Below are 143,061 nucleotides of genomic sequence, written 5' to 3' on the forward strand. Positions count from 1 at the left end.
GTCTCTCCATGTTACACAGCTGAGTATTATCTGCTCTACAGTAGACTGTCTCTCCATGTTACACAGACATGTATTATCTGCTCTACAGTAGACTGTCTCTCCATGTTACACAGGCTTATATCATCTGCTCTACAGTAGACTGTCTCTCCATGTTACACAGACATGTATTATCTGCTCTACAGTATACTGTCTCTCCATGTTACACAGGCTTGTATCATCTGCTCTACAGTAGACTGTCTCTCCATGTTACACAGATGACTATTATCTGCTCTACAGTAGACTGTCTCTCTATGTTACACAGGCTTGTATTATCTGCTCTACAGTAGACTGTCTCTCCATGTTACACAGGCTTGTATTATCTGCTCTACAGTAGACTGTCTCTCCATGTTATACAGATATGTATTATCTGCTCTACAGTAGACTGTCTCTCCATGTTACACAGACATGTATTATCTGCTCTACAGTAGACTGTCTCTCCATGATATACAGATGAGTATTATCTGCTCTACAGTAGACTGTCTCTCCATGTTACACAGACATGTATTATCTGCTCTACAGTAGACTGTCTCTCCATGTTACACAGTTGAGTATTATCTGCTCTACAGTAGACTGTCTCTTCATGATACACAGATTAGTATCTGTTCTACAGTAGACTGTCTCTTCATGATACACAGACTTGTATTATCTGCTCTACAGTAGACTGTCTCTACATGTTACACAGACAAGTATTATCTGCTCTACAGTAGACTGTCTCTTCATGATACACAGATTAATATTATCTGCTCTACAGTAGACTGTCTCTCCATGTTACACAGACATGTATTATCTGCTCTACAGTAGACTGTCTCTCCATGTTACACAGGCTTGTATTATCTGCTCTACAGTAGACTGTCTCTCCATGTTACACAGGCTTGTATCATCTGCTCTACAGTAGACTGTCTCTCCATGTTACACAGACATGTATTATCTGCTCTACAGTAGACTGTCTCTCCATGTTACACAGATGAGTATTATCTGCTCTACAGTAGACTGTCTCTCCATGTTACACAGACATGTATCATCTGCTCTACAGTAGACTGTCTCTCCATGTTACACAGGCTTATATCATCTGCTCTACAGTAGACTGTCTCTCCATGTTACACAGACATGTATTATCTGCTCTACAGTAGACTGTCTCTCCACGTTACACAGGCTTGTATCATCTGCTCTACAGTAGACTGTCTCTCCATGTTACACAGATGAGTATTATCTGCTCTACAGTAGACTGTCTCTCCATGTTACACAGGCTTGTATTATCTGCTCTACAGTAGACTGTCTCTCCATGTTACACAGGCTTGTATTATCTGCTCTACAGTAGACTGTCTCTCCATGTTACACAGACAAATATTATCTGCTCTACAGTAGACTGTCTCTCCATGTTACACAGGCTTGTATTATCTGCTCTACAGTAGACTGTCTCTCCATGTTACACAGACATGTATTATCTGCTCTACAGTAGACTGTCTCTCCATGTTACACAGGCTTGTGTCATCTGCTCTACAGTAGACTGTCTCTCCATGTTACACAGATGAGTATTATCTGCTCTACAGTAGACTGTCTCTCCATGTTACACAGACATATATTATCTGCTCTACAGTAGACTGTCTCTCCATGTTACACAGACATCTATTATCTGCTCTACAGTAGACTGTCTCTCCATGTTACACAGGCTTGTATCATCTGCTCTACAGTAGACTGTCTCTCCATGTTACACAGACATGTATTATCTGCTCTACAGTAGACTGTCTCTCTATGTTTTACAGGATACTGGTATCATGTGGGTGATGTGATGGATATTACATATACCGGGGTGTCATATCAGGACTGCAGTGTAGTTTCGGATAATATGATGGATATTACTGTACTCCGGGTGTCATATCAGGACCGCAGTGTAGTTTTGGATAAAATGATGGATATTACTGTACTCCGGGTGTCATATCAGGACCGCAGTGTAGTTTCGGATAATATGATGGATATTACTGTACTCCGGGTGTCATATCAGGACCGCAGTGTAGTTTCGGATAATATGATGGATATTACTGTACTCCGGGTGTCATATCAGGACCGCAGTGTAGTTTTGGATAATATGATGGATATTACTGTACTCCGGGTGTCATATCAGGACCGCAGTGTAGTTTCGGATAATATGATGGATATTACTGTACTCCGGGTGTCATATCAGGACCGCAGTGTATTTTCGGATAATATGATGGATATTACTGTACTCCGGGTGTCATATCAGGACCGCAGTGTAGTTTCGGATAATATGATGGATATTACTGTACTCCGGGTGTCATATCAGGACCGCAGTGTAGTTTCGGATAATATGATGGATATTACTGTACTCCGGGTGTCATATCAGGACCGCAGTGTATTTTCGGATAATATGATGGATATTACTGTACTTCGGGTGTCATATCAGGACCGCAGTGTAGTTTCGGATAAAATGATGGATATTACTGTACTCCGGGTGTCATATCAGGACCGCAGTGTAGTTTTGGATAAAATGATGGATATTACTGTACTCCGGGTGTCATATCAGGACCGCAGTGTATTTTCGGATAATATGATGGATATTACTGTACTCCGGGTGTCATATCAGGACCGCAGTGTAGTTTTGGATAAAATGATGGATATTACTGTACTTCGGGTGTCATATCAGGACCGCAGTGTAGTTTCGGATAATATGATGGATATTACTGTACTCCGGGTGTCATATCAGGACCGCAGTGTTAGGCCTCCTGCACACGACAGTTTATTTTCACAGTCCGCAAAAACGGGGTCCGTAGGTCCGTGATCCGTGACCGTTTTTCCGTCCGTGGGTCTTCCTTGATTTTTGGAGGATCCACGGACATGAAAAAAAAGTCATTTTGGTGTCCGCCTGGCCGTGCGGAGCCAAACGGATCCGTCCTGAATTACAATGCAAGTCAATGGGGACGGATCCGTTTGATGTTGACACAATATGGTGCCATTTCAAACGGATCCGTCCCCATTGACTTTCAATGTAAAGTCTGGAGTTCTGTTATACCATCGGATTGGAGTTTTCTCCAATCCGATGGTATATTTTAACTTGTAGCGTCCCCATCACCATGGGAACGCCTCTATGTTAGAATATACTGTTGGATATGAGCTACATCGTGAAACTCATTTCCGACAGTATATTCTAACACAGAGGCGTTCCCATGGTGATGGAGACGCTTCAGGTTAGAATATACAAAAAAACTGTGTACATGACTGTCCCCTGCTGCCTGGCAGGTGCTGCCAGGCAGCAGGGGGCAGACCCCCCCCCCCTGTTTTTAACTCATTGGTGGCCAGTGGGCCCCCCCTCCCCTATTGTTAACTCGTTGGTGGCCAGTGTGCGCACCCCCCTCCCTCCCTCTATTGTAATAATAGCATTGGGGCCAGTGTGCGCGCCCCCCCAACCCCCCCCCCCTCCCTCCCTCTATTGTAATAATAGCATTGGGGCCAGTGTGCCCCCCCCCCCGATCATCGGTGGCAGCGGAGTAGAAGATTCATACTTACCTGGCTGCTGGCTGCTGCGATCTCTGTGTCCGGCCGGGAGCTCCTCCTACTGGTAAGTGACAGGTCTGTGCGGCGCATTGCTGTCACTTACCAGTAGGAGGAGCTCCCGGCCGGACGCAGACATCGCAGCAGCCAGCAGCCAGGTAAGTATGAAAATCTTCTACTCCGCTGCCACCGATGATGGGGGGGGGGGGGTGCGCACACTGGCCCCAATGCTATTATTACAATAGAGGGAGGGAGGGGGGGGGGGGGTTGGGGGGTGCGCACACTGGCCCCAATGTATTAAAACAATAGAGGGAGGGAGGGGGGGTTGGGGGCGCGCGCACACTGGCCCCAATGTATTAAAACAATAGAGGGAGGGAGGGAGGGAGGGGGGTGCGCACACTGGCCACCAACGAGTTAACAACAGGGGAGGGGGGAGCCGCACAATGATATTCAAACTGGGGAGGGGGGGGGGGTCTGCCCCCTGCTGCCTGGCAGCCCTGATCTCTTACAGGGGGATATGATAGTACAATTAACCCCTTCAGGTGCCGCACTATCATATCCCCCTGTAAGAGATCGGGTGCTGCCAGGCAGCAGGGGGCAGTCTTGTACACAGTTTGTAGTGTATTCTAACTAGAAGCGTCCCATCACCATGGGAACGCTTCTGTGTTAGAATATACTGTCGGATCTGAGTTTTCACGAAGTGAAAACTCAGCTATGAAAAAGCTTTTATGCAGACGGATCTTCGGATCCGTCTGTATGAAACTAACCTACGGCCACGGATCACGGACACGGATGCCAATCTTGTGTGCATCCGTGTTCTTTCACGGACCCATTGACTTGAATGGGCCCGTGAACCGTTGGCCGTGAAAAAAATAGGACAGGTCATATTTTTTTCACGGCCAGGAAACACGGCTCACGGATGCGGCTGCCAAACGGTGCATTTTCCGATTTTTCCACGGACCCATTGAAAGTCAATGGGTCCGTGAAAAAAAACGGAAAACGGCACAACGGCCACGGATGCACACAACGGTCGTGTGCAGGAGGCCTTAAAAAATACAAATCTGAGGAGTCAACTCTAGCGTTTGAAGTTTACAAAGGGGTTAATAAAAACTGTAAAAAGGAGATAATAATTTGAAAAAATACAAAATGAACAGCAGGTGGCAAAAGAGAGGAAAACAAATCCCCAAAAATTATTTAAATATATAATTTAGGGATGTCCCGAAACCATTTTTTTAAGACCGAGTACGAGTACCGATACTTTTATTTAAGTACTCACCGATACCAATTACGGTGAGGTAATGTTTTTACAGCAAATTCTAATTTAATTTACAAACCTTGTACAAAGAAACGGCGGCGCAGCTGCTGATAGCAATGAAAAAAATTAAAGCTGGAATTTGGTTGCTATGGACAACTGCTTCACTTTTCCTTTGTACAAGGGTTAATAAATGGGCGTATAACAGTGTTTCCCAACCAATGTGCCGCCAGCTGGTGCAAAACTACAACTCCCAGCCAAAGGCTGTCTGGGCATGCTGGGAGGTGTAGTTTTGAAACAGCTGGAGGCACGCTGGTTGGGAAACACTGGCATATAAGGAGGGGAACCGGCACATGAAGGGAGAGAATGGGCCAGTGATCCCCAACCAGCGTGCCTCCAGCTGTTGCAAAAGTGACAAAACTACAACTCCCAGCATGCCCGGACAGCCTTTGGCTGTGCAGGCATGCTGGGAGTTGTAGTTTTGCAACAGCTGGAGGCACACTGGTTGGGGATCACTTATATGCCCACCCCCCCCCCCCCAACCTTATTTTATTATTGTTTGTCTGTTTTAACATGAAATGGAGAGAAATGAACTGAATTTCTCCTCCACTTCATGCACCGTACCCACCTGGCTGCTGCAGGTGCACCCGGGGGGAAGTGGCCAGTGTTCCGGCAAAACGGATCCGGCATTGCGGTCAGACCGCAAAAAATTAGAAAAAAAAGTAATGCCAGATCCGTTTTTCCGGATGACACCGTTAAGGCGGATCCGGCTTTTCAATGCATTTGTAAGACTGATCAGGATCCGGATCCGTCTGACAAATGCCATCAGTTAGCGTACGTTTTGATGGATCCAGCAGGCAGATCCGACGCTAGCATAATGAAGGCGACTGAGTAGTCACAGACTGTACGAGTGCTCCCAGTCTGGTAGATCCTTGGTGACAACCACAGCAGCCAGCATCACAGCAGTCACAGGGGTTGTCACCCACCTTCCCTGAAGTTCTCAATGCCAGCTCCTCCCACTCCTGCTCTGGATGAGAGGCGGCCATATTGGCCGTGACCCAGCTTTCTCAGACTCAGATGTGGCTGGCAGACATAAGAATGGACTGCAGTACCTGGGCTCCAGCAGCTCCTGCCATCTCTCCACCTCCGGCCCAGCTTCTTGCAGTCCCCTGACTCCGTGAGGGTAATGTCCAGAACCCCAGCCAGTGGCGGCCTCCTCCTGCCGCTGCCGAGCCAGCACGTCCCCAGGTGGATAATATCCGCTGCCATCCCCAGGTCTGTGCGTAGTCGACATGGGACTTAAAACACCGCCGCAAAGAAGTCCCGCCCACACGCCGATCAGCTGGGAGCAGCGCCACCGCCGCCCCGGAAGAAGATGGGACAAGCCGCCACCACCGCTGATCTGGGCCCTTGAGGTATCGGCCGTGGTATCGGCGACATTTGCACGAGTACTAGTACTCGTGCAAATGTCCGGTATCGGGACATCCCTAATATAAATGCTAAAAAACCAAGGTCTGAGCAGGTAGGTCCCCTAAATAATGGTAGAGCGGGGGTAGTCACTGAAGATAAGGAAAAGGCAGAGTTACTAAATAGGTTTTTTAGCTCTGTATATACAAAAGAAGAGAAAGGAGCCGATATCTGTGGTGCTTGGGGCTGTTAGTGCATCCAGTGATATACCTAACTGGCTAACTGTAGATATGGTCCAAGAGAAGTTATATAAGGTAAATGGGAACAAGGCTCCGGGTCCAGATGGATTACACCAAGAGTGCTTAGGGAGCTCAGTTCAGTCATTGCTGTGCCCCCGTTTATCATTTTTAAAGATTCTCTAGGGACTGGTACAGAGCCAAGTGATTGCCGCAAGGCAGACGTGGTGCCCATATATAAAAAAGGATCAAGGTCCTCCGCAGGTAATTATAGACCAGTTAGCTTAACTTCTGTTGTGGGAAAATGTTTAAAGGACTCCAGGGACTACATACAGGAGTGGCACCTAGGGGTCTAGCGCTTTCCTCTAAAGTAGTGGTGTGGTCGGAGAAGGGGACATACCTCGATGTAGCAATCATAGTTTCTTAAATGTTTTTAATTGATTATATTATGATTTCCATAGAGATCACTAATGTGTGGAGAGCGGTTCCAATGTGAAACTGTGACAACACACATCTATAGAAACTGTCTCTACAAGAAGGAAGCTAAAACGGAGGACACGTCAACGACCAAGGAAGATCGCGCAATGGGCCGTGGGAGGTGTTTTTCTCCCCTATAATAGGGGCCAGAATTAATTCATTATTTACGTTTGTAAAGTTATTTTATTTTAATCACGGTATTTTATTTTTCTATTTTTAACTTGAAATGAATTAGTTTACATAATGAACTGATAAGTTTTAATATTTATATTAGTTGTATGTAGCAGTACAGCACTTTATTATTATAGCGCCATTCCTTCCATAGCGCTGTACATATGATAAGCGGTCACACACATAATACAGACGATTGCACTAATCATAAACCAGTATGTATTTTATATTATACACGTAGGTTTTTATAGGACAGGGACCTTGGAAATCGTAAGGTTTTTCATGGTCTTTCCATTTATTAGTCCTCTATGATTAATGTATACAGTGGTGATGTGCGTATTACTGGCCCTAAGGCCGTGGCGCTTATACTGGTTAGCACTTCAGCTTCACGTGGCACTTGTATTTTTTATATAGTAAGCACCTCAGTATGTGCCAGGTTCAAAGGTCATTTTATGTTCCTCCTTAGCTAATTCTCATAATGGCCTTGGGCACATGACCGATCTTATGGCCGCGACGCTTCAACCTATCTCCAAGGAGTCAGACGCCAACAACGCCAATTCACATCACCATGGTGCGTGAGGTTGCCCTTATTGGCATCAGTCTCGGGGGACGGGCGGAAGCGATACATACATGGCACATTATGATTGGCCATGCGCCGTAATGATGCAGCAATCATGTGCTGTTATATGCAGTCTCTCATTGGCCACCACTACTTTAAGACCATCCCTGGATTTCCCATTAAGCCTCTCCTCCTGAAGAAGCGACACGCAAAACGTGTGTTGAGGGGACGCCTTCAGGCGCTATTATTACAGCGCCGGTGTGCCATTGTACTATTGATTAGTATACTGAGCTATTGGTTCCTGCAGGAGGCAGTTATCTAAGGCGATACTTTGCAGCCGACGCACGGTTATTACTGCTCCCCAGATTTAAGTCAGTGAATAAGGAACCTTATTTTGAGATTATTTAATGGTGATTTAACTCCTTATAGAATAGAAATACATGAAAATAATTAGGTCGTATTTACACTTTCCCCAGTATTGCAGGATCATTCCAATGTTACAGGAGAGATGACGCTAGTTATTTGTATCCCTACTGTAATCATTTACTAATCTTTTTGTGTTCAATAAAAGGGGATTTTTCTCTAGGAATTTTATGGTACTCATTTGTGTGCGAAATATTATTAATTATTGAGTATTCCGGTTAGGTTTTGGGATCATTTTACTGGGGATCTATGATAGTGTGAATTATATACAGGAGTTTGTGACTGTAAATAATATTATAAGTGATAACCAACATGGGTTTACCAAGGACAGAAGTTGTCAGACTAATCTGATCTGCTTTTATGAGGAGGTGAGTAGTAGTCTGGACAGAGGGGCAGCTGTAGCTGTAGTGAGGTGAGTAGAAGCCTGGACAGAGGTGCGGCTGTGGATGTAGTAAGGTGAGTAGTAGTCTGGACAGAGGGGCGGCCGTGGCTGTAGTGAGGTGAGTAGAAGCCTGGACAGAGGTGCGGCTGTGGATGTAGTGAGGTGAGTAGTAGCCTGGACAGAGGTGCGGCTGTGGATGTAGTAAGGTGAGTAGTAGTCTGGACAGAGGGGCGGCCGTGGCTGTAGTGAGGTGAGTAGAAGCCTGGACAGAGGTGCGGCTGTGGATGTAGTAAGGTGAGTAGTAGTCTGGACAGAGGGGCAGCTGTGGATGTAGTGAGGTAAGTAGAAGCCTGGACAGAGGGGCAGCTGTGGATGTAGTGAGATGAGTAGTAGTCTGGACAGAGGGGCGGCTGTGGATGTAGTGAGGTGAGTAAAAGCCTGGACAGAGGGGCAGCTGTGGATGCAGTGAGGTAAGTAGAAGCCTGGACAGAGGGGCGGCTGTGGATGTAGTAAGGTGAGTAGTAGTCTGGACAGAGGGGCGGCTGTGGATGTAGTGAGGTGAGTGGAAGCCTGGACAGAGGTGCGGCTGTGGATGTAGTAAGGTGAGTAGTAGTCTGGACAGAGGGGCAGCTGTGGCTGTAGTGAGGTGAGTAGAAGCCTGGACAGAGGTGCGGCTGTGGATGTAGTAAGGTGAGTAGTAGTCTGGACAGAGGGGCAGCTGTGGATGTAGTGAGGTGAGTAGTAGTCTGGACAGAGGGGCGGCTGTGGATGTAGTAAGGTGAGTAGAAGCCTGGACAGAGGGGCGGCTGTGGATGTAGTGAGGTAAGTAGAAGCCTGGACAGAGGGGCAGCTGTGGATGTAGTGAGGTAAGTAGAAGCCTGGACAGAGGGGCAGCTGTGGATGTAGTGAGGCAAGTAGTAGCCTGGACAGAGGGGCGGCTGTGGATGTAGTGAGGTCAGTAGTAGCCTGGACAGAGGGGTGGCTGTGGATGTAGTGAGGTGAGTAGTAGCCTGGACAGAGGGGCGGCAGTGGATGTAGTGAGGTCAGTAGTAGCCTGGACAGAGGGGCGGCTGTGGATTTAGTGAGGTGAGAAGCCTGCACAGAGGTGCGGCTGTGGATGTAGTGAGGTGAGTAGAAGCCTGCACAGAGGGGCGGCTGTGGATGTAGTGAGGTCAGTAGTAGCCTGGACAGAGGGGCAGCTGTGGATGTAGTGAGGTAAGTAGAAGCCTGCACAGAGGGGCGGCTGTGGATGTAGTGAGGTCAGTAGTAGCCTGGACAGAGGGGCGTTAGTGGATGTAGTGAGGTCAGTAGTAGCCTGGACAGAGGGGCGTTAGTGGATGTAGTGAGGTCAGTAGTAGCCTGGACAGAGGGGCGTTAGTGGATGTAGTGAGGTGAGTAGAATCTTGGACAGAGGGGCGGCTGTGGATGTAGTGAGGCGAGTAGTAGTTGTAGTGCCCTGGAGCAGGGAGTACTTTGACATTTGGACAGTTGCCTATTTCCACTATGCTAAGTTAAAACTTTTCACTTTATTTCACCTAAAAGGCCCATAGACCTTACTTTACCTCTTAAACGTCTATGAGTGACAGGATCAAAAGCCTCTGCAAAATCCAGAAACACTACATCCACAGCCGCCTCTCTGTCCAGGCTTCTTCTCACCTCACTACATCCACAGCCACCCCTCTGTGCAGACTACTACTCACCTCACTACATCCATAGCCACCCCTCTGTCCAGGCTACTACTCAACTCACTACAGCCACAGACGCCCCTCTGTCCAGGCTTCTTCTTACCTCACTACATCCACAGCCACCCCTCTGTCCAGACTACTACTCACCTCACTATATCCACAGCCGCCCCTCTGTCCAGGCTACTGCTCACCTCACTACATCCATAGCCACCCCTCTGTCCAGGCTACTACTCAACTCACTACATCCACAGCTGCCCCTCTGTCCAGGCTACTACTCACCTCACTACATCCATAGCCACCCCTCTGTCCAGGCTACTACTCAACTCACTACATCCACAGCCGGCCCTCTGTCCAGGCTTCTACTCACCTCACTACATCCACAGCCACCCCTCTGTCCAGGCTTCTTCTTACTTCACTACATACACAGCCGCCCCTCTGTCCAGGCTACCACTCACCTCACTATATCCACAGCCGCCCCTCTGTCCAGGCTACTACTCACCTCACTACATCCACAGCCACCCCTCTGTCCAGGCTTCTACTAACATCACTACATCCACCCCTCTGTCCAGGCTACTACTCACCTCACTATATCCACAGCCACCCCTCTGTCCAGGCTTCTACTCACCTCACTACATCCACAGCCGTCCCTCTGTCCAGGCTACTAGTGACCTCACTATATCCGCAGCCGCCCCTCTGTCCAGGCTTCTACTCACCTCACTACATCCACAGCCGCCCCTCTGTCCAGGCTACTACTCACCTCACTATATCCACAGCCGCCCCTCTGTCCAGGATACTACTCACCTCACTACATCCACACCCGCCCCTCTGTCCAGGTTTCTACTCACCTGACTACATACACAGCCGCCCCTCTGTCCAGGCTTCTACTCACCTCACTACATCTACAGCCGTCCTTCTGTCCAGACTTCTACTTACCTCACTATATTCTGAATAGGAATCATTTACCACAACTCTCTAGACACTGCCCTTTAGTTTTCAATCCAATTACAGACTATGCTTTCCAAGCCTATAGGCTTGGAAAGTATAGTCTGTAATTGGATTGAAAACTGGCTGAAGGACCGAGTCCAGAGAGTTGTGGTCAATGATTCCTATTCAGAATGGTCCCGGGTTATAAGTGGTGACCCCAAGGTTCAGTGCTGGGTCCTCTGTTATTTAATTTATTTATTAATGATATTGAGGACAGGATTAATAGCCCCTTTTCTATTTTTGCAGATGACACTGAGCTGTGTAGTACTGTACGGTCTATGGAAGATGTCCATAAACTACAAGCTGACGTGGACAATCTGAGTGATTGGGCATCAACTTGGCAAATGAGGTTCAATGTGGACAAATGTAAATGTCACAGAAGGTGTACAGAAAACTAGAAGACACAAAATGAAGATCCGACTGACTGGATCCAAAACTAAGGAACCAGAGGGTAAGCCCTGTAACAGACCTGGCTCTCTCCCTTACTGCTCAGCCAATGCAAAAATCTCTATGGTAGATGATTGCATACCCTCGTTCCTCGACTGTATGACACCTGAACACCCTATAATAGTGAGGGGACACGACCACCGGCTCCCTACACTTAATACGGAGGGAGTCAGGGTCACCTAGGATCCAGCAAACAGGAAAACACTAATGAATGAACAAACCTATCTGTAGAAGACTCAGTAGTAGCATCCAGCATGCACACACTCCAGGAAGTTGTATAAACCGCAAAGTGATGCAGAATGGGAAGGGATTTAAAGGGATGCAATCAGTGCAACTACATGACAGCTGAGAGAGGCTAACGAGATGAGAAAACGAAAGCAAAACAAAAGGAACCTCAAGCAGGAGGTTCTGAAGAACTTCTGACAGAGCTTCTCAGATGTCTGGTGGTGACAGTACCCCTCCTTCTACGAGTGGACTCCGGACACTCAGAGCCCACCTTCTCAGGATGGGACCTATGGAAAGCTCTGATGAGACGAGTGGACTTAATGTCCGTCACTGGGACCCACATCCTCTCCTCAGGACCATAACCCTCCCAATGAACGAGGTACTGGAGAGAACCGCGGACAACACAAGAATCCACAATCCTAGAGACCTGAAATTCAAGATTACCATTAACCACAATCGGAGGAGGAGGCAAAGACGAGGGTACAATGGGTTGGACATAAGGTTTTAATAAGGACTTATGAAAAACATTATGGATCTTCCAAGTCTGAGGAAGATCAAGACGGTAGGCAACAGGATTGATGACGGACAAGATTTTGTAAGGCCCAATAAACTTAGGACCCAACTTCCAGGAGGGAACCTTCAATTTGATATTCTTAGTTGTCGGGTATATAAAGCAAATTCTTTATAAAAATATAAAAAAATCAAAAAAAATATTGGGTCAAAAGAAAAATTATGCAAACTATATTGACCCGTGAGATGGACATAAACATCTCAAAGAGTTCAATCGAGAACCTGATTATTTTGTGCAATCAGTAAAACAGGGTACAAGCGTCTATGCAAAAATATAAATGGTTTATTATACAATAGTTTAAAATACAATAAAAAATTAATCAATAATATACAATGATATGCAGTACCCAGAATTCACCACTATAAGATACCAACAAAACACTACTCAACCAACACAAGAATATGATGCAATACAGCTTTAAATTTGTGAGAGATATACAATCAATGGATTATGCGGAAAACTCAATCAAGAAGATGACAGATACGAGCCCTTGCTCCGCCCAAAAATAGTGATAATGGTAGTATTGCAACAAAACTTATAAATTATTGGCTTGATATCAAACTAGGGAATACAAAGATTTCCAACAAAGAGTTTCTCCAATATTATCCCCTTTTTTCAGTTATATGCATCGTAACTGAAATCAGAGAAAATACTGATGTAGCAACTAACGTTACACGTCTGCTAATGAGCGGGTATCTGGCCAATTAATTTAGATCAATACTACATAAAACAAAATATACATTACCCAATGGTCAAGTGATGTGCAGTGTCTTGGGGCAGCCAGCTCTCAAAAGTTTTTCCCGATAATCCCAATGATTCTCCAGAGATCTATAATCCAAATGTTTGTTTCTCTTTTTTTTCTCCCTTTTTTTTTCTTTCTGGTAACTGGTTTTTTAACCCAAAACTTATCAGATGAACACGCCCTCCGAGTTTGGAACTTTCCAATCATTGTTGGATGGGTGTGTGCATTGATAAGGAGCATGCCGTCATAATACTACCCAGAATGCACTTTTGCTACTGATGTAGTATTAACTGCTTATATCTAGGTGGCACTGTTGTATAAGCAATAAGCATCATACCATTAAGGGTTAACTCATACATGCCTAATATTTTCAATACTTCACACCTCTGACATCTAGAGGCCTTGTCTGAGGGCTGAGGGACAAACTTTGATACATGAATATATACTTTGAGGAACATCTAGACAATTCTCACACTGTGGAATTCATGTTCAGATAGGAAAAACAATGAAGCCTCAGAATCTGCAGATGTGGTGTATCTTCTAACTTTCTAAATGTATAATATATTTTTACAATAGCACTAGCTTTTGAACAGCACAGTAATCTTCTCATGGACTTACTTTGGCCTACATGAAACTTCATACAAAACAGTGAATATAAATCAACATTGCTCTTAAAGGCAATGAATACCCATTATAACTAAAATAAGTAGATATAACTGTTTACACTTATGAAAAAGCACAACAAAGTAGACAACCACACAAGATCACCAACATTCAGGTCCGGACCAGGCACACGTCTCTTATCCGCCACACGCTTATATCTCTCACTCATGCTCTTTAGATTATCCTGAATCTTTTGCCAAATAGATGACAAAGACGAGGGGTATCTGTCCTCATCAGGTAAACCAGAAGACCCCTCTCCAGAGAATGTCCCAAACTGCGGATGAAACCCATATGCACCAAAAAATGGTGACTTATCAGAGGACTCCTGACGACGGTTATTTAAAGCAAACTCAGCAAGGGACAAAAAAGAACACCAATCCTCCTGATTCTCCGCCACAAAACAACGCAGATATGTCTCCAGATTCTGATTGACGCGCTCTGTCTGGCCATTCAACTGCGGGTGGAAAGCAGAAGAGAATGACAACCGAAACCCCAAGCGAGAACAGAAAGCCTTCCAGAATCTGGAAACAAACTGTGTGCCCCTATCAGAGACTATGTCTGAAGGGATACCATGCAATTTGACAATGTGATCAATAAATGCCTGCGCCAGCGTCTTAGCATTGGGCAAGCCAGGAAAAGGAATGAAATGCACCACTTTGCTAAAACGGTCCACCACCACCAGAATCACAGTCTTTCCCAAGGAACGAGGCAGGTCCGTAATGAAGTCCATGGACAGATGCGTCCAAGGACGGGAAGGAATGGGTAACGGGAGGAGATCCTGATGGCCGTGAATGAGGGACCTTGGCACGAGCGCAGGTCTTGCAGGCTGCCACAAAACCCTCAACCGTCTTACAATGAGCCGACCACCAGAATCTCCAAGCAATGAGATCCACTGTAGCTCTACTCCCCGGGTGCCCAGCAAGGACAGTATCGTGGTGCTCCTTAAAAATCTTGTGTCTTAAAGTGAGAGGCACAAAAGACCTCCCAGGAGGACAAAGATCAGGAGCCTCTGACTGGGCTACCTGAACCTCTGCCTCCAATTCAGGATAAAGAGCAGAGACCACCACCCCTTCAGCCAAAATGGGACCCAGGTCTTCAAAATCTCCCATCTCCCGGAAAACAATGTGACAGGGCATCCGCCTTCACATTCTTAACCCCAGGGCGGAACGTGACAACAAAATTAAACCTTGAAAAGAACAAAGACCATCTGGCCTGTCTCAAGTTCAGACGCTTGGCTGACTCCAAGTAGGCCAGATTCTTATGGTCAGTAAACACGGTAATAGGATGTCTGGCTCCCTCTAGCCAATGGCACCATTCCTCAAAAGCTAACTTGATGGCCAACAACTCCCTATCTCCCACATCGTAATTTCTCTCTGCGGAGGAGAGTTTCTTCGAGAAAAAGGCACACGGTCGTCATTTGGCAGGAGAGGGACCCTGAGACAAGACCGCACCCACACCCACCTCAGAAGCGTCCACCTCAACGATGAAGGACAGAGAAATATCAGGTTGTACCAAGATGGGAGCGGAAGCAAAACTCTCCTTGATATTAGAAAAGGCCTTACGCGCCTCTACCGACCAGGAGGAAAAATCTACCCCCTTTTTAGTCATATCAGTGAGTGGTTTAACAACAGAGGAATAATTCAAAATAAACTTCCTGTAATAATTGGCAAAACCCAAAAAACGCATCAGCGCCTTCTGATTCTCAGGAAGCTCCCACTCAAGCACAGCGCGGACCTTCTCGGGGTCCATGCGAAAACCAGAAGCGGAGAGAAGAAACCCCAGAAATTCAATTTCTGGAACCGCAAACACACATTTTTCCAGTTTAGTGTACAATTTATTCTCCCGCAGGATGAGCAAGACCTGACGTAAGTGTTCCTTATGAGTTTTGAAATCAGGAGAAAAAATCAAAATGTCATCTAGATACACTAATACAAATTTCCCCATTAAATGATAAAAAAATGCTGTTCACGAAATGCTGGAAAACGGCTGGAGCATTCATCAAACCAAAAGGCATAACCAAATTCTCAAAATGGCCCTCAGGGGTATTGAAGGCCGTCTTCCATTCGTCTCCTTCTCTGACCCTGACCAGGTTGTATGCCCCTCTTAGATCCAACTTGGAAAAAACTTTAGCCCCAACAATCTGGTTAAAGAGGTCCGGGATCAGAGGAAGCGGATAAGGGTCACGAATAGTGATACTGTCCAGCTCCCTGAAATCCAGACATGGTCTTAAAGAACCATCTTTTTTCTTAACAAAGAAAAAACCAGCGGCAACAGGTGACTTCGAGGGTCGTATGTGTCCCTTTCTCAGACTCTCAGAGATATAAGCACGCATAGCGACCCTTTTAGGTTGGGAGAGATTGTATAAACGAGATTTAGGCAGCTTGGCGCCTGGGGTGAGATTAATAGGGCAATCGTACTCCCTGTGAGGGGGCAGCTCCTGAACACCACTCTCCGAAAACACATCCGAAAATTCAGAGAGAAAAGATGGTACAGTCTTAGTAGAAACCTCAGAAACAGATGTCGTGAGGCAATTCTCTCTGCAAAAGTCACTCCAACCATTTATTTGCCTCGCTTGCCAATCAATGGTGGGGTTATGTTTAGTGAGCCAGGATAGCCCCAACACTAGAGGAGTAGGCAACCCGCTTAGGACTAAACATGACACATTCTCAACATGAGTATCACTCACAATCAAACGGATATTGTGAACTATGCCCTTTAACGATTTCTGAGAAAGTGGAACGGAATCAATAGCAAAAACAGGTATATCCTTTCCCAAAGTGGCTACCTGGAAACCATATGTTATAGCAAATTGATTATCAATGAGATTGACAGCTGCTCCACTATCTACAAAAATCTCACAAAAAATGTTCTTGCTCTCTAGCGCCACCCTGGCAGGTAGGACAAAACGGGAACTACAAGCAAACGGAAAACCTTCAATTTCCGCATCAACCTTGCCAATAGTAACAAATGGAACATTTTTAGAGGATTTTTTTTCTTTTTGTTTCTTTATTACTCTCAAAAAACTGCCTGAATCTCCTAGAGGGACAAACATTTGCCAAATGATTTATACCTCCACAACAGAAACAAACCTTCCTATGAGAGCTGAATCTTCTATTGTCAGAGGCAAGCAAACCCAGCTGCATGGGCTCCTGCTCAGAAGGGATTGAGAGCGACTGAGACCCCTGTGCACTGAATGAGACCGCTGCACTGTCCTTGGACTGAGTATGACAGGAAGGAGTGATCTCTCCTCTCTCTCTAAGACGCTTGTCAATACGAACGGCCCGAGACATGGCAGAGTCCAAGGAGGTAGGTCTCTCATGAAAGGCAAATGCATCTTTCAATCCCTCTGAAAGACCGTGGCAAAATTGACTTCGGAGTGCAGCATCATTCCAACCAGTATCAGCTGCCATCTCCGAAATTCTGAACAGTATATCTCTGAGGACTGTTTACCCTGGCATAAAAGGCGTAGTCTAGACTCAGCCAGAGCAATACGATCCGGATCATCATATATCTGACCCAGGGAGTTAAAAAAAATTCATCCACTGAACAGAGGGGCCGTGCCCCCACCGGCAGCGAAAAGGCCCAGGACTGAGCGTTATCCCTGAGCAGCGAGATGATGATCCCCACCCTCCGCTCCTCATCACCAGAGGAATGGGGAAGAAGGCGAAAATGGAGTTTGCAAGCCTCTCTAAAGCGAACAAAATTCTCACTACCCCCGGAGAACGTATCCGGAAGCGAGATTATAGGCTCAGAACAAATTCCATGAACGCAAGCAGAAACAGTCACCTCAAACTGAGAGACAGTTTTCTGGAGATCTGCTACCTCCAGTGAAAGACCCTGCATGCGGTCAATCAAGGTTGGAACCGGATTCATGCTTAAGACGGTTTTGGCGGTTTATAATGTCACGGAAGGTGTACAGAAACTAGAAGACACAAAATGAAGATCCGACTGACTGGATCCAAAACTAAGGAACCAGAGGGTAAGCCCTGTAACAGACCTGGCTCTCTCCCTTACTGCTCAGCCTATGCAAAAGTCTCTATGGTAGATGATTGCATACCCTCGTTCCTCGACTGTATGAAACCTGAACACCCTATAATAGTGAGGGGACACGACCACCGGCTCCCTACACTTAATACTGAGGGAGTCAGGGTCACCTAGGATCCAGCAAACAGGAAAACACAAATGAATGAACAAACTTATCTGTAGAAGACTCAGTAGTAGCATCTAGCATGCACACACTCCAGGAAGTTGTATAAACCGCAAAGTGATGCAGTATGGGAAGGGATTTAAAGGGATGCAATCAGTGCAACTACATGACAGCTGAGCGAGGCTAACGAGATGAGAAAACGAAAGCAAAACAAAAGGAACCTCAAGCAGGAGGTTCTGAAGAACGTCTGTCAGAGCTTCTCAGATGTCTGGTGGTGACAGTAAAGTTCTACATCTTGGTAGTAATAATCTCTGTGCTACATATGTCCTAGAGAATGTAACACCGGAGAGTCACTTGTAGAGAAGGATCAGGTACTAATAATCTACATACATCATATGTCCTAGGAGGGGTAACACTGGGGAGTCACTTGTAGAGAAGGATCGGGTACTAATAATCTCCATACATCATAGGTCCTAGGAGGAGTAACACTGAGGAGTCACTTGTAGAGAAGGATTTGGGTGTCCTTGTAGATCATAGATTAAATAACAGAACAATGTCAATCAGCTGCTTATAAGGCCACCAGGATACTGTCATGCATTAAACGAGGCATGGACTGGCGGGGCAGGGATGTAATATTACCACTTTACAAAGCGTTGCTGCAAATTCACCTGGAATATGCAGTTCAGTTCCAGGCACCAGTCCATAGAAAGGATGCACTGCAGCTAGAGAGTGTACAGAGGAGAGCGACTAAACTGATGAGGGGCCTGGAGGGTCTTAGTTCTGAGGAGATTAAAAGAATGACATTTATTTAATCTTGAGAAGAGACGTCTAAGGGGGGATGACTAACCTCTACAAATATATAAATGGGTCGTACAATACAGTGAAAAACTGTTCCATGTAAAATGTCCTCAGCAGACAAGGGGGTGCTGCCTCCGACTGGGGAGGAAGAAGCTCAGTCTCCAGAAGCGTCAAAACTTCTTTACTGTAAGAGCTGTGAATCTGTGGAATAGACTCCTCAGGACGTGGTCACAGCAGGGACAGGGGACGGGTTTATACAAGGCTTCTTTACTGTAAGAGCTGTGAATCTGTGGAATAGACACCTCCGGACCTGGTCACAGCAAGGATAGGGGACGGGTTTATACAAGGCTTAGATGAATTCTTGAAAGTAAATTACATTAATGCTTATGAAAACGTGTAGAAGTCTGAGTCTCACTTCCTTCTGGGATTCGTGTCCCCACCGATCCCTTGGTTGAACGATTTGTGTATTTTTTCAACCGCATCAACTATGTAACTATGTGGGTGATATGATGGATATTACATATAGCGGGGTGTTATATCAGGATAGCAGTGTTATGTGGGTGATATGATGGATATTACATATACCGGGGTGTTATATCAGGATAGCAGTGTTATGTGGGTGATATGATGGATATTACATATAGCGGGGTGTTATATCAGGATAGCAGTGTTATGTGGGTGATATGATGGATATTACATATACCGGGGTGTTATATCAGGATAGCAGTGTTATGTGGGTGATATGATGGATACTACATATAGCGGGGTGTTATATCAGGATAGCAGTGTTATGTGGGTGATATGATGGATATTACATATACCGGGGTGTTATATCAGGATAGCAGTGTTATGTGGGTGATATGATGGATATTACATATACCGGGGTGTTATATCAGGATAGCAGTGTTATGTGGGTGATATGATGGATATTACATATACCGGGTGTTATATCAGGATAGCTGTGGTATGTGGGTGATATGAATGAGAACATGAAGTTTATAGCGTTTCCGTAGTAAGACACTGAAGATGAGATTGATGACAATCTAATAGAGTCAAGTAGAAGAGTCACTGCGCCCCCTGCTGCCTGCAGAACAGAAGTGTAATAGTCAGGGAAGGGTTTTCTATTTTACATGAATCATGAGATGTGATATAGGAGTTAGAGGAGGTGAGAGAAGAGGAGACATGGTGACAGAGGAGGTGAGAGAAGAGGAGACATGGTGACAGAAGAGGTGAGAGAAGAGGAGACATGGTGACAGAGGAGGTGAGAGAAGAGGTGACATGGTGACAGAGGAGGTGAGAGAAGAGGAGACATGGTGACAGAGGAGGTGAGAGAAGAGGAGACATGGTGACAGAGGAGGTGAGAGAAGAGGTGACATGGTGACAGAGGAGGTGAGAGAAGAGGAGACATGGTGACAGAAGAGGTGAGAGAAGAGGAGACATGGTGACAGAGGAGGTGAGAGAAGAGGTGACATGGTGACAGAGGAGGTGAGAGAAGAGGAGACATGGTGACAGAGGAGGTGAGAGAAGAGGAGACATGGTGACAGAGGAGGTGAGAGAAGAGGTGACATGGTGACAGAGGAGGTGAGAGAAGAGGTGACATGGTGACAGAGGAGGTGAGAGAAGAGGCGACATGGTGACAGAGGAGGTGAGAGAAGAGGCGACATGGTGACAGAGGAGGTGAGAGAAGAGGCGACATGGTGACAGAGGTGAGAGAAGAGGAGACATGGTGACAGAGGAGGTGAAAGAAGAGGCGACATGGTGACAGAGGAGGTGAGAGAAGAGGAGACATGGTGACAGAGGAGGTGAGAGAAGAGGTGACATGGTGACAGAGGAGGTGAGAGAAGAGGAGACATGGTGACAGAGGAGGTGAAAGAAGAGGTGACATGGTGACAGAGGAGGTGACAGAAGAGGTGACATGGTGACAGAGGAGGTGAGAGAAGAGGCGACATGGTGACAGAGGAGGTGAGAGAAGAGGTGACATGGTGACAGAGGAGGTGAGAGAAGAGAAGACATGGTGACAGAGGAGGTGAGAGAAGAGGAGACATGGTGACAGAGGAGGTGAGAGAAGAGGTGACATGGTGACAGAGGTGAGAGAAGAGGCGACATGGTGACAGAGGAGGTGAGAGAAGAGGCGACATGGTGACAGAGGAGGTGACAGAAGAGGTGACATGGTGACAGAGGAGGTGACATGGTGACAGAGGAGGTGACATGGTGACAGAGGAGGTGAGAGAAGAGGTGACATAGGAGGTGAGAGAAGAGGTGACATGGTGACAGAGGAGGTGACATAGTGACAGAGGAGGTGAGAGAAGAGGTAACATGGTGACAGAGGAGGTGAGAGAAGAGGTGACATGGTGACAGAGGAGGTGAGAGAAGAGGTGACATAGGAGGTGAGAGAAGAGGAGACATGGCGACAGAAGAGGTGAGAGAAGAGGCGATATGGTGACAGAGGAGGTGAGAGAAGAGGTGACATGGTGACAGATGTGAGAGAAGAGGTGACATGGTGAAAGAAGAGGTGACATGGTGACAGAGGAAGTGAGAGAAGAGGTGACATGGTGACAGAAGAGATGAGAGAAAAAGTGACATGGTGACAGAGGAGGTGAGAGAAGAGGTGACAGAGGTGAGAGAAGAGGCGACATGGTGACAGAGGAGGTGAGAGAAGAGGAGACATGGTGACAGAGGTGAGAGAAGAGGCGACATGGTGACAGAGGTGAAAGAAGAGGTGACAGAGGAGGTGAGAGAAGAGGTGACATGGTGACAGAAGTGAGAGAAGAGGCGACATGGTGACAGAGGTGAGAGAAGAGGCGACATGGTGACAGAGGAGGTGAGAGAAGAGGCGACATGGTGACAGAGGTGAGAGAAGAGGCGACATGGTGACAGAGGAGGTGAGAGAAGAGGCGACATGGTGACAGAGGAGGTGAGAGAAGAGGCGACATGGTGACAGAGGAGGTGAGAGAAGAGGCGACATGGTGACAGAGGAGCTGAGAGAAGAGGCGACATGGTGACAGAGGTGAGAGAAGAGGCGACATGGTGACAGAGGTGAGAGAAGAGGCGACATGGTGACAGAGGAGGTGAGAGAAGAGGCGACATGGTGACAGAGGAGCTGAGAGAAGAGGCGACATGGTGACAGAGGTGAGAGAAGAGGCGACATGGTGACAGAGGAGGTGACATGGTGACAGAGGTGAGAGAAGAGGCGACATGGTGACAGAGGTGAGAGAAGAGGTGACATGGTGACAGAGGTGAGAGAAGAGGTGACATGGTGACAGAGGTGAGAGAAGAGGCGACATGGTGACATAGGAGGTGAGAGAAGAAGTGACATGGTGACAGAGGTGAGAGAAGAGGCGACATGGTGACAGAGGTGAGAGAAGAAGTGGCATGGTGACAAAGGAGGTGAGAGAAGAGGCAACATGGTGACATAGGAGGTGAGAGAAGAAGTGGCATGGTGACAGAGGTGAGAGAAGAGGCAACATGGTGACAGAGGAGAGAAGAGGCGACATGGTGACAGAGGTGAGAGAAGAGGTGACATGGTGACAGAAGAGGTGAGATAAGAGGTGACATGGTGACAGAAGAGGTGACATGGTGACAGAGGAGGTGAGAGAAGAGGTGACATGGTGACAGAGGTGAGAGAAGAGGTGACATGGTGACAGAAGAGGTGAGAGAAGAGGCGACATGGTGACAGAGGAGGTGAGAGAAGAGGCGACATGGTGACAGAAGAGGTGAGAGAAGAGGCGACATGGTGACATAGGAGGTGAGAGAAGAAGTGACATGGTGACAGAGGTGAGAGAAGAGGCGACATGGTGACAGAGGAGGTGAGAGAAGAGGCGACATGGTGACAGAGGTGAGAGAAGAGGCGACATGGTGACAGAGGTGAGAGAAGAGGCGACATGGTGACAGAGGTGAGAGAAGAGGCGACATGGTGACAGAGGTGAGAGAAGAGGCGACATGGTGACAGAGGTGAGAGAAGAGGCGACATGGTGACAGAGGAGGTGAGAGAAGAGGAGACATGGTGACAGAGGAGGTGAGAGAAGAGGAGACATGGTGACAGAGGAGGTGAGAGAAGAGGTGACATGGTGACAGAGGAGGTGAGAGAAGAGGAGACATGGTGACAGAGGAGGTGAGAGAAGAGGTGACATGGTGACAGAGGAGGTGAGAGAAGAGGTGACATGGTGACAGAAGAGGTGAGAGAAGAGGCGACATGGTGACAGAGGAGGTGACAGAAGAGGTGACATGGTGACAGAGGAGGTGAGAGAAGAGGTGACATGGTGACAGAGGTGAGAGAAGAGGTTACATGGTGACAGAGGAGGTGAGAGAAGAGGTGACATGTTGACAGAGGAGGTGACAGAAGAGGCGACATGGTGACAGAGGAGGTGAGAGAAGAGGTGACATGGTGACAGAGGTGAGAGAAGAGGCGACATGGTGACAGAGGAGGTGAGAGAAGAGGCAACATGGTGACAGAGGAGGTGAGAGAAGAGGCGACATGGTGACAGAGGAGGTGAGAGAAGAGGCGACATGGTGACAGAGGTGAGAGAAGAGGCGACATGGTGACAGAGGAGGTGAGAGAAGAGGCGACATGGTGACAGAGGAGGTGAGAGAAGAGGTGACAGAGGTGAGAGAAGAGGTGACATGGTGACAGAGGAGGTGAGAGAAGAGGCGACATGGTGACAGAGGAGGTGAGAGAAGAAGTGACATGGTGACAGAGGTGAGAGAAGAGGCGACATGGTGACAGAGGTGAGAGAAGAGGCGACATGGTGACAGAGGAGGTGAGAGAAGAGGCGACATGGTGACAGAGGAGGTGAGAGAAGAGGCGACATGGTGACAGAGGAGGTGAGAGAAGAGGCGACATGGTGACAGAGGTGAGAGAAGAGGCGACATGGTGACAGAGGAGGTGAGAGAAGAGGCGACATGGTGACAGAGGAGGTGAGAGAAGAGGCGACATGGTGACAGAGGAGGTGAGAGAAGAGGTGACATGGTGACAGAGGTGAGAGAAGAGGCGACATGGTGACAGAGGTGAGAGAAGAGGCGACATGGTGACAGAGGAGGTGAGAGAAGAGGTGACATGGTGACAGAGGAGGTGAGAGAAGAGGCGACATGGTGACAGAGGTGAGAGAAGAGGTGACATGGTGACAGAGGTGAGAGAAGAGGCGACATGGTGACAGAGGAGGTGAGAGAAGAGGCGACATGGTGACAGAAGAGGTGAGAGAAGAGGAGACATGGTGACAGAGGAGGTGAGAGAAGAGGAGACATGGTGACAGAGGTGAGAGAAGAGGCGACATGGTGACAGAGGAGGTGAGAGAAGAGGCGACATGGTGACAGAGGTGAGAGAAGAGGCGACATGGTGACAGAGGAGGTGAGAGAAGAGGCGACATGGTGACAGAGGAGGTGAGAGAAGAGGCGACATGGTGACAGAGGTGAGAGAAGAGGTGACATGGTGACAGAGGTGAGAGAAGAGGTGACATGGTGACAGAGGAGGTGAGAGAAGAGGTGACATGGTGACAGAGGTGAGAGAAGAGGTGACATGGTGACAGAGGAGGTGAGAGAAGAGGAGACATGGTGACAGAAGAGGTGAGAGAAGTGACATGGTGACAGAAGAGGTGAGAGAAGTGACATGGTGACAGAAGAGGTGAGAGAAGTGACATGGTGACAGAAGAGGTGAGAGAAGTGACATGGTGACAGAGGTGAGAGAAGAGGTGACATAGGAGGTGAGAGAAGAAGTGACATGGTGACAGAGGTGAGAGAAGAGGCGACATGGTGACAGAGGAGGTGAGAGAAGAAGTGACATGGTGACAGAGGAGGTGAGAGAAGAGGCGACATGGTGACAGAGTAGGTGAGAGAAGAAGTGACATGGTGACAGAGGTGAGAGAAGAGGCGACATGGTGACAGAGGAGGTGAGAGAAGAAGTGACATGGTGACAGAGGAGGTGAGAGAAGAAGTGACATGGTGACAGAGGTGAGAGAAGAGGCGACATGGTGACATAGGAGGAGAGAGAAGAAGTGGCATGGTGACAGAGGTGAGAGAAGAGGCGACATGGTGACAGAGGTGAGAGAAGAGGCGACATGGTGACAGAGGAGGTGAGAGAAGAGGCGACATGGTGACAGAGGAGGTGAGAGAAGAGGTGACAGAGGTGAGAGAAGAGGTGACAGAGGTGAGAGAAGAGGCGACATGGTGACAGAGGAGGTGAGAGAAGAGGTGACATGGTGACAGAGGTGAGAGAAGAGGTGACATGGTGAAAGAAGAGGTGACAGAAGAGGGGACATGGTGACACAGGAGACGAGAGAAAAAGTGACATGGTGACAGAAGAGGTGAGAGAAGTGACATGGTGACAGTAGAGGTGAAATGATGAGAGACGAGGTGACAGAAGAGGTGAGATGGTGATAGAGAAGGTGACATGGTGACGGAAGAGGTAAGAGAAGAGGTGACATGGTGACAGAGGAGGTGAGAGAAGAGACAGACAGAATGGAACCTCGCCCAGCGGGGGTCCAGCAGCTTTTCAAATCCAGTAGTAGAAGATGAAGAAAGTGTCTCCTAAGCGATAACGCATCTCTGCACTGGTCACATAGTAATAATGGTAATCGCTGCATTCTGTATAACGTGGCATCGTAGGGGGTCCAAACATCCCCCCTGACAGCCGGAATTACCACCTTCTGGGACGACCACACCGGTCACGTGTGGTATCTAAATGATCGGCCTGATAATATACACGTTATTACAACATGTCAGGACCCGAATATCCATCAGTGTGGATGGGAAGCCATGTTTTGTGAATTTGTCACGTCCGCCAGCTGAGTGGGAGAGGTGGGGTCTGCACAGGTATTAGGGGCTATCCCAGGAGGCTGGACCAACGATGATGGGGAGACTCCTCTCAGCTCCACCCTATACGAATGGGGATAAAGATGAACGATTGGGAATATTGACGTGACACAATTTGAGGATCCCATCAGCACTGGGTTGTGTTCCACGTCCTCCTGTCCCCAGAACCAGGGCGAACTTTATCCACCTTGGTGAGAACCTTCCTGTTTTTATCCTTTTATTTTTCGGACTGTTTTGTGCGCGTTTTGTATGTCTCGTATTTCTGGTGACAGTCCTGCACCTCTTTGTGCCCTGAATGAGCCCAGTAATCTCCATTCTACGTGTGTGAGTGCGGTTAGCGTTACCGTGTGGCCCGTGCTGGCAGTCGCCCCCGGGTCACATGACAGGGCGGTTTCCGTATGTGACACACATGATGTTGGTAAAGAATGAGGTAAGATGCTGTTAGTACAGTCAGGAAGGATAGCCTTCGGGTTTCGCTCTCCACCCCCGGCGGGCGCCTCCGTTGTTCAGTTACCTATAAGACCGATTCTCCTCCGAGCTCGCACGTTCTTTTATCTAATCAGGAGCTGGGAAGGTAGAAGTGTGCAAGCACGACCACCACCCATGGGTTACAGGGTGGTCATCACCATGGAAACAAGAAGTGTATAATGTGATGTAAAAATGAATCCAACCAGCAAAGGAAGCAAAATGCATAAAAACAATACATTAGTAAGATCTTGGTATTCACTGCATCTACATGATAAATGCCCCTTGCTTAAGGGAGAGCACCCCTTTAATGCGGGGTCGTTCCAACCAGAGGCCACACACCACTGGCCAAATTCTGCACAAAACTCCTCAACAGGGCGACTACCTTGTTTTAAATTGTTCATCATAGAACAGACCCAGAGCAGAAAAGACAGCGTCCAAAACAGGTGAATCGGAGGGCAGAGAGAAGGCCCGCTCCTGGGCGTCTCCCTGGAACAGGGAAAGGAATAGAGGTGCTGCCCACTGACTAGTCTCCTGATTATGGGCCCTCTAAGTCCTGGACCGTCAGGGTCAGACACGGCATCTGTACCACTAAATCCCGGACCGGATTCACAATGCGGAACAAGCAGACAGGATAGGCTGGTGAATATGTCAGGATGACGACTGTCACACTCACACAGGGATAGAGTGGCCCTAAACTGCCCAGACCCACAACTGGACGACAGTCCCTACACTGCACATTGACCCACAACTGGACGACAGTCCCTACACTGCACATTGACCCACAACTGGGCGACAGTCCCTACACTGCAATACACGTTACGGCGACAGATAAACAAAGATGGTAGTACAGAGAAAAGATTAAATGCCACTCAGTACAAGTACACCACAGGCAAACGAGAAACCCAAAACACACCAAAAAGTCAGAACCAGAAGATCAAACGATACCAAAGACCAAAACCGTAGTCACAAAACCAAACCCAGAACTCCAGAGGCAGAGGAGTCTGCAATAACACAAGGGACCATTAGGGGAGACAAAAGACAAACATTTCCACTGCACCGGCTAAACTATTATAAAGAAAAGCAGGCAGCTAACGCCTGCAAACCTGATAGAGCTGCTGTCCGCTCACCCCAACATTCAGGAGCACCAGTGCACCTCCTCCTCCTCTACAGGCTCACCACCTGGGGTCTGTCAGCAGCACAGAGCACCATACAGGCTCACCGCCTGGGATCTGTCAGCAGCACAGAGCACCATACAGGCTCACCGCCTGGGATCTGTCAGCAGCACAGAGCACCATACAGGCTCACCGCCTGGGATCTGTCAGCAGCACAGAGCACCATACAGGCTCACCGCCTGGGATCTGTCAGCAGCACAGAGCACCATACAGGCTCACCGCCTGGGATCTGTAAGCAGCACAGAGCACCATACAGGCTCACCGCCTGGGATCTGTCAGCAGCACAGAGCACCATACAGGCTCGCCGCCTGGGGTCTGTCAGCAGCACAGAGCACCATACAGGCTCACCGCCTGGGATCTGTCAGCAGCACAGAGCACCATACAGGCTCACCGCCTGGGATCTGTCAGCAGCACAGAGCACCATACAGGCTCGTCTGGGGTCTGTCAGCAGCACAGAGCACCATACAGGCTCACCGCCTGGGATCTGTCAGCAGCACAGAGCACCATACAGGCTCACCGCCTGGGATCTGTCAGCAGCACAGAGCACCATACAGGCTCGCCGCCTGGGGTCTGTCAGCAGCACAGAGCACCATACAGGCTCACCGCCTGGGATCTGTCAGCAGCACAGAGCACCATATAGGCTCACCGCCTGGGGTCTGTCAGCAGCACAGAGCACCATACAGGCTCACCGCCTGGGATCTGTCAGCAGCACAGAGCACCATACAGGCTCACCGCCTGGGGTCTATCAGCAGCACAGAGCACCATACAGGCTCACCGCCTGGGGTCTATCAGCAGCACAGAGAGTCATAAAGGCTCACCGCCTGGGGTCTGTCAGCAGCACAGAGCACCATACAGGCTCACCGTCTGGGGTCTGTCAGCAGCACAGAGCACCATACAGGCTCACCGCCTGGGGTCTGTCAGCAGCACAGAGCACCATATAGGCTCACCGCCTGGGGTCTGTAAGCAGCACAGAGCACCATACAGGCTCACCACCTCGGGTCTGTCAGCAGCACAGAGCACCATACAGGCTTACCGCCTGGGGTCTGTCAGCAGCACAGAGCACCATACAGCCTCAACCCCTTGGGTCTGTCAGCAGCATAGGGTACCACACAGGCTCACCGCGTGGGTTCTGTCAGCAGCACAGAGCACCATACAGGCTCACCGCCTGGGGTCTGTCAGCAGCACAGAGCACCATACAGGCTCACCGCCTGGTGTCTGTCAGCAGCACAGAGCACCATAAAGGCTCACCGCCTGGGGTCTATCAGCAGCACAGAGAGTCATAAAGGCTCACCGCCTGGGGTCTGTCAGCAGCACAGAGCACCATACAGGCTCACCGTCTGGGGTCTGTCAGCAGCACAGAGCACCATATAGGCTCACCGCCTGGGGTCTGTCAGCAGCACAGAGCACCATACAGGCTCACCGCCTGGGGTCTGTCAGCAGCACAGAGCACCATACAGGCTCACCGCCTGGGGTCTGGGGTCTGTCAGCAGCACAGGGCACCATACAGGCTCACCGCCTGGGGTCTGTCAGCAGCACAGAGCACCACACAGGCTCACCGCCTGGGGTCTGTCAGCAGCACAGAGCACCATACAGGCTCACCGCCTGGAATCTATCAGCAGCACAGAGCACCATACAGGCTCACCGCCTGGGATCTGTCAGCAGCACAGAGCACCATACAGGCTCACCGCCTGGGGTCTATCAGCAGCACAGAGCACCATACAGGCTCACCGCCTGGGGTCTATCAGCAGCACAGAGAGTCATAAAGGCTCACCGCCTGGGGTCTGTCAGCAGCACAGAGCACCATACAGGCTCACCGTCTGGGGTCTGTCAGCAGCACAGAGCACCATACAGGCTCACCGCCTGGGGTCTGTCAGCAGCACAGAGCACCATACAGGCTCACCGCCTGGGGTCTGTCAGCAGCACAGAGCACCATACAGGCTCACCGCCTGGGGTCTGTCAGCAGCACAGAGCACCATACAGGCTCACCGCCTGGGGTCTGTCAGCAGCACAGAGCACCATACAGGCTCACCGCCTGGGGTCTGTCAGCAGCACAGAGCACCATACAGGCTCACCGCCTGGGGTCTGTCAGCAGCACAGAGCACCATACAGGCTCACCGCCTGGGATCTGTCAGCAGCACAGAGCACCATACAGGCTCACCGCCTGGGGTCTGTCAGCAGCACAGAGCACCATACAGGCTCACCGCCTGGGGTCTGTCAGCAGCACAGAGCACCATACAGGCTCACCGCCTGGGGTCTGGGGTCTGTCAGCAGCACAGGGCACCATACAGGCTCACCGCCTGGGGTCTGTCAGCAGCACAGAGCACCACACAGGCTCACCGCCTGCGGTCTGTCAGCAGCACAGGGCACCATACAGGCTAACCGCCTGGGGTCTGTCAGCAGCACAGAGCACCATACAGGCTCACCGCCTGGGATCTGTCAGCAGCACAGAGCACCATACAGGCTCACCGCCTGGGGTCTGTCAGCAGCACAGAGCACCATACAGGCTCACCGCCTGGGGTCTGTCAGCAGCACAGAGCACCATACAGGCTCACCGCCTGGGATCTGTCAGCAGCACAGAGCACCACACAGGCTCACCGCCTGCGGTCTGTCAGCAGCACAGGGCACCATACAGGCTCACCGCCTGGGATCTGTCAGCAGCACAGAGCACCATACAGGCTCACCGCCTGGGGTCTGTCAGCAGCACAGAGCACCATACAGGCTCACCGCCAGGGATCTGTCAGCAGCACAGAGCACCACACAGGCTCACCGCCTGCGGTCTGTCAGCAGCACAGAGCACCATACAGGCTCACCGCCTGGGGTCTGTCAGCAGCACAGAGCACCATACAGGCTCACCGCCTGGGATCTGTCAGCAGCACAGGGCACCATACAGGCTCACCGCCTGGGGTCTGTCAGCAGCACAGAGCACCATACAGGCTCACCGCCTGGGGTCTGTCAGCAGCACAGGGCACCATACAGGCTCACCGCCTGGGGTCTGTCAGCAGCACAGAGAGTCATAAAGGCTCACCGCCTGGGGTCTGTCAGCAGCACAGAGCACCATACAGGCTCACCGCCTGGGGTCTGTCAGCAGCACAGGGCACCATACAGGCTCACCGCCTGGGGTCTGTCAGCAGCACAGAGCACCATACAGGCTCACCGCCTGGGGTCTGTCAGCAGCACAGGGCACCATACAGGCTCACCGCCTGGGGTCTGTCAGCAGTACAGAGCTGTAACCCCTCACTGACCACACTGGGAGCAGACCCATCCAGCAGCGCCGCCAAGAACATCACGTGATCAGCTATGGTCACGTGAGTAGACTCTGGGCGGTCAGTAGCTCTGGGTCATGTGACGCCGTCAGAGGTCATGTGATCCGTCTGCTGAGCAGGGTTGAGGCAGGCGCCGCGGGTTTCCTTGGGAATTGTAGTCCGGGCGGTCAGAGCGGAGACAGGAAGTGAAGAGCACGCGGAGGCTTCGGGACTACGGGAGCCATCATGCAGCGCGGCGGGCAGATGTGTGGAGGCTGCTTAGAGTTGTGAGGCTGACTGGAGCCTGCAGGGGGCAGGATGGAGGCCGCAGGGCAGGTAAGAGGGGGAGGGGACTTGTCTACAAGGCTGAGGGCGCTGTATACTGAAGCGATAGCTCTGTGAGCGGCTCCCCGCAGGCATCACACAGGGGGGCGAAGTAGTCACAGCCCCGCCCCCTGGGAGTGATGTCACTGAGGGTTATTAGATGTGTCATTAAAGGGAAGTTTCTGATCACAGGGACATGAAGGGGGTGAGAAGAAAAAGCTGGGGGCCGCCCCCTATATACGGAAGAAACATACCGCCCCTCCGTAGATTGCTCCGCCCCTGTGAGGGCAGACGACGCCCCCGAATCCCTACACCTCACGCCCCCTACACCCGACCCACACCTCGTCCCCCTACTGCAGACCCACACCTCGTCCTCCTACAGCCGACCCACACCTCGTCCTCCTACAGCCGACCCACACCTCGTCCTCCTACAGCCGACCCACACCTCGTCCTCCTACAGCCAACCCACACCTCGTCCTCCTACAGCCGACCCACACCTCGCCCCCCTACAGCCGGCCCACACCTCGCCCCCTACAGCCGACCCACACCTCGCCCCCCTACAGCCGGCCCACACCTCGCCCCCTACAGCCGACCCACACCTCGCCCCCCTACAGCCGGCCCACACCTCGCCCCCCTACACCCGACCCACACCTCGTCCCCCTACTGCAGACCCACACCTCGTCCTCCTACAGCCGACCCACTCCTCGTCCTCCTACAGCCGACCCACTCCTCGTCCTCCTACAGCCGACCCACACCTCGCCCCCCTACAGCCGACCCACACCTCGTCCTCCTACAGCCGACCCACACCTCGTCCTTCTACAGCCGACCCACACCTCGTCCCCCTACTGCAGACCCACACCTCGTCCTCCTACAGCCGACCCACACCTCGCCCCCCTACAGCCGACCCACACCTCGTCCTCCTACAGCCGACCCACACCTCGTCCTCCTACAGCCGACCCACACCTCGTCCCCTACAGCCGACCCACACCCTCGTCCTCCTACAGCCCACCCACACCTCGCCCCCCTACAGCCGACCCACACCTCGTCCTCCTACAGCCGACCCACACCTCGCCCCCCTACAGCCGACCCACACCTCGTCCTCCTACAGCCGACCCACACCTCGTCCTCCTACAGCCGACCCCACCTCGTCCTCCTACAGCCACCCACACCTCGTCCTCCTAACAGCCGACCCACACCTCGTCCTCCTACAGCCGACCCACACCTCGTCCTCCTACAGCCGACCCACACCTCGTCCTCCTACAGCCCACCACACCCTCGCCCCCCTACAGCCGACCCACACCTCGTCCTCCTACAGCCGACCCACACCTCGCCCCCCTACAGCGACCCACACCTCGTCCTCCTACAGCCGACCCACACCTCGTCCTCCTACAGCCGACCCACTCCTCGTCCTCCTACAGCCGACCCACACCTCGTCCTCCTACAGCCGACCCACACCTCGTCCTCCTACAGCCGACCCACACCTCGTCCCCCTACTGCAGACCCACCACCTCGTCCTCCTACAGCCGACCCACACCTCGTCCTCCTACAGCCGACCCACACCTCGTCCTCCTACAGCCGACCCACACCTCGTCCTCCTACAGCCGACCCACACCTCGTCCCCTACAGCCGACCCACACCTCGTCCTCCTACAGCCGACCCACACCTCGTCCTCCTACAGCCGACCCACTCCTCGTCCTCCTACAGCCGACCCACACCTCGCCCCCCTACAGCCGACCCACACCTCGTCCTCCTACAGCCGACCCACACCTCGTCCTCTACAGCCGACCCACACCTCGTCCTCCTACAGCCGACCCACACCTCGTCCTCCTACAGCGACCCACACCTCGTCCCCCTACTGCAGACCCACACCTCGCCCCCCCTACTGCAGACCCACACCTCGCCCCCCCTACAGCCGACCCACACCTCGCCCCCCCTACAGCCGACCCACACATCGCCCCCCCTACAGCCGACCCACACCTCGCCCCCCCCTACAGCCGACCACACCTCGCCCCCCTACAGCCGACCCACACCTCGCCCCCCCTACAGCCGACCCACACCTCGCCCCCCCTACAGCCGACCCACACCTCGTCCTCCTACAGCCGACCCACACCTCGTCCTCCTACAGCCGACCCACACCTCGTCCCCTACAGCCGACCCACACCTCGTCCCCTACAGCCGACCCACACCTCGCCCCCCCTACAGCCGACCCACACCTCGTCCTCCTACAGCCGACCCACACCTCGCCCCCCCCTACAGCCGACCCACACCTCGTCCTCCTACAGCCGACTCACACCTCGTCCTCCTACAGCCGACTCACACCTCGTCCCCTACAGCCGACCCACACCTCGTCCCCTACAGCCGACCCACACCTCGCCCCCTACAGCCGACCACACCTCGTCCTCCTACAGCCGACCCACACCTCGTCCTCCTACAGCCGACCCACACCTCGTCCCCTACAGCCGACCCACACCTCGTCCTCCTACAGCCCGACCCACACCTCGTCCCCTACAGCAGACCCACACCTCGTCCCCCCTACTAGCAGACCCACACCTCGCCCCCCCTACAGCCGACCCACACCTCGCCCCCCCTACAGCCGACCCACACCTCGCCCCCCTACAGCCGACCCACACCTCGTCCTCCTACAGCCGACCCACACCTCGTCCTCCTACAGCCGACCCACACCTCGTCCTCCTACAGCCGACCCACACCTCGTCCTCCTACAGCCGACCCACACCTCGTCCTCCTACAGCCGACCCACACCTCGTCCTCCTACAGCCGACCCACACCTCGTCCTCCTACAGCCGACCCACACCTCGTCCTCCTACAGCCGACCCACACCTCGTCCTCCTACAGCCGACCCACACCTCGTCCTCCTACAGCCGACCCACACCTCGTCCTCCTACAGCCGACCCACCCTCGTCCTCCTACAGCCGACCCACACCTCGTCCTCCTACAGCCGACCCACACCTCGTCCTCCTACAGCCGACCCACACCTCGTCCTCCTACAGCCGACCCACACCTCGTCCTCCTACAGCCGACCCACACCTCGTCCTCCTACAGCCGACCCACACCTCGTCCTCCTACAGCCGACCCACACCTCGTCCTCCTACAGCCGACCCACACCTCGTCCTCCTACAGCCGACCCACACCTCGTCCTCCTACAGCCGACCCACACCTCGTCCTCCTACAGCCGACCCACACCTCGTCCTCCTACAGCCGACCCACACCTCGTCCTCCTACAGCCGACCCACACCTCGTCCTCCTACAGCCGACCCACACCTCGTCCTCCTACAGCCGACCCACACCTCGTCCTCCTACAGCCGACCCACACCTCGTCCTCCTACAGCCGACCCACACCTCGTCCTCCTACAGCCGACCCACACCTCGTCCTCCTACAGCCGACCCACACCTCGTCCTCCTACAGCCGACCCACACCTCGTCCTCCTACAGCCGACCCACACCTCGTCCTCCTACAGCCGACCCACACCTCGTCCTCCTACAGCCGACCCACACCTCGTCCTCCTACAGCCGACCCACACCTCGTCCTCCTACAGCCGACCCACACCTCGTCCCCCTACAGCCGACCCACACCTCGTCCCCCTACAGCCGACCCACACCTCGTCCCCCTACAGCCGACCCCACACCTCGTCCCCCTACAGCCGACCCACACCTCGTCCCCCTACAGCCGACCCACACCTCGTCCCCCTACAGCCGACCCACACCTCGTCCCCCTACAGCCGACCCACACCTCGTCCCCCTACAGCCGACCCACACCTCGTCCCCCTACAGCCGACCCACACCTCGTCCCCCTACAGCCGACCCACACCTCGTCCCCCTACAGCCGACCCACACCTCGTCCTCCTACAGCCGACCCACACCTCGCCCCCCCTACAGCCGACCCACACCTCGCCCCCCCTACAGCCGACCCACACCTCGCCCCCCCTACAGCCGACCCACACCTCGCCCTCCTACACCTGATACCCTTACAGCCAACCTCCAAGCGACCATATTTCACTGACCCTCACACACCCATCCTACAGTTGACTGTCCTGCACACTATTCTCATACATCCGACCCTCCTACACCTGATTCTACTACACCCAACCTAGACCTGACACTCCTTTGCACTCAACCCTCTTACATAGTGATGAGCGCACCGCTGAATGTCCGGGTTCGAGGGGATTGGTTCGGGTTCCTAACTTGACCCGTACAACGAAGCCCATTGAAGTCAATCGGGACCTGAAATTTGGGGCTGTAAAATAGTCATAGAAAGGGCTAGAGGGCTGCAATAGGCCCCGCAGTGGGTGTAAGAGCAGGACAATTACCCTGCAAACAAATGTGGATAAGAAATGACTTAAAATAACCATAAAATACATCAAAATAAAAAATAACAATCTTGAACCAGGAGGCGGAGGTCGAAGTGGAGGAGGAGGCCGTGTAGGTGGAAGAGGTGGAGGAAGAAGCCAACACTGTTTCTGTGTTTTGTTTTGTTTTTCTTAAACCCCTTGAGGACACAGTCATTTTTTAACAATGGGTTCTCCGGGAACTAAGAAAATAAAATTACCTAAATATTACTTTATAATAAATATATTCACTAATACCTTTCATTAGTTTTAACGGCTCGATTTATATATAGGGAGCGATCATCAGGGGAAATTAAATGGCTGCCGTCCTATTAGTGCACACAGAACCTGTCCTAATCACACAGGAGGACAAGTTACTTCACAGCTGAAGAGCTGCCTCCTCCTCCTCTCTGCTCCTCAGGGATTATGGTCCTGCTACAGCTGATACGATCTTCAGCTGAATCCCTGTCGGAATGGAGTCCATGAGGAGACATGTAGGACAGAGAGGAGGTGGGGATGTGGCTGGTGAGCAGCAGCTCTTGTATGCAGTCTACATTACCACAGTCTGTCCGGTCCGTCCTCTCTGTACTTCATGTCTCCTCATGGACTCCATTCCTACAGAGATTCAGCTGAAGATCGTATCAGCTGTATTCAGGATCATAATCCCTGACAAGTAGAGAGGAGGATGAGGCAGCTCTTCAGCTCAGTGCTCTTAAGTAACTTGTCCTCCTGTGTGATTAGGACAGGTTCTGTGTGCACTAATAGGACAGCGGCCATTTTATTTCCCCTGATGATCGCTCCCCAGACAAAACGAGCCGTTATAACTAATGAAAGGTATTTGGGAAAGTTTTTATTATAAAGTAATTTTTAAGTATTTTCATTTTCTTAATTCCCAGAGAACCCCTTTAAGGACCAGGCCATTTTGGGGGAAATCTGACCTGTGTCACTTTATGTGGTGAATATGTAGTGGTTGTTGGAAAGTGGATATGCAAGCGAGGTGGAGAGAGGTCAGAGAAGAGCTGCTAAACTGGTCCATGGATTGCAGGATAAAACTTACCAGGAAAGATGAAAGGACCTTAACATGTAGAGCTTGGAAGAAAGACGAGACAGAGGGGAGATGAGAGAGACGGCTAAATACATAAAGGGAAGCAACAAGGTAAAAGAGGAGAGAAGATTTACAGGAAGGAAAACTGCTACAAGAGGACATAGTGTTACATTAGAGGGGCAAAGGGTTAACAGTAATATCAGGAAGTATTACTTTACTGAGAGAGTAGTGGATGCATGGAATAGCCTTCCTGCAGAAGTGGCAGCTGCAAATACAGTGGAGGAGGTTAAGCATGCATGGGATAGGCATAAGGCCATCCTTCATATAAGATAGGGCCGGGGCTATCCATAGTCTTCAGTATATTGGGCAGACTAGATGGGCCACATGGGTCTTATCTGCCGGCACATTCTAGGTTTCTAAGCGATATGGACTAAATCGGATATAAAGTGGAAATATTACAGGGAGCATCATGGATGGAATTATATTAATACCCCATGGATGAGCCTCTGAGGCCCTCCTGCATGCACAGGGCAGGTTTCACAGTGGTAAATGGTGTCTTTCCTTATCCTCCTTTTAGAACACACCTTGCATCTTTCTTGGGTCCTTCTCTTCCTTGCTGTCTGGGGGACTTGACCTGGAAAATGTTGCCCTGGTACGACACAGGCACCATGACTCCCTGAAGAACTGAAGGAAAGTTCCTCTGTGGCCTGCAGACTTAAATAGCAGGTTACGCATTGTACATTGCCACCTGTACGAGGTGCACATGCAGCTTTTTGTACCACACTTTTGATTTTCATGTGGCACTGTAGGGCTTCAGAAGGTGATCTGAGAGATCCACCCCTCCCATGTGACTGTTGTAGTCCAGGATACAAACTGGTTTGGGGACAGTGGTTGTGGTGCCTCGTACAGGGGCAGGGGAGCTGGTGTTAGTATGAATGGTGGTCAGTACAATGACGTCCCTCTTGTCCATGTTCTAATGGAGGAGAGCCCTGCTTTTACCCATTCTCAGTGGTTGTGGTGCCTCGTACAGCGGTAGGGGAGCTGGTGTTAGTGTGAATGGTGGTCAGTACAAGGACGTCCCTCTTATCCATGTTCTCATGGAGGAGAGCCCTGCTTTCGCCCATTCTCAGTGGTTGTGGTGCCTCGTACAGCGGTAGGGGAGCTGGTGTTAGTGTGAATGGTGGTCAGTACAAGGACGTCCCTCTTATCCATGTTCTCATGGAGGAGAGCCCTGCTTTCGCCCATTCTCAGTGGTTGTGGTACCTCGTACAGGGGCAGGGGAGCTGGTGTTAGTGTGAATGGTGGTCAGTACAAGGACATCCCTCTTGTCCATGTTCTCATGGAGGAGAGCCCTGCTTTCACCCATTCTCAGTGGTTGTGGTGCCTCGTACAGCGGTAGGGGAGCTGGCGTTAGTGTGAATGGTGGTCAGTACAAGGATGTCCCTCTTGTCTATGTTCTCACGGAGGAGAGCCCTGCTTTCACCCATTCTCAATTGTTGTGGTGCCTCGTACAGTAGCAGGGGAGCTGGTGTTAGTGTGAATGGTGGTCAGTACAAGGACATCCCTCTTGTCCATGATCTCATGGAGGAGAGCCCTGCTTTCACCCATTCTCAGTGGTTGTGGTGCCTCGTACAGGGGAGATGGTGTTAGTGTGAATGGTGGTCAGTACAAGGACATCCCTCTTGTCCATGATCTCATGGAGGAGAGCCCTGCTTTCACCCATTCTCAATTGTTGTGGTACCTCGTACAGGGGCAGGGGAGCTGGTGTTAGTGTGAATGGTGGTCAGTACAAGGACATCCCTCTTGTCCATGATCTCATGGAGGAGAGCCCTGCTTTCACCCATTCTCAGTGGTTGTGGTGCCTCGTACAGGGGCAGGGGAGATGGTGTTAGTGTGAATGGTGGTCAGTACAAGGACATCCCTCTTGTCCATGTTCTCATGGAGGAGAGCCCTGCTTTCACCTATTCTCAGTGGTTGTGGTACCTCGTACAGGGGCAGGGGAGCTGGTGTTAGTGTGAATGGTGGTCAGTACAAGGATGTCCCTCTTGTCCATGTTCTCATGGAGGAGAGCCCTGCTTTCACCCATTCTCAGTGGTTGTGGTACCTCGTACAGAGGCAGGGGAGCTGGTGTTAGTGTGAATGGTGGTCAGTACAAGGACGTTCCTCTTGTCTATGTTCTCATGGAGGAGAGCCCTGCTTTCGCCCATTCTCAGTGGTTGTGGTACCTCGTACAGGGGCAGGGGAGCTGGTGTTAGTGTGAATGGTGGTCAGTACAAGGACATCCCTCTTGTCCATGTTCTCATGGAGGAGAGCCCTGCTTTCACCCATTCTTAGTGGTTGTGGTGCCTCGTACAGCGGTAGGGGAGCTGGCGTTAGTGTGAATGGTGGTCAGTACAAGGATGTCCCTCTTGTCTATGTTCTCACGGAGGAGAGCCCTGCTTTCACCCATTCTCAGTGGTTGTGGTGCCTCGTACAGGGGAGATGGTGTTAGTGTGAATGGTGGTCAGTACAAGGACATCCCTCTTGTCCATGTTCTCATGGAGGAGAGCCCTGCTTTCACCTATTCTCAGTGGTTGTGGTACCTCGTACAGGGGCAGGGGAGCTGGCGTTAGTGTGAATGGTGGTCAGTACAAGGACGTCCCTCTTGTCCATGTTCTCATGGAGGAGAGCCCTGCTTTCACCTATTCTCAGTGGTTGTGGTACCTCGTACAGGGGCAGGGGAGCTGGTGTTAGTGTGAATGGTGGTCAGTACAAGGACGTCCCTCTTGTCCATGTTCTCATGGAGGAGAGCCCTGCTTTCACCCATTCTCAGTGGTTGTGGTACCTCGTACAGGGACAGGGGAGCTGGTGTTAGTGTGAATGGTGGTCAGTACAAGGATGTCCCTCTTGTCCATGTTCTCATGGAGGAGAGCCCTGCTTTCACCCATTCTCAGTGGTTGTGGTACCTCGTACAGAGGCAGGGGAGCTGGTGTTAGTGTGAATGGTGGTCAGTACAAGGACGTTCCTCTTGTCTATGTTCTCATGGAGGAGAGCCCTGCTTTCACCCATTCTCAGTGGTTGTGGTGCCTCATACAGAGGCAGGGGAGCTGGTGTTAGTGTGAATGGTGGTCAGTACAAGGACGTCCCTCTTGTCCATGTTCTCATGGAGGAGAGCCCTGCTTTCACCCATTCTCAGTGTTTGTGGTACCTCGTACAGGAGCAGGGGAGCTGGTGTTAGTGTGAATGGTGGTCAGTACAAGGACGTCCCTCTTGTCCATGTTCTCATGGAGGAGAGCCCTGCTTTCACCCATTCTCAGTGGTTGTGGTGCCTCGTACAGGGGCAGGGGAGATGGTGTTAGTGTGAATGGTGGTCAGTACAAGGACGTCCCTCTTGTCCATGTTCTCATGAATGCTTTCACCCATTCTCAGTGGTTGTGGTACCTCGTACAGAGGCAGGGGAGCTGGTGTTAGTGTGAATGGTGGTCAGTACAAGGACGTTCCTCTTGTCTATGTTCTCACGGAGGAGAGCCCTGCTTTCACCCATTCTCAGTGGTTGTGGTGCCTCGTACAGGGGCAGGGGAGCTGGTGTTAGTGTGAATGGTGGTCAGTACAAGGACATTCCTCTTGTCTATGTTCTCACGGAGGAGAGCCCTGCTTTCACCCATTCTCAGTGGTTGCCCTACCAGGGATCTAGGGAGGCCTCTCTGATTTTTGCACACTGTGCCGCACACCGCAGTCCCTTTGGCAGTTAAGGACCTGAATATGGGTATGCTGGTGTAATAGTTATCCACATAGAGGTGGGGACCCCGATCCAGCAGTGGGTGCAGCAAGTCCCACACAATCTTCCCACTAACTCCTAGGATGGGGGGGGGGGGGGCATTCTGGGGGTTCTATCCGGGAATCTCTCCTTTCGTAAATGTGGAACTTGTAGGTGTACCCGGAGCTACGCTTACAGAGTTTGTATATCTTTATGCCATACCTTGCCCGTTTGGTAGGCAGGTATTGGCGGAATCTAACCGTCCCTTTGAACAGTAATAGGGACTCATCTTCACAGACATTTTTATCTGGATGTACAAATCAGCAAACCTGGTGTTAAAGTGGTTGAGGACGGGCCTAACCTTGAACAGACGGTCCAATGTCGGGTCATTTTGGGATGGACGCCATGCATTGTCGTTGTAGTGTAGGGGTTTCCGAATGGACTCAAATTGCTCCCAGGCCATGGTCTGACTGTAAACTGGAGTCTGGTAGAAAATGTCCGAACTCCAATATTGTCTGACGTTTGGCTTTTTTACTACTCCCATATGCAGCACGAGTCCCAAAATGTCATCATCTCTGTGCATCTACTGGGGTCCAACCTAGGGGTCCAGCGTATGGCGATGTGGGGTTCTGAGCAATGATTTGTTGGGCGTATATATTGGTTTGGGCCACCATTAAATTTACAAAGTTTTCAGAGAAGAAGATTTTGAAAAAATCTGTTTCTGTGAAGCCCGCACAGTCTATCTGTATTCTGGAGCTGCCCTCAAAATCCAGAATTTGAGGCTGATGTTCATCAGGGGGTGGGGTCCATGTGGGATCACTCTGGGGGGCTGCCTCCGCTGCTACCCTGGGGTGCCTTCTAGAGGGTCCCTCATCACCTGATGATGATGATGATGATGATTATGAGGCGGTAGAAGAGAAGAGGAAAGTGGCCTCCTCTTCTCCCTCACTGGCAGACTCAGTATCGGAGGCAAGCATGGCGCGTGCCTCTTCAGCTGAGTACACTCGGCGGGACGGACCGGCCATATTTATTTTATTGCGGTGTGACATGTGTATAACGGGGTGTGTATGTTGTGTTTTCACACGTGAAGGGGCTTGTAATACACTGGAAACAGTGAGAAAAGGGGGGTATCAAAAAATATAAACGGGTGCAGGAGACAGAAAGGTGTGCGCAAACATCTACACTATATACGGTATATATAAGAGGGAGATTTATAGCGAGAGATGATAGATAATAGATATAATATACGGTAGATAGAGAGATGATAGAGAGATGATAAATAATAGATAAATAATTGATATAATATACGGTAGATAGAGAGATTATAGAGAGAGATGATGGATAATAGATAAATAATAGATATAATATACGGTAGATAGAGAGATGATGGATAATAGATATAATATACGGTAGAGAGAGATGATAGAGAGAGAAGATAGATAATAGATATAATATACGGTAGATAGAGAGAAGATAGATAATAGATATAATATACGGTAGATAGAGAGATGATAGAGAGATGATAGATAATAGATATAATATACGGTAGATAGAGAGATGATAGATAATAGATATAATATACGGTAGATAGAGAGATGATAGAGAGAGAAGATAGATAATAGATATAATATACGGTAGAGAGAGAGATGATAGAGAGATGATAGATAATAGATATAATATACGGTAGATAGAGAGATGATAGATAATAGATATAATATACGGTAGATAGAGAGATGATAGAGAGAGAAGATAGATAATAGATATAATATACGGTAGATAGAGAGATATATATAGTATATACGATGATAGAGAGATGATAGATATATATAATATACGGTAGATAGAGAGATGATAGATAATAGATATAATATACGGTAGATAGAGAGATGATAGAGAGAGAAGATAGATAATAGATATAATATACGGTAGATAGAGAGATGATAGATAATAGATATAATATACGGTAGATAAAGAGAAGATAGATAATAGATATAATATACGGTAGATAGAGAGATAGAGAGAGATGATGGATAATAGATATAATATACGGTAGAGAGAGAGATGATAGAGAGATGATAGATAATAGATATAATATACGGTAGATAAAGAGATGATAGATAATAGATATAATATACGGTAGAGAGAGAGATGATAGAGAGAGATGATAGAGAGAGATGATAGATAATAGATATAATATACGGTAGAGAGAGAGATGATAGAGAGATGATAGATAATAGATAGATCTAACTGTCTAGCACTGATTTATTTCTACACAAATAATCTGTACAGTAAACTGCGCCGAGCGGTCAGAGAAATGGCAGTTTCTGGCCAGCATGACGACGCAGATCTGCGCGGACACGTGGTCCTGTTCTGGTTCCGATCAGCTCAGGTAGGCTGATACACTGCTCCAGATTAGATAGATACAGTTGTAAGAAAAAGTATGTGAGCCCTTTGGAATGATATGGATTTCTGCACAAATTGGTCATAAAATGTGATCTGATCTTCATCTAAGTCACAACAATAGACAATCACAGTCGGCTTAACCTAATAACACACAAAGAGTTAAATGTTACCATGTTTGTATTGAACACATCATGTAAACATTCACAGCGCAGGTGGAAAAAGTATGTGAACCCCTAGACTAATGACATCTCCAAGAGATAATTGGAGTGAGGTGTCAGCCAACTGGAGTCCAATCAATGAGATGAGATTGGAGGTGTTGGTTACAGCTGCCCTGCCCTATAAAAAACACACACCAGTTCTGGGTTTGCTTTTCACAAGAAGCATTGCCTGATGTGAATGATGCCTCGCACAAAAGAGCTCTCAGAAGACCTACGATTAAGAATTGTTGACTTGCATAAAGCTGGAAAGGGTTAAAAAGGTATCTCCAAAAGCCTTGCTGTCCATCAGTCCACGGTAAGACAAATTGTCTATAAATGGAGGACGTTCAGCACTGCTGCTACTCTCCCTAGGAGCGGCCGTCCTGTAAAGATGACTGCAAGAGCACAGCGCAGACTGCTCAATGAGGGGAAGAAGAATCCTAGAGTGTCAGCTAAAGACTTACAGAAGTCTCTGGCATATGCTGACATCCCTGTTAGCGAATCTACGATACGTAAAACACTAAACAAGAATGGATTTCATGGGAGGATACCACAGAGGAAGCCACTGCTGTCCAAAAAACATTGCTGCACGTTTACAGTTTGCACAAGAGCACCTGGATGTTCCACAGCAGTACTGGCAAAATATTCTGTGGACAGATGAGACCAAAGTGGAGTTGTTTGGAAGAAACACACAACACTATGTGTGGAGAAAAAGAGGCACAGCACACCAACCTCAAAACCTCATCCCAACTGTGGGGTATGGTGGTGGGGGCATCATGGTTTGGGGCTGCTTTGCTGCATCAGGGCCTGGACGGATTGCTATCATCGAAGGAAAAATGAATTCCCAAGTTTATCGAGACATTTTGCAGGAGACCTTAAGGCCATCTGTTGGGTGTTGCTACAGGACAACGACCCAAAGCATAGAAGTAAATCAACAACAGAATGGCTTAAACAGAAGACAATACGCCTTCTGGAGTGGCCCAGTCAGAGTCCTGACCTCAACCCGATGGAGATGAAAAATCAATAAAAACATGGTCACATTTAACTCTTTGTGTGTTATTAGGTTAAGCAGACTGTGATTGTCTATTGTTGGGACTGAGATGAAGATCAGATCACATTTTATGACCAATTTGTGCAGAAATCCATGTAATTCCAAAGGGTTCACATACTTTTTCTTGCAACTGTACGTGCATGCACGGCGAGAGAAATAACACTGACACTATATAAGGTCAAAGCATAACCCTAATATATTAGGTGGGGGCTTCACATTATATACCCTCCATATTAGTGGGAGGAGGGGGCTCACGTGGTTGGAATGTAAATCGGAAATACATGTAAGGCAGATGTGTGATAGACTCAGAGGAATTCCTGACAGTTTCAAGTCTTTGCTCCAAATAGTTTCAATCATAGAATGCATACTGGGGGTTGTCTCTCTGCATACTGGGGGTTGTCTCTCTGCATACTGGGGGTTGTCTCTCGGACAGACACCATTTTGTAAGTGACAAGTGTCCATTATATTCCATAACAGTCCCCCCTTGGAATCTTGATTGTAGAACTTTCCCTGCCTAGTGAATCCCTGGGAATACCATTCGCAATCCTCTTCACCCACAGTGGCGACCACCTACCCCTTTTGGGTAGACTCCCTGTTAATCGGACTTATTGTAGTACCCTGGGATTCATCTTTCCTTATCTCGGTGCAGTATCATAATCGGTGGGGGAACTTGTGTTGAATTCTTTGGTTTCCATTTCTTCTTCACCATAGAGCAGCATGATGGGCTGTTCAGTAGTTGAGGTCACAACTTTTTCACCTATTTTCCGACACAGGGTACAATGCAACATAATACTACTGACATTAATACTAGCATCAAGACTATCACCATACCTATCTGGGTGAGGAAGGGTTCCTGTATGGAATTTCCCTTTGTCATCGGTGTACCTTGAGCCGTCCACAAAGAGAATACAATGATGGTTTATCCGAGGAGTGTATTGGACCGATGGTGGTGTCCCTACTTCAGCTTCCATCATTGTGATGCAATCATGATCCTGTTCCTGGTAAAGAGAGTCAGTTGAGGTCCATAGTTCTTCCTCCTGAAGATCTTCTTCAGCATGCAGATCAATAAAATCTTCAGAAGCTTCTCCTCAATCTCTAGTATACTCCTCCCTTGCAAGAGGAAGGAGTGCAGCAGGGTTAAGGATGTGACATTTCTGAATGGTGACACTATCTGGCAGTAGCAGACTACACTGCAGCCGAAGATGGCGTTGTGCAGTGAGGTATGTGGGTTGCGTCTGCTGGAGGATGGCAGAGATGTCATGCGGAGCCAAAATAGTGAGGTGGTGCCCAAGCACAACGTCAGAAGAGAGCTGGCAGCATGGATAGCTCTGACACAGGAAGGGGCAGCTCTGGCTACAGGGTCAAGGCGCTTAGAGTAGTAGCCCAGCGGTCTGTTGTGTCCACCTCCAGTAGCGTGACCTTGACGTTCCATGACATACAGCCTGAAGGGAAGGCTGTAGTTAGGAATCCCAAGGGCCGGAGCGGTTGCAATTGCTGTCTTCAAATTGTCAAAGGACTCATTAGCCTCCCTTGTTAATTGGAATGGAGAGGTTGCATTCCGGGGAATACAGTCATATAGGGGCTGCATCAGCACTGAGACATTGGGATCCAGGGTCGGTAGTAGGAGATGAAGCCTAAGAAGGTCTGCAATTGGTGTGGAGTGTCTGGTATCCCTATGTTTGAAACTTTTTCCTGGAATCTGTCAAGTGTTTACTACCTTGGGCAATACAGAGTCCAAGAAAGACTAACTTGGGTAAACACAATTGGAGTTTGGTTTGCGATACTCTGCAGCCCGATTCGGACAGGAACTGTAGGGGAGAGATTGAGCAGGACAGGCATTCCTGAAAGCTTGAAGCACAAAGGAGGAGGTCGTCCAGGTACTGTAGGAGTTCGACCTCCGGGTTGTCTGCCTGCCATGGTTGGAGCACAGAGGACATGGCTTTGCTAAAGCATGAGAGGCTATTCTGTGCGCCCTGAGGCATCACAGTCCAAGTGTATTGCTTGCCTGCATGTGTGAATGCGAAGAGATATCGACAGTCTCCTTTTAGAGGAACAGAGAAGAAAGCAGATCAATCACAGTGAAGGTATTGGCGACCGGTGGAATCCCAGACAGCAGGGTGTGTGGATTAGGTACAACAGTCTCATTGACTGCTCTCAAGTCTTGTACCATCCTGTACGTCGGGGATTTACCTCTCTCTGGCTTTTTCCGTACCAGGTACAGGGGCGTGTTACATGGAGAGGTGGTCTCCACTAATGCTCCATTTTGCAATAGGGCACGTACCTGCTGCGTAATGGCATTTTGCTGTTGCATTGACAGCAGGTATTGGGCCTTGTAAGGCAGCGCGTTAGGGTCTTGTAGGAGCACCGAGACGGGAGGGACATTCAGGCGTCCTATGTCTTGGGGCCCCTTAGCCCAAAGGCACTTTGGGATATGTGGTAATATGGTATTCAACACATCTTTGTTTGGTGGAGTTACAATGTCGTCACTGATTGTTCTGAGGGCCATTAGGAGGCAACTTTCCTCTGGGCACAGGGCTGTTCCGAGGAGTACTGTTCCATCTTGCTGAAATTGTATGTTGGCCCTTATTTTCCGGAGGAAATCCACCCCCAGAAGATTAAAGGGACAAGTCGGGCTAACATCGAACTGGGTCATGATGCCGCTGGGTAAGTGCAGCTGTGGTGAGGTGATGGAAAGGGATTTTGTGATCGGGTTGTGTTGCACAACCCCCTCTAACCCCGAACACGGTAGTTGAATGTTCGTGAGCCCGGATGGGAGGGCGGTGGTTTCACAAAGGACGCTGCGGGCTGCACCAGTGTCTACAAGAAATGACAATCTTTCCCCAGCTACATCAAGTGTCACTCGAGGGGCGTGACTAGCGGGAGGGATGTGAACCGCCATGTAGGTGTTATCCCCTCCCAGCACTAGCCTGCCGGTGTCCTATTGGTTGTCGGGTGGGGGCGGTGGCATGCTTTCCTACTGCTGCTGTTGCAGCCGCCATTGCTGATAGGAGGGCCAGAAGTGTCGACTGCGACAGTTCCTTTTTATATGCCCCGGTTTTCCACACCCATAGCAAGTACAGGTACGTGGGGGGGAGGCGGTCCCTACTCTCCTCCCCTGCCATGACAGCAATCACAGCCGCCCTGGTTCTCTTGTTCCCTTCAAGTCCTTTGGCAACTTGTTCGAGTATGTCTATTGGTAAAGCCTTCCACTCGGGGGACATGTGGTTAGTGCTTTGTTGATGTCCGGTCTCAGACCCTCAACAAAGGAACATGATAGAAGCCTCATGTGTACTGGCTCGTTCACGCTGAACCCCATGTCCCTATAATTTAGTTTCACTCTCTGCACACATTTTTCCACTGATTCCGTCCTGTCCTGAGTCATGTCTTGGAGCCTGGATGACTGGTCAGCTAACTTGTCCTTCACCCATTTTTCCATTTATGTTATGAGTTCATACCCCGATCCCGAGGTACGGTCATCATATCCCTCTTCTGGCTTCTTGAGTTTATCCAGAATGAGGCCTGAGTATTCTCCAGTTTTGTTCTCTACTATACTTTGTAGATCTGACCACGTACACCCATATGTCTTGTATATTTGATCTAATTTACGGTAAAACGGCATGGGGTGGGTCTTGGGGTCCGGCAACTGACTGACAATTGAATACAGCTGATTTGGTGTGAATGACACATATCCTCCTCCTTCTTCTTCCCGACCATCACTTGAACAACCTGCTGTGGCAGACTGAATGAGCCATCAGGATTTATCATGGGATAGAGTGCTTGAACTTGTGGGCTTACACCATACATGTACGGCACTGGTCCTTAGGTCACGTCCACGAGCACCATACATGTACGACGAAGGTCATCTACAGGTTAAATGTGTCTGTCAATTCTGTGTGTGACCTTTAGCCATTTTTTGGGGTGCGGCCGGTGTATTTCTCTACTCTGCCAATATAAGGCTAGTTTCACACTAGCGGCAAGAATCTACAGCACGCGTTTCCGCGGGTGAACAGCCTGTCGGATCTGTGCTGCCGGTAGTTCGCGCGTGCCGCTGGAGGTCCTCTTCGGCCCTATTGACTATAAAACATGTCGTAGTTTTATTCTGGCCGCCTTCTCTGCATGTTTGCCGTGCTGCCGCCGGAACTCCGGCCCACCCCCATCATAGTCAATGGGGCCGGAGCTCTAGTGCGAGGGCACACATGCACTAGCGCAGGTATGCTCAACCTGCGGCCTTCCAGCTGTTGTAAAACTACAACTCCCACAATGCCCTGCTGTAGACTGATAGCTGTAGGCTGTTCGGGCATGCTGGTAGTTGTAGTTTTGCAAAATCTGGAGGGCCGCAGGTTGAGCATGCCTGCACTAGCGGCAGCACGGATCCGACAGGCTGTTCACCCGCCGGAACAGCCTGCTGGAGTTCCTTGCCGCTAGTGTGAAAGTAGCCTAAGAAATAATTATCTTGAGCCAGGAGGTGGAGGTCCGAGTGGAGGAGGAGGCAGACGTGGAGGTGCAGGTGGAGGAGACGGGGGAGGAAGCCAACACGGTTTCTGTTCTTCTTCCATGTATCTGTCAATTTGCAAAGGGCCACGGCGTGACAGTTTGGTGCTTGTATGTATGTCCTGGGTAAAAACTGCAGCTGCTATGCAAATTTCATCAAGTGCAATGGAGGAAATTATGAGCTGGTGCAGGCCAATGTGCAGCAACAACCGGCCAATGTGCAGCAACAACCGGCCAATGAGCAGCAACAACCGGCCAATGAGCAGCAACAACCAGCCAATGAGCAGCAACAACCGGCCAATGAGCAGCAACAACCGGCCAATGAGCAGCAACAACAGGCCAATGAGCAGCAACAACAGGTCAATGAGCAGCAGCAACAGGCCAATGAGCAGCAACAACAGGCCAATGAGCAGCAACAACCGGCCAATGAGCAGCAACAACCGGCCAATGAGCAGCAACAACCGGCCAATGAGCAGCAACAACAGGCCAATGCGCAGCAGCAACAGGCCAATGCGCAGCAGCAACAGGCCAATGCGCAGCAACAGCAGGCCAATGCGCAGCAACAACAGGCCAATGAGCAGCAACAACAGGCCAATGCACAACAACAGCAGGCCAATGCGCAGCAGCAACAGGCCAATGCGCAGCAGCAACAGGCCAATGCGCAACAGCAACAGGCCAATGCACAGCAGCAACAGGCCAATGCACAACAACAGCAGGCCAATGAGCAGCAACAGCAGGCCAATGAGCAACAACAGGCCAATGCACAGCAACAGCAGGCCAATGTGATGCAACATGTCAATGCGTAGAAGCAACAGGCCAATGCGCAGCAACAACAGGCCAATGCGCAGCAACAGGCCAATGCGCAGCAACAACAGGCCAATGCGCAGCAACAACAGGCCCAGTGACAGAATTAAAGGGGTTGTCCGGGATTGGGGACATTACTCTAATAGTACAAGTGTGGCCTACACATTACATACAATCAGGTAGTACCTTTGGCACAGATTTCTGCAGCCCCATTTTCATCTTTGAATTTCGTGGCCGGAAGTTACTGGTTTCTTCTCCTCAGTGACATACCGGGTCCCTTGCAGGCAAGCAAAGCTTCCTCTTCTGCTGCTCAGGGAGCCTGGTGACGTCACTGGCAGCAAATTAATCGATGTGAATATTGATGAGGGGCGGAGTTACAGCGGCTGGCCGACATCCCGCTAAGCCCGGCCCCTTAACAACCAGCTCAGCCCCACCCCTCGACAACCCGCTCAGCCCCGCCCCTCCAGTCCGGTGAGCTTCAGAATGAATTGAGGTGAATATTGATGAGGGGGCGGAGTTACAGCGGCTGGCCGACATCCCGCTAAGCCCCGCCCCTTAACCCGCTCAGCCCCGCCCCTCCAGTCCGGTGAGCTTCAGAATGAATTGAGGTGAATATTGATGAGGGGGCGGAGTTACAGCTGTAACCACCTGATGCTGCGCTGCCCCAGGACCCACAGGGCAGTGCAGCCCGAAGTCGGGTAAAGATAAACAGATATATAAACAATGAGTGGGACCGTTGGAGCCACATAGAAGTGGCAAAAGTAGCTGAAAATGTATGGAGGCCTTAACTTAGATGGACATTGTGAGTAAACGTGTGTTTTTTTTTAAACATTTGGTCCCGGACAACCCCTTTAAGGACAACATGGCGTTGTAGCAGGGGTCCAGCAGGGTGGCCACCCAGTAATCAGCACCAGTTAGAATGTGGGCAACTCGGTGGTCGTTGCGGAGACACTGCATCATGTAGTCGCTCATGTGTGCCAGGCTGCCCGGAGGCAATGACAAGCTGCGGGAGGTGTATCGTCTGTGTCCTCTGTATCCCCCCAGCCACGCACCAGTGATGCCCGTGAGCTGATTTGGGTGCCACCCTGCTGTGAACAGGGATCTTCCTCCTCTAAAACTGTGCCCTGGCTGGACAGTTGGGTACCTGGCTGCTGTTGGTGCAGGAACCCACCCTCGGAGCCACCTGTGGACGACTGGCCTGATAACCGTGGGAATGATCCCTGTTCCTCCTCCTCCTGTGCCACATTCTCTTCCATCGGAGCCTGAAGCGTTTTTTCAAGGAAACATAGAAGTGGGATAGTAAGGCTGAGGACGGCGTCATCACCGCTGGCCATGTCGGTGGAGTACTCAAAGCAGTGCACACAAGTCCCACATGGAGGCCCACTAGTTGGTGGTTGTGAAGAAATCCCCCTTTTCTTTCAATATTTCTTCCTATGCCCTTCAGTAGGTGTAACTACCGAACGCTGGATCTATATGTACCGAGTTTTCTAGAAGAGCGCTATTCGGTACTTTATTAGTTTTTCCCTTGTTCTAAAGTGCCCGGCAAAGACACCCAAACTTATGGAACTATTTTGGGCAGCCCACCCAGGGTGAACCGGTCACAGAAGACTCCCGTGTCTCTTTGAGAACCCCTAAACCGATCGGGGTGACATTTGAATATGTTGATCACCCAGATCGGGGCTGTCAGGGGACACATGATGTGTGGGGATACCTCATGTATAAAGGGGTGTTCCAGATATTGGGGAAAACTGTGACTTTTCTGCCTAGAGATAATCAAGTTGTTACTTTATCAGGCTTGATTATCTCCAGGACTAGGAAGGGGGTTATGTTTCCATTGTGCTTGATTGGCTATCCTGTGTCCCCCCCTGTGGGATGTCCCCTTGCATGGGGACGTGTGTATAAAGCCTGTGTGTAATAATTAAAGCGTGTTCTATTTGTACCCTTCTTCTGGACTTCAGCTGATGTTTGGGGATCTGCATGCTTTATTAAGGGAATCATCTTATAAAGTTATTGGCATTTCAAATGGAAATCGTCTACTTCAGCTGCCAAACGGAGCGCTATATTCACCAGGCTCGGGCGGTTCAGGAGGAAACTACCGAATGTGGTTTAAATATACTTGGTTTCCTTACAGTGGTGAAGTGTTGCTGTTCCGCAGAGCGACTGACCCGTGCGCGCTGCAGCTGAAACTCCACTATGGCCTGCTGCTGCTCGCACAGTCTGTCCAGCATGTGCAAGGTGGAGTTCCACCTGATGGGGACGTCACATATGAGGCTGTGAGCGGGAAGGCCGAAGTTACGCTGTAGTGCTGACAGGTGCGCAGCAGCAGGATGAGAACGCCGGAAGCGCGCACATGCGGTTTGCACTTTCTGCAGCAGCACTGACATCTCGGGGTAATTCTTCAGGAACCTCTGCCCCACCAAGTTCAGCACATGTGCCAGGCCAGGGATGTGTGTCAAACTGCATAGGCCCAGAGCTGCTACGAGATTTCACCCATTATCGCACACCACCAGGCCGGGCTTGAGGCTCAGCGGCACCAACCACTCATCGGTCTGTTGTTCCATGCCCGTTCACAGCTCCTGCGCGGTGTGGGGTCTTTCCCCCAAACAGATGAGTTTCAGAACAGCTTGCTGTCAGTTTCCCCCTGGCTGTGCTGAAGTTGATGGTGAAGGTGTTATGCGGACTGGATGATGAGGCGGTAGAGGAGGAACAGGAAGAGGAGGCATTGAGAAACCTCCAGCAATCCTCGTGGCGGTAGGACAGCCGCCACTGCATTTACCCAGTGTGCAGTTAGGGAGATATAACGTCCGTGACCGTGCTTGCTAGTCCACGTATCGGTGGTTATGTGGACGTTGCCACTGATGGCATTGTGCAGTGCACTCCTGATCACTTGTTTGTGCAGGGCAGGGATGGCACGCCTGGAAATATAGTGGCGGCTGGGAACCTCGTACCATGGGGCAGCTACCGTTATTACATTTTTAAAACTGTCCATCTCCACCAGACGGAATGGCAGCATTTCAAAGCCCAGGAACTTAGAATTATGGCATTCAGGGCCAGGGCTCGCGGTTGGGTGTAGGGGGGGGGTACTTCCTCTTTCTCTCCAGTTTTTGTGGGAAGGACGGCTGAACGCTTCTATGGGACAGTGTGGAGATGCTGGGTGACGGTTGTGGTGTTGCTGTGAAGATCCTCTTTTTACAGGGTGGCAGATGGCCCTGTCGCTCCAGAGGGGAGGATGAGGCCGAGACCGGAGCAGGAGGAGACTCTGATCTTTCGTGGTTTTTGAGGTGTCTACTCCACTGCAGTTCATGCTTTGCACTCAGATGCCTGGTCATGCAGGTTGTGCTCAGGTTGAGAACGTTTATGCCTCGCTTCAGGCTCTGATGGCACAGCGTGCAAACCACTCGGGTCTTGTCGTCAGCACATTGTCTGAAGAACTGCCACGCCAGGGGACTCCTTTGCCCCGGCTTTGATGTGCTCGGTCCCTGGGTGCATTGGGCAGTAGCAGCCTCTCTGCTTTTGCAGCCTGCTCCCTCTTTTGCTGTGCGGCTGGTGCTGCATGTCCCCCTCCTCTTCCTCCGAACTGAACACATTACTGGCATGACCTGGATGCCATGTGTGGTTGAGGACCTCATCCTCCTCCACATCATCTTCTACCCACTCCTCACCTCTGCCCCCCTGGCCGGTCTGCAACCTACAGAAAGCCCCAGCAGTTGGCACCTGTGTTTCGTCATCAGAGACGTGCTGCAGTGGTCCTCCCACGTCCTCATCCTCAAACATAAGTGGTTGGGCATTGGTGCATCTCAATGTGAAGGACCTAGAGGCACTGTCAGCCACCCAATCTACTATCGCCTCCACTTGTTCTGCCCTCACCAGTCATACACTATTATTCGGGCCTACATAATAACACTGAACGTCCTGTCACCTACTCGCACCAGAGGAAGGCATTTCATTTGGGCGCGTAGATGGCACAGATTGACCACGTCCTCTCCCTGCAACAGGAGCTCCACCAGCACCACGATCGGGGCCACGTCCCTTATTTGATGCTCTTCTCATTATTTTTATGGTCATCCAGCTAATAGGCTGACCGACGAACAATTGTATTTCTGTGTCACAACAGCAAGGAAAGGGTTTAGCAGCCACAAAAATATCTATGTGTCAGAGACACAATTAACTATTGTATTTCCGTGTCACTGGTACTACTGTCTCAGTGGTGCAGAGGAGCTGTACTGCCCCCATCAGTAATGTCTACAGGTCCTCCTCAGTCTGGTACTTCTGTCTCAGTGGTGCAGAGGAGCTGTACTGCCCCCATCAGTAATACCTACAGGTCCCCCTCAGTCTGGTAGTTCTGTCTCAGTGGTGCAGAGGAGCTGTACAGCCCCCATCAGTAATGTCTACAGGTCCCCTCAGTCTGGTATTTCTGTCTCAGTGGTGCAGAGGAGCTGTACTGCCCCCATCAGTAATGTCTACAGGTCTCCTCAGTCTGGTATTCCTGTCTCAGTGGTGCAGAGGAGCTGTACTGCCCCCATCAGTAATGTCTACAGGTCCTCCTCAGTCTGGTATTCCTGTCTCAGTGGTGCAGAGGAGCTGTACTGCCCCCATCAGTAATGTCTACAGGTCTCCTCAGTCTGGTATTCCTGTCTCAGTGGTGCAGAGGAGCTGTACTGCCCCCATCAGTAATACCTACAGGTCCCCTCAGTCTGGTATTTCTGTCTCAGTGGTGCAGAGGAGCTGTACTGCCCCCATCAGTAATACCTACAGGTCCCCCTCAGTCTGGTAGTTCTGTCTCAGTGGTGCAGAGGAGCTGTACTGCCCCCATCAGTAATACCTACAGGTCCCCTCAGTCTGGTATTTCTGTCTCAGTGGTGCAGAGGAGCTGTACTGCCCCCATCAGTAATACCTACAGGTCCCCTCAGTCTGGTATTCCTGTCTCAGTGGTGCAGAGGAGCTGTACTGCCCCCATCAGTAATGTCTACAGGTCCCCTCAGTCTGGTATTCCTGTCTCAGTGGTGCAGAGGAGCTGTACTGACCCCATCAGTAATGTCTACAGGTCCCCTCAGTCTGGTAGTTCTGTCTCAGTGGTGCAGAGGAGCTGTACTGCCCCCATCAGTAATGTCTACAGGTCCTCCTCAGTCTGGTATTTCTGTCTCAGTGGTGCAGAGGAGCTGTACTGCCCCCATCAGTGATACCTACAGGTCTCCTCAGTCTGGTATTTCTGTCTCAGTGGTGCAGAGGAGCTGTACTGCCCCCATCAGTGATACCTACAGGTCTCCTCAGTCTGGTATTTCTGTCTCAGTGGTGCAGAGGATCTGTACTGCACCCATCAGTAATGTCTACAGGTCCTCCTCAGTCTGGTATTCCTGTCTCAGTGGTGCAGAGGAGCTGTACTGCCCCCATCAGTAATGTCTACAGGTCTCCTCAGTCTGGTATTTCTGTCTCAGTGGTGCAGAGGAGCTGTACTGCCCCCATCAGTAATACCTACAGGTCCTCCTCAGTCTGGTATTCCTGTCTCAGTGGTGCAGAGGAGCTGTACTGCCCCCATCAGTAATACCTACAGGTCCCCTCAGTCTGGTATTTCTGTCTCAGTGGTGCAGAGGAGCTGTACTGCCCCCATCAGTAATGTCTACAGGTCTCCTCAGTCTGGTATTCCTGTCTCAGTGGTGCAGAGGAGCTGTACTGCCCCCATCAGTAATACCTACAGGTCCCCCTCAGTCTGGTAGTTCTGTCTCAGTGGTGCAGAGGAGCTGTACTGCCCCCATCAGTAATACCTACAGGTCCCCTCAGTCTGGTATTCCTGTCTCAGTGGTGCAGATGAGCTGTACTGCCCCCATCAGTAATGTCTACAGGTCTCCTCAGTCTGGTATTCCTGTCTCAGTGGTGCAGAGGAGCTGTACTGCCCCCATCAGTAATACCTACAGGTCCCCTCAGTCTGGTATTCCTGTCTCAGTGGTGCAGAGGAGCTGTACTGCCCCCATCAGTAATACCTACAGGTCGTCCTCAGTCTGGTACTTCTGTCTCAGTGGTGCAGAAGAGCTGTACTGCCCCCATCAGTAATACCTACAGGTACTCCTCAGTCTGGTACTTCTGTCTCAGTGGTGCAGAGGAGCTGTACTGCCCCCATCAGTAATACCTACAGGTCTCCTCAGTCTGGTATTTCTGTCTCAGTGGTGCAGAGGAGCTGTACTGCCCCCATCAGTAATGTCTACAGGTCCTCCTCAGTCTGGTATTTCTGTCTCAGTGGTGCAGAGGAGCTGTACTGCCCCCATCAGTAATGTCTACAGGTCCCCTCAGTCTGGTATTTCTGTCTCAGTGGTGCAGAGGAGCTGTACTGCCCCCATCAGTAAAACCTACAGGTCCCCTCAGTCTGGTATTTCTGTCTCAGTGGTGCAGAGGAGCTGTACTGCCCCCATCAGTAATACCTACAGGTCGTCCTCAGTCTGGTATTTCTGTCTCAGTGGTGCAGAGGAGCTGTACTGCCCCCATCAGTAATACCTACAGGTCCTCCTCAGTCTGGTATTTCTGTCTCAGTGGTGCAGAGGAGCTGTACTGCCCCCATCAGTAATGTCTACAGGTCCTCCTCAGTCTGGTACTTCTGTCTCAGTGGTGCAGAGGAGCTGTACTGCCCCCATCAGTAATGTCTACAGGTCCCCCTCAGTCTGGTATTTCTGTCTCAGTGGTGCAGAGGAGCTGTACTGCCCTCATCAGTAATGTCTACAGGTCCCCTCAGTCTGGTATTTCTGTCTCAGTGGTGCAGAGGAGCTGTACTGCCCCCATCAGTAATGTCTACAGGTCCCCTCAGTCTGGTATTTCTGTCTCAGTGGTGCAGAGGAGCTGTACTGCCCCCATCAGTAATGTCTACAGGTCCCCTCAGTTTGGTACTCCTGTCTCAGTGGTGCAGAGGAGCTGTACTGCCCTCATCAGTAATGTCTACAGGTCTCCTCAGTCTGGTATTCCTGTCTCAGTGGTGCAGAGGAGCTGTACTGCCCCCATCAGTAATGTCTACAGGTCCCCTCAGTCTGGTATTCCTGTCTCAGTGGTGCAGAGGAGCTGTACTGCCCCCATCAGTAATGTCTACAGGTCTCCTCAGTCTGGTAGTTCTGTCTCAGTGGTGCAGAGGAGCTGTACTGCCCCCATCAGTAATACCTACAGGTCTCCTCAGTCTGGTATTCCTGTCTCAGTGGTGCAGAGGAGCTGTACTGCCCCCATCAGTAATGTCTACAGGTCCCCTCAGTCTGGTATTCCTGTCTCAGTGGTGCAGAGGATCTGTACTGCCCCCATCAGTAATACCTACAGGTCCCCTCAGTCTGGTACTCCTGTCTCAGTGGTGCAGAGGAGCTGTACTGCCCCCATCAGTAATACCTACAGGTCCCCTCAGTCTGGTATTTCTGTCTCAGTGGTGCAGAGGAGCTGTACTGCCCCCATCAGTAATACCTACAGGTCCCCTCAGTCTGGTAGTTCTGTCTCAGTGGTGCAGAGGAGCTGTACTGCCCCCATCAGTAATGTCTACAGGTCCCCTCAGTCTGGTATTCCTGTCTCAGTGGTGCAGAGGAGCTGTACTGCCCCCATCAGTAATGTCTACAGGTCCCCTCAGTCTGGTAGTTCTGTCTCAGTGGTGCAGAGGAGCTGTACTGCCCCCATCAGTAATGTCTACAGGTCCCCTCAGTCTGGTATTCCTGTCTCAGTGGTGCAGAGGAGCTGTACTGCCCCCATCAGTAATACCTACAGGTCTCCTCAGTCTGGTATTCCTGTCTCAGTGGTGCAGAGGAGCTGTACTGCCCCCATCAGTAATGTCTACAGGTCCCCTCAGTCTGGTAGTTCTGTCTCAGTGGCGCAGAGGAGCTGTACTGCTCCCATCAGTAATACCTACAGGTCCCCTCAGTCTGGTATTCCTGTCTCAGTGGTGCAGAGGAGCTGTACTGCCCCCATCAGTAATACCTACAGGTCCCCTCAGTCTGGTATTTCTGTCTCAGTGGTGCAGAGGAGCTGTACTTCCCCCATCAGTAATACCTACAGGTCTCCTCAGTCTGGTATTCCTGTCTCAGTGGTGCAGAGGAGCTGTACTGCCCCATCAGTAATACCTACAGGTCCCCTCAGTCTGGTATTTCTGTCTCAGTGGTGCAGAGGAGCTGTACTGCCCCCATCAGTAATGTCTACAGGTCCCCTCAGTCTGGTAGTTCTGTCTCAGTGGTGCAGAGGAGCTGTACTGCCCCCATCAGTAATACCTACAGGTCCCCTCAGTCTGGTATTTCTGTCTCAGTGGTGCAGAGGAGCTGTACTGCTCCCATCAGTAATGTCTACAGGTCTCCTCAGTCTGGTACTACTGTCTCAGTGGTGCAGAGGAGCTGTACTGCCCCATCAGTAATGTCTACAGGTCCCCTCAGTCTGGTATTCCTGTCTCAGTGGTGCAGAGGAGCTGTACAGCCCCCATCAGTAATACCTACAGGTCCTCCTCAGTCTGGTACTTCTGTCTCAGTGGTGCAGAGGAGCTGTACTGCCTCCATCAGTAATACCTACAGGTCCCCTCAGTCTGGTATTCCTGTCTCAGTGGTGCAGAGGAGCTGTACTGCCCCCATCAGTAATGTCTACAGGTCCCCTCAGTCTGGTATTTCTGTCTCAGTGGTGCAGAGGAGCCCAACTTTGTTGGGCACCCTTTACGAAGCCCTCATGGTACAATCTGTTATTACGGACAACAGGAAACACCATTGTCAGCTGGTCATGGTTAATGGAAAAACCGCCCGGGGATTGAGAGACAGTGGGGCAACCATCACGTTGGTACAAAGACACCTTATTAAGGCATCAGAGAAACCGGGGAAATCAATTGCTGTGAGAGTGGCAGGGGGGGCAGTATACCGTATCCCTACTGCACAGGTACACCTAGACTGGGGGGCGGGAGCTGGCAATGTTCATGTGGGCGTCATGAAAGACTTACCTTCTGAAGTCATCTTGGGCAACGACATTGGCCCCCTGACTTCGGCGTTCGCCTCTACCCCCGCTCAGGAGGCCCACGCAGTAACCACCAGAGCACAAAGTCGCGCTGCCGAGAGCCATCCACTTCCTACTGAGACCCAGGTAAGCCAACCCAACCTACCCTTGACTGTAGAACCCCTACCTTGGACACCCCAGAGGACTTTGGGCGGGAGGTGACCGGAGACCCTTCCCTCAGAAAGTATCGAGAGAAAGCCAGGAGGGGCCAAGGGGAATTAGAGAAGGAGCAATTTATCTGGGAGAACGGCCGCTTGTACAGGCTCACTGAGACCCGGGGTAATGCACCAGGGCCTAAGCAAAAACGCCAGCTGGTAGTTCCCCGGAAGTACCGGCAGGAGTTATTGAGGATTGGGCACGACGTACCCTTGGCAGGCCATTTGGGAATACGCAAGACAGGGTATTGGGTAACCCAGAACTTATTTTGGCCTGGGGTATCCGACGACGTCAGGGCGTATTGTCAAACGTGTGAGGTATGCCAAGGTATAGGTAAAAAGGGAGACCACCCAAAGGCTAAACTAGTTTCCATGCCCATTATTGAAGAACCGTTCACAAGGGTAGCCGTGGACATTATAGGGCCCCTGGCCCAACCTAGCCGTTCCGGCAAGCGGTATATACTCACCATAGTAGACTACGCCACCCGTTACCCCGAAGCGGTAGCTCTCTCTAACATACAGGCTGAGACCGTAGCAGAGGCCCTAGTTAAAGTATTTTCCCGAGTAGGCTTTCCCAAGGAGGTTCTGTCCGACCAAGGTACCCAATTCACGGCCGAGGTAACCCAGCAGATATGGAAAACCTGTGGAGTTAAATCCCTGACTAGCTCCCCATACCATCCCCAGACTAACGGCCTGTGCGAGCGCTTCAACGGAACGCTAAAGCAAATGTTGAAGTCGTTCACAGGGGCATACAAGGATTGGGAGCGATTCCTGCCACACCTTCTCTTTGCCTACCGAGAGGTGCCGCAGGAATCGACCGGATTATCACCCTTCGAACTTCTCTATGGGAGGCGGGTGAGGGGGCCCTTAGATCTCATCAAGGATCACTGGGAGGGGCAGACAGAGATTGAGGGGACCCCGGTTGTACCTTATGTCCTGGAGCTGAGGGACCGCATGGAGGAATTAGCCCAGACAGTGCGAGAGAACCTCCGGGCGGCCCAGCAGCACCAGAAGGTATGGTATGACCGACGGGCTAGGCACCGGAGATTTCAGATAGGCCAAAAGGTCATGGTATTAAGACCGGTCCGAACAGACAAGCTCCAGACCGCCTGGCAGGGCCCCTATAAAGTTATAGGACAGATATGCGACACGACCTACACGATAGCCAGCTGCGAGGATGAAGATGTGAAACGAACCTTTCACATCAACATGCTCAAGGCCTATCAGGAACGGGCAGAGGAGGTAGCCGCTATCTGTGCACCAGCGGGAGAAGACACAGAGACCCTACCCCTTCCTAACCTATTGGGCAGTAACGAAGGGATGACCCAGATAAAGAAAGTCCAGCTAGGTGAACAGCTGGAGCCGCAAGAGCGGGCTCAAGCTGTCCGCTTACTAGAAACAAAACAGGCCACATTCTCTCAGGAGCCTGGATACACACTCCTAGCCATACACAAGGTAGAGACTCCAGGACAGGCACCCCTGAGACAGCCCCCTTACTGTATCCCCGAAGCAGTCCGGGAAGGGATGCGGAAGGAAATAGATGAGATGCTTCGGCTAGGCGTAATCGAGCCCTCAGAAAGTCCTTGGGCCTTGCCGGTAGTCTTAGTGCCAAAGAAGGATGGGACAACCCGCTTCTGTGTAGATTACCGGCGCCTCAACGACAAGACAGTTACGGACGCCTATCCGATGCCACGGATGGACGAGCTGCTTGACCGTATCTCTGCAGGGAAGTATCTGACCACAATAGACCTATGCAAGGGATATTGGCAGATTCCCCTAGCAGAAGATGCCATACCCAAGTCGGCCTTCATCACCCCGTTCGGCCTATACCAATTCCGGGTTATGCCGTTCGGGATGAAGAACGCCCCGGCCACCTTCCAACGGATGGTGGATCAGTTACTTGGGGGTCTCCAGAGCTTTGCATGCGCTTACCTGGATGACATCGCCATCCACAGCGATACCTGGGAAGCGCACCTAGAGCACATAGGGGTAGTATTAGATAGGATCAGGGGGGCCGGGCTGACCCTGAAACCTGACAAATGTCACTTGGGTATGGCGGAGGTACAATATTTGGGCCACCGAGTAGGATGTGGTAAGCAACGGCCGGAGCCGGCTAAGATCGAGGCTGTTGCCAATTGGCCCACTCCCCACACCAAGACACAAGTCATGGCTTTCTTATGCACAGCCGGCTATTACAGACGCTTTGTACCCGACTATAGCGCCCTGGCCAAACCCCTGACCGACTTGACCAAAAAGAAGCTACCCCGACAAGTCCTGTGGTCCCCGGAATGCGAGGTGGCTTTCCAAGCACTAAAGACTGCTCTGGTTAATGCTCCGGTGTTGGTTACCCCAGATCCTAACAAAAGATTTATTGTCCACACAGACGCTTCAATGTTTGGACTGGGGGCAGTACTGAGCCAGATCGGGGAGGATGGAGGTGAGCACCCGGTGGCATACCTGAGTCGGAAACTGTTGCCAAGGGAGGTCAGCTATGCCACCATTGAAAAAGAGTGTTTGGCCTTGGTGTGGGCACTCAAAAAGCTCACACCTTACCTTTATGGCCGGGCGTTCACTCTCATCACCGATCACAACCCCTTGGTGTGGCTTAACCGGGTTTCAGGGGACAACGCCCGTTTGCTACGCTGGAGCTTGGCCTTACAGCCCTATGACTTTACGATTCATTATCGCCCAGGCAAGCAAAACGGGAATGCCGATGGATTGTCACGCCAAACGGATTTAACCTCGGACTAAAAGCTCTGAACCCGTCAACCCTACTGGACCAGGAAAGGTCCAACCGAGTTGCCGAAGCAGGGAGAAAAAGGGGGGCCATTGTGAAGGACTTTGATGCAATTGCCTATATGCTTCAGTTTAATTCTCTCCCTGCTATTTTAAGGTCTATATTGTTCGGTTCCAAATGTCAAGAATGAATGTATTCGTGTACCGAACAGGGAGGCTGAAATTATGTTTGTATGTGGGATGGAAAGTACTTTTCTGAAAAGTGTTAAAAGTTGTAAATGTTCTGGCCAGCAGACAATTGAGCTGTGTGTATTGTTACCACTCCATTATCTAGCCGGGCCCAGAGGAGGAGTTTTATGTTGCATAAATTGTGAGTTCTGGGGGCCAGTAAAGTCAGTCTCGTGTTTCCAACATTAAGTTTTGACTCATGTGTGGATTACTCGGCGATTCCAGGGATATTCCTACTCGTGGAATATTGGGTGACTTTCTTTCATGGGAAGAAGGGAATGCTTGACGGGGATATTTTCTACTACCGTCACACCTACAGGTCCCCTCAGTCTGGTATTCCTGTCTCAGTGGTGCAGAGGAGCTGTACTGCCCCCATCAGTAATGTCTACAGGTCCCCTCAGTCTGGTATTCCTGTCTCAGTGGTGCAGAGGAGCTGTACTGCCCCCATCAGTAATGTCTACAGGTCCCCCTCAGTCTAGTATTTCTGTCTCAGTGGTGCAGAGGAGCTGTACTGCCCCATCAGTAATGTCTACAGGTCCCCCTCAGTCTAGTATTTCTGTCTCAGTGGTGCAGAGGAGCTGTACTGCCCCCATCAGTAATACCTACAGGTCCCCTCAGTCTGGTATTCCTGTCTCAGTGGTGCAGAGGAGCTGTACTGCCCCCATCAGTAATGTCTACAGGTCCCCTCAGTCTGGTACTCCTGTCTCAGTGGTGCAGAGGAGCTGTACTGCCCCCATCAGTAATACCTACAGGTCCCCTCAGTCTGGTATTTCTGTCTCAGTGGTGCAGAGGAGCTGTACAGCCCCCATCAGTAATACCTACAGGTCCCCTCAGTCTGGTATTTCTGTCTCAGTGGTGCAGAGGAGCTGTACTGCCCCCATCAGTAATGTCTACAGGTCCCCTCAGTCTGGTAGTTCTGTCTCAGTGGTGCAGAGGAGCTGTACTGCCCCCATCAGTAATACCTACAGGTCCCCTCAGTCTGGTAGTTCTGTCTCAGTGGTGCAGAGGAGCTGTACTGCCCCCATCAGTAATGTCTACAGGTCCCCAGCACACTGTATAATAGTAATGACAGCCTAACCCTCTCCTGCCGGACACTGTAATTTTCAATGCAGACCCGAAAGTGGCGATCTAGGTTCTCTCATCACTACTCATACGCCCAAACTATACCTGGGCCACCTACACCTGACTCTTCTATACCCAACCAAACCTTCCCCCAGAATGGCTCACAGAGCATACCCACTATCGTTAGCTGCTGTTCACAGCTCAGGCAGGATGGCCGCCCCCAGCAGATTTATTATTCCTGTGGACGATGTAGACCTAGACCAGGTGGTATAGATGTCACAGCATGCTTTATGATTGGTCTGGTACTCGATCTCTTGTGGAGACTCGGAGGCCTTAGCTGAGTACTCTCTAGTTCTGGTTGGACATTTCTCTATTGTCCTGGTAATACTTTTCTTGGGGGTCGTTTATTAAGCTGAAATACTCCTATATTAGGCATATTTCAGGTGCAGACTAGTTGTGCCCCAATCTGTGGCTTCTCCCCGCTCACACCAGGTCTACAAAAGTGGGTGTGGTGGAGAAGGGGACTGCGCCAGGCCCGTCTCATTAACTATTTTCTACACGCGTCTTAAATTTAGAACTGGAGCAGGATCTGCCGCCACCTCTTTATAACGTCGGCGGAACCTCTGGCAGCACAGGGCTTTATTGAGACCAGTTGGACATCCCTCATGGGAACTCTGGTCTGGGTTGGACATTTTTCGGGAGGACTCTATACAGTTCTGGTTGTTGCCTTCATGATCTTCCAGAAGACCCATTATACACAAGTTAACCCTCTTGACAGTTTTCTAAGCTGATCATTTTGTCCACAAGTGTTTGGACCTCTTGAAGACCTTCACTGTTGTTCTAGAACCTTGCTGCAAATCTCTGGCGGGCCAAAGCTTCCCCCAGCAAAATCAGTTGTTTGTGGGAGGAAGGGGTGGTGGGGGAACCTTGTGCTCAGCTGGTCGCTGCAGTGGCACATTTTCTAAAGGATTTTCTCTGATTATAAATTCCTCTGGATTCATCATGTCAACTAATACTGGAAATGGGGAGGTGGGGGTCACACTTTGCCTTGTGTTGTCAGTGAGCACAAGTGTCATGCCTTGTACATGGTTGTAGAGTCGGAATTATCCCCTACATTATTATTTCCAGGAGCCTTTGTTGTTTGATGATGTGGCCATATACTTCACCCAGGAGGAGTGGGGGAGCTTAGAAGAGTGGCAGAAGGACCTGTACAAGGAGGTGATGATGGAAACCTACTGTGCTCTCCGGTCACTGGGTAAGTAGAGAAGACGTCTGAGCAGCTGACATGGATGTGCACTAAATGTCCCAGTAGTCACAGCCTCAGTCTTCACAACCCACTGCCTTCTTGGTAGTCACAGCCTCAGTCTTCACAGCAGAGCCCACTCTCCTCTCGGTAGTCACAGCCTCAGTCTTCACGGCCCACTCCCCTCTCAGTAGTCATAGCCTCAGTCTTCACAGCCCACTCCCCTTTTGGTAGTTAGTGTTGGTTCCATTCTCTGCAGCCTTTTTAGGGACAAGTAGAGCTGGATGCCGTCAACATCGGGTGGAGACACCTGAATACCATGTGTTTAAAGTGCAGGGAGCAAAATCCAGTTTGCAGGATTATGACTGTGCTAATTATGTATAGCTCGGTGATTTCTTCTTTTTTCGGGGCAGGGATTCCCATGGTGAAGTCCGAGCTTCTGTTACTGATCGAAAGTGGAAAGGAACCATGTATTCAGGGTCCTCCAAGGTGGGAGAAGCTGGGGTGTGACCCAGAAGCCGCCTCAGGTAGGTGCGCTAGAGAAATCACCAACATATGTTAAGTAACAATGGGCTAAATTTGTTATGGGACAGAAGTACGCAGCAGACTCTGCCATGGGGCATGAGGAAACATGTCATGGGCCAGGCATAGCATGCGGAACATGCCATGAGGCGGGGTTAGGATGACAAAAGTACCATAGGGTTGGTGTAGGATGCCATGGGGCTAGCGTATGATGCAGAACAATCCATGGGTCGGCGTAGGATACGGAACATGCTATGGTGTGGGTGTAGGACGTGGAGCATGCCAAAGGGCGGATGTAGAATGCAGAACGTTCCATGTGGCAGGCGTAGGATACGGAACATACCATGGGGAGGATGTAGGATAATGAGTGTGCCGTGGGGCAGGCGCAAGGTGTGGAACGTGCCATAAGGTGGGTCTATGTTGCGGAATGTGCCGTGGGGCGGGTCTATGATGCAGAACATGCGATGGGGTGGGCCTTTGTTGGGGAACGTGCCATGGGATGAGTGGATTTTGCAGAGCATGCCATCGGGTGGGCCTGTCTTGTGGAACATACTATGTTGCGGCTGTAGGATACGAAATGTGCCGTGAGGCAGATCTGTGTTGCCGAACGTGCCCTGAGTCAGAAGTAGGATGGGGAACATGCCTTGGATTGGGTGTTTAGTTCCATGGGGTGGGAGTAGGATGGGGAACATGCTATGACACGGGCCTATGTTGCAAAACACGCCATGGCGCGGGCATAGAATGCGGAAGGTGCCATGGGGTCGATGTACGATGCAGAATGTGCCATGGAGCGAACTTAGGATGCCAAAGGTGCCTTGGGGCAGATATATACACTCTCATATGTTCATGTGTCAGTCTTGGTGTTGATTATAACATCCTCCCTTATTATTACACATCTGATGACTTCTTTATTCTGTGGTCATGTCTTTTAGATCTGCAGAGCTGGAGAGATGCAGAGGAAGTGTCCATGTATGACCGGGTGTGGACGGAACGTCGGGCGCTCACATACCGCAGACGTTAGTTCAGGGTGCAGCTTTATTTCTTGATTATGATACCCCATATATTATGGCCTTCCTGTTTACATTTCAGGGGTGGTGAGGAAGCGCTGTGGCCGCAGGTCCCCCAACTTCTCCCGTATAGAACTGGAGTGTTTTGTCTCGTTAATGGATCGGTATCTGCCAGATGAGCTACAGAGAACGGGAGCCATCTCTCTGCGCCAGCGCCGTTCCATTCTCCAGGAAATTGCCCGCTGTCTGGAGCCCATGTCTGGCTGCCTCCGCACCCCACGCCAGCTACTCCACCGATGGGCAGATTTTAACAACAGAGACCCTGAACGGCTGATGGAGATAAGGATGCAACTCCACTTTGGTGAGAAGCGGGTGGGGGATGGGTGTAATGTTACATATGTGTGCAGCACCTGGCAAGAAATAGGTCTTCCCATGCTGGCAGCATGGCCTTGTCCTGCAGGAGGACAAAGCTTCTGCCATCTTCAGGGTTTATGGTCGGTTGAGGTAAACATCCACAAGAGCCCACTTACATCGGCCAATCGTCAGCCGAGCAAACAATTATTCCGATCATTGTCCAATGTAAACATGCCCAGCGATCGAACAAACACGAAAGCAAAATGGGTACAGGAACCACATGTGAATGAGCAGAGTGGAGACAGAAGCCACATGTGAATGAGCAGAGTGGAGACAGAAGCCACATGTGAATGAGCAGAGTGGAGACAGAAGCCACATGTGAATGAGCAGAGTGGAGACAGGAACCACATGTGAATGAGCAGAGTGGAGACAGGAACCACATGTGAATGAGCAGAGTGGAGACAGGAACCACATGTGAATGAGCAGAGTGGAGACAGAAGCCACATGTGAATGAGCAGAGTGGAGACAGAAGCCACATGTGAATGAGCAGAGTGGAGACAGAAGCCACATGTGAATGAGCAGAGTGGAGACAGGAACCACATGTGAATGAGCAGAGTGGAGACAGGAGCCACATGTGAATGAGCAGAGTGGAGACAGGAGCCACATGTGAATGAGCAGAGTGGAGACAGGAGCCACATGTGAATGAGCAGAGTGGAGACAGGAACCACATGTGAATGAGCAGAGTGGAGACAGAAGCCACATGTGAATGAGCAGAGTGGAGACAGAAGCCACATGTGAATGAGCAGAGTGGAGACAGAAGCCACATGTGAATGAGCAGAGTGGAGACAGGAGCCACATGTGAATGAGCAGAGTGGAGACAGGAGCCACATGTGAATGAGCAGAGTGGAGACAGGAGCCACATGTGAATGAGCAGAGTGGAGACAGGAGCCACATGTGAATGAGCAGAGTGGAGACAGAAGCCACAAGTGTATGAGCGGAGTGGAGACAGGAGCCAAATGTGAATGAGCCGAGTGGAGACAGGAGCCAAATGTGAATGAGCGGAGTGGAGACAGGAGCCACAAGTGTATGAGCGGAGTGGAGACAGAAGCCACATGTGAATGAGCAGAGTGGAGACAGGAACCACATGTGAATGAGCAGAGTGGAGACAGGAGCCACATGTGAATGAGCAGAGTGGAGACAGGAGCCACAAGTGTATGAGCAGAGTGGAGACAGGAGCCACATGTGAATGAGCAGAGTGGAGACAGGAGCCACAAGTGTATGAGCAGAGTGGAGACAGGAGCCACATGTGAATGAGCAGAGTGGAGACAGGAACCACATGTGAATGAGCAGAGTGGAGACAGGAACCACATGTGAATGAGCAGAGTGGAGACAGGAGCCACATGTGAATGAGCAGAGTGGAGACAGAAGCCACAAGTGTATGAGCGGAGTGGAGACAGGAACCACATGTGAATGAGCAGAGTGGAGACAGGAGCCACATGTGAATGAGCAGAGTGGAGACAGGAGCCACATGTGAATGAGCAGAGTGGAGACAGAAGCCACATGTGAATGAGCAGAGTGGAGACAGAAGCCACATGTGAATGAGCAGAGTGGAGACAGGAGCCACATGTGAATGAGCAGAGTGGAGACAGGAGCCACAAGTATATGGGCAGAGTGGAGACAGAAGCCACATGTGAATGAGCAGAGTGGAGACAGGAACCACATGTGAATGAGCAGAGTGGAGACAGGAACCACATGTGAATGAGCAGAGTGGAGACAGGAGCCACATGTGAATGAGCAGAGTGGAGACAGGAGCCACATGTGAATGAGCAGAGTGGAGACAGGAGCCACATGTGAATGAGCAGAGTGGAGACAGGAGTCACAAGTATATGGGCAGAGTGGAGACAGAAGCCACATGTGAATGAGCAGAGTGGAGACAGGAGCCACATGTGAATGAGCAGAGTGGAGACAGGAGCCACATGTGAATGAGCAGAGTGGAGACAGGAGCCACATGTGAATGAGCAGAGTGGAGACAGGAGCCACATGTGAATGAGCAGAGTGGAGACAGGAGTCACAAGTATATGGGCAGAGTGGAGACAGAAGCCACATGTGAATGAGCAGAGTGGAGACAGGAGCCACATGTGAATGAGCAGAGTGGAGACAGGAGCCACATGTGAATGAGCAGAGTGGAGACAGGAGCCACATGTGAATGAGCAGAGTGGAGACAGGAGCCACATGTGAATGAGCAGAGTGGAGACAGGAGCCACATGTGAATGAGCAGAGTGGAGACAGGAGCCACATGTGAATGAGCAGAGTGGAGACAGGAGCCACATGTGAATGAGCAGAGTGGAGACAGGAGCCACATGTGAATGAGCAGAGTGGAGACAGGAGCCACATGTGAATGAGCAGAGTGGAGACAGGAGCCACATGTGAATGAGCAGAGTGGAGACAGGAGCCACAAGTATATGGGCAGAGTGGAGACAGGAGCCAAATGTGAATGAGCAGAGTGGAGACAGGAGCCACATGTGAATGAGCAGAGTGGAGACAGGAGCCACAAGTATATGGCAGAGTGGAGACAGAAGCCACATGTGAATGGCAGGTGGAGACAGAAGCACATGTGAATGAGCAGAGTGGAGACAGGAGCCACAAGTGTAATGAGCAGAGTGGAGACAGGAGCCACATGTGAATGAGCAGAGTGGAGACAGGAGCCACATGTGAATGAGCAGAGTGGAGACAGGAGCCACATGTGAATGAGCAGAGTGGAGACAGGAGCCACAAGTATATGGGCAGAGTGGAGACAGGAGCCAAATGTGAATGAGCAGAGTGGAGACAGGAACCACATGTGAATGAGCAGAGTGGAGACAGGAGCCACATGTGAATGAGCAGAGTGGAGACAGGAGCCACAAGTGTATGAGCAGAGTGGAGACAGGAGCCACATGTGAATGAGCAGAGTGGAGACAGGAGCCACATGTGAATGAGCAGAGTGGAGACAGAAGCCACATGTGAATGAGCAGAGTGGAGACAGGAGCCACAAGTGTAAGAGCAGAGTGGAGACAGGAGCCACATGTGAATGAGCAGAGTGGAGACAGGAGCCAAATGTGAATGAGCAGAGTGGAGACAGGAGCCACATGTGAATGAGCAGAGTGGAGACAGGAGCCACAAGTGTATGAACAGAGTGGAGACAGGAGCCACAAGTGTATGAGCAGAGTGGAGACAGGAGCCACATGTGAATGAGCAGAGTGGAGACAGAAGCCACATGTGAATGAGCAGAGTGGAGACAGGAGCCACATGTGAATAAACATAGTGGAGACAGGAGCCACATGTGAATGAGCAGAGTGGAGACAGGAGTCACATCTGAATGAGCAGAGTTGAGACAGGAGCAACATGTGAATGAGCAGAGTGGAGACAGGAGCCACATCTGAATGAGCAGAGTTGAGACAGGAGCAACATGTGAATGAGCAGAGTGGAGACAGGAGCCACATGTGAATGAGCAGAGTGGAGACAGGAGCAACATGTGAATGAGCAGAGTGGAGACAGGAGTCACATGTGAATGAGCAGAGTGGAGACAGGAGCCACATGTGAATGAGCAGCGTGGAGACAGGAGCCAAATGTGAATGAGCAGAGTGGAGACAGGAGCCACATGTGAATGAGCAGAGTGGAGACAGGAGCCACAAGTGTATGAACAGAGTGGAGACAGGAGCCACATGTGAATGAGCAGAGTGGAGACAGAAGCCACATGTGAATGAGCAGAGTGGAGACAGGAGCCACAAGTGTATGAACAGAGTGGAGACAGGAGCCACATGTGAATAAACATAGTGGAGACAGGAGCCACATGTGAATGAGCAGAGTGGAGACAGAAGCCACATGTGAATGAGCAGAGTGGAGACAGGAGCCACAAGTGTATGAACAGAGTGGAGACAGGAGCCACATGTGAATAAACATAGTGGAGACAGGAGCCACATGTGAATGAGCAGAGTGGAGACAGGAGTCACATCTGAATGAGCAGAGTTGAGACAGGAGCAACATGTGAATGAGCAGAGTGGAGACACGATATCCTCCCCCTCCTTTGTCACATATTGTAATTATATTTTTATTATTACAGGGAGGAGGTGGAAACGGAGGCTCTCTCGCCCACACTCATCACCTTCATCATCCTCAGAAGAAGGAGAGGAGGCTCAGGGGGACCCTCTAAGTTCTGAATGGGATGAGAGGTCCAGGGAGTCATCCACTTATTTCCCTATTTTGCCTGACCTTCCTGTGCACACTTCATTAACCACACACATCGATGCACAGGGGCACTACATTGTGCCACCTCCACTTCAGAAGTCAGGTGAGTTCCACTGCTCTTACAGGAAGGTGAGAAGGGAAGATGACGGACAGCACAGAGGGTGAATGAGGAGGAGCGCAGTGACGGTGGATAAGGAGGAGCACAGAGGGAGAGTGGATGAGGAGGAGCACAGAGGGAGAGTGGATGAGGAGGAGCACAGAGGGAGAGTGGATGAGGAGGAGCACAGAGGGAGAGTTGATGAGGAGGAGCGCAGAGGGACAGCGGATAAGGAGGAGTGCAGTGGGTGGATGAGCAGGAGCACAGAGGATGGATGAGGAGGAGCACAGAGGGAGAGCAGAGGAGGAGGAGCAGAGAGGGCGGATAAGGAAATGCACAGAGAGCAGATGAGGAGGAGCTCAGAGTGCAGATAAAGAGGAGCACAGAGGGAGAGCAGATGAGGAGGAACGCAGAGGTTAAGCGGATGAGGAGGAGCACAGAGGGAGAGCGGATGAGGAGGAGCACAGAGTGCAGATAAAGAGGAGCACAGAGGGAGAGCAGATGAGGAGGAACGCAGAGGTTGAGCGGATGAGGAGGAGTGCAGAGGGAGAGCGGATGAGGAGCAAAGCAGACAGTAAATGAAGAGGAACACAGAGGGAGGATGGATGAGGTGTGCAGAAGGTGGATGAGGAGAAGCACAGAGGACAGATGATGAGGAGCAGTGCTCTGTAGTAACGGTATAACATAAACCTCTGCAGTGGCCGGGTTTTGGGTGGCCCCAACGCTACGCTGGGTCCCCCGGACACTGTTGAGTTGTCACCACGTGTTGCTGCTCTCCGGAAAGGATGGTAAGATGTGATGCGGGGTAGGAAATAAGTTCAGAGAGTCAGGGTCTGCAGTAAACCAGGATGCTTTTTTAATGGAGGAATTCAGGTGCAAAACAATACAGGCGAGCCATTGGGCTGGCTTCTTCAGTCCCCTCCTGGCAGAAGAAGGTTCTATGCTGAGGAAAGGCCTGAGATAGCTGTCCCTCTTTCTCTCCAAGGCTGGTACCCTGATCCAAGGCTGGTGATGCAGGGTCTGTGGCAGCGTGTCCCCATCTCAGCGTCTTCTTCTGGTCACTCAGTAGACTGGCAGTGTCTCCCCTCCAAGCACTGGTCCCTAACTGCAGCACACTAGGGGCTCTGACTGCTCTTCTTATACACAGTTTTTGCTAGACTAGAACCTTCTAGTGGGAGGGGTTGAGTGGAGAAGCTCAGCACAAACAGATACAATGTTACACTTTCCGTCTCTCATAGACTTACATTACAGCTTCAATGATCCTCAATGGCAATGACACAGCAGGTTTTCCAGACAAACACAAGTTTCCAGACATAACAACGGAACTAAACCAGACATTCACTAGGTCAGTCTGTCTGGTTTTTGGTGGTAAACAAGTCTGTCTTTTTCCCTCCAAAACATGCTCTTCTTTAAACCCTATGGCAGCTGTGAAAAATTACCAGCTTCTCAATCAAAGTCCTAAGGGTACTTTCACACTAGTGTTGTTCGGATCCGGCAGGCAGTTCCGGACACAGAACTGCCTGCTGTATCCGGCAAACCGTATGCAAACGAACAGAAATATGTTTTTTCCGGATCCGTTAGACGGAATAATGGATCCGGTATTTCAATTTTTAAAAGATCAAAAGCAAATATAGCTCCTCCTATGTCCCGACGCATGCGCAAACCGGAAAGCCGGATCCGGCAACGCAGCAATTTCTGGAACACTTGTTACCGAATCCGGCATTAATACATCTCTATGGAAATTAATGCCGAATCCGGCAAGTGCGGTAGTGCTCTGGAATTTTGTCCGGTCAAATACCATACAAGGGACGGAACGGAAGACATCCTGATGCATACTGAACGGATCGCTCTCCATTCAGAATGCATTAGGATAAAACTGATCAGTTTTTTTCCGGTATTGAGACCCTTTACCGGATTTCAATACCAGAAAAGAATAACGCTAGTGGGAAAGTACCCTTGCAGTCTCTCAGTATTCATTAACCCTTTCCACAGAGCTATGTAAATACAGTGATAATGAACAGGATACATATCACAACATACAGTGAGGAACAGAAGTATTTGAACACCCTGCGATTTTGCAAGTTCTCCCACTTAGAAATCATGGACGGTCTGACATTCACATTGTAGGTGCGTTCCCACTCAGAGACAGAATAAAAAAGAAAAATTCAGGAAATCACATTGTATGATTTATAAAGAATTTCTTTGTCTTGCACGGCTGAACAGAAGTATCTGAACACCTGAGAAATGGCAAGAATTCTGTCTCTCAAAGACCTGTTACTGCGCCTTTAAAAAGTCCACCTCTACTCCACTCATTAATCCAACATCGTAGCACCCGTCTGAGCTCTTTAAAAACCTCTGTCCATCCCACAGTCAGTCAGACACCAACTAATACCATGGGCAAAACCAAAGAGCTGTCCAAAGACACCAGATACAAAATTGTGGACCTCCACAAGGCTGGAAAGGGCTACGGGGCAATTGCCAAGCAGCTTGGTGAAAATAGATCAATTGTTAGAAAATGGAAGAGGCTAAAGACGACGGTCAGTCTCCCTTGGACTGGGGCTCCATGCAAGATCTCACCTCGTAGGGTTTCACTGATGATAAGAAAGGTGAGGAATCAGCCCAGAACTATAAGGGAGGAGCTGGTCAATGACATGAGGAGAGCTGGGACCACAGTTTCAGAGGTCACTGTCGGTAGAACACTACGCCGTTATGGTTTCAAATCATGCATTGCACTGAAGGTTCTCCAACTCAAGTCATCACATGTCCAGGCCCGTCTGGGGCCAATGACAATCTGGATGATCCAGAGGAGGCATGTTAGAAAGGCATATGGTCAGAGGAGACCAAAGTGGTCTAAACTTCACTCGTCGTGTTTGGAGGAAAAAGGATGAGTTGCATCCCAAGAACACCATCCCTACTGTGAAGCATGGGGGGGGGGGGTAACATCATGCTTTGGGGGTGATTTTCTGCGAAGGGGACAGGACGACTGCACTGTATTAAGGAGAGGATGAATGGGGCCATTTATTGTGAGATTTTGATCAACAACCTCCTTCCCTCAGTCAGAGCATTGAAGATGGGTCGTGGCTGGGTCTTCCAACATGACAACGACCCGAAGCACACAGCCAGGATAACCAAGGAGCGGCTCCGTAAGAAGCATATCAAGGTTCTGGAGTGGCCTAGCCAGTCTCCAGACCTAAATCCGGCTACAAAAGCGTGTGGCGATGCGGATGGGTCTCTTGGGAGAGCAGCCCCTGGATGACTGGGTAACAGAGCTCCAGAACCTGGTATGTAAGGAGCTTTGGCTAGAGGACGCTTACCAGGCCCTAAGGTGGCATGTCATTCAACATTCCCCCTGGATGGCTGAGCACGACAGACCCGAGGGTGAGGATTATGATGGACCTGGGTTACTATGGGATGCCTTGGAGGAGGACATTGATCTTGGCAGCACGGAGGAGTCTAGGTTTTGGGACATCTACGACTACCGGATGGGCATGCATGATTATGCTGACGGATGGGAGGTGAGCAAAGACATGATCCACCTGGTAACAAGGGAGTGGAAGCTGGAGCAGACCTACCAACACCTGCTCAGCTCTGTTCATCCCCAACTTACTCGACAAGTAGAGCCAGATCTGCCCTCCTACAACTGGGAAGACTTGCCGGCGATACCCCCTGCTTCCCTACCAACTCCCAAAGTAGGGAACTTCATTGACTGGTTCTGGGAAGATGTCCCGACGGCAGGTAGAGATGGGACCGAAGTCTCTCCACCGGCCCTACAGGGATGCTGGGTAGCCGGCCCAGATCCCCAACTACAGCCAGCATTACCTGGAGTCCAGACAGTCGGTCTGACTTCCCATCGACAGCTTAACTTACAGAGAGAGATGACAACCGGTCTCTCTCCCCAGCGGCAGACAGGATCACAGGGAGAGGAGATTGTCAGTCCCCCGTCCCTGCAGCAACCAGCATTACTAGGAGTGGAGATGGTCGCACCCACTACCCAGCACCAGGCAGCGTTACAGAGAGTTGAGACAGTCGGTCTGACTCCCCAGCAGCAGTGTGTTGTAAAGAGAGAAGAGACAACCGGTCTCTATCCCCAACCACAGGGTGACAGCACCCCTAACTTCGATGGTGCAGATGGGACCGCGGTCTCTGCACCAGGCCTACCAGGATACTGGACGGCCGGTCCAGATCCCCCACCAACCCTGCAGGAATGCCTGGAGGAGGAGGTAAGCGATTCCTCCTCTCCACAGCCGATCTGCAACAAGGTCCTGGGGATAGGATTTCCTGATCCCATCCCAGCGGAAGAGCTGGCATCTGGGCAGAGCGCAGTCGGCCTCTGCCCTCCCCTATCCTCTACTCCTCCAGAGCCGGACTTCCCACAGGCTACCCCAGCGGAAGAGCTGGCATCTGGGCAGAGTGCAGTCGGCCTCTGCCCTCCCTTATCCTCTTCTCCAGAGCCGGACTTCCCACAGGCTACCCCAGCGGAAGAGCTGGCATCTGGGCAGAGCGCAGTCGGCCTCTGCCCTCCCCTATCCTCTTCTCCACAGCCGGACTTCCCACAGGCTACCCCAGCGGAAGAGCTGGCATCTGGGCAGAGCGCAGTCGGTCTCTGCCCTCCCCTATCCTCTTCTTCAGAGCCGGACTCCCCACAAGCGACCCCAGTGGAAGAGCTGGCATCTGGGCAGAGCGCAGTCGGCCTCTGCCCACCAAGTACCTACAGCTCCAAGCTGGAGAACCACAAGGCAGCAAGGAGTCGCAGATGCCCACTCAACAACTGGGGACATACGGAACAGAGCCAGGCCCCAAAATTCAACAGGTCCAGTATGGGGTTGTGGTTGGACTGCCAGACTAACTCAGGTACTGACCGTGGGGTCAGGTATCTGGTTAGTCTTCCCTGGAAGGGGGAGATGTGTGACGAAACCAACCTCGCCACGGTGTTTTGGAGGGGGCTGGTTGCTAGCCTCTTGACTCAGGATTATGGCCCATACTAACTTTAAAGAAAACAGGCCGGCCGCACAGCTTAAATCTGTCTTTGGAATTGTATTTTGTTATGTGAGGGTACCCAGATGGCTAGTTTAATTGTATTCGTGTGGTCTGAGTGCCATTCACCTAATGATATGCACTCAGACTTGAGCTATCTGGGAATATGTTAAATGTCTGTGGTTGCTGGGAGGGTGTGACATTGTGTGTTTAAATGGTGATTTCTGTCCTGTTGTCCCCGCATGTGTATTGGCGATCTCCCCTTTGTCCTGAGAGATAATTGGATTATCCCTCGGTTGTCTCTGGGGCAGAGAGGAGGAAACCATGATGCATTGTGGGGATGTGCTGTATCTGTTCGGTGTGTCGCAGTCTCCATTCTGGTCCCCTGGGGGCGTGTCCACCAGATGGGGACCTGCATAAATACGGGCGAGTAGCCCTCAATAAAGTGTTCCTGTTTTATCCTTCATCATGTTGAGACTGGTGTTTGGATAACTGATCAAACTGGGGGATTGCTATTCGCTGAAGATTTGCTATACTCCCCTGGCATAACTACTAGCTCTTGTAAGAGCTGTTCCTGCTCTCTGGCTGTAGGAGAGGTTCACCCACTGGAGCCTTGTCGTAGGTCCAGCGTGGGTGGAGGACGGTGAGACCCCAACCAAGCTGCGGCGGTTCGTGGGGTCTGCAGGGCGTACAGTGTCAAGTGGAGTGCTTGGAGTCCTCGGAAAGCACTAGGAGCATCTATCGACGGAGGTACCCGGTCGGGGTGCTAGGAGATCCGTTACAACCCCTGCCATGCTTCACAGTAGGCAAGGTGTTCTTTTCTTCATAGACCTTGTTCTTCCTCCTCCAAACATAGCGTTGATCCATGGGCCCAAAAAGTTCTAATTTTGTTTCATCAGTCCACAGAACACTATCCCAAAACTTTTGTGGTTTGTCCACATGACTTTTGGCATACTGCAGTCGACTCTTCTTATTCTTTGGAGACAGCAGGGGGTGCGCCTGGGAGTTCTGGCATGGAGGCCTTCATTACGCAGTGTGCGCCTCATTGTCGGAGCTGAGACTTCAGTGCCCACATCTGACAAATCTTCTTTCAGTTCCTCAGCAGTCACACGGGGACTTTTCTCCACTTTACGCTTCAGGTAGCGCACGGCAGTCGAAGTCAGCATCTTCTTTCTGCCACGACCAGGTAGCGTTTCAACAGTGCCCTTTGCCTTGAATTTGCGAATGATGCTTCCTATGGTGTCTCTTGGTATGTTTAGCATCTTTGCAATCCTCTTATAGCCATTGCCCTTCCTGTGAAGAGACATCACCTCTTCTCGTCTTCCTGGACCATTCTCTTGACTTCCCCATGTTTTGTAAACACACCAGTAAATGTCTAGAAGGAGCTGAGTATCACAGTCCTTTTACATCTGCCTCATTGGTGCTTATTATGCTTGATTGCTGCTCCTTGACATCCACAGGTGTTTTCAATACCTGATCGAAAACACTTGAATGAACCTCTGTTCTTAAGAGTGGTAGTCGTCAAGGGGTTGAATAATTGTTTCAGTGAAGAAATCACACAAAAAACATTTAATTCTGTATTACAAAAACAATTGATGTCATTTTAGTTGCATTTGGTTCTTTAAAAAGTCCTTAAGATTTCATTCTGAACACAATTACAAATGTACACGAAATTCCCTAAAACCCTTTACAGCATTGGGGGTTGAATAATTTTGAACACAACTGTACATGGCGGGTGGTATGAGCCTGTATCTTTAATGGGTAGGTGAACCCAGTAGGGATGGTGTGTTGGATCACTTCTACTTTCCCAAAATCTGTGGGGTGTTTACTAAAAGCACCTCATGCTCCTTACCAACCTTAAGGACACCCTCCTTCCACTCAGCGGGGGGTTCCTGATCTCCAATGTGCAGCTGCTCCCACCAGAGACCCTCTGGACAGACTTCCGCCCAGCTGGCAGACTGCGTGGCTGGATGTCGAAGTGGACAATATGATTGTTCCCAACATGTATTAATTTAGTACCAGTCTGGTATCTGTTCAGCTGAACAGGTCGGTCACTAATGTTCAGCGTGCGGACGGGCACCTGCCTCACTTCACAGTAACTAGACTGTGGGCAGCCACCGAGTATTCCTCACCCCATCCAGTATAGTGTTGAAGATGCTCCAATCAGGGTCAATCATGTTTGCTCTGCTGCTCCAAATTAGTAGTAATCCAAGGATTTTACGTGCACGGAAGAAATAACACTGACTCAGTAGGGTCAAAGCAAGTTCTCATTTATTCAAGGAAGGTTCCACAAGGGCCTGGTCAGCTTGTCCATGTGGTCTTACACGTGCTTTACACCACAGTGATGTGTCTGAGTGAGGTTGTAGCCATATGGGTTTAGCATCAGTAACCCTTACATCTCCAATCTCAACCTTGTGGTCCCTAAAAAGGTTTATGCCCTCGGAGCGCCCCCCTGATATTGTGCTTCTGTCAGACACGCTGACAAGTCTGTCTACAATGTGGTCAGCAGTACACGTCTCAGTAATAGGCCATAAAAACCTAGAATGTGTCGGCAGATAAGACCCATGTGGCCCATCTAGTCTGCCCAATATACTGAATACTATGGATAGCCCCGGCCCTATCTTATATGAAGGATGGCCTTATGCCTATCCCATGCATGCTTAACCTCCTCCACTGTATTTGCAGCTACCACTTCTGCAGGAAGGCTATTCCCTGCATCCACTACTCTCTCAGTAAAGTAATACTTCCTGATATTACTGTTAACCCTTTGTCCCTCTAATTTATAACGACGTCCTCTTGTAGCAGTTTTTCTTCTTGTAAATCTTCTCTCCTATTTTACCTTGTTGCTTCCCATGACCTCCCTGAGGGCTGCTCCCCTACAACTGACCAATCGACATAGCGACTTTCTGGTCTTCATTAAGGGAAATCATCTTGTAAATCGCGCTAAATCTGATCCCTAAAATCTTTGAGGCCTATAGGCTCTCCTCCATATTTCGTTAACCATGGTGCACCAAAAACCTATGGCACTGACAAGGGTATTGTTGGAGAAAGGCTGGAGACCCCAGGACTGGCAGGCAGATCACAGACTCCATCTACTGACATGGCAGCAAAGTATATCAGCACTAGGAGGCAGTAACCCAGTCCCTCACTAGCAAATCTCTAGCTAGTAATGCAGGACACAGTATCACTAGTCACTTGCTTGTAGAACACTCCACAAGGGGAACACTTACTGTACAGATGCTTATATGTTGCTGGTTCACCACAGATACGGGCTGGGGCTTTCCTGTAGTTGCCACTGGAGCTGGATCCACAATTACTGCTGGTGCTGGACCAGATCCTGTTCATGATGCCAAATTACAGTGGCTACGCTGGGTCCCCCAGACACCGTCGAGGTGTCACCACGTGTAGCTGCTCTCCGAAAGGAATGGTGCACCCAAATGGGAAATAAGTCCAGAGAGTCAGGGTCTGCAGTAACTAGGGGGATTCTTTACTGGAGGAATTCAGGTGCAAAACAATACAGGGCGAGGCATAGGGCTGGCTTCTCCAGTCTCCTCCCTAGGACGAGGCATAGGGCTTGCTTCTCCAGTCTCCTCCCTGAGACGAGGCATAAGGCCAGCTTCTCCTGTCTCCTCCCTAGGACGAGGCATAGGGCTGGCTTCTCCAGTCTCCTCCCTAGGATGAGGCATAGAGCTGGTTTCTCCAGTCTCCTGCATAGGATGAGGCATAGGGCTGGCTTCTCCAGTCTCCTCCCTAGGAAGAGGCACAGGGCTGGCTTCTCCAGTCTCCTCCCTGAGACGAGGCATAAGGCTGGCTTCTCCTGTCTCCTCCCTAGGATGAGGCATAGAGCTGGTTTCTCCAGTCTCCTCCCTAGGATGAGGCATAGGGCTGGCTTCTCCAGTCTCCTCCCTAGGAAGAGGCACAGGGCTGGCTTCTCCAGTCTCCTCCCTAGGACGAGGCATAGGGCTGGTTTCTCCAGTCTCCTCCCTAGGATGAGGCATAGGGCTGGCTTCTCCAGTCTCCTCCCTAGGACGAGGCATATGGCTGGCTTCTCCAGTCTCCTCCCTAGGACGAGGCATAGGGCTGGCTTCTCCAGTCTCCTCCCTAGGACGAGGCATAGGGCTGGCTTCTCCAGTCTCCTCCCTAGGAAGAGGCATAGAGCTGGTTTCTCCAGTCTCCTCCCTGGCAGAAGGGTTTGATGCTGAGGAAAGGCCTGAGCTAGCTGTCCCTCTCTCTCTTCAGAAACTAGTGAAGAAAAACACTTTTGGAGAGATGTCGGCAGAACATTAGGACACGATTATGGCTGACTGTTGGAGTAGAAGGTTTTTGCTGATGGTGGTCTTGTGTCTGTGGTCAGCTTAAGGTAAAGGTATGTTAGGACATGGTGGACACGTGAGATCTCTCCTGATGCTGATGTGTGATGTTTCAGGAGAGAGGTGGGGGCAGCGATCGGCAGGAGAGTGCATGGAGGAGCAGAGTGCTTTGCATGGATCCTCAGGAGCGGTGAAGAGATTTCCGGGGAGAGCGACTACTGCTGCATTATACTCCTCTCTACATGCACAAGGTAATTCTGTCCGGGGTCCGCACGGCTCTCCTGAGATCCAGCCTGATATCACAGTCACCTTCACTGATACCTTCCTGTTATATGTTCTTGCTTCCTCTGCCCGGTGAAATACCGCTGCGGCGCTATTGTAATGAATGGGAATACCAGTGTATCTTGGGTTTGCTGCATATTTGCTGCATTTTCTACTTATTTAAGTTTATGTGGAATTGAAAACCACAGTCACCGTAGTCACCTAATACAGAACCACACGTGTGCAGGTACCGGCCCTCAGCATGTACAGGTGTAATGTCTTCTCCTTTATCTGGAACAGGTGACCCTGCGGTGGGCGTGGATCCAGAGATACCCGATGGACTCGCAGACCCAGGTAATGGTGTGTGACCCAGACCCCTCAGTATCATAGTGTTATGGTCGGGGAGATGATAGTGATGTGACTGAGATGTCAGTATTATAATCTCGGGATGTCAGTATTATAGTATCAGGATGTCAGTATTATAATCTCGGGATGTCAGTATTATAGTGCCGGGATGTCAGTATTATAGTCCCGGGATGTCAGTATTATAGTCCCGAGATGTCAGTATTATAGTCCCGGGATGTGAGTATTATAGTATTGGGATGTGAGTATTATAGTATCGGGATGTGAGTATTTTAGTAACGGGATGTCAGTATTATAGTGCCAGGATGTTAGTATTATAGTATCGGGATGTCAGTATTATAGTATCGGGATGTCAGTATTATATATCAGGATGCCAGTATTATATACTGGGATGTCAGTATTTTAGTCCCGGGATGTGAGTAGTATAGTATCGGGATGTGAGTATTATAGTATCGGGATGTCAGTATTTTAGTATCGGGATGTCAGTATTTTAGTATCGGGATGTCAGTATTATAGTGCTGGGATGTCAGTATTATAGTATCACGATGTCAGTATTATAGTATCAGGATGTGAGTATTTTAGTCCCGGGATGTGAGTATTATAGTATCGGGATGTGAGTATTATAGTATCGGGATGTCAGTATTATAGTATCGGGATGCCAGTATTATAGTCCCGGGATGTGAGTATTTTAGTATCAGGATGTGAGTATTTTAGTATCAGGATGTCAGTATTTTAGTATCGGGATGTCAGTATTTTAGTATCGGGATGTCAGTATTATAGTATCGGGATGTCAGTATTATAGTATCGGGATGCCAGTATTATAGTCCCGGGATGCCAGTATTATAGTCCCGGGATGTGAGTATTATAGTATCGGGATGTGAGCATTATAGTATCGGCGTGTGAGTATTATAGTATCGGGATGTGAGTATTATAGTATCGGGATGCCAGTATTATAGTCCCGGGATGCCAGTAATATAGTCCCGGGATGTGAGTATTTTAGTATCAGGATGTCAGTATTTTAGTATCAGGATGCCAGTATTTTAGTATCAGGATGCCAGTATTATATATCAGGATGTCAGTATTATATATCAGGATGCCAGTATTATATACTGGGATGTCAGTATTTTAGTCCCGGGATGTCAGTATTATAGTCCCGGGATGCCAGTATTATATACCGAGATGTCAGTGTTATGAGCAGGAGGTTCTCATCGTTCCCTTCTGATACTCAGATCCCCCAGTTTTCGGACTGTCCATTGCGTTTTTTGCTCCCTGATGTTTTTCTCTTATGATTAATCCCAGGACTGCGGATGATTAAATCCGAGCCGGGCAGTGAAGAAGATGAAGGAGGTGAGGAGCGTTTCCTGAATGGTGGGGAGTACATTTTTTGTATTAAAGGGGTTGGATGGGTTCAGAGCTGAACCCGGACATACCCTTATTTTCACCCAGGCAGCGCCCGTGATGTTGGCATCAGAGCATCCCATGCTCCGATGTGCTCCCTTGCCCTGTGCTACATCGTGCAGGGCAAAGAAGAGCATCGGAGCATGAACTGCTCCGATGGTCAAGTCAGGGGGGGCTGCCTGGGGGTAAAATGGAAGTATGACAACCCATTTAACTCTTTTCGTTCACCAGTGACCTGTGCGTGTCCATCAGATGGGGGCCCCGGTACTATAGTAACCCTCAGATCCATATATCAGTCTTACCTGGTGTGAACACTGATCTGCTGTGATGGGAGCAGATGTCCATTCTGGTCAGACACTGATTGACAACATGCAGTGAATTGAAAGAAGAATGGCTGAAAAAGAAGTTCAGTACTCTCTTCACTGGTCCCTCACCTCTGTTCCCAGGTACATGCCAGTGGCTACCTTCTAGTCCTCCTCACAGGAGATAACCGCTAGCCAATTGCAGTGGTGACCCACCCCAGGCAGTGATAGTGGAGGACCTGGGAAGCATCAGAACGGGAGCAGTGGAGGACCTGGGAAGCATCAGAACGGGAGCAGTGGAGAACCTGGGAAGCATCAGAACTGGAGAGGCAGAGGACTCGAAAAAACATCTGAACGGGAGTAGCAAAGAATGCTGGAAGCATCGGAACTGGAGAGGTTGCGAACCAGGGAAGCATCTGAACGGGAGTAGCAAAAGACCCAAAAAGTATCGTAACAGGAGAGGCAGAGGACCGGGGAAGCATCAGAACAGGTCAGGTGGAGGAACGGTGAAGCATAAGAACAAAAGAGGCGGAGGACACGGGAAGCATCAGAATGGGAGTAGCAAAGGACCTGAGAAGCATCAGAACAGAAGAGGCGGAGGACCCGGGAAGCATCAGAATGGGAGAAGCAAAGAACCTGGGAAGCATCAGAACAGGAGTGGCAGAGAACCTGGGAAGCATCGTAAAGGCAGCAGCAAAGGACCCGGGAATCTTTGGAACGGGAGCAGCAAAGGACCTGGGAAGCATCAGAACAGCAGTGGCAGAGAACCTGGGAAGCATCGTAAAGGCAGCAGCAAAGGACCCGGGAATCTTTGGAACGGGAGCAGCAATGGACCTGGGAAGCATCAGAATGGGAGTAGCAAAGGAGCTGGGAAGCATCAGAATGGGAGTGGTGGAGGACCAGGGAAGCATCAGAACGGGAGTAGCAAAGGACCCAGGAAGCATGGGAACTCGAGAGGTGGCAGACCTGGGAAGCATCAGAATGGAAGTGGCAGAAGACCAGGGAAGCATTGGAAAGGAAGCAGCAAAGGACCTGGGAAGCATCGGAACAGGAGTAGCAAAGGACCTAGGAAGCATCGGAACAGGAGAGGCGGAGGACCCGGGCAGCATCGAGAGTAGCAAAGGACCTGGGAAGCATTGGAACTGGAGAGGTGGAGGACCCGGGAAGCATCAGAACTGGAGTACCAAAGGACTACGAAAGCAACAGAACAGGAAAGGCGGAGGACCTGGGAAGCATCGGAACGGGAGCAGCAAAGGACCTGGGTAGCATCAGAACAGGAGCAGTGGAGGCCTATTTAAGTAATTCTAACCTGTAGAATAAAATAAATGTTACTGTCCTGACAGCCCCTTCAGTGTCCACCCCTGTAATCTGCTCTTATTACTGCACTCCCCCCAGAGACCCTCATACTATAACTAATGCTGTCTGAATAACCAGCCTCATCTCCTAGGAGGAAGCTGGAGTAGTGACATTCCCTCCCCGGAGTCAGCGATGTCTGGCCAGAGTGACGTGAGGAAACGGATTGAGCGGCAGAGCACTGAGCCGCTGTCCCCAGCTCTTGTGTCACCAGAGGATTCTGTCCATTTGAAGACGGCCCCTCCTGGAGGTGAGGAATGTGACCATCTACTGATGTGAGGTAGGTAGTGATTAGACTGGGAGAGGGCGAGGAATCATGGCCGCCATAACCTTGTGCCTGCACTCCCTGGAGGTGAGGGGCACCCTGTGTGAGAATAGCCGGATCCCATATTCCACATGGTGGTTGTGGGCGTCCCAAGCCAATGCTGTAAATAAAGTCTCATGACCTAGACATCCTAAGCAGTTCTCAAGCTGCTCCTCATTCCCATGGATTTAGGAAGGATTTTGGGGGGATTAAGTCTTATGGCAGTCCTAATCATTTCTGCTGGTGTGCGATACTCCTGAGGTAATAATTCTGCCACAGCTTCGGAAGGTCTGTGCAACAGAAAATGAACTCTACCCCTGCCAGGGATCCTAGATTTCAGCTGTACTTTGTGGCAGTTTTCTTCTCACCCGCAGCATAACTACTTTTGTAAAAATGGCAAGGGTGATGGAGAAAGCCAAAATATTTAGCACATTCTGGCAGAAGGTTGAGCCTTTTCAGCATAATTCTTCCCCAAATTGTGTGTTCCTTCAACGCCCGCCGTCAGGTGTGTATATCGCAAGACGGGCCGTCTCTGCTGACCGCCCAGATATGATCGTTAGAGGGTCACTGATATAGTGTATGTAATTACCTTCTGCTGTGGTCACAGGTCAGCCTGGTGTCAAGCTGGAGTCTTCTCCTCTCTCAGGACCATGTAGGCCGGAGTCACAGACGAGCTCACAGGAGGAAGGTGAGGACTCTGCAGTCTGCTGTCCTGTATTCAGTCCCTGTCCGCCTCACTGGTGCTGACATCACTTTTCTTCTGACAGACCCCCCAGGATCAAGATCTAGCAAGAGGTCCCCAAACTTCTCCCCGGCAGAGCTGGAGTGTTTTGTTGCACTAATGGATCACTTTCTGCCGGATAATAGCATCCGAGCCGGAGCCATCCCTATCAGGCAGCGCAAAGACATCCTTCTGGAGATCGCCCGACGCCTGGAGCCTCTGTCTGGATGTTTGCGCACCCCCCGGCAGCTCCGACACCGATGGACTGACTTCAACAACCGAGACCCAGACCGGCTGGAGGAGATAAGAAGCCGGCTGAGGAGAGGTAACTGACTGGAGGATCATGTTAGGATGGCCTTGAGTAATGACTGCCATTGGTCAGGCATCCAGTCATCACTGCTGCTGTCAGCTATCATCTGCTCACCATGGTCGTGGTGTTAGGAGCATACCCCTTAGTGTACAACAGTAGTAGAAGGAGCAGAGATGTGCACCAGGAGATCCTGAGAGGGTGCTGAGCAGGTTCTAGACTAAATCGACAGTCTTACGTTCTAGATCCACGTTGTAAGAACTGCTTCCAGACTGATCGTGTGATTGCCCTGTCAGTGCCATGATTATTCACCACCTGTACATGTTATTCTGCTTTACAGCTGCCCGACAGGACTCCTGCAAGAAGTCTATGAAAGCAGCAGAATCGGCCCCTGCAGCAGGTAACCTAGTCATTTATACTCAGCACTTTCTACAGGTAGAAGCCCCTAAGTAGTCTGGGGTCAGGTGGTATCTAGATTCCCCTTTAGCTAAACTTGATCTAGACGGTAGGTAATGGATTCCTTTAGCATTGGGGGTCGTACTCTGACACCTGCTGCAGATGTTACTGGAGTCAGTCTGTCGATCTCTTTTGAGGATAGTCCATTTTCAGGTCACCTTTTCTACATTCATTTACACAGGTAACAACTGGAGACGCAGACGTTCTTATCCACTCCAGCGAGACATCAAGGAGGAGGATCAGAACACCTCTGAGGGGCAGATGCCCAGGACACCTTGGCACCACCGTGGGCTTCCAAAACCTAGAAACTCCTTCTCTATGGCACGATTAAAAAAAAATCGGCACTTGGCGCTTCACATCTTTCGTATGGATCGGTTACTCCAGCGAGTAGACCATAAGCAGGAGCTGCTCCTACAGACAGCGGACCTCAGCACAGATGAGGAGGACTGTGCTGAGCAGAAGACATCACAGATGCACCTAAGTATCTGAGACCAACATCCTGGACGGCGAGATTCTCCTGTGAGAAGGGTTAGCGTCCAGTCTGCTCATGTCTCTGCTGTCTGAAAGGACTCATCTGGTCAGCTACGCTCATTCTCATGGGTGATGCTGAGCCCAGGTGTGTGATGTCATCACCGCTGAAGAGTTCTCTTGAAGCTTTTGGGACCTTGCATATTACCTGTTGTCAATGACGACACGCACTATACAATATTATGTTATTAAGTATTCATCTGTATAGTGAGATAGCTCTGCCCCAGCGATGACATCATCATACACTTAGCATGATATCTTCTTCAGTCTCTTCTGCTCTTGCTTGATGCTGCAGTGGGCTGTGCATCCTCCCTGGGACAGGGATGATGGGAGTGATATGTTGTGGGGGTGTATTCTCTCTCCGCCTTTTTCACTTTGATTACTACCACCATGTGTCCTCCGGCCGTTTCTTAGGTCTGAATAAACTCCTTGTGTCCACTTTACCTGCCGTCCTCCAGAGCAGCAGATTACTAGACCAGGACCGCTCCCCTCACTTCTAATAAAATATTCCTTCTTCGCTACCTGGATTCTGATTTACCAAAATCTCTTAAAAATAAAAAAATAAAAATGCCCTTTGCCCCTTGTTCCTGTCACTGTATTCAGGTCAGGCATGAATGGTGGCTCATCATGTAGTCTGTGGTCGCATCTACAGAGACTGTGGAGCTTCATCCTACATTCTGAGGGTTCTTCCCATTGACTGCAGTGTGTGAAGTCAGCCATGAAGCTGACGGGGGCTGGTAATACACCATCCAGTCCTGCTGTGTACATGGTGACAGACTAGCTAAGCTTCAGCAGGTTAAAGAAGAGATGCTCAACTAATTTAAGAAACCTTAGAAGGGAATTTCTTCAAAGTGTTTTGGGATCCAAATACATTCGACCTAAATCGAAAGTGCTGCGATTGCCCTGAAAAGTCATGTATGACACTCAGGTCTCCTAGGTCGGGAGCCGACCCAGGTAAAACTCTGTAATGTCCGAGTTACAGCCATGGGTGGACGGACCGGAGCCGGTGCGAACAAACAGCCTGTTTGATAACGCTCTGCGTTGCCTGATTTTTTTTAATGCTTTTTCAAATAAAAATTTTCCTAAAATGATCACTTATTGGGGACCAGCAACAGGTTTGGTGTTATGTGAAATAGTCATATATATTCTGTCTCCACCAATTCCACCGCCATAAGCGCCGCACAGCCACAATGTTCCTGCACTTGCCGCTGGCCACGTTGCCTAGTTATACTTGGAGGGGAGATTTCCAGCAGGACATTTACTGCTCGATGCACAGTAGCAACTAATCAGCTGTGTGAGGCTCCTGAGCGTGTCGACTCTTCAGCCAACACGTATCCTATGGGGAAGGGGAGCAACGCTCTGCCCTCTTTCAGTTGGAGGTGGTTAAGGGCTTGGTGGCAGCTGCACCTGGCCTCCTTGCGGTGGAGCAGAGACATCACTGGATGAAAAGCATTGACCCAGTGACCATGAAAGACATTTCCTGTCCCTCAATGGTGGGTTGCTGGACACTCGCTCTCTGGGGAGGTGGACACTCGCTCTCTGGGGAGGTGGACACTCGCTCTCTGGGGAGGTGGACACTCGTTCTCTGGGGAGGTGGACACTCGTTCTCTGGGGAGGTGGACACTCGTTCTCTGGGGAGGTGGACACTCGCTCTCTGGGGAGGTGGACACTCGTGCTGACATTGCTGAATGTGATGCCACTTCATGTGATTAAAGATGACTTGTCCTCAGGAAAGGTCATCACTATCATATCAGCGGAGGTCTGACACCCACCACCCTCACCGATCAGCTGTATGAGGAGTCGGAGCACGCCATACCAGCGCTGCCTTCCCTTCCTTGTTTACCTGCTTGACATCGCAGCAGTAATTAGTGTAATTACAAGCCGTCCAATTGGCTTCTATGGGACAGCTCTGTCCTATACACTTGAATATCCTGAGGATAGGTCATCAATAGGGTTGAGTGAATTGAGCTTCCGTACAGCATTAAAATGCATGGGCTCCGTGTAGCAAAATTTTGTCTCGGATGAAGTTGCACCAGACTTCGGTTCGGTATTCCTATCTGCATCTTTAAAAACATTTTAAAATAGGAATCTGAAGTTGGCTCCGCTATCGAGGAACCAGCCAGTACCAAAGCCCATTTCAGACCTCGGTACCAAAGCCCACTTCTGTGACCGGAAGCTCGATTCACTCAACCCTGGTCATCAATATTAAAATCCTGGAAAACCCCTTTAAATAGTTCCTACATTTGTGCTTGAATGGTCGCATCTCAGGTTTTGCACACTCGGCCAGCAGAGTGGAGGAGTATTCCCTCACAGGGGATACACATTTCTGCCCTCCCCAGGGCACAAACAGCAGCATCTCCTGCCCCTTAGCCGAGCACAGCAGGAGCAGATCTGCCTCGAGCGATTTCTTTGGGTGTTTTGGCCATACGTGCTCTGCTCTTTCTTTGCTGTCACTATCTCCTTGTTGCCCGGATTCTGCCCCTTCTCTCACACTGCGATGTCATCACGGGCTCCTTGCCCCCTCATGATTCCCACCTTTACATTTGGCCCAAGTGCCCCTACCACCACCATGGCTACAAATGCCCCTACTGCTGCCACTCACACAGCTATGCATTTCACTCATGTCCTCCGTGTCTTCCTGAACCTCCTCGTTATTGACTCTTCTGGAATATCTGCATTAGCACTAGGGTGTTGTCTCTTAGTAGAAAAGAAGGTACTCCTCAAGAAGGGGTCAAGAAACGGAACCCAGGCAGAGGTGAGATCAATCTCGTCCTGGTGTGACTGACATAATGAGCAAGTCATCCAGTCCACAATGTGATCCAGTTCCTCCCCAACATTAAAGGGGCTGACCTCCGGATAGGTCATTGGTATCTGATCAGTGGTGGTCCGACAACCAGGACCTCTGTTGGTCAGCTGTCTGAGGAGGCAGTGGAGCTCCTGTGATTGCCGCAGCCTTCTCTCTACTTTCCCTAGGTTGAGTGATGAAACGTTCATTGGTCACGTGGCCTAGGAGCAGTACAGCCACATAGAAGTGAATGGGGTGAACTGTGATAGCAAGCACGGCCACTATACTATGGACGGTGCTGTGGTTGGTGAGCAGGAAGAAGGTAGCAATGCACAGGAGCACCACTGCCTTCTCAAACAGCTGATTGGCGGGGTCCACACTGATCAGATACTGATGACCTATCCAGAGGACAGGTGATCAATGTTTGAGTCTCAGAAAACCCTTTTAATCCATCGCCTGGCAGAAGACTGGCCTTACGGCTGCCACCACCACAGCTGCTCCGTGGTGGGCGACGCAGGGGCACGTTCCTGTTTTTTGTTACTCCGCCCGCTGCCACTCTTCATTTACCAGATATGAGAGTGCGGGACGCAGAACACCTCGTCCGGCCCGGGACACAAATCTCTCATAAACGGCTAAAATATGTTTTTCAGAACTACAGGCACAACTTAATTAACACTGGATGAAATGTGACATTTGTGTAAATTAGTTACAATAATATGCGCTATTGGGCAGAGTACATTTTACAGCAAGTGAAAAAATGAAATATCAAAATTTTATAAAATTTGAACAATTTTTTAGAATAATATGCGCAATCGGACAGCAGAGCAGTTTAGCAGCGAGAGAGCCAGAACATCATGTCCGCTATACTACAAGAGTTTTTGATAAATGGAATTTTTGGGATACAATTTCCAATATACGGTGACTGACACGATCCATCCGCCCAGGACACTGTCACATGGATTAGCGATATTAACGTAAAACTATTGCCATGTAGAATAAAACACCTTCATTCTGCATTTCTGTCTTTCATTTTTACGTAAATCGACTTTTTGTATTATGCAAATTAATCAGTAAGGTGCCCAGGTGGGCATTATTATCTTTCTACAATGCCCAGGAACGCCCCCCCAGTGCCGAACTAGCCGCCCGCACCAGCACTGCTGGCCGCCCCGCTATGTCATTGAGGCGATGTTACTCCACGCCCTGAACTAGGCTGAATGCCTTTGCTCCCTCTGACACATGTCGTGCCTCATAAATATACGGTATATGGATTCCCTGGTTGGGATCTTGTATACCGCCTGCGACACCACCACACATGACAGCTGTGGTCCCTCATGATTGGCTAACTTGTATTCGGGACACCACCCAGGGTCACGTAGCCGTCCTTCATCTTCCCTGCCCCATGCCTGCCTTCTGGTCTTTGAAATGGCGGATACCTTGTAAAACAATTCACCAGACTGGGATTCACTGGGAGGAACAGCATCAATTCACCCATCTCTATTTGCCATAAATCATATTAGAGAGCACTTCTCCGGCCCGGATCATTGCCCTCAGCTCTCAGCTGCAATTAGTCTTATTCTAGGCAGAGACCAGATGAGTTTGCCGCTTCACTGAGGGATCAGGTTACAGATTCTGCACACAGCCGTCTCTGGGGATGAGAAAACTGCATTGACGTAAAGGCACAAAGTCACTGCCACGTCCCAGTAAAGGTTTTCCTGCTGAGTAGGAGAATTCTAGCCTGTTCATCCAGAAGAGCATTTGTGAGGTCAGACCCTGGTGTTGGAGGAGAGGGCCCAGCTCGCACTCTGTCCTGGAGCTGGATGGGTTTAAGGTCAGGTTCTTCTAGACTCCCCCAACAATGTCTATATGGAGCTTGTGCACAGGGGTGAAGTCATGGAGGAGCAAAAATAAGGGTCTTCCCCAAACCGTTCCCACAAAGTTGTCTCCATACAATTGTCCACAATGTCTTGTCTGCTGAAGCATTAAGATTTCTCTTTACTGGAACTAAGGGTCTGAGGCCGACCCCTGAAGACCCCCCATAGTATTACTCCTTCTCCACCAGACTGCCCAGTGGGCACAATGCAGTCAGACAGGTAACATTCTCCTGGCAATCACCAGACTTATTCACAAGACCTCAAAGACTGAATGCTGGCATGCAGCAGCCACAGAAACCCATGCCGCGAAGCTCCGGGCAGAGAACAGTGCGGTATTAATAGCAGAGGAGGTCTGGACTCTGCAGCTACGGAGTTAACAGAGCCTTGTGACTTTTATGCACTTGCTCCTCAGCACTCAGAGACCCCGCTCTGTAACTTTACATGGTTACCATTCGGTGGCCGAGTTGCTCTGGTTCCTTCCAGGTGCTGGTGGAATATCTAAGAGGGAACACATTTCAGGAAGTGACTTTTGAAAACAGTGGCATCCTGTTACAGGACCACTCTAGAATTCAGGGAGATCTTTACAATGAGCCATTCTGTCACCAATATTCGTAAAGGCGACTGCATGGTCAGAGGCTGGATGTTATAAACTGTGGTAATGGTAGACTGCATGGCTAGAGGCTGGATGTTATACACCTGTGGTAATGGCAGACTGCATGTCTATAGGCTGGATGTTATACACCTGTGGTAATGGCAGACTGCATGGCTATAGGCTGGATGTTATACACTGTGGTAATGGTAGACTGCATGGCTAGAGGCTGGATGTTATACACTGTGGTAATGGCAGACTGCACAGCTATAGGCTGGATGTTATACACTGTGGTAATGGCAGACTGCCCGGCTAGAGGCTGAATGTTATACACCTGTGGTAATGGTAGACTGCATGGCTAGAGGCTGGATGTTATACACCTGTGGTAATGGCAGACTGCATGGCTAGAGGCTGGATGTTATACACCTGTGGTAATGGCAGACTGCATGGCTATAGGCTGGATGTTCTACACCTGTGGTAATGGCAGACTGCATGGCTATAGGCTGGATGTTATACACCTGTGGTAATGGTAGACTGCATGGCTAGAGGCTGGATGTTATACACCTGTGGTAATGGCAGACTGCATGGCTATAGGCTGGATGTTATACACCTGTGGTAATGGCAGACAGCATGGCTATAGGCTGGATGTTATACACTGTGGTAATGGTAGACTGTATGGCTAGAGGCTGGATGTTATAAGCTGTGGTAATGGTAGACTGCACGGCTATAGGCTGGATGTTATACACTGTGGTAATGGCAGACTGCACGGCTAGAGACTGGATGTTATACACCTGTGGTAATGGCAGACTGCATGGCTATAGGCTGGATGTTATACACTGTGGTAATGGTAGACTGTATGGCTAGAGGCTGGATGTTATACACTGTGGTAATGGTAGACTGTATGGCTAGAGGCTGGATGTTATACACTGTGATAATGGTAGACTGCATGACTAGAGGCTGGATGTTATACACTGTGGTAATGGTAGACTGCACGGCTAGAGGCTGGATGTTATAAGCTGTGGTAATGGTAGACTCCACGGTTATAGACTGGATGTTATACACCTGTGGTAATGGCAGACTGCATGGCTAGAGGCTGGATGTTATACACCTGTGATAATGGTAGACTGCATGACTAGAGGCTGGATGTTATACACCTGTGGTAATGGTAGACTGCATGACTAGAGGCTGGATGTTATACACTGTGGTAATGGTAGACTGCATGGTCAGAGGCTGGATGTTATACACTGTGGTAATGGTAGACTGCACAGCTAGAGGCTGGATGTTATACACTGTGGTAATGGTAGACTGCACGGCTAGAGGCTGGATGTTATACACTGTGGTAATGGCAGACTGAACGGCTAGAGGCTGGATGTTATACACTGTGGTAATGGAAGATTGCATGGCTAGAGGCTGGATGTTATACACTGTGGTAATGGAAGATTGCACGGCTAGAGGCTGGATGTTATACACTGTGGTAATGGTAGACTGCACGGCTAGAGGCTGGATGTTATACACTGTGGTAATGGTAGACTGCATGGCTATAGGCTGGATGTTATAAGCTGTGGTAATGGCAGACTGCATGGCTATAGGCTGGATGTTATACACCTGTGGTAATGGTAGACTGCATGGCTAGAGGCTGGATGTTATACACCTGTGGTAATGGCAGACTGCATGGCTATAGGCTGGATGTTATACACCTGTGGTAATGGCAGACAGCATGGCTATAGGCTGGATGTTATACACTGTGGTAATGGTAGACTGTATGGCTAGAGGCTGGATGTTATAAGCTGTGGTAATGGTAGATTGCACGGCTATAGGCTGGATGTTATACACTGTGGTAATGGCAGACTGCACGGCTAGAGACTGGATGTTATACACCTGTGGTAATTGCAGACTGCATGGCTATAGGCTGGATGTTATACACTGTGGTAATGGTAGACTGTATGGCTAGAGGCTGGATGTTATACACTGTGGTAATGGTAGACTGTATGGCTAGAGGCTGGATGTTATACACTGTGATAATGGTAGACTGCATGACTAGAGGCTGGATGTTATACACTGTGGTAATGGTAGACTGCACGGCTAGAGGCTGGATGTTATAAGCTGTGGTAATGGTAGACTGCACGGTTATAGACTGGATGTTATACACCTGTGGTAATGGCAGACTGCATGGCTAGAGGCTGGATGTTATACACCTGTGATAATGGTAGACTGCATGGCTAGAGGCTGGATGTTATACACCTGTGGTAATGGTAGACTGCATGACTAGAGGCTGGATGTTATACACTGTGGTAATGGTAGACTGCATGGTCAGAGGCTGGATGTTATACACTGTGGTAATGGTAGACTGCACGGGTAGAGGCTGGATGTTATACACTGTGGTAATGGTAGACTGCACGGCTAGAGGCTGGATGTTATACACTGTGGTAATGGCAGACTGAACGGCTAGAGGCTGGATGTTATACACTGTGGTAATGGAAGATTGCATGGCTAGAGGCTGGATGTTATACACTGTGGTAATGGAAGATTGCACGGCTAGAGGCTGGATGTTATACACTGTGGTAATGGTGGACTGCACGGCTAGAGGCTGGATGTTATACACCTGTGGTAATGGTAGACTGCACGGCTAGAGACTGGATGTTATACACTGTGGTAATGGTAGACTGCACGGGTAGAGGCTGGATGTTATACACTGTGGTAATGGCAGACTGCACGGGTAGAGGCTGGATGTTATACACTGTGGTAATGGTAGACTGCACGGCTAGAGGCTGGATGTTATACACTGTGGTAATGGCAGACTGAACGGCTAGAGGCTGGATGTTATACACTGTGGTAATGGAAGATTGCATGGCTAGAGGCTGGATGTTATACACTGTGGTAATGGAAGATTGCACGGCTAGAGGCTGGATGTTATACACTGTGGTAATGGTGGACTGCACGGCTAGAGGCTGGATGTTATACACCTGTGGTAATGGTAGACTGCACGGCTAGAGACTGGATGTTATACACTGTGGTAATGGTAGACTGCACGGGTAGAGGCTGGATGTTATACACTGTGGTAATGGTAGACTGCACGGCTAGAGGCTGGATGTTATACACTGTGGTAATGGCAGACTGAACGGCTAGAGGCTGGATGTTATACACTGTGGTAATGGAAGATTGCATGGCTAGAGGCTGGATGTTATACACTGTGGTAATGGAAGATTGCACGGCTAGAGGCTGGATGTTATACACTGTGGTAATGGTGGACTGCACGGCTAGAGGCTGGATGTTATACAGTGTGGTAATGGTAGACTGCACGGCTAGAGGCTGGATGTTATACACTGTGGTAATGGCAGACTGCATGACTAGAGGCTGGATGTTATACACTGTGGTAATGGCAGACTGCATGGCTAGAGGCTGGATGTTATACACTGTGGTAATGGCAGACTGAACGGCTAGAGGCTGGATGTTATACACTGTGGTAATGGAAGATTGCATGGCTAGAGGCTGGATGTTATACACTGTGGTAATGGAAGATTGCACGGCTAGAGGCTGGATGTTATACACTGTGGTAATGGTGGACTGCACGGCTAGAGGCTGGATGTTATACAGTGTGGTAATGGTAGACTGCACGGCTAGAGGCTGGATGTTATACAGTGTGGTAATGGTAGACTGCACGGCTAGAGGCTGGATGTTATACACTGTGGTAATGGTAGACTGCACGGCTAGAGGCTGGATGTTATACACTGTGGTAATGGTAGACTGCACGGCTAGAGGCTGGATGTTATACACTGTGGTAATGGAAGATTGCACGGCTAGAGGCTGGATGTTATACACTGTGGTAATGGCAGACTGCATGGCTAGAGGCTGGATGTTATACACTGTGGTAATGGCAGACTGCATGACTAGAGGCTGGATGTTATACACTGTGGTAATGGCAGACTGCATGGCTAGAGGCTGGATGTTATACAGTGTGGTAATGGTAGACTGCACGGCTAGAGGCTGGATGTTATACACTGTGGTAATGGCAGACTGCATGACTAGAGGCTGGATGTTATACACTGTGGTAATGGTGGACTGCACGGCTAGAGGCTGGATGTTATACAGTGTGGTAATGGTAGACTGCACGGCTAGAGGCTGGATGTTATACACTGTGGTAATGGCAGACTGCATGACTAGGGGCTGGACTTTTTTATTATAATATAAATAAATAACTTACATAATGGAAAACTTATCCAAACATAGCAATAAACCAAACAAGTGACATAACACAGAGTCTAGCAAAAATACTATTCCCTTACCCGACCAGTCTCCCACCCCAAAACCCCCTATTTTACATATTTACATATTAAAATGCTTTCATGCTCCTCTAAAATCCATTTATACAAAACATATATACAAATGTAATAATTACATGCCAGCCGTATATACAAAACACAAGCAGAAACCTTAACTTAAATACTAACTATTAAACCCTTCACCGACCCCCACTGCAAACAGACAAACTGACCCCCGCAAAGTATAAAGGGAAAAGAAAACCCTGAGCTCTGTCAGTCCGTAAGTTCATCCCCAGTTGGACTGGGGTCGACCAGTTTGTATCACACACAATTTTTATTTTATTTTATATATATTTTCCTTTTATTTATTATTATATTTTTTTATATATATCCCCCCTTATATACACATATATACATATATCCCCCTCCTCCCCCCACACCCCCCTCCCAACCTAACTAAGCCCCACTACACCTTTACTAATATAATACAACATAACATAATATAATATGATATAATACGGTACAAATTAACTACTTTCCAAAATCTACAACACCGAACACTTCCCACAACTTGTCGGCTATGGTTCAGTAGCCCGAAAGCCTTTTCATCCTATTCTTATACAAAACAAAACAAAACTCTGTGTCTTCTAGATCAGCCCACCACCAGGACAAGGAGTATTACTCAGGGAACCCCAAAACAAAAGCCCCTCCACAGGCGAGAGGCCTTGGGGTCCCCCCACTTTTCATACTCCAGAGCGCACCTTCACCAGGTCCCCCATAATGTTCCTATGTACCGTTTCCACTGGGAGGATTTTACGACTCGTCGACACTAGACACCATGCACACCAGATGTGATGCCTAACCACTGCACTAACTAAAAATAAAGTGCGACGTCCCTCCCACCAAGGTCTTTGAATGCGCCATAGGCCCATTCCGCATAAGACAAGGCGGCCAGCCTGGGCCAACCGATGGAAGACCCTACCATTTTGTACACCTCTATATTAAAGGGACAGTGAAGCAGGAAGTGGTCCATGCTTTCTAGCACGCCCCCACACTCCTCCCGGGGACAACCCCTTTCCTCGGAGTTCCTGCACTTCATATTATCCCTTACATATAGCTTTCCATGAAAGCAGCGCCAAGTCACATCCCAAACCTTCTTAGGGATCCTTTCTGAATTAAGCAAAAGTAGCCCACCCTCCAGATCCTGACTTGGGCAATCCTTCAAGGCCAGCGGCGCCTAGAAGAAAGAAGACAGGACCCCCCTGTCAAGGGAACCCCTCGACATGGTCTCTATCTCAGTCCTTCTCAGGCCCCACTGCCTTATGATCTTCAGAACCAGAGCAACGTAAGACGGGAGATGTCCATGTGACGCACGCAGGTCTTTCACACGCCCTCCTGTCTCCCATTCCTGGAAGAAGGGCCGGAACCATTCCCTACAGGAAATTACCCACAAAGGAGCCCTCTCTTTCCAGAGGTTTGCAATGTTTATTTTCAAGAAGGTATTTGTTAAAAATACCACTGGGTTGACCATATCCAACCCACCTAGTCTCCTTGTGCGGTAAGTCACCTCTCTCCTGATTAGGTTCAGCCTATTTCCCCATAACATCTGGAAAAAGAGGCTGTAGTAGACTGTTGCCCAGAGAGAGCCCGGCAAGACACAGACACTGCTCAGATATAAAAGCACAGGAATCAGGTAAGCTTTGCACAAGTGAACCCTTTCCCTGAGGGATAAAGACCACCCCTTCCAGTGGTCCACCTTTTGGGCGACATCTTTTTCGCATGGCACGTCATCCATGCGCATGGGGCGCTCTGACGTCATTCTGGAGCGCCCCGGGAGCCGCGCGGACTGTAAGTATACTGCTCCCCCGCTCCCCACTACTACTATGGCAACCAGGACTTTAATAGCATCCTGGCTGCCATAGTAACACTGAACGCATTTTGAAGACGGATCTGTCTTCAAATGCTTTCAGTTCACTTGCGTTTTTCCGGATCCGGCGTGTAATTCCGGCAAGTGGAGTACACGACGGATCCGGACAATGCAAGTGTGAAAGAGGCCTAAATGAGCATCCACCAGGCAAGCTTCCTCAACTATTCTACTGAAGACGACACCATCAGTATCCAGCCCACCTCTGGAGACTCCCCTATCACAGGCCATGGTCACATTGTTAAAGTCTCCTCCAAAGATCACTTGTCGGCTGGTAAAAAGAAAAGGCTTAATCCTCATAAGAAGACATTTTCGGTCCCACCTACTTTGTGGTCCATAGATGTTGATTAAGGCCTCATGCACATGGCCGTCGCATCGTGCGCTAAAGTGGGTGGGACTACCACACCTATAGCAGACCTACGGCTGTCCCTGATAGAAAACCATAATTCTATCTCTACCCAAGAAAGCAGAGGAGGGGATATGAGCAACTGAGTTGCCCTGTGCCCTCAGCTTTACGCTGAAGGTCCAGGCACCTGACCAGATGCCGTGATCATCCAAAACTTTGCTGAAGCCCCTCTTGTCTAACAAAACTAACATCGAAACTCTTGGTGCCATAGGGATGGATTAGAGCAAAGCCCATCCCCAGGAGAAGCTCCACGACGTCTTTCCTAGAAGGCGTTGCTTCCTCACTCCTCCAAGAGAGACGGGCCACATTCCTACAGCTCCCCCCGGATGTAGTGAGAGACCAAACAATCTCTCCCCCTCTTTCCTCTCGGAAGGTTCTCAGACCTTGTCACTCTGTCCAAAAAGACAGGTTAACCGGTTCACCCTCCACCTGTATAGAAGTCTTTTTCCCCTTCCTCAAGGCCTCCAAGAGGCGCCGTTACAAGTTACCATTACCTGATTCCCTGGGCAAAGAGTCACCTGCAGCCACACTAGCATATGATCTCCTATTTGGATTTACACAATCCCCTGCTTCCTCCCGTCAGCCTCTTCCTCAGCCTCTTCCTCCTCGACTTCCGTATCTGCTGCATAAGCAGCTACCAATTCCTCATTCATACTCTCACCAGTTATATCTTCATTTGCCTCGCCATTCATTTCACTATTTACATCCTTATTTGTAACAATGTCCTCATTCATACTCTCATTCATACTCTCATTCATACTCTCATTTGCATCTCCTCCTAAGTTACCACTCGCAACATCTTTTACCTTGCTTACAATCCCATCGCTCTTCACTCCCCTCAGACTGGTCGGGTGTCACAACCAGACAGCTGAGAAGCTCTGACAGAGGCCTTTCAGAACCTCCTCCTTGAGTTTCTGTGTTGTGGTATTCAGCTCCTCCTCTCGTTAGCTTCTCTCAGCTGTCATGTGTTGGACTAATTGCTTCCCTTTAAATTCTTCCCCAGAAGGCTTTTCTGGGCGGCTTATACTACTTCCTGGAGTGTGTGTGCATGCTGATCCTGTTTCCCAGTCTGCTATAAAGCTAAGTGTTGTACCTTTACCTGTTATTTTCTGTTTGCTGGATCCCAGGTGACCCTGACTCCCTCCGTGTCTGGTGTAGGGAGCCGGTGGTCGTGTCCCCTCACTATTGTAGGGTGCTCAGGGCTTTATAGTCAAGGTTCGTGGATATGCAAACCTCCACCATTAGGATCTTTGCATAGGCTGAGCAGCCAGGGAAAGTGTCAGGTCTTCTGCAGGGGTCTCCCTTGGTTCCTTAGCTTTTGGATCCAGCGAGTCATTTATACATGTTGCTTTGCCTTGTTTCCTGTACACCGTCCGTGACATTGGGTTCCCTAGAGAAGTACTGGCATCATTGGGGGCAGGGTTTGAAGGGCCCCCATTTCAGGAACTGCGGAGGACTTCTTACCCCCCACACCCCTCACCCTCTCTGAAGCCCGCACAGTCCTTGAACATTCTTTAAATTCAGCATCTGCAACCTCCACAGACTTTAATGGTTTCTTTATAAACCTTCCAGACTTTGCTCTGGCCTTTTCAACTGTCTTTTCCTGAGATTTGTCTGCAACTAGAGTGGAGCGGACACCTGGATGTTCGGGTTCGACCGAACTTCGGAAAAAAGTTTGAGTTCGGGACCCGAACTTGACCCCGAACCTGAGCCCCATTGAAGTCAATGGGGACCTGAACTTTTGAGCACTATAATGGCTGTGAAAACGTCATGGAAAGGGCTAGAGGGTTAGAAATGTCGTCAAAATGTGGTTAAGAGCATGAAAAGTGCTCTGCAAACAAATGTGGATAGGGAAATGACTTTAAATAACATAAAATACGTAAAAGGAGTTAAGGAGGCGGTGGATGTGGCGGTGTAGGTGGAGGAGGTGGCCTACACTGATTTTTGTTTTAAAATTTATTTATATTTTGTTAAATTGGGGTACACCCCAAAACATTGGGAAATATAACCCTCCAGTCCTGCTAAACACACGTTCAGATAATACACCGGCTGCAGGGCAGGCCACCACCTCCAAGGGTAAAGGGCAAGCTCAGGCCATGTGCCCAATTTGGAGACCCAGAAGTTGCAGGGGGCAGACCCATCATTCAGTCCGTGTAGGCGTGTGCACACATACTGCCCCACCATGTTGGTGAAATGCTGCCTCCTGTAAGACGTTCCATATCAGCTGGTGGTGCTGGTTGTTGTGCTGACAAAGCTTTTCCACATGTCGGCCATGCTAACCCTGCCTTCTGAGGTGCTGGCGGTGCCCCAGCTGCGTTGGCGACCTTGTCCTCTGCCTTCTCCTTGTGCTTCCACTGTGCCCCCGCTGTCAGGTGGGAATGCCACCAGCAGCGCGTCTACCAGCGTGCGCTTGTACTCGCGCATCTTACGATCACACTCCAGTGAGGGAATTAAGGACGGTACGTTGTCCTTGTAACGAGGATCCAGCAGCGTGGCCGCCCAGTAATCAGCACAAGCTAGAATGTGGGCAACTCAGCGGTCATTGCGGAGACACTGCAGCATGTAATCGCTCATGTGTGCCAGGATGCCCAGAGGCAATGACAAGCTGTCCTCTGTATCCCCCCCAGCCACGCACCAGTGATGGCCATGAGCTGGTCTGGGTGCCACCCTGCTGTGAACAGGGTTCCTGCTCCTCCATCTCCTCCTCCTCCACCTCCTCATCTTCCAGAACTGTGCCCTGGCTGGACAATTGTGTACCTTGGGTTTGTGGGTGCAGGAACCCACCCTCGGAGCCACTTGTGTATGACTGGCCAGAAATGCTATGAAATGACCCCTCTTCCTCCTCCTCCTCCTCTTCCTCCTCCTGGGCCACCTCCTCTTCCATCATCGCCAGAAGTGTTTTTTCAAGGAGACATAGAAGTGGTATTGTAACGCTGATAACGGTGTTATCAGCACTGGCCATGTTGGTGGAGTACTCGAAACAGCGCAACAGGGCACACAGGTCTCGCATGGAGGCCCAGTCATTGGTGGTGAAGTGGTGCTGTTCCGCAGTGCGACTGACCCGTGCGCGCTGCAGCTGAAACTCCACTATGGCCTGCTGCTGCTCGCACAGTCTGTCCAAGGGGGAGTTCCACCTGGTGGGCACGTCGCATATGAGGCAGTGAGCGGGAAGGCCGAAGTTACGCTGTAGCGCAGACAGGCGAGCAGCAGCAGGATGTGAACGCCGGAAGCGCAAACAGACAGCCCGCACTTTATGCAGCAGCTCTGACATGTCGGGGTAGTTGTGAATGAACTTCTGCACCACCAAATTCAGCACATGCGCCAAGCAAGGGATGTGCGTCAAACCGGCTAGTCCCAGAGCTGCAACGAGATTTCGCCCATTATCGCACACCACCAGGCCGGGCTTGAGGCTCACCGGCAGCAACCACTCGTCGGTCTGTTGTTCAAGGCCCGTCCTCAGCTCCTGTGCGGTGTGGGGTTTGTCCCCCAAACAGATACGTTATAGAACTGCCTGCTGTCGTTTACCCCTGGCTGTGCTGAAGTTGGTGGTGAAGGTGTTACGCTGACTGGATAAGGAGTCGGTAGAGGATGAGGAAGCGGAGTAGGAGGAGGAAGCAACAGGAGGCAAACTGAAGCGCCCTGCAATCCTTGGTGGTGGAAGGACATGCGCCAAACTGCTATCCGCCTCAGGCCCAGCAGCCACTACATTTACCCAGTGTGCAGTTAGGGAGATATAGCGTCCCTGGCCGTGCTTACTGGTCCACGTATCTGTGGTTAGGTGGACCTTGCCACAGATGGCGTTGCGCGGTGCACACCTGATTTTGTCCCCCACTTGGTTGTGCAGGGAAGGGATGGCTCGCCTGGAAAAGTAGTGGCGGCTGGGCATGACGTACTGTGGGACAGCCACCGCCATAAGGCCTCTAAAACTCTCCGTCTCCACGAGACGGAAAGACAGCATTTCAAAGGCCAGTAATTTAGAAATGCTGGCATTCAGGGCTAGGAATCGCGGGTGGGTAGGGGGTACTTCCTCTTCCTCTCCAGTGTTTGGGAGATGGAGAACTGAACGCTTCCGTAGGACATTGTGGAGATGCTTGGTGACCCAGGTGTTGGTGTTGCTGGCAGATCCTCTGTTTGTGGGGTGGCAGGTGGCACTGTCACTCCAGAGGTGGATGAAGAGGCCGAGACTGCAGCAGAAGAGGAAGCAGGAGGAGCCAGAGACCTTTCTTGGTTTTTGAGGTGTCTACTCCACTGCAGTTCATGCTTTGCACTTAGATGCTGGTCATGCAGGTTGTGCTCAGGTTGAGAACGTTTATGCCTCGCTTCAGGCTCTGATTGCACAGCGTGCAAACCGCTCGTGTCTTGTCGTCAGCACATTGTCTGAAGAACTGCCACGCCAGGGAACTCCTTGGAGCTGGCTTTGGTGTGCTCGGTCCCTTGCTGCGGTGGGCAGTAGGAGGCGTACTGTCTAGGGGACGGCCGCTCTGCTTTTGCACCCTGCTCCCTCTTCTTTTGTGCTGGTGGCTCTGTGCGACCACCGCCTCTTCCTCCGATCTACATAGGTCACTCGCATGACCTTGATTCCATGTGGGGTCGAGGACTTCATCGTCCTCCACATCATCTTCCACCCAGTCTTCACCCCTGCCCTCCTTGTCGGTCTGCACACTGCAGAAAGCCCCAGCAGTTGGCACCTGTGTTTCGTCATCATCCGAGACGTGCTGCGATGGTCCTCCCATGTACTCATCCTGAAAGATAAGTGGTTGGGCATCGGTGCCCTCAATCTCCTCCACTTCTGGGGCAGGGATAGGTGGATGGCCCTGGAAAACCCTGCTAACAGAGTCATCAAAAAGCAGAAGAGACTGCTGCATGACTTGGGGCTCAGACTGCTTGGCTGATGTGCAAGGGGGTGAGGTGAAAGACTGATGGATATCGGCTGCAGGTGCCAACTGTGGTCTTTCAACAGGAGACAATGTGAAGAAACTGGATCCACTGTCAGCAACCCAATCTACTATCGCCTGTACTTGTCAGGCCTCACCATTCGTAGAGCCGCATTAGGTCCGACCAAATACCGCTGCAGGTTCTGTCGCCTACTCGCACCTGAGGAAGGGGTTTCACCTGTGCGTGTAGCTGGCACAGATCGACCGCGTCCTCTCCCTGCAACAGGAGCTCCACCAGCAGGATCTTGCCCTAAATGGGTGTTAAATTAATAGAATAGATTGACAGTATGTACAGGGTGTATCTCACACGGCCTGAACCAGTGTAGGCCTCAATTAAATATATCTTTGCCCCAAATGGCTGTATTTCAAATGCCTGAATCAAACCCCAGTATGTAGAGGGGGTATCTCACAGGGCCTGAACCAGTGTAGACCTGAATTCAATATTGGTGCACCAAATGGCGGTATTTAAAATCTCTTAATGTAACCCAAATGTATTAAGGATGTATCTCACAATGACATCTGCATCAAAGGCGGCCAACTACATTTTTTGTGCCCAAACGAGTGTTTGTTTAAAAACTGTTTTTGACAGCAGTATATAAGCCTGGAATTTCACACGTGCTGATGCTGCAAGGCCTGAAAATAGTGGTTTCTGTCAAAAAAAAGTGTGTTTTTAAAACCCCAGAAAATGATGGGTGTATTTCTACCTTAAATTGCACACCGACTAATCCAGATGTTGTAGTTTGGCCAAAAAAATTGTGATTTGCAATGTCCCAAAAGCTCATATGCTGTGCTGGTGCACTGAGCTTGCATAAAATGGCCGCCGCCGCCACCCACCTAACTGACAGAATTATAAAAGTTATTTTATAACGATAGTGCCCTGCACCCACACAACTATTTCTCTGTAGATCGCTGAGTTAGATTCTCTCCCTCACAGCAGCAGCATCCTCTCCCTACACTAAGCACAGCAGCAGCATCCTCTCCCTACACTGAGCACAGCAGCAGCATCCTCTCCCTACACTAAGCACAGCAGCAGCATCCTCTCCCTACACTAAGCACAGCAGCAGCATCCTCTCCCTACACTGAGCACAGCAGCGGCATCCTCTCCCTACACTAAGCACAGCAGCAGCAGCAGCAGCATCCTCTCCCTACACTAAGCACAGCAGCAGCATCCTCTCCCTACACTATGCACAGCAGCAGCATCCTCTCCCTACACTAAGCACAGCAGCAGCAGCATCTCCCTACACTAAGCACAGCAGCAGCATCCTCTCCTTACACTAAGCACAGCAGCTGCATCCTCTCCCTACACTAGTAACAGCAGCAGCATCCTCTCCCTACACTAAGCACAGCAGCAGCATCCTCTCCCTACACTAAGCACAGCAGCAGCATCCTCTCCCTACACTAAGCACAGCAGCAGCATCCTCTCCCTACACTAAGCACAGCAGCAGCATCCTCTCCCTACACTGAGCACAGCAGCGGCATCCTCTCCCTACACTAATCAGAGCAGAGTGACGGGCAGCGCTATGTGACTCCAGCTTATATAGAGCCCGGGTCACATGCTGCTCTGGCCAATCACAGCCATGCCATTAGTAGGCATGGCTGTGATGGCTTCTAAGGGCACAGAGTCAAACGCTTGTTGATTGGCTGCTGTGCAGCCTTTCAAAAAGCACCAAGAAAGCGCCGAACACCGAACCCAAACTTTTACTGAAATGTTCAGGTTTGGGTCCAGGGTCCAATATTCCTAAAGTTCGGTAAGAAACCGAACTTTACAGTTCGGGTTCGCTCAACCCTATCCGCAACCATTCCATCCTTCACCTTGTCCGTAACACTGTCAGGGGTTTTAACCCTATCTGCTCCTGTGTTCTCCTTTCCACTGCAGGAAAGGGGGACACCTTCTGCAACCATCTCAGATTCATTCTCCCGTGCTGTTTGGCCCGATTCCACTACAGGAACCGGGCTGGGCTCAGCAATGGGTTCAGAAGGCACAAAACGTAATACTTCTTCTTTTATGATCTTTTTCTTTTCTCTTACCACCTCATCTTCTGGGACCTCCTCGTCACCGAAATACAATTTGCCCACCAGGGATTCCAGCTGCCTGATCTTCACCATTAGTCTCCCCCCAGACCTGCCTTCATCCCCAGAGGATGACATAACTGGTTCAGAGGGGTCCCCTTGGCCACCCGGTAATGATTCAACCGCCAACTCCTTTACCTTCCTCTGGCTTCCAGACCGCAGCCCTAACAGACTGGAGCCAGACATGCTTTCAAACTGACAGTCATTTTTGAATTTTTCCATAAACGGCCCTCTATTTTTCACTATAGAGGCCCTCTTTTCCTCCAAAGTAGTAATCTCCTTCTCCAGCTTCTCCAGCCTGGAGGAGAGGACCGCTCTTTCACTTCTTGGTAACATGTTGTCCTGAACTTTCATAGTCTTATACTCCAATTTAAGTCGTTTTAATTCCTTCTTTACCACCTCATACTGGTTTAAAAAAAAACTTACAAACAAGAAATAGACACATATGTGTAAGACCTAAATTGGTGTGATACCAATAATGGCAACACACCAGGCTAGGTGCAGTCCTCCCTAGGCATAAGTGCTCAGTGGTATATGCACATAGAGGACCAGGCGTGGAGTCCCTATGTCCCAGTCCCAAACAGGGGGTACCGGAACTCTGGGGACGCTAAAAAAACCTGAATGATCTTATCGGTTTTGTTGAGACCTCACTTGTTCACAACGTATGGTGTGTTGGTGAAGGAGGTGGTCACACACAGAGGGCTTGTCAACACCAGAGGTCCAGTTGGTGATAGAGACATCCGAGACTTTGGTCAGACGTAGTAGTAGGATGGCCACAAAGAAAGATAAACTTTCCCTAGTACGGCCCAACTTGACCTATTTGGCCCTGGTGACCTAACACGGGGTACCGTGCCCCGCAAGGGGTGGCCCCGTCCGGAACCTTGCCCTGATAAGTAGTCCCTATGAAGCCCTAAAACAGGGTGACCAGAGACTGGACTTGCAGTGTTATCAAGGCAAGGGAAAATTATGCTACAATAAATAGCCGCAATATGTTAGGGTGTCCCACAATATGTTAGCATGTCCCGCAATATGTTAGGGTGTCCCAACGTGTTTCATTAGCCCAACATATCATAAGGCTGCTAAATATAACCATAAGACCCCATGAATCGTCAGGGGACACGGGGCTTGGTGTTACATAGCTCCTGCTTATCTCTCCGCTATAAACAAAAGAAAGAAGGGGGTACTTATGTCAAAGCCCCTCAATGTAGTGCAAGGTAGAAGAATGTTCAAATGAGGCATGCACCTGAAAAACATATAAACAAAACGGGCGACCCGTTAGAATAGAGATCCCACACTGCCTACTAAGTGATGAGTGAGGGCTGGTACTCACAATCCTCCTGGAACGGTGTGTTGCAGATGTCCTTTGTCATGGGCACAGAGGTTTACCGTGCCGCCATCACACGTGCAGGCCTGACAGGCACTGACAAGCACGCTGTATTTCAAAAGGGGAAGGGGAGGAGAGTCGGCCCATGTGCGTGCGCTCTTTATGACGCCGGCCCACGTTAAAAGGGATAAGATCACGTGATTGGGCCGTCGGAGGTTCGGAGATCAGAAACAGTGCGCAGACGCATGCGGCCGGTTGGTGCCAGGGCTGCCCATGGTGAGCGCAGCCTCAGTGACGTAAAGACGTTACTGCGCCGCCAAGGCTGACTGTAGAACGCCAGGCTAGTCGGTAGCTCGAGAGCTGTTGGGAGAATATGTGTCACGGATGATGTTGCAGATAGCTGGAAGTTATGAATAAAACGTCCGACTGGCTTGATCCCAAACTAAGGAGCATATAGGTGACCCCTATAAAACCCTAAGAGCTCACCCTGACTGCTAAGCACATACAAGGGTCTCAAAGGTAGATGATTGTATGTCCGCGTACCTAAGACTGTGTGACACCTGAAAACCATATAATAGTGAGGGGACACGACCACTGGCTCCCTGCACTTCATACGGAGGGAGTCAGGGTCACCTAGAATCAAGCCAGCAAGGAAACACAATACATGAAAGGACATATCTGAACAAGCAGCAGCAGAAGCCTCCAGCAGTGAACACTTCAGTCCAGGATTTAGTATAAACCGCAAAGTGAGGCAGTATGGGAGGGAATATAAAGGAAAGATGATTAGTCTAATTAGGTGACACCTAGGAGAAGGAAATGAGATAAGAAAGTGAAACCAAAACAAAGAACATCATACAAGAGGTAGAGAAGGACGTCTGTCAGACCTTCTCACAGAACTGGCGGTGACAATATGTACAGGCACAACAGCTTAAGCAACCACAATATATTTTGCCAGTAAAGCACCAGGCTAATGTAGGGGTGGGGGGTGGGGTGGAGCTGTTGGGATGAATTAGACTGCGGAACCCACGGCTACTACACTCCCACCCTAAATTTATGGGGAAACCTAGTTAAAGAAGCCCCCAGTATATGACAGAAGGGACATTTATGGCAGGGATCGGAACATACCTGCCAGGATAGGGGAACAATCAACCCAAATTAAAGTGAAATGATTATTGTCATAATGGTCCAGATGGAGATAACCTTAAGGAGGGGTGATTTGTCATCAATGGTCCAGATGGGGATAACTGTCACGGAAGGTGTACAGTAAACTAGAAGACACAAAATGAAGATCCGACTGACTGGATTCAAAACTAAGGAACAAAAGGGAGAGCCCTGCATCAGACCTGGCTCTCTCCCTAACTGCTCAGCCTATGCGAAAATCCCAATGGTAGATGATCGCATATCCTCGTACCTTGACTGTATAACACCTGAACACCCTATAATAGTGAGGGGACACGACCACCGGCTCCCTACACTTGATACGGAGGGAGTCAGGGTCACCTGGGATCCAGCAAACAGGAAAACACAATATGAACGAACAAAACTTATCTGTAGAAGACTCAGTAGTAGCATCTGCATGCATACACTCCAGGAAGTAATATAAACCACAAAGTGATGCAGTATGGGGAGGGATTTAAAGGCATGCAATCAGTGCAACTACATGACAGCTGAGAGAGGCTAACGAGATGAGAAAATGAAAGCAAAACTAAAGGAACCTCAAGGAGGAGGTTCTGAAGGATGTCTGTCAGAGCTTCTCAGATGTCTGGTGGTGACAATAACCTATTAATTTCTATGGAGGGAGTGGTGAAGTCACAAAAACCATACAAAATGTAACTGTTCATTCAGGCCATGGGGGTCGGAGGTGTTGAGTTTGAAGATCCACCAACACTCTTGTTGGAGGATACATCTATCCCAATCCCCCCCCCCCCAAGTGGTTTTATGACGCGCTCAATACCCATAAAATTAATAGCTGACGTACGACCTCCATGTGCAGCGAGAACATGTCTAGCTACTGAGGTGTCCCTGCCGTTACGTATATCTCCTATATGTTCGCTCATCCTTTTGCAGAGTTCCCTTCGGGTTTTGCCCACATAGCGCTTGCTGCACTCACAGGTGAGGAGGTAGATAACCCCTACACTACGCCAATTGAAGAAGTGCCGTATCGTGTGGGCATTGCCCACCGGGTCCACCGCAAAGGATTTGCCCTGGACAAGCCAACCGCAGAAACTACAGCGGCCACACTTATAGCAGCCAGTGGTCACTCTGTCCAGCCAAGTCTGTTGATTTGTAAGGGGGCTAAAATGACTATGCACAACTTTGTCTCTTAAATTCGTCCCCCTTCTGAATGTCACCGAGGGGTACGGGCTTAGTACCTCTACTAGGTCTGGGTCCATCAATAAAGTCTCCCAATTGCGACACAAAATACCCTTCACTCGGGTTGCTGCCGAGTCAAAGGTACCTATAACCCGTATGTTTGTTTTTTTAGTCACTATCGGGCCGTGTAGTCGGATGTAAGAGGGTGGTCCGTGTGCGTCCCAAAGCCCTTTGGCAGGCTTGTCTAATCGTCCTGTTGGGGTAGTCACGTTCCCGAAACCTGACCCTCATTATTTTATTCGCCTGACGCTTAAATTCACTTTGTTCAGAGAAATTGCGTATCAAACTGTATATATTGTCCGAAGTAAGGGGCAGGGTGGCAACTGTCCCACCTAAGCAAGGAGTTTGTTGCTGTAGGTTTGCGGTAAATGGTTGTCCGCAAACCGCCGACATTGTCCCTGGAAATGGAAATATCTAGGAAAGGAAGATTATCCTTCATAATTATGGAAGTGAATCTAAGACCAATTAAGTTGTTATTAAGCTCATGGACCAAGCTAGCAAATTGCCCTTCGGTCCCGCTCCACAGAATGAAAATGTCATCTATGTAGCGGGACCAAAGGGCAACATGTCCAGTGAACCAGCTTGGCGTGTCCCCAAATACCACTGTCTCCTCCCACCAACCCAGGAGCAAATTTGCGTAGGAGGGCGCGCATGAACTGCCCATGGCAGTGCCCCTGAGCTGGTGGTAGGTACGGCCATCAAATAGAAAGTAATTCTTAGTGAGAACAAATTGTAGTAACTCCAAGACAAGGTCACTGTGTGCAGAGAACTGGCAACCCCTCGCTTTCAAGAAGTGTGCAGCTGCTTCCAGGCCCTTGTCGTGGGGGATCGAGGAGTACAGTGCCTCCACGTCAATTGACACCAGGAACCAGTCAGGTTCAACAGAGATATGCTCCAGTTTTGTTAATAAATCCCCTGTATCCCTTACATATGATGGTAAAGCCTGTACAAAGGGACTAAGGAAATGGTCCACATAGATGCCCACATTCTGTGAGAGGCTCCCTACCCCCGAAACGATGGGACGTCCCCTCACAGGTAGGGTGTCCTTGTGGACCTTTGGCAGACAGTAGAAAGTTGCTACCACTGGATGGGAGGGGTATAAAAATTCAAACTCCTCGCCATTGAGGAGTTGGGCGGTCTTAGCACTTGCTAGTATTACACGTAATTTACTTTGATATCTCGAGGTTGGATTACTCAGCAACATTTTGTAACCTGGTCTATCACTCAGGATAGCTAGGCACATCTCCTTGTATGCCGAGGTATCCATCAGGACAATATTTCCTCCTTTGTCTGAGGGTTTAATAGTTATACCTTTGTCCCCCTCTAGTGACTTAATTACACCCCTCTCTCCTCTGCTGCAATCGTATCTAGTGGTGGAGGATTCCAGAGTGGAGAGTTCTGCTATGGTTTGTTTCACAAACACATCTATGCATGAGACCTCCCCCACTGGAGGCATTTTAGTGCTTTTCTTTTTTAGGTCTGTGAAAGAGTCTCTCCCTTCAGAGTTAGTGGGCATGGTGTCCAAGTTGTACAGTAAATGGACATCGCCAAGCATCTCCACTGGTATGCCCAGATCACGGCTTTCTTTATGGTCTTTCAGCCTGAAGTGTTTGTGCCACTTAAGCTTCCGAGCAAACAGGTGGAGATCCTTGACCCAACGACATAGGTCAAACCCCGTGGTTGGAACAAATGAGAGGCCCCATCTCAGTAACCTATTTTCAATCTCAGTCAAGGGACGAGAGGACAGGTTGATGACTAACTTATCATCAGCTGGTTTTACATATTTTGTGGTTGGGAATTTCGATTCCGCAGCGGGTAGTGGGTCCCTTGCTCTAAAAAAGAGGACGAGGATGAAGATGAGGGGTGGACAGGGGGAGAGCATTGTGGTTGATTTAAAAATTGATTTGTGTTGAATCAGCCTCCCTGTCTCCTACCTCTGTAACCGCCCCTACCCCGGCCCCTATTCCTAGGGTAATTTTCCCTGTCAATATCAGAGGCCTCAGTATCAGTAAAGGAAAAGTAAGTTTTCAGAGCAGTATCAGGATTTGTGAGGAATAAATACACGTTGTTGTCCTTGAAATCCAGTGAATCTCGTGAATTGCTTGTGCTCCTTTAAATGGTATTGGTAGCGCTCTACTGTATTCTGCAGTTGGTTTTCTTTGTTGCTAAATTCGGTTTCTGAATTAAACTTCTTTACTATCTCTATCTGTTCACATAGGTTCTTATCAAGCCGCCCAAGGATAGACCTTTCTTCATCTAATAGGAGTTGCATGAATTTTAGGGAGCTGCTAGTGGCTTCCCTTTCCCACTTCTGAAGTAGTTCTGGGCTTCTAATGCAGTTTGCTGGAGTGAGAGAGATACGGAGGTCCCAGGGCACGATCCCCTGTTTTATGTAATATTCCAGCCCCTGCACTTCCCACCAAGAGCTAATATGTTCTTTCTAAATCTGTGTCAACTCTGGAAAGGCCCCGTTGAGTGTGGGGGTGTATTTTTGGGGGGTGAATGATAGTTTTCTTATGTTTCCAGCCAATCTACTTTAAAGGAATTCTGTCACCTCTACTTACCCTATAGAACTGCGGACATGCACGGCTAGATCGCCGCTAGCATGTCCGCAATATACCAGTCCCATAGGGCTGTGTGATTTTATTGTGTTTAAAAAATTATTTTATAGATATGTGTGGCGAAACCAACCTCGCCACAATGTTTTGGAGGGGGCTGTTTACCAGCCTCCTGCTCTGGGATTATGGTCCCTTAAGTTATTGGGTCTTAAGGCACTTGGGACGGAGCCCTCTGTCCCTGGATTGCATCCTCTGCCTTACTTGCTTGGATGGAGCACATGGTGAGAACAATAGATAGCGGCCATTTTAGCTCACAGACACTGTTCTGACTTTCCCACACGGGGCTATCTTGCCTGTATTTGGTGCACAGAGACATCATTCAGTAGTGTGAAACTACCAAACAGGGGACACATTTATTAGTGACTATTTTCTGTATAACTTGTATATTTTCAGTGTAACTGTATCTTCCAAACTACTGAACGGATGTGGGTGAATTCTGTATATGTGGTTCACCCAGATCCCCCGGTTCCGAGGATATATTGGTTATGGGGTTATTGCATGTTTTGGGGTTCCTGTGAGATGTTTTATAAAACTGTATTTCTCTGCCTTTGATAATTATATTCGCCCTTGTGTTCAATAATCATCATCGGCAGAGGTGAGGATTTTGTGTGGGTGTGTTTCTATTGTCCCATTGTGTGTCTAAATGGTGATGTCTGTCCTGTTGTCTCCACATGTGTATTGGCGATCTCCCTTTGTCCTGAGAGATAATTGGATTGCCCTCGGTTGTCTCTGGGACAGAGAGGAGGAAACCATGATGCATTGTGGGGTTGTGTTGTATCTGCAAAAAACTGTAATAAAAACCAGGCTGGGTGTGCCAGCATGTCAGACCACTGCTTGACCCTCAAGACGGAGCCTTGTCTCGTTATTGGGGGGATACCCTGTATGCTGTTGGAGACTGATTGCCAGGAGTGTAAGCGAAATGAATGCTTTTCCTGTTCGTCTGCCGGCAGCTACTTGCGAAGTTCCAGTTTGGAGTGCTATTTTGTATCCAGTTCGGGAGGTTGGTGTTCTGCAGTAGCTGTGCCTGTCTCTCGGAAAGGGGCATATCGCCTAAACGGATTTTAACCCCTTGTCTTCTGAAACGGTCCGTTACATTGGTGGCAGCAGTGGGATTTGTTGGGAACTGGGAGCCTAGTCTCCATTCCCCAGCGGCAGCTTAACGCACCAGGGGGAGACAGTAAGCCCCACAACTGTGCAGATGGGACCGTGGTCTCTGCACTCACAGCACAGGGGGTAGGGACAGTCTGTCCTGTCCCCCAGCAACAGGGCTGTTTAGCCAAAGAGGAGACAGTCGGTCTCCCCATCAAACAACCAGATCTCCAGCCATCTCCGCAGGGATACCAGGAGGAGGAGGTAAGCGAGTCCTCCCCTTCCCAGCTACTTCCCAACCGAGTTCTGGGGGCAGGGGATGAGCCTGCAATACCCACTGATCCCTTCCCAGCGGAAGAGCTGGCATCAGGGCAGAGAGCCGCTAGCCTCTGCTCCACCAACCCCCTTGTTACAGGACTGGCTTGTATCCCCCTCACCCCAGCGGAAGAGCTGGCATCTGGGCAGAGCACAGTCGGCCTCTGCCCACCAAGTAACTACAGCTCCAAGCTGGAGAACTACAAAGCAAGGAGTAGCAGATGCACACTCAACAGCTGGGGACCTACAGAACAGAGCCAGGCCCCAAAATTCAACAGGTCCAGTATTGGGTTGTGGGTGGGCTGCCAGACTAACTCAGGTACCGACCGGCGTGAGGTCAGGTATCTGGTTAGTCTTCCCTGGGGGGGAGAGATGTGTGGCGAAACCAACCTCACCACGGTGTTTTGGAGGGGGCTGTTTACCAGCCTCCTGCCCTGGGATTATGGCCCCATAAGTAATTGGGTCTTAAGGCACTTGGGACGGAGCCCTCTGTCCCTGGATTGCATCCTCTGCCTTACTTGCTTGGATGAAGCACATGGTGAGAACAATAGATAGCGGCCATTGTAACTCACAGACACTGTTCTGACTTTCCCACACGGGGCTATTTTGCCTGTATTTGGTGCACAGAGACATCATTCAGTAGTGTGAAACTACCAAACAGGGGACACATTTATTAGTGACTATTTTCGGTATAACTTGTATATTTTCAGTGTAACTGTATCTTCCAAACTACTGAACCGATGGTGAATTTTGGATATGTGGTTCACCCAGATCCCCCGGTTCCGAGGATATATTGGTTATGGGGTTATTGCATGTTTTGGGGTTCCTGTGATATGTTTTATAAAACTGTATTTCTCTGCCTTTGATAATTATATTCGCCCTTGTGTTCAATAATCATCACCGGCAGAGGGGAGGATTTTGTGTGGGCGTGTTTCTATTGTCCCATTGTGTGTTTAAATGGTGATGTCTGTCCTGTTGTCTCCACATGTGTATTGGCGATCTCCCCTTTGTCCTGAGAGATAATTGGATTGCCCTCGGTTGTCTCCGGGACAGAGAGGAGGAAACCATGATGCATTGTGGGGATGTGTTGTATCTGTCCTGTATTTGCAACAACTGTAATAAAAACCAGGCTGGGTGTGCCAGCACATCAGAGCACTGCTTGACCCTCAAGACGGAGCCTTGTCTCGTTATTGGGGGGATTCCCTGTATGCTGTTAGAGACTGATTGCCAGGAGTGTAAGCTGATTGTATGCTTTTACTGTTCGTCTGCTAGCAGCTATTCGCGAGGTTCCAGTTTGGAGTGCTATTTTGTATCCAGTTCGGGAGGTTGGTGTTCTGCAGTAGCTGTGCCTGTCTCTCAGAAAGGGGCATATCGCCTAAACGGATTTTAACCCCTTTTCTGCTGAAACGGTCCGTTACAATTGGTGGCAAGCAGCGGGATCGTTCCTACAGCCAGAAGGACAGCTACAGGAGACACCATTTCTTTGGATTTTACAACTTAACCCCCTCAGCCCCGCTAGGTGAAACCCCCTTCATGACCAGAGCACTTTTTACACTTCGGCACTACACTCCTTTCACCGTTTATCGCTCGGTCATGCAACTTACCATACAAATGAATTTTACCTCCTTTTCTTCTCACTAATGGAGCTTTCATTTGGTGGTATTTCATTGCTGCTGGCATTTTTACTTTTTTTGTTATTAATCAAAATGTAACGATTTTTTTGCAAAAAAATGACATTTTTCACTTTCAGCTGTAAAATTTTGCAAAAAAAACGACATCCATATATAAATTTTTCGCCAAATTTATTGTTCTACATGTCTTTGATAAAAAAAAAAATGTTTGGGCAAAAAAAAAAATGGTTTGGGTAAAAGTTATAGCATTTACAAACTATGGTACAAAAATGTGAATTTCCGCTTTTTGAAACAGCTCTGACTTTCTGAGCACCTGTCATGATTCCTGAGGTTCTACAATGCCCAGACAGTAGAAACACCCCACAAATGACCCCATTTCGGAAAGTAGACACCCTAAGGTATTCGCTGATGGGCATAGTGAGTTCATAGAACTTTTTATTTTTTGTCACAAGTTAGCGGAAAATGATGATGATTTTATTTTTATTTTTTTTCTTACAAAGTCTCATATTCCACTAACTTGCGACAAAAAATAAAAAATTCTAGGAACTCACCATGCCCCTCACAGAATACCTTGGGGTGTCTTCTTTCCAAAATGGGGTCACTTGTGGGGTAGTTATACTGCCCTGGCAATTTAGGGGCCCAAATGTGTGAGAAGAACTTTGCAATCAAAATGTGTAAAAAATGACCGGTGAAATCCAAAAGGTGCACTTTGGAATATGTGCCCCTTTGCCCACCTTGCCAGCAAAAAAGTGTGACACATCTGGTATCGCCGTACTCAGGAGAAGTTGGGGAATGTGTTTTGGGGTGTCATTTTACATATACCCATGCTGGGTGAGAAAAATATCTTGGTCAAATGCCAACTTTGTATAAAAAAATGGGAAAAGTTGTCTTTTGCCAAGATATTTCTCTCACCCAGCATGGGTATATGTAAAATGACACCCCAAAACACATTCCCCAACTTCTCCTGAGTACGGCGATACCAGATGTGTCACACTGTTTTGCAGCCAAGGTGGGCAAAGGGGCACATATTCCAAAGTGCACCTTTCAGATTTTGCAGGCCATTTTTTTACACATTTTGATTGCAAAGTTCTTCTTACACATTTGGGCCCCTAAATTGCCAGGGCAGTATAACTACGCCACAAGTGACCCCATTTTGGAAAGAAAACACCCCAAGGTATTCCGTGAGGGGCATGGCGAGTTCCTAGAATTTTTTATTTTTTGTCACAAGTTAGCGGAAAATGATGATTTTTTTTTTTCTCTTTTTTCCTTACAAAGTCTCATATTCCACTAACTTGCGACAAAAAATAAAAAATTCTAGGAACTCGCCATGCCCCTCACGGAATACCTTCGGGTGTCTTCTTTCCAAAATGGGGTCACTTGTGGGGTAGTTATACTGCCCTGGCTTTTTAGGGGCCCAAATGTGTGAGAAGTACTTTGCAATCAAAATCTGTAAAAAATGACCGGTGAAATCCGAAAGGTGCACTTTGGAATATGTGCCCCTTTGCCCACCTTGGCAGCAAAAAAGTGTCACACATGTGGTATCGCCGTACTCAGGAGAAGTTGGGCAATGTGTTTTGGGGTGTCATTTTACATATACCCATGCTGGGTGAGAGAAATATCTTGGCAAAAGACAACTTTTCCCATTTTTTTATACAAAGTTGGCATTTGACCAAGATATTTTTCTCACCCAGCATGGGTATATGTAAAATGACACCCCAAAACACATTCCCCAACTTCTCCTTAGTACGGCGATACCAGATGTGTGACACTTTTCTGCAGCCTAGATGCGCAAAGGGGCCCAAATTCCTTTTAGGAGGGCATTTTTAGACATTTGGATCCCAGACTTCTCACACTTTCGGGCCCCTAAAAAGCCAGGGCAGTATAAATACCCCACATGTGACCCCACTTTGGAAAGAAGACACCCCAAGGTATTCAATGAGGGGCATGGCGAGTTCATAGAATTTTATTTTTTTTGCATAAGTTAGCGGATATTGATTTTTTTTTGTTTTTTTCTCACAAAGTCTCACTTTCCGCTAACTTAGGACAAAAATTTCAATCTTTCATGGACTCAATATGCCCCTCACGGAATACCTTGGGGTGTCTTCTTTCCGAAATGGGGTCACATGTGGGGTATTTATACTGCCCTGGCATTTTAGGGGCCCTAAAGCGTGAGAAGAAGTCTGGAATATAAATGTCTAAAAATGTTTACACATTTGGATTCCGTGAGGGGTACGGCGAGTTCATGGGAGATTTTATTTGACACAAGTTAGTGGAATATGAGACTTTGTAAGAAAAAACAAAAACAAACAAAAAATTTCCGCTAACTTGTGCCAAAAAAAATGTCTGAATGGAGCCTTACCAGGGGGGGGGGGGTGATCAATGACAGGGGGGTGATCACCCATATAGACTCCCTGATCACCCCCCTGTCATTGATCACCCCCCTGTAAGGCTCCATTCAGACGTCCGCATGATTTTTTACGGATCCATGGATACATGGATCGGATCCACAAAACGCATGCGGACGTCTGAATGGAGCCTTAGGCCTCGTTCACACTTCAGTGTTTGGTCAGTGATTTCCATCAGTGATTTGTGAGCCAAAACCAGGTGCAGCTCTAAACATAGAACAGGAGCAGATCTTTCCCTTCTACCTCATGTCTATGGAGGCACCACTTCTGGTTTTAGCTCACAAATCACTGATGGAAATCACTGACCAAACACTGAAGTGTGAATGAGGCCTTACAGGGGGGTTATCAATGACAGGGGGTGATCAGGGTGATCACCCCCCTGTCACTGATCACCCCTCCTGTAAGGCTCCATTCAGACATCCGCATGATTTTTTACGGATCCATGGATACATGGATCGGATCCACAAAATGCATGCGGACGTCTGAATGGAGCCTTACAGGGGGGTTATCAATGACAGAGGGTAATCAGGGTGATCACCCATATAGATTCCCTGATCACCCCCCTGTCTTTGATCACCCCCCTGTCACTGATCACCCCCCCTGTAAGGCTCCATTCAGACATCCGCATGATTTTTTACGGATCCATGGATACATGGATCGGATCCACAAAACGCATGCGGACGTCTGAATGGAGCCTTACAGGGGGGGCGATCAATGACAGGGGGGTGATCAGGGAGTGTATATGGGTGATCACCCCCCTGTCATTGATCACCCCCCTGTAAGGCTCCATTCAGACGTCCGTATGCTTTTTGCGGATCCGATCCATGTATCCGTGGCTCCGTAAAAATCATACGGACGTCTGAACGGAGCCTGACAGGGGGGTGATCAATGACAGGGGGGTGATCAATGACAGGGCGGTGATCAATGACAGGGGGGTGATCAGGGAGTTTATATGGGGTGATCATGGGTGATCAGGGGTTTATAAGGGGTTAATAAGTGACGGGGGGGGGGGGGTGTAGTGTAGTGTGGTGTTTGGTGGGACTGTACTGACCTACCTGAGTCCTCTGGTGGTCGATCCTAACAAAAGGGACCACCAGAGGACCAGGTAGGAGGTATATTAGACGCTGTTATAAAAACAGCGTCTAATATACCTGTTAGGGGTTAAAAAATTCGGATCTCCAGCCTGCCAGCGAGCGATCGCCGCTGGCAGGCTGGAGATCCACTCGCTTACCTTCCGTTCCTGTGCGCGCGCGCGCCTGTGTGCGCGCGTTCACAGGAAATCTCGCGTCTCGCGAGAAGACGCGTATATGCGTCCAGGAGGAATAAAGCAACCACCTCCCGGACGCATATACGCGTACAGCGGTCGGGAGGTGGTTAAGGGCAACGCATGTCTCAGTACAGCGACCCTAAAAGCACCAGGATGGAACCAGCAGTGGAGTACAGATACTCTGTTGAGGAATTTGACCGTATGATGTGGTTGCGGCTGAACTTCTTCGGACCCAATCCAGCTGAGAAATCCGTGAAGTTCGTGAGGAGTCTAGTGTTCAAGACTAGAGTTGAGCGGACACCTGGATGTTCGGGTTCGAGAAGTTCGGCCGAACTTCCCGGAAATGTTCGGGTTCGAGATCCGAACCTGATCCGAACTTTGTCCCGAACCCGAACCCCAATTGAAGTCAATGGGGACCCGAACTAAAAAGGCTGTAAAACAGCCCAGGAAAGGGCTAGAGGGCTGCAAAAGGCAGCAACATGTAGGTAAATCCCATGCAAACAAATGTGGATAGGGAAATGAATAAAAATAAAAATAAAATAAATAAAAATTAACCAATATCAATTGGAGAGAGGTCCCATAGCATTCACGTCACCCACCACTGGAACAGTTCATTCTCAGATATTTAGGCCCCGGCACCCAGGCAGAGGAGAGAGGTCCCGTAACAGAGAATCTGGCTTCATGTCAGCAGAGAATCAGTCTGCATGTCATAGCAGAGAATCAGGCTTCACGTCACCCAACATTGGAACAGTCCATTGTCATATATTTAGGCCCAGCACCCAGACAGAGGAGAGAGGTCCCGTAACAGAGAATCTGGCTTCATGTCAGCAGAGAATCAGTCTGCATGTCATAGCAGAGAATCAGGCTTCACGTCAGCCACCACTGCAACAGTCCATTGTCATATATTTAGGCCCAGCACCCAGGCAGAGGAGAGAGGTCCCGTAACAGAGGATCTGGCTTCATGTCAGCAGAGAATCAGTCTGCATGTCTTAGCAGAGAATCAGGCTTCACGTCACCCAACATTGGAACAGTCCATTGTCATATATTTAGGCCCCGGCACCCAGACAGAGGAGAAGTCCTTCAACTTTGGGTAGCCTCGCAATATAATGGTAAAATGAAAATAAAAATAGGATTGAATGAGGAAGTGCCCTGGAGTCCAATAATATATGGTTAAGGGGAGGTAGTTAATGTCTAATCTGGACAAGGGACGGACAGGTCCTGTGGGATCCATGCCTGGTTCATTTTTATGAACGTCAGCTTGTCCACATTGGCTGTAGACAGGCGGCTGCGTTTGTCTGTAATGACGCCCCCTGCCGTGCTGAATACACGTTCAGACAAAACGCTGGCCGCCGGGCAGGCCAGCACCTCCAAGGCATAAAAGGCTAGCTCTGGCCACGTGGACAATTTAGAGACCCAGAAGTTGAATGGGGCCGAACCATCAGTCAGTACGTGGAGGGGTGTGCACACGTACTGTTCCACCATGTTAGTGAAATGTTGCCTCCTGCTAACACGTTGCGTATCAGGTGGTGGTGCAGTTAGCTGTGGCGTGTTGACAAAACTTTTCCACATCTCTGCCATGCTAACCCTGCCCTCAGAGGAGCTGGCCGTGACACAGCTGCCTTGGTGACCTCTTGCTCCTCCTCTGCCTTGGCCTTGGGCTTCCACTTGTTCCCCTGTGACATTTGGTAATGCTCTCAGTAGCGCGTCTACCAACGTGCGCTTGTACTCGCGCATCTTCCTATCACGCTCCAGTGCAGGAAGTAAGGTGGGCACATTGTCTTTGTAGCGTGGATCCAGCAGGGTGGCAACCCAGTAGTCCGCACACGTTAAAATGTGGGCAACTCTGCTGTCGTTGCGCAGGCACTGCAGCATGTAGTCGCTCATGTGTGCCAGGCTGCCCAGGGGTAAGGACAAGCTGTCCTCTGTGGGAGGCGTATCGTCATCGTCCTGCGTTTCCCCCCAGCCAAACACCAGTGATGGACCCGAGCAGCGTTGGGTGCCACCCCGCTGTGACCATGCTTCATCCTCATCCTCCTCCACCTCCTCCTCATCCTCGTCCTCCTCGTCCTCCAGTAGTGGGCCCTGGCTGGCCACATTTGTACCTGGCCTCTGCTGTTGCCAAAAACCTCCCTCTGAGTCACTTCGAAGTGACTGGCCTGAAAGTGCTAAAAATGACCCCTCTTCCTCCTACTCCTCCTGGGCCACCTCCTCTTCCATCATCGCCCTAAGTGTTTTCTCAAGGAGACATAGAAGTGGTATTGTAACGCTGATAACGGTGTCATCGCCACTGGCCATGTTGGTGGAGTACTCGAAACAGCGCAACAGGGCACACAGGTCTCGCATGGAGGCCCAGTCATTGGTGGTGAAGTGGTGCTGTTCTGTAGTGCGACTGACCCGTGCGTGCTGCAGCTGAAACTCCACTATGGCCTGCTGCTGCTCGCACAGTCTGTCCAGCATGTGCAAGGTGGAGTTCCACCTGGTGGGCACGTCGCATATGAGGCGGTGAGCGGGAAGGCCGAAGTTACGCTGTAGCGCAGACAGGCGAGCAGCGGCAGGATGTGAACGCCGGAAGCACGCACAGACGGCCCGCACTTTATGCAGCAGCTCTGACATGTCGGGGTAGTTGTGTATGAACTTCTGCACCACCAAATTCAGCACATGCGCCAAGCAAGGGATGTGCGTCAAACCGGCTAGTCCCAGAGCTGCAACGAGATTTCGCCCATTATCGCACACCACCAGGCCGGGCTTGAGGTTCACCGGCAGCAACCACTCGTCGGTCTGTTGTTCTATACCCCGCCATAACTCCTGTGCGGTGTGAGGCCTGTCCCCCAAACATATGAGTTTCAGAATGGCCTGCTGACGTTTACCCCGGGCTGTGCTGAAGTTGGTGGTGAAGGTGTGTGGCTGACTGGATGAGCAGGTAGAAGAAGAGGAGGAGGAAGCCGAGAAGGAGGAGGTGGCAACAGGAGGCAAAGAATGTTGCCCTGCGATCCTTGGCGGCGGAAGGACGTGCGCCAAACAGCTCTCCGCCTGGGGCCCAGCTGCCACTACATTTACCCAGTGTGCAGTTAGGGAGATATAGCGTCCCTGGCCGTGCTTACTGGTCCACGTATCTGTGGTTAGGTGGACCTTGCTACAGATGGCGTTGCGCAGTGCACACTTGATTTTATCGGATACTTGGTTGTGCAGGGAAGGCACGGCTCTCTTGGAGAAGTAGTGGCGGCTGGGAACAACATACTGTGGGACAGCAAGCGACATGAGCTGTTTGAAGCTGTCTGTGTCCACCAGCCTAAATGACAGCATTTCATAGGCCAGTAGTTTAGAAATGCTGGCATTCAGGGCCCGGGATCGAGGGTGGCTAGGTGGGAATTTACGCTTTCTCTCAAATGTCTGTGAGATGGAGAGCTGAACGCTGCCGTGTGACATGGTTGAGACGCTTGGTGACGGAGGTGGTGGTGGTGGTACATCCCCTGTTTGCTGGGCGGCAGGTGCCAACGTTCCTCCAGAGGCGGAGGAAGAGGCCGAGGCGGCAGCAGCAGAAGAGGCCGAGGCGGCAGCAGCAGAAGAGGTCGAGGCGGCAGCAGCAGCAGAAGAGGCCGAGGCGGCAGCAGCAGAAGAGGCCGAGGCGGCAGCAGCAGAAGAGGCCGAGGCGGCAGCAGCAGAAGAGGCCGAGGCGCAGCAGCAGAGGCGAGGCAGCAGCAGAAGAGGCCGAGGCGGCAGCAGCAGAAGAGGCCGAGGCGGCAGCAGCAGAAGAGGTAGCAGGGGGAGCCTGAGTGACTTCCTTGGTTTTAAGGTGTTTACTCCACTGCAGTTCATGCTTTGCATGCAGGTGCCTGGTCATGCAGGTTGTGCTCAGGTTCAGAACGTTAATGCCTCGCTTCAGGCTCTGATGGCACAGCGTGCAAACCACTCGGGTCTTGTCGTCAGCACATTGTGTGAAGAAGTGCCATGCCAGGGAACTCCTTGAAGCTGCCTTTGGGGTGCTCGGTCCCAGATGGCGGCGGTCAGTAGCAGGCGGAGTCTCTTGGCGGCGGGTGTTCTGCTTTTGCCCACTGCTCCCTCTTTTGCTACACTGTTGGCTCGGTCTCACCACTGCCTCTTCCTCCGAACTGTGAAAGTCTGTGGCACGACCTTCATTCCATGTGGGGTCTAGGACCTCATCGTCCCCTGCATCGTCTTCCACCCAGTCTTGATCCCTGACCTCCTGTTCAGTCTGCACACTGCAGAAAGACGCAGCAGTTGGCACCTGTGTTTCGTCATCATCAGAGACATGCTGAGGTGGTATTTCCCATGTCCTCATCATCAGGAAACATAAGTGGTTGTGCGTCAGTGCAGTCTATGTCTTCCACCGCTGGGGAAGGGCTAGGTGGATGCCCTTGGGAAACCCTGCCAGTGGAGTCTTCAAACAGCATAAGAGACTGCTGCATAACTTGAGGCTCAGACAGTTTCCCTGGTATGCATGGGGGTGATGTGACAGACTGATGGGCTTGGTTTTCAGGCGCCATCTGTGCGCTTTCTGCAGAAGACTGGGTGGGAGATAATGTGAACGTGCTGGATCCACTGTCGGCCACCCAATTGTCTAATGCCTGTACCTGCTCAGGCCTTACCATCCTTAGAACGGCATTGGGCCCCACCAAATATCGCTGTAAATTCTGGCGGCTACTGGGACCTGAGGTAGTTGGTACACTAGGACGTGTGGATGTGGCAGAACGGCCACGTCCTCTCCCAGCACCAGAGGGTCCACTAACACCACCACGACCATGTCCGCGTCCCTTACTAGATGTTTTCCTCATTGTTACCGTTCACCACAACAACAAAAATATTCTTTGGCCCAATGTATTGTATTCAAATTCAGGCCTTTTTTTACAGACACCTAACACTATCTGGCATCTATTTAGGTCCCGTATTACACTCATACAGGCACAGCAGTAACAACAGATTTAGCTGAATATAAATTTGAGGCCTAGTATTTAGGTGCTGGGTGACAGGTATACGTTTTACGGACAGAATTAGACTGGGATATGCACAGTAGCGTGTGTGTGAAGTTATTGAGAATGACCCTATGTGCACCTTCAATCTGATATACCCTTTTAGGGATAAATTTAAAGTAGCTCTGATATAGCAGAAACCACTAAATTAGGAAATTGCTAAATTGGGAATTGTATTTCAACCCAGAACAAAAAATGTGCTTTGACGGACACTAAATAACTTGCCCAGCCACAACAGTACAGCAGTAACGACAGATTTAACTGGATATAAACTTGAGGCCTAGTATTTAGGCGCTGGGTGACCGGTATGGATTTACTGACAGAATTAGACTGGGATATGGCCAAAAAATAACCACACTATTGCTGGTTAAATGCACTTGGTGTGACAGCTTGACCAACCACACTACTGAGGGTTAAATGCACTTGGTGACGGGCGCAGCTTGCCCCTGATGTAGTATATGGCCAAAAAATAACCAGACTATTGCTGGTTAAATGCACTTGGTGTGACAGCTTCACCCTGATGTAGGCTTTAGCCAAAAAACAACCACACAATTGAGGGTTAAATGCACTTGGTGGCAGCTTGTGCTGGCGCACCACAAGACACAAAATGCCCGCCGATCACCCCAGAAAAAAGTGACTGAAAAATGCTCTGGGCAGCCTAAAAACAGTGAGCAGTTCAATAGCAGCAGTTCAATCACCCACACGATCACTGAATGAAGTCCTTTGGAGGAGTTAATCTGCCTAATCTCGCCCTAACGTCGCAGCCGCAACCTCTCCCTACGCTAATCAGAGCAGAGTGACGGGCGGCGCTATGTGACTCCAGCTTAAATAGAGGCGGGGTCACATGGTGCTCTGGCCAATCACAGCCATGCCAATAGTAGGCATGGCTGTGATGGCCTCTTGGGGCAATTAGTATGACGCTTGCTGATTGGCTGCTTTGCAGCCTTTCAAAAAGCGCCAAGAAAGCGACGAACACCGAACCCGAACCCAGACTTTTACGAAAATGTCCGAGTTCGGGTCCATGTCTCGGAAACCCCAAAATTCGGTACGAACCCGAACTATACAGTTCGGGTTCGCTCATCCCTATTCAAGACCCTACTATACCGGGCAGAAGGTGACGGTCAGCTGCCACGTTGGGTGGACCTCCATCGGAAGTTACGGTTGCGGGACAGTGGGAGCCCAGTCTCCATTCCCCAGCGGCAGTGTGAAGTGCAGGGAGAGGAGAGCAGCGGCCTCCCTCCCCAGCGGCAGGCTGAGTTACAGGGGGCAGAGGTAGTTGTTCCTGCCCCCCAGCAGCAGAGCGATGTGCCGGGAAGGCAGTGTGAAATGCAGGGAGAGGAGAGCAGCGGCCTCCCTCCCCAGCGGCAGGCTGAGTTACAGGGGGCAGAGGTAGTTGTTCCTGCCCCCCAGCAGCAGAGTAATGTGCCGGGAAGGCAGTGTGAAGTGCAGGGAGAGGAGAGCAACGTCCTCCCTCCCCAGCGGCAGGCTGAGTTACAGGGGGCAGAGGTAGTTGTTCCTGCCCCCCAGCAGCAGCATGATTTTTGGGGAATTGGGAGCCCAGTCTCCATTCCCCAGCAGCAGGACACTGTATTGGGAGCAGAGACAGTCGGTCTCCCCCTCCAACAACCAGGCTCCAACCAGGCTTCTTCCATGGTAACGCTGGCACCAGGGCAGAGTACCGATGATACCTGCCCACAAAGCAACCTCCACTCCAAGCCAGGGAGCAACACAGAGACCGGGAGTACCAGCTACCAATATAACCTTGGTGGATTCACTGGACAGAGACAGGCTACTAAATCCAACAGGTCCAGTATTGGGTTGTGGGTGGGCTGCCAGACTAACTCAGGTACCGACCGGCGTGAGGTCAGGTATCTGGTTAGTCTTCCCTGGGGGGGGGGGAGATGTGTGGCGAAACCAACCTCGGCTACGGTGTTTTGGAGGGGGCTGTTTGCCAGCCTCCTGCCCTGGGATTATGGTCCCTTAAGTTATTGGGTCTTAAGGCACTTGGGACGGAGCCCTCTGTCCCTGGATTGCATCCTCTGCCTTACTTGCTTGGATGGAGCACATGGTGAGAACAATAGATAGCGGCCATTGTAGCTCACAGACACTGTTCTGACTTTCCCACACGGTGCTATCTTGCCTGTATTTGGTGCACAGAGACATCATTCAGTAGTGTGAAACTACCAAACAGGGGACACATTTATTAGTGACTATTTTCTGTATAACTTGTATATTTTCAGTGTAACTGTATCTTCTAAACTACTGAACGGATGTGGGTGAATTTTGGACATGTGGTTCACCCAGATCCCCCGGTTCCGAGGATATATTGGTTATGGGGTTATTGCATGTTTTGGGGTTCCTGTGATATGTTTTATAAAACTGTATTTCTCTGCCTTTGATAATTATATTCGCCATTGTGTTCAATAGTCATCATCGGCAGAGGGGAGGATTTTGTGTGGGTGTGTTTCTATTGTCCCATTGTGTGTTTAACTGGTGATGTCTGTCCTGTTGTCTCCACATGTGTATTGGTGATCTCCCCTTTGTCCTGAGAGATAATTGGATTGCCTTCGGTTGTCTCCGGGACAGAGAGGAGGAAACCATGATGCATTGTGGGGATGTGTTGTATCTGTTCTGTATTTGCAACAACTGTAATAAAAACCAGGCTGGGTGTGCCAGCACGTCAGACCACTGCTGACCCTCAACACGGAGCCTTGTCTCGTTATTGGGGGGATTCCCTGTATGCTGTTAGAGACTGATTGCCAGTAGTGTAAGCTGACTGTATGCTTTTCCTGTATGCTAACCTGAGGTATTGTAATAGGAAAACTGTCCATCTAATGTGTCAGGATGATTCAAACTGTTAAAACAGCAGAATATATGGGTAGAGCCCGGAGCTGTACAGATAACCGGAGCCCAGACCTGTACAGATAACCGGAGCCCGGAGCTGTACAGATAACCAGAGCCCAGAGCTGTAAAGATAACCGGAATATCTATACATATAACCAGGTCTGGGCTCTGGTTATCTGTACAGGTCCGAGCTCTGGCTATCTGTACAGGTCCGGGCTCTGGCTATCTGTATAGATATTGGTTATCTGTACAGGTCTGGGCTCTGGTTATCTGTACAGCTCCGGGCTCCGGTTATCTGTACAGGACTGGGCTCTGGTTATATGTATAGATATTGGTTATGGTTATCTGTACAGGTCCGGGCTCTGGCTCTCTGTATAGATATTGGTAATGGTTATCTGTACAGGTCTGGGCTCTGGTTATATGTACAAGTCCGGGCTCTGGTTATCTGTACAGCTCCGGGCTCTGGCTATCTGTACAGGTCTGGGCTCTGGCTATATGTATAGATATTGGTTATCTGTAGAGGTCTGGGCTCTGGTTATATGTACAGGTCTGGGCTCTGGTTATCTGTACAGGTCTGGGCTCTGGCTATCTGTACAGGTCTGGGCTCTGGCTATATGTATAGATATTGGTTATCTGTACACGTCCGGGCTCTGGTTATATGTATAGATATTGGTTATCTGTACAGGTCCAGGCTCTGGTTATCTGTACAGATCTGGGCTCTGGTTATCTGTACAGCTCCGGGCTCTGGCTATCTGTACAGGTCTGGGCTCCAGTTATCTGTACAGGTCTGGGCTCTGGTTATAAGTATAGATATTGGTTATCTGTACGGGTATGGGCTCTGGTTATCTGTACAGGTCTGGGCTCCTGTTATCTTCTTGGAACCATCTATAATGTTGTATTTTGTCGCTTACAATGCATATATACCACCACTGCCCTGGTACATTCCTTTGATTTACTTTTATTTTCATTTTTTTCTACTGTAGTTTGAAAAAGGCCGTATGTGGCCAAAACATCACTCTTGAATTGTACAGCCGCATTTTGTAATAAAATTCAGCAATTCTGCAACCATATTGTGGGAGTTTTTAGATTTCACTGTGAAAAGGGTGGGAACCCAACTCTCAGCATCCACCATAGCAGAGTGCCACGAGGTTTTGCTTTGACCTACAGTCCGGTCAGGTCCCTCTACTCGGTAATCGGCAGCGCACTGACGCTGCTTATGTTTCACGAGACATTTACTAGAGAATTGACAGCAACACACTGAGCATGCTCGACCTGACAAAGGCTCAGAACTACAGGTCGATGCCTGGTAATGTACGAGGAAACACCGTGGGCAGCAGAGGAAGAAAACGACTTCTATAACTACTGAACGGTAAATATGTGAAATTTACATTATAGTAATTATTGATGATATATCAATCTAAAATATAAGTTATATTTATGGTAACCAGAATACCCCTTTAAGAGAAACAAAGCAGGTTTGATACCTTTAAATGGCTAACAAAAATAGAAGTAATGATGTTACATAGCAAGACATCACCAATCCCTTCATCAGGCTTGTGGACAGGTGGCCTTAAGTTCTCCTGCAAAATGTCTTGATAAACTTGGGAATTCATTTTTCCTTCAATGATAGCAATCCGTCCAGGCCCTGACGCAGTAGAGCAGCCCCAAACCACGATGCCCCCCCACCATACCTCACAGTTGGGATGAGGTTTTGAGGTTGGTGTGCTGTGCCTCTTTCTCTCCACACATAGTGTTGTGTGTTTCTTCCAAACAACTCCACTTTGGTGTCATCTGTCCACAGAATATTTTGCCAGTGCTGCTGTGGGACATCCAGGTGCTCTTGTGCAAACTGTAAACGTGCAGCAATGTTTTTTTGGACAGCAGTGGCTTCCTCTGTGGTGTCCTCCCATGAAATCCATTCTTGTTCAGTGTTTTACGTATCGTAGATTCGCTAACAGGGATGTCAGCATATGCCAGAGACTTCTGTAAGTCTTTAGCTGACACTCTAGGATTCTTCTTCACCTCATTGAGCAGTCTGCGCTGTGCTCTTGCAGACATCTTTACAGGACGGCCACTCCTAGGGAGAGTAGCAGCAGTGCTGAACGTCCTCCATTTATAGACAATTTGTCTTACCGTGGACTGATGGACAGCAAGGCTTTTGGAGGTACTTTTATAACCCTTTCCAGCTTTATGCAAGTCAACAATTCTTAATCGTAGGTCTTCTGAGAGCTCTTTGTGTGAGGCATCATTCACATCAGGCAATGCTTCTTGTGAGAAGCAAACCCAGAACTGGTGTGTGTTTTATAGCCGTAACCAACACCTCCAACCTCATCTCATTGATTGGACTCCGGTTGGCTGACACCTCACTCCAATTAGCTCTTGGAGATGTCATTAGTCTAGGGGGTCACATACTTTTTCCACCTGCACTGGGAATGTTTACATGGTGTGTTCAATAAAAACATGGTAACATTTAATTCTTTGTGTGTTATTAGGTTAAGCAGACGGTGATTGTCTATTGTTGTGACTTAGATGAAGATCAGATCACATTTTATGACCAATTTGTGCAGAAATCCATGTAATTCCAAAGGGTTCACATACTTTGTTTTTTGACTGCCCACATTCATATACAGTTGCAAGAAAAAGTAAGTAAAATGATCACCGCAATGGTAATGCGCTTGCGCAGTTGGTTGGATAAGTTAGTGGTAATGATAAACATCCTGGTCGGTATGCAAGGGATAGAAAAAGTTATGATAAAAGAGTATAAAGTGTGATGAGAGGGAAAAAGGGCTGTGCAGAAAATATAAGTGTAATGGAAGGAATTCCGAGTATAGTTATTGTAAGAAATTTAGATATAGGAGAAAGTAACATGACTAAGAGGAGTATACAATTAAAGAAATTGCAAATATATTATGATGAACAATTGGCAAAAAAAAATTAAACCCCAAAATAGCTGAAACCAGTAATGTAAGATACAGTTGGCATATAGCAATATGATGTGTACAATTATGATATGTACAATTAAATGATGAGAAGGAACAGGGAAGGGGGAAGGGGAAGCTGGGAGGAAAAAGAAGGGAGGAAAAGGGAAGGGAGGAAGGGAAGGGGTTGGAAATCTCACCAACTTGTACAATGACTATGTTTATATCCGAGTTAGAGAATCTGTAATAAAGGAAAAATTATATCAGTTCAAAATCTAGTCAGTCGATATCGTATGATAAAGAACATATCAGTCCAGAGTACTATAAGATAGTAGATATAAATACTAAAGGTTACAATAAAAGTCACATTCACGATTAAGGCCTCTCGGAAATAAAGTGTCCAATCGGTGTATCCAGAACGATTCTCTCTGTTTAAGTATCAAAGTTCGGTTACCCCCTCTCCAGTGGGGTGGAGACTTGCCCCCAAACCTGGTAACGTAGAGATGAAATCTGGTGGTTATGTTCTATGTTCTTTGAAGTGTGCTGGAATCAGTAAAAGGAGTTGTTCGGTCCCAATTGTCGATTTATGCTTCGAAATGCGATTTCTGATATGTTGTGTGGTTTCCCCCGCACGGGCATTTAATAAGGTATATTACAAATGAAGAGTCACATGTGTAATATCCTTTAATGGGGAATCTCTTTCCAGTGTATGGGTGTGTGATGAAGTTGCCCTTGATTACACTCGAACATTGGGCGCAATGAAGACACGGAAAGGATCCACGTTTGGTTGTTTTTTCCGTTAATGGTCCAATGTCTGCACGGATTAGACGATCCCTTATGTTTTTGGATCGTTTGTAACAGATGAGGGGTGGAGATTGTTTTCTGATCGTTTGTTGTATTTTGGGGGCTAGAGGGTGATAGGTTAGAATGCACGAACTGCATTGGGATGGAGTAGAATTTTGTAAGGTTGTCCTATTGAATATTGGTGGTTTATTAATGATCAACTGTTCCGGATATCCCCTTTGTCTGAATTTTAGTTTCATATCCTGCTGTCTCTGGTGTAGTGTAGATGGATTTGTGACTATTCTACCTATCCGGGTCAGTTGGGATTTGGGGAGTGATGCTTTGGTGGCCCTTGGATGATTGCTAGTGTAGTATAGTAGACTATTCCTGTCTGTTGGCTTGCTGTATAGATCAAATGGAATGTGGCCTGACTGGTCGTTGAGAACTAAAGGGTCAAGGAAGCTAATTCTATTAGAATTAGTTTCGACTGTAAAGCCCAGTTCGGGGTATATATATTAAGATATTGGTGGAATAGTAAAGCGCTTGATTCTGGACCCTTCCACAAGCAAAAAATATCATTGATATATCGAAGCCATATTTTGGCGTGTTGTTGAAAGAGATGGTGTGTGTATACAAATTGTTCCTCAAAGTGAATCATGAAGGCATTAGCGTAAGGTGGGGCTACATTAGCCCCCATTGCGGTGCCATGTTTTTGGGCATTAGTATTGGTCACCAAAGAGGAAAAAGTTTTCATGTAGTACCAGGGTGAGTAGAGACGGGCAAAATTCCTGTTGTAGGGGAGTTAAAGTGGAAGTGGTGGAGAGCAGGTGAGCTGTAGCTTTAATGCCTTTATCGTGTTCTATAGATGTATATAAACCATTGACATCCATGGTCAGGAGAATTGAATCCGGTTCAGGTTGTGTCTGTTGAATTTTGGAAATGAAATCATTTGTGTCCAATAAAAATGAACGTGATGTCGTGATAAGTGGAGTCAATATGAAATCTAGATAAATGGAAAGTGGGGATAAAATAGACTCTGTAGAGGCCACAATTGGTCTCCCGGGAGGATTCTGTAGGTTCTTATGTATTTTCAGGCAGGATATAGAAAACGGGCGTTATTGGATGTTGTTTAGTGAGGAAAGTTATAGTATTATTATCTATTACACCTTGTTGGTAGTGTTGTAAAACGGAATGAATTTTTTGGGCAATTGTCAACGTGGGGTTCGGTAGGTAGTGGTACATAAGTTGTGGTGTCGCTTAATTGATTGCATACTTCACTGATGTACATCGACTTGTTCACGACCCTAATGCACCCCCTTTGTCTGCTGGTTTGATGATAATGTCTTGATTGGTCTGAAGTTCAATAATGGCCCTTTGTTCTTCTATGGGGAGATCATTTGTACGTTTAAATTCACCGGCTTGTTGGGATTTGATAATCTGTTGAATGGATTGGTATGTAAAGGAAATGTAAGTTTCTACTGGATGATACGTTCTAGGAGGCCTTTCATTTCCAAAATTCAACAGACAGAACCTGAACCGGATTCAATTCTCCTGACCATAGATGTCAATAGTTTATGTACATCTACAGAACACGATAAAGGCATTAAAGCTACAGCACACCTGCTCTCCACCACTTCCACTTTAACAACCCTACAACAGGAATTTTGCCCGTCTCTACTCACCCTGGTGCTACATGAAAACTTTTTCCTCTTTGGTGAAAGTGGGCATAGTATTGGTCACCAAAGAGGAAAAAGTTTTCATGTTGTTTAGTTAGGGAAGTTATAGTATTATTACAATTGCTGCGATCACTTTACTTACATAGTTTTTTGACTGCCCACATTCATATATCTTCAAACAGCAAACTGCGCATGCGCGCCCTTACTGCTGCGATCACGTGACCTCCGCCTCGACAATATATAGTTCAGCTGGGGGACACACAGTACAAGCGCCTCCAGCTGAGCTTCTCTACATCATGCCTTCAGGTAAATTGAACCCTCCACTTCTCCAGTGACTGACCTTCGTCTTCTTACTATTTCAATTGGCTCCCTCCTCTACACGATCTAATTTTTGATACACATCATATTCTTCTCTGGTCGACCTTTTTCCTAATGTTTTACTATAGTATCATCATTTGTCCATGTGATTATTCCATATTCCACTCCCTACGTCCCGGTTCAATTAATTGCTCCTCTACCAGTCCCATATCCCCCATACTTTACCTACCATTCGTTTCCTTCATTTATTCATAATCTCTTGAGACCCCTTTTTCCTCATTTTCTCTTGATGCTGACATCACCACGTCAACCGTATGTCATTCTTTTCGCTCTGATATATGTCACTCAAAATATGTTCCCCTTTATATACTGTATACCCTTACAGATCCCTTGAGAAAGGTCTCCGAAGACCGAAACGTTGGGAAATATCATGGCCTAATTACTGAATATGTGATTACTGGAAATGGTGCGAAAAGTCATATATTGACATCTATGTACTACTATACGCAATAAATACGAAATTGCAAGCATATATTTGGTGTGTTGTGGAACATCAGAGCAGTCCCATGCATGTCTCCTTATCAAACTCCACCATCCTTGTAAAGGAATGCGTTTTTGGTGGATACTTGCGTTTCTGGTGGATACTCAGACACTGAATTTGTTAGACAGGTTATCGCTATTGTCTGATTGCAAATGAGCATAGGATATTAAGCTGTTAAATTTGTTGTTGGGGGAGGAGCTTTTGTGGGAGAGTGTGTATATATAGCCACATAGCATTAGCTTGCCTAATTATAGCTTGCTGCTTTTTCAAAGTGATGATTTTTATAAGTGCATTGGAGATACTCAGGAAGTAATCTAGAGGTGGATACAATCTAAACAAGTAAGATTTGTTTGTTATAATCTTTCCCCTCTTTACAATGGCAGACCCGGTTCTGTGCATGAATTGTTGTGCTTTTATTTCAGGTTCCACTCTTCGGAGGTTTGGATGCTGCCTGATCTGTAGACAGCTCTCCATAATGCAGCAGGAAATTGCCTTTTTGAAATCTGAGATTTGTAAATTAACCGTTAAACAAACTCAGGCTGAGAATGTTGCAATGCCACTGCCACAGAGGCCCCCTAGAAATGGAAGATGGGTTACTGCATGTTCTGGTAGACAGAGATTTGTGGATAGAAGACATGTCCCACAGTCTCCATAATTCAGTTGCAGCACTTTCAGAGTGCAAGAGCAACATGGAGGATGGCTCAAGCACAGTGGGTGAGGAACAATCATCTCCCATGCCTAAAGTATGTAAGACTGCAGCCAAAGACAAAAAGGAGAAGGTGAGGATTGATAGTAAGCAGCTGTTGGTGGGTGATTCCATCATAAGAGGTGTGAAGTTTGAGGAGAATGGTGTTGTGAGAGGTCTCCTTGGTACTACCGCCAGCAGGGATAGATGACGGATCCTTAATATTGTTAGGCAAGCAAAGCAGAAAAGGGAAGTGGATGTTTTTCTCCATCTTGGGACAAACGATCTGGCATGCAATGAGGTTTCAAAGGTGTAAGAAGCTTTCCACACACTTGGAAAGGATATACGGGAGGTTGCATCAACTGTTTCATCCTCTGCAGTTTTGCCTGTGCATAACCTTCAGCATGACAGGAAGATGCGCATTAAGGAATTCAATGTATGGTTTGGTGAATGGTGTCTGAACCAAGGGTTTGGCTTTGTCTCATGTTAGCTCTTGTTGGAATGGAAAAGAACTGTACAAGAAAGATGGTTTGCATCTCCCTCTCAAGGGAACAAATGTCCTCGGTGAACAGTTCCAAGTATTTGCTAAGGAGCATTTAAACGAGGAAAGGGGGGCAAAAGAGTGATAATCCAGTAGTCCGACTGCCCCCCGGAACAATGCCAGAAGAGGCCAGTAGCACAAAGGTTAAGAAATGACGAGCTCAGAGTCTTGTCTACAAATGCTCGCAGTTTAGGGAATAAGATCAAAGAACTTGAGGCTATAATGGTATCTGAGAATAAAGATGTAGTGGCTGTTACTGAGACGTGGTTCAAAGGGAATAATGACTGGGATATAACAACACCAGGGTTCTCTCTATATAGGAAAGACAGGGAAGGCAAGAAGGGGGGAGGGGTGGACCTGTATGTGAAAGATAGCATAAAATCTAATCTAATACAAGTTAGCGAGACCAATTTAGAGTCAGTTTGGGTTACGTTGCAGCTTGATAATCATAAGGTAACTCGTGTAGGTGTGATATATAGACCACCTGGCCAAGTCAAAGAATTAGATGATCTACTAGTTGAGGAAATAGCTAAAATGACATTGAAGGGGGAAGTTATCATTATGGGAGACTTCAATCTTCCTGATGTAAACTGGAAAACCAAAATAGCTAGTTCTGCCAGGAGTACAGATATTCTAAATTCCCTACTGGGATTATCTCTACAGCAAGTAGTGGAGGAGCCAACCCGGAAGGAGGCCATTTTAGATTTAGTATTCACAAATGGGAATTTGGTATCTGATATTACTGTAGGGGAAAGCTTGGGATCTAGTGATCACCAGTCAGTGTGGTTTACTATAAGTACAGTGACTGAGTCACACCACACAAAAACAAGTTTTAGATTTTAGAAAAACGGACTTTTCTAAAATAAGATTAGTGGTATACGAGTCCCTATCAGACTGGAACAGTTTCATTGAGTCCAGGAGAAATGGGATGACTTAAAAGTGGCACTATTGAAGGCAACAGAAATTGCATTAGGCTTGTCAATAAAAGCAAAAAAGGAAGAGACCACTGTGGTACTCAGCAGAAGTGGCCAAAATCATTAAAAACAAAAAGATAGCATTTAGGAATTATTAAAAAAAAAAAAAACGAGGATGACAGACAAATTTATAAGATTAGGCAGAGAGAGGCCAAACAAGTTATAAGAGCTTCTAAAGCACAGGCAGAAGAGAAATTAGCTCAGTCAGGGAAAAAAGGCGATAAGACATTCTTCAGATACATAAATGAAAAAAGGAAACTAAAACAAGGAATTACCAAATTAAAAACTAAAGAAGGAAGGTATATGGAAGAAGATAAAGAACTAGCTGACTGCCTCAATGAATACTTCTGTTCAGTGTTTACAAAGGAAAATGAAGGAGAAGGACCTCAGTTAGGAAGGAAGACTAATGAATCTTTTGATGCATGTGTCTTTACAGAGGAAGAGGTTCTGAGTCAGCTGTCTAAAATTACTACAAATAAGTCACAGGGGCCTGATGGGATACACCCAAAGCTATTAAAAGAGCTCAGCGGTGAACTAGCAAAACCATTAACTGATTTATTTAACAAATCACTTGTAACAGGAGTCGTCCCAGAAGATTGGAAATTAGCAAATGTTGTGCCGATTCACAAGAAAGGTAGTAGGGAGGAATCGGGCAACTATAGGCCAGTAAGCCTGACATCAATAGTGGGGAAATTAATGGAAACCATACTTAAGGAGAGGATTGTGGACCATCTAAAATCCCATGGATTGAAAGATGAAGAACAGCATGGGCTTACTTCAGGGAGATCATGTCAAACTAATCTTATAGATTTTTTTGATTGGGTGACTAAAATAATAGATGGCGGAGGTGCAGTAGACATCGCTTATCTGGACTTTAGTAAGGCTTTTGATACTGTCCCACACAGAAGGCTTATCAATAAAGTGCAGACTTTGGGCTTGGACTCCCATATTGTTGAATGGATTAGGCAGTGGCTGAGGGACAGACAACAGAGGGTTGTAGTCCATGGAGTATATTCAGACCAGGGTCTTGTTACCAGTGGGGACCTCAGGGATCTGTTCTGGGACCCAGATTGTTTAATATCTTTATCAGCGACATTGCAGAAGGCCTCGATGGTAAGGTGCGTCTTTTTGCTGATGACACAAAGATTTGTAACAGGGTTGATGTTCCTTGAGGGATACACCAAATGGAAAAGGACTTGAGGAATGGTCAAAAATCTGGCAACTAAAATGTACTGTTGATAAGTGCAAGATAATGCACCTGGGGCGTAATAACCCAAGAGCAGAATATACAACCAGTGATACAGTCCTAACCTCAGTATCTGAGGAAAGGGATTTAGGGGTCATTATTTCAGAAGACTTAAAGGTAGGCAGACCATGTCATAGAGCAGCAGGAGAGGCTAGCAGAATGCTGGGGTGTATAGGGAGAGGCATTACCAGTAGACAGAGGGGGGCGCTCATGCCGCTCTACAGAGCACTAGTGAGACCTCATCTGGAGTATTGTGCGCAGTACTGGAGACCATATCTCCAGAAGGATACTGATACTTTGGAGAGAGTTCAGAGAAGAGCTACTAAACTGGTCCATGGATTGCAGGATAAAACTTACCAGGAAAGATGAAAGGACCTTAACATGTAGAGCTTGGAAGAAAGACGAGACAGAGGGGAGATGAGAGAGACGGCTAAATACATAAAGGGAATCAACAAGGTAAAAGAGGAGAGAAGATTTACAAGAAGAAAAACTGCTACAAGAGGACATAGTGTTACATTAGAGGGGCAAAGGGTTAACAGTAATATCAGGAAGTATTCTGAGAGAGTAGTGGATGCATGGAATAGTCTTCCTGCAGAAGTGGTAGCTGCAAATACAGTGGAGGAGTTTAGGCATGCATGGGATAGGCATAAGGCCATCCTTCATATAAGATAGGGCCAGGGGCTATCCATAGTATTCAGTATATTGGGCAGACTAGATGGGCCACATGGTTCGTATCTGCCGACACAGTCTATGAGATCTACCTCTGTTTCAAGGACATGATGTTATGCAGAGCTGTTCAGTCAGTTGTAATTGTTACTCAGGGAGTTATTACTGTTAGGTAGACAAGTAATTCTGTGTATAGGCAGCCATTTTATCATGTGCCTTCACTGATTATGTAATGTTATATTACAGGTGAAACTTGAAAAATTAGAATATGGTGCAAAGTTCATTTATTTCAGTAATGCAACTTAAAGGTGAAGCTAACACATGAGACTCATTTCAGGCAAAGCGAGATATTCCAAGCCTTTGTTATAATTTGGATGATTACGGCTCACAGTTTATGAAAACCCCAAAGTCACAATCTCAGGTCCCCTTTGCTCAGGGGCTATGGATTAACTGAGGGTGACACTTTGAGCCTAGAATATTTAACCTTTTCACAATATTCTAATTTAAGTTGCATTACTGAAGTAAATGAACTTTTGCACGATATTTGAATTTTTTCGAGTTTCATCTGTACATGCTATCTTATGCTTAATGTTAATTTGTATTCTTGTAGTTTTACCACATATACAATATCTCACTCACGCACACCGCGCAGAGTGTACAAGTACAACCAATAAACAAGTTAGATTGCAAAGAACAATCCTCCTTTTTGGAAGACTGCAGACTGTGTGAACGTGTACGAAGACAGAACAGTAAAACAGATGCTAGTCACCAGCGATAGTAGATCTGACCATAAGTAGCCACCATTAGACATGCGGTCCTGCATACAAGATTGCAGCGGCTGCAATACAGCCCCCAGTAAGCGCAGCACGATCCAGACCAAGTCCGTTTCTACATAGACTGGGTCTGCACACAGACATTAAGCATCCAGCAAAAGGCACACAATGTCTACTAGCCGGGCATCATCAGTCAGGCCGAGGTCACAAGCAAGCCGCTCTAGCAGGTCCTCAAAAATAGAAATGGCTGCTCTCTCCCACGCACAAGCTGAGGCAGCAAAAGTAAGTTCTTCCTTTGCCACACAAGACATACAACTAAAGCTTAGGCAAGCATATAAACTAACAGAGGGAGCATGCCTGCAAGTGTCAATGGAACAAGAGAGAGCATGCCTGCAAGCATCACTGGAATAAGAGAGAGAGCATGCCTGCAAGCGTCACTGGAATAAGAGAGAGAGCATGCCTGCAAGCGTCACTGGAATAAGAGAGAGAGCATGCCTGCAAGTGTCAATGGAACAAGAGAGAGCATGCCTGCAAGCATCACTGGAATAAGAGAGAGAGCATGCCTGCAAGCATCACTGGAAAAACTTGCCGCAGAGAAAGAAGCAGCAGCCACAATACCTAAATCAGAGTACCTGGAAGCAATGGAGTTCCCCGAATCCAAGAAACACAGCAAAGTACTTAGGCCAGACCTAGATCAACAAGATCCAGCACAGCGCATCTCAGAATATGTCTATTAGCATCCCAAGACAGATGACGACTATAATCCAGTATATCAGCCAGCTACCCTACCTTGAACCGCAGTACCTCGAGCAGGAAGGTATGCGGCAAAGCAATGCTGACCACAACAACCGCCGTACAGAACAAAAGCTATAACCTTTACTTCAACTTAAAGGGATACCCTTCGAATCACAATGGTACTATTCAGACTGCCCTATGCCAGAAACCCGATACACCACACAGGCAGCATAACAGTACACCGGCTAGTATTAGTGCTAACCAGGCTGCCATGGACTTTGCCAAGTTCTTTGCTAAATGGAAGCTGGTTATGAAAGGACTTACAAAGTTCACAGACTGGGCCGAAAACTACAGGGCATGGTGAGCCTCTTTCCAGAACGCCATAAGGGACTAAGATCTTTCCTGTAGTGAGGAGTTAGATCTCTTGGTAAGATGGCTTGGAAGCAAGTCTGCCGAACACGCCAAAAGAATCAGAGACATTAACATAAACTATCCGGGCAAAGGCCTAAAAACGGTGTGGCAGAGACTTGATAAGCATTATGGGTCAATAAAAGCTATAGAAAATGCTTTATATAACAGAATTGATAATTTTACCAGAATAGTGGGTAGGGTTTACCAGAAGCTCAGGGAACTCAGTAACTTGTTGATAAAGGTACAGGTTGCTCAGGCAGAAGGAGATCTGCCAGGGTTAGCATTCCTGGACACCGCCAGAGGTGTTAATTCGATTGTCCAAAAACTCCCTTATAACCTACAGGAGAAGTGGATCACGCATGGTTCCAGTTATAAACAGGTTCATAATGTAACATTCCCCCCTTCATGGTGTTTGTAGACTTTATCGCTCAAGAGGTAAGGATCAGAAACGATCCCAGTTTTGACTTTACTCTGTCATGTCCCACTACCCCTGGTGTCAAACTTCATAAAACATTAGTTTTGTGGACTGCCACTGATGTTGCCTCCACAGGTTCTCCTTACAGGCTATTTAAGTCTTCTCAAGAAGAGAACAAACCCAAAGATCTTATAAAACAGTGCCCTCTGCACAATAATCCACATTCCCTACTAAAATGCAGAGCCTTCAGAGAGAAGTCTTTAGAGGACCGCAAGGGTTTCCTGAAAGAAAACAACATCTGCTTCAGGTGCTGCACTACAACATCGCACTTCGCCAGGAACTGTAAGGTCAGCGTGACATGCACAGAACACAACACGGCTTTACACCAGGACCATCCTCTCAAGTATCATCCCAAGCAGGGGAGCATGACAGAATGCAGATAGACACTGACATAGACACCCCAGATGTGTAAAGGACACATAGGAGGGAAGTCCTGCTAATGCTAAAAAAAAATCGGCCTTGTCAGAGTTTATCCGGTCAGTCACTGAGATAAGGCAATCAAGGTATATACAATCTTATATTATCAAAGCAACAAGTCTTTATCTAAATCTACCTTCTTCGACACCTTCAACATCGTAGGCCCCGGTTTTCCCTACTCCTTAAGGACATGTGCTGGTACTTTTGAGATGGCAGGGAGGAAAGCAACTGGCTAGAAGGTAGAGTCCATGGATGGTCAGACCTGCTCGTTCCTCTGCCAACCATACTGGAGTGCAATCACATTCATGACAGTTGTTCTAAGATACCTACACCAGAGGGAGCATCATTTCACCCCCCACCTGAAGCGTATAGCTCACCTGATACCGAAACTGGACCCAGAAGCCCCCATAGTCTTACTCCTTGGAAGAGACATACTACGAGTTCACAAGGCTAGAGGACAGATTAACAGTCCCCATAATGCTCCATACGACCAGAGACTCGACCTAGGATGGGTCATCATAGGAGACGTCTGTCTAGGAAGAGCACACAATCTGACCTCAGTCAACAGTATGCTTACTAACACACTTAAAAATGGATGTCCTTCCCTATTCCAGCCATGTCAGAGCAATTTCCTGATAAAAGAATTGCCACAAAGCACTCCTGTGCCTTGTGCTTTCGCGAGATCCCTCCTGTGAAGACCACGCCTGAGATGGTGAGCAAGATCACTTGGGGTGCACAGTCTTCCACAGGACAAGAGTAGACAGGCTGTTCTTGGATATCATGAATCAAGGAATAGTAAAAGACAAGTAAAAAAGCTGGGTCGCACCTTTACCGTTTAAACCCCGGAGTCAACACTTACCTAACAACAAAGAACTTGTCTACAGCCGATTGCAATCAGTCTCCTAAAAAGGGCTTAAGAAATGCTCGCTCTATCTAATTTGAGGTTTTACAAAATCGCCTCCAACTGCCGTGAGTTAATGGAGACCTTCTCCCCCCAAGATCATTCAAATGATCTAAAGGACTTGGATCTTAGCAACGACTCCCTTCCCATGCAGCGGAGCCTCGGTTTGCTCTCTCCATTATCCTAATTGGAGTCAGTAGGTGATAAAGACTTCCCAGAAAAAGGTCCTAAGACAGCCCCCCACCTCTATTCAAGTCTATACAATGCTGTCTTGACACCTTTTTCTGGGAAGTCTTTATCACCTACTGACTCCAATTAGGATAATGGAATCAACACCTTTGACCCAATGCTGGGTATAATTACCAGATGTGGATTCAGTTACATCTTTATTCCCAGAATTTTTGTAAAATCACTCAGAATTGAGAAAGCTCGTTGGAAGAACGAGTGAAACGTTTTCAAGAAATCTACAGTACGTCCAGTTGCCTTGATTTATTCTTTACAGATATACCATGACCTGGATAAATGAGAACCTTCACAGACGTATAGCCTGTAATAATATTACACTCCAGAAATACATCCAGGCCCCTCTTGAATTCCTTTATTGTACTCACCATCACCACCTCCTCAGGCAGAGAGTTCCATAGTCTCACTGCTCTTACAGTAAAGAGTCCATAGTCTCACCGCTCTTACAGTAAAGAGTCCATAGTCTCACTGCTCTTACAGTATAGAGTCCATAGTCTCACTGCTCTTACAGTAAAGAGTCCATAGTCTCACTGCTCTAACAGTAAAGAGTCCATAGTCTCACCTGCTCTTACAGTAAAGAGTCCATAGTCTCACTGCTCTTACAGTACAGAGTCCATAGTCTCACTGCTCTTACAGTAAAGAGTCCATAGTCTCACTGCTCTTACAGTATAGAGTCCATAGTCTCACTGCTCTTACAGTACAGAGTCCATAGTCTCACTGCTCTTACAGTAAAGAGTCCATAGTCCTCACTGCGCTTACAGTAATAGAGTCCATAGTCTCACTGCTCTTACGTATAGAGTCCATAGTCTCACTGCTCTTACAGTATAGAGTCCATAGTCTCACTGCTCTTACAGTATAGAGTCCATAGTCTCACTGCTCTTACAGTAAGCAAGAGTCCATAGTCTCACTGCTCTTACAGTATAGAGTCCATAGTCTCACTGCTCTTACAGTAATAGAGTCCATAGTCTCACTGCTCTTACAGTAATAGAGTCCATAGTCTCACTGCTCTTACAGTAAGAGTCCATAGTCTCCTGCTCTTACAGTATAGAGTCCATAGTCTCACTGCTCTTACAGAATAGAGTCCATAGTCTCACTGCTCTTACAGTAATAGAGTCCATAGTCTCACTCTGCTCTTACAGTATAGAGTCCATAGTCTCACTGCTCTTACAGTAATAGAGGTCCATAGTCTCACTGCCTACAGTATAGAAGTCCATAGTCTCACTGCCTTACAGACAGAGTCCATAGTCTCACTGCTCTTACAGTATAGAGTCCATAGTCTCACTGCTCTTACAGTACAGAGTCCATAGTCTCACTGCTCTTACAGTACAGAGTCCATAGTCTCACTGCTCTTACAGCAAAGAGTCCATAGTCTCACTGCTCTTACAGCAAATAGTCCATAGTCTCACTGCTCTTACAGTAAGAGTCCATAGTCTCACTGCTCTTACAGTAAAGAGTCCATAGTCTCACTGCTCTTACAGTATAGAGTCCATAGTCTCACTGCTCTTACAGTACAGAGTCCATAGTCTCACTGCTCTTACAGTACAGAGTCCATAGTCTCACTGCTCTTACAGTACAGAGTCCATAGTCTCACTGCTCTTACAGTACAGAGTCCATAGTCTCACTGCTCTTACAGTAAAGAGTCCATAGTCTCACTGCTCTTACAGTATAGAGTCCATAGTCTCACTGCTCTTACAGTAATAGAGTCCATAGTCTCACTGCTCTTACAGTATAGAGTCCATAGTCTCACTGCTCTTACAGAAGAGTCCATAGTCTCACTGCTCTTACAGTACAGAGTCCACAGTCTCACTGCTCTTACAGTAAAGAGTCCATAGTCTCACTGCTCTTACAGTACAGAGTCCATAGTCTCACTGCTCTTACAGTAAAGAGTCCATAGTCTCACTGCTCTTACAGTATAGAGTCCATAGTCTCACTGCTCTTACAGTAAAGAGTCCACAGTCTCACTGCTCTTACAGTAAAGAGTCCATAGTCTCACTGCTCTTACAGTATAGAGTCCATAGTCTCACTGCTCTTACAGTACAGAGTCCATAGTCTCACTGCTCTTACAGTATAGAGTCCATAGTCTCACTGCTCTTACAGTAAAGAATCCTCTTCTACGTTTGTGTACAAACCTTCTTTCCTCCAGACGCAGAGGATGTCCCCTCGTCACAGTCACAGTCCTGGGGATAAATAGATGATGGGAGTGATCTCTGTACTGACCCCTGATATATTTATATCTCCCCTTAGTCGTCTTTTTCCTAAAGTGAATAACCCTAATTTTGATAATCTTTCAGGGTCCTGTAGTTGCCCCATTCCAGTTACTTTAGTAATAACAAATAACAAATCCCTGCATAGAATAAACAAAGAGCATCAATACTTTATACCAGGCATCCTCAAACTGCGGCCCTCCAGCTGTTGCAAAACTACAACTCCCAGCATGCCCAAACAGCCTACAGGTATCAGCCTACAGCAGGGCATTGTGGGAGTTGTAGTTTTACAACCGCTGGAGGGCCGCAGTTTGAGGATGCCTGCTTTATACAAACAATAATAAAGTTTCAAATATAATCACCACTTGCGGCGCTCAGCGTGATGAAGAAGTCTATATAAAAAAAGAAAAGAGCAACAAAATCTAAAACCATCAACGTCTTACAGATGCATCATTTCATACCCCTTGGATGTAAGGTATCGAGGGTATGGATCCAAGATGCTTCCCTGCGTAACAAAAGTTTTTTTTATATCTCCACCTCTTCTCGGTCTTTTTATCTGTTCCAGCTGTGCTATAGAATGTTTGCATTTATCGAAATGATAAGGAAGGGGTAACAACAGATTTTAGTCTGAGAGAATACTGACACCATTGCTTATGTCACATATTTTGCCAATTATTGCTGATTTACGGGCGGTATGCATACTGTTTATTCTATGCAGTGATTTGTTATTTGGGATCGCTACCTGTTTTGTAATTACCCCCCAATGGAGGTGTCTGACCTCACTGACATGTGACTCAGATACTTACCTTTATATGTACCCACAGTAGTTTACCTGTTGATGAAGGCTGTATAGCCAAAATGCGTCCTGGTATAACCTTTACTGTGAATGGAAAATAAAATAGAGACTTGGATACAGGCAACACGGCTGCTGGGATCTTCTTTGAATCACGCAACTAGATCCGTCGCTGCGATACACCTTAAGGACACAATATGGTTTACAGGTCCTGCATTCCTGTACCATTCAACATGTTGCACTATCACATCAGACACGTTTAAATTGGTAGAACCAGACGCTGATGAAGAAATCCGACCGGAAGTATCTGTTCTACACACGGTAACTTCCGACCTCCGACTTAAATCCCATAGTTTCAATAGGTTCTCCACCTGGATGTCGCTTGTTCGTGCTTCAGCCTGCCTAGTTTATATAGCTCAGTCTTACAAGTCAATGTTACCTGGGAGCCAGAAGCCCTGCAAAGGTTGGCATCACTGTAAACATGCCTTTACCGCTCCTAATCTGGAAAAGTCCAAGAACATAATCATTTGCACTATACAACGTGAATGTTATGCTAAAAAAATAGACTACCTCAGAAAAAAAGTCTCCAAGTGTCACGCTTCGGTGTGGGAGGGAAACACCACACCGAGCATAAGAGGGAAGGACGAAACAGGGAATTAGGACTGAGAACTAGGGAAGGAAGATGGACACCTCCTAGTAAAACCCAAACCAAAATCCTGACTGACTACCAGTATGAACAGACCCCAAAGGTAGGTGTGTTCATACACAGGAATCCCTAGAGTCCTATCTAGCCTTATAGGACCCTGGTACTAATGGCAGGGACGAGACTACCTGTTACACCAAAAGGAAGAACAAACAGGAGTCTCCTTCAGGACTAATACAAACAATAGGGAAATGCAACACACAGAACCCAAACAAAATACAAAAGGGAAAGGAAAGACTTAACTTCAGAGGGGCTATGGAGGCACCAGGAACTCCGCCGCTGAAGCTATAAACCGCACAGCATTGTGGGAGAAGCAACAATAAATAAGGAAGATTTAATTACCACATTAGCAACACCTGAGGCAAGGGGTGTGTCCATTACCAGAAACAACACAGACGCCAATTGATCCACAAGGAAAACCTGTCAGATCAAACCATGTGTTGCCAGTCTCACGGATCTCCAGCCACGGGAACGTCAGTGACAGTAACCCCCCCCCCCCTCTTCTACGGGTGACCTCCGGGCACCCAGAACTGACCTTATCCGGGTGAGACCTGTGAAAAGCTTTCACCAAACGACTGGCATTCACGTCAGATGCCAAGACCCACATCCTCTCCTCTGGTCCATAACCCTCACAGTGAACAAGATACTGAAGAGATCTATGGCGAACTCACGAGTCAATTATCTTGGCGA

The 143,061-nt window shown here is 49.1% G+C and overlaps 1 protein-coding gene across 1 annotated transcript; it reads left to right on the forward strand.

The window, feature by feature from the left end:
• The first annotated feature begins 30,586 nt into the window (after positions 1–30,586).
• Positions 30,587–85,767, forward strand: LOC122923419. Its single transcript, XM_044274227.1, has 14 exons — positions 30,587–30,737; positions 63,081–63,207; positions 63,609–63,722; positions 64,650–64,733; positions 64,807–65,085; positions 69,178–69,405; positions 78,800–78,934; positions 79,245–79,298; positions 80,607–80,654; positions 82,455–82,610; positions 83,272–83,352; positions 83,432–83,710; positions 84,033–84,092; positions 84,330–85,767. Exons 1-14 carry the CDS (start codon positions 30,720–30,722, stop codon positions 84,635–84,637), a joined length of 1,971 nt encoding a protein of 656 aa, XP_044130162.1. The 5' UTR covers positions 30,587–30,719; the 3' UTR covers positions 84,638–85,767.
• Positions 85,768–143,061: the final 57,294 nt, after the last annotated feature.

This window comes from Bufo gargarizans, unplaced genomic scaffold, assembly GCF_014858855.1.
Source record: "Bufo gargarizans isolate SCDJY-AF-19 unplaced genomic scaffold, ASM1485885v1 original_scaffold_1589_pilon, whole genome shotgun sequence".
NCBI classification, from domain to species: domain Eukaryota; kingdom Metazoa; phylum Chordata; class Amphibia; order Anura; family Bufonidae; genus Bufo; species Bufo gargarizans.

Excerpts from the sequence above, each read along its gene's own strand:
- LOC122923419 (XM_044274227.1), top strand. Across the intron at positions 78,935-79,244 it reads CTCCTCTCTACATGCACAAG|GTGACCCTGCGGTGGGCGTG; the intron begins GTAATTCTGTCC and ends TATCTGGAACAG. Across the intron at positions 80,655-82,454 it reads CAGTGAAGAAGATGAAGGAG|GAGGAAGCTGGAGTAGTGAC; the intron begins GTGAGGAGCGTT and ends CTCATCTCCTAG.